Below are 144,179 nucleotides of genomic sequence, written 5' to 3' on the forward strand. Positions count from 1 at the left end.
CTAGACTCCCGTCCTTTGCTTGGTTGAGTCCTGTCTGGGATGCTCTCTGACGGCCCAATGAACTTGAGCTGAACTTTTGTTTCCTTCTGGTGCCCCAGCTGGTGGAAATTCTCACAGATTCCTTCATTCTCATTAGTATTTTTCTATATCCTCCAATTTCCATTCTTTCCTTTTATTTTGCTTTCTAAGTTCACTTTTTCCTCGGTGAAAATACTTTCTTCCCAACACTCATGAGGGACTTCTGAGTGTGATTCCAAAATAAAATGAAAAAAGGTATAAATCGATCAAATTGAACAGTAGAAATATTGATTGTCTGGAATCAAGAGGGTTCCTCTTCACATCCACAGCCACTGTACCCAACTTATTCCACACACTTATTCCACAAACACTAGTGTGCAAAGCACTTAACTTTGCATTTAATACACAGATAATCCCCATTGTAGGAGCGTATGGTCTAATTAGGGGAACAGAATGCAATATTCTATATATTTGTAGCAGGTCTATATCTCCATATATTTTTTCTTGCACACCCAGATGTGTAAGCGGTGTAGCTTTATTTTTCTTTAATTCATTTTATTTTATCTTTCAGGTCACCATTGCACCATTACACCATTACCATTACATCAGAGTGGCAGAAACTAAATCTCATTCAACCCTTTACCAGAGGTTGTCTCTAGGTTTTGGGTGGGGACAGCGGGGGTCCTACGTCATGCCTAGGTGTCCAGAAGGGGAGGAGAGTCCACCAGGCCCTCATTGTCACCTGTCCACATATGCATCTGCTTAGACTTGCATTGCCTGCCTGGCTCATGGCCTTTGGTCTACACAGGTCATCACAGAGATGATTCCCTTTCAATCCACTTGCTCCTTCAAGTCTTGGGGTTCTCTCCTCAAATCCTGGGCTCCTTGTGGGTACCGAAGAATCATTCTGCTGTTTCTGTGACAAGCTAAGGTGCAGGAAACTCTTTGCCGCTGTCTAACCCATCCCATAGCCATCTCTTCCCCAGGATCTGGTGACCTCCCTGTGGCACCAGGAGGGCAGGGAACACAAATTCCCTCTTTCCTCTGACACATCAACCTGTCTGGGGTTTTGCTGCTGCCCCAAACCATGATTAGAGAATCAGACACAAGGCTCTTCTGGAACCCGCCAACATCTACCCTCTCAGAGCTTTCAATCACTTTCATTCTTCTCTTATCAAGGAAAAACTTGTTCTTGTAGTTTTAAAAAATGCCTAAAGGTGGAGATCAAATTGGCAATGCTGTTTAGATTACATTGAATACATTTAAAAGAGAAATACAATCGCTGTATTTTAAGCTATCAGTTTTATAATACTCTGGAAATTAAATCTTATGAAACTATTTAAACTTATAATTAAAAAATTGAGACTATTAAGTTGATCATCTGCAAGGGGCTAGACAGTTTTCCAAAACCTTTGTGGAGGTTGATTGGTGAAAAAGTTTGAAGACCAACTACTCCAGAAACTAAAAGAAATGATTAATTCTGGATAGAAGTTAGAGAAGCTTGCATTTGAGATGGATCTTGAGAAGTGAGTCAAACATTGCAGGGTGGACGTGGTTGGAGAAAGGAGCTCCAGGAAGAGGGTTGTCCTTCAGAGGCTTGGAGAAATGCAAATACAGGCATTTTTAGGAATCTGTGAGTAGCCGGTGTGACTGGTGTGGGCGTGGAGGGCCTAATTTTGTCACACTGATGAGCCTAGACTGGTTCCTTGGGCAAAAAGGGAGAAATAAATCTATCTGATAAAGATCATCTATTGGCCAATACTAAGAAGACACTGTTTAAAACTTCCGGAAACTTAATATCCAGAATATAACGAATGCCTACAATTAAACAACAAAAAAACAATACACCTGACTTAAAATGGGTAGACTTAAATAGACATTTCTTCAAAGAAGATATACAAGTGGCCAATAAGCCCTTGAAAAGATGTTCAATATCACTAATCATTAAGGAAATGCAAATCAAAACCACAGTGAGTTATCACTTAACACATGCTAGGATGGCCATTCTAAAAAATAAACAAATAAATAATAAGTGTTGGTAAGGACGTAGAAAAATTGGAAACTTGTGCACTGTTAGTGGGAATGTAAAATAGTCTAGCCACTGAGGAAAAAGAGTATCATTTTCCTCAAAAACCTAAAAAGTGAGGCTGGTCCCGTGGCCCAGTGGTTAAAGTTCTGTGTGCTCCACTTTGGTGGCCCAGGTTCGCAGGTTTGGATCCTGGGTGCAGACCTACTCCACTCATCAGCCATGCTGTGGAGGCATCCCACATATAAAGTAGAGGAAGATTGGCACAGATGTTAGCTCATGGCTAATCTTCCTCAAGCAAAAAAAAAAAAACGAGGAGGAGGATTGGAAATGGATGTTAGCTCAGGGCGAATCTTCCTCAAAAAAAAAAAAAACTAAAACTTCAATTATTAATTGAATTACTATATGATCTAGCAATGTCACTTCTAGGTTATATCCAAAAAAACCTGAAAGCAGATTCTCAGATATTTGTACACCCATGTTCATCAAAGCATTATTCACAATAGCCAAAAAGCAACCCGAATATCCATCCACAGATGAATAGGTAAACAAAATGTAGTATATAAATGCAATGGAGTATTATTCAGCCTTAGAAAGGAAGTAAATTCGGACACATGCTACAATGTAAATGAACCTTGAAGACGTTATCGGTTAAGTGAAATAAACCAATCACAAACGGACAAAGACTATATAATTCCACTCTTATGACGTACCTAGAGTAGTCAAAGTCATAGAGACAGGAAGTGGAATAGTGATTACCAGGGGCTAGGGAGCCAGGAGAAGGGGGAATCATTGTTCAATGGGTGTGGAGTTTGAAAAAGTTCTGGAGACGGATGGCAGTGATGGTTGCACAACAACGTGAAGGTACTTAATGCCAGTGAACCGTACCCTTTTAAATTGGTGAAAATGGTAAATTTCATGTTGTGTATATTTTAAATTAAAATATACATTTAAAAAAATTTCTGGAAACTTAAACCCCTTCTTTTGGAGACTGGAAAAGACCTGCTCAGGCTGTACATGCAGTTTTAGCTTATTTTGACCTAATCCCATTTGCCCTTAAACCCAGCAATGCAATGGCTCCCCGGGCAGTGCCCTGGCCATGCCCATGTTCCTCTCTTGCCTGTTATGCTTCCCTCCACCTGCTCTCTCGCACTCTCCATCTGTGCTGACCACAGCATAGAGCTCAATAAACTCTTTGAAAGCATTCCTATTTTCTGTCCCCAAGACTGGGTCATTAGCTCAGCAAATAGTCCCTTGGGCTACCGTCCAACCTGCTTAAGCCTCCGTCTGAACTGCATTGGAATCTGTTTCCTCTCTTCCTCAGATGCTTGCCAAACTCTCTCACTTGCCCCTCACTCTTGAAAAACAAACCACAAAATAAAAGAAAAACAAACCCTGCTACACTTTATTCTACCTGCATTTAAACCTTACGATACCAAGTTAAAAGTTCAAATCTTTCTAAGTTGATGGTTTCTGGCGGTTCATTCGACAAATATTATTGTATGTCTACTAGTTTAGGACTGAGACTGTGAAAGCAACTGAGACACAGTTTCAGTCACCGTGAAGTCTGTGGTTCAGTGGGAGAAACAAATAAATAAACAGGAAATTACAACCCAGAGTGAAAATGCAACAAAAGAGTAAGCGCTGGGCGGGGTGGGGAGCAGAGGCTGGGGGTGGGGGAAAGGGGCACGCAACCCAGTTGAAAAGATGAGAAAAAGGGCATCCAGAAAGAGGAAGCAGCATATGAGAAGCCTAGAGCAGAGAGAGGTGGCTGAAACACAGAGCGTAAGCAGGTTAGCACTGTCTGGTCCGAGGGTTCTGCATGCGCGGATTCAACAAACCGCGAATGGAAAGGTCTAGGCTGGTTGGGTCTGTATTGAACATGCAGACTTTCTTTTCCTGTCACTATTCCCTAAACAATACAGTATAACAACTATTTACATAGCAGTTACATTGTAATAAGTGTTATAAGTGAGCTAGAGATGATTTAAAGCATATGGGAGGATGTGCATGGGTTATATGCAAATTATATGCCATTTTATGTAAGGGACTTCAGTAGCCACGGATTTTTGTATGGGGGGCCCTGGAACCAATCCCTGGCGGATACTGAGGGATGACTGTATTTCTCAAGATTCTAGCATGAGTGGGAGAGAACAGGGAACGTGGGTGTTGGAGAGCCAGGCCTCATTTGTTTCCCCATGAAGTGCTGTGGCTCTTCCTTACGAGCTGACAACTGTAGATTAATGTTTCCAGCTTTTCCTGGTCACAACTTCAAAAGAACCTTGAAGTTCAGCATGAAAAGAACAGCGCCTCGTCTTTTGAGCTTTAACTTCTTGGAAATACTCTGCTTTCAGGACATCCCAAGCCCTATGTCATCCCCCTTTCCCTGTTAATTTCTTCATTCCTTAACACTAAGGTAGAATGACTGAAAATAATATGCATTATGTGAAAGCAACTGCGATGCTCAAAAGTGTAATCGAAGGGTCGAGTATGAGTCATCATAGTTAATAATGGGAAATGCTGTACAGTGGAAAGAGCAGAGTCTGGGATCCCAGAAATCTTGGGTCTGGTACCCTTCTCTGACTCTGTGACCTGGAGTAAATTCTAAACCTCTCTGAAGTGTCTCTTGTCATTTTTCCCTGCAGTCCACATTCTTAGAGAAACGCTCATAACCAACTACACACACACACACACACACACACACACACAGAGATATACAGATAAATAGATGATGCAAATATGAGGATATGTTAAAAATTTTTAATATCACTGGTAGATATCCAGTTGATCAGTATACTATTCTTTTAATTTTTCTGAATGTTTGAAACTTTCATAATAAAAAATTAGAAGACAGGGGCCGGCCTGGTAGCAGCGGTTAAGTGCGCACGTTCCGCTTCGGCGGCCCAGGATTTACTGGTTCAGATCCCAGGTGCGGACATGGCACCGCTTGATGAGCCATGCTGTGGCAGTTGTCCCACATATAAAGTAGAGGAAGATGGGCACAGATATTAGCTCAGGGCCAGTCTTCCTCAGCAAAAAGAGGAGGATTGGCAGCAGTTAGCTCAGGGCTAATCTTCCTCAAAAAAAAAAAAAAATTAGAAAACAAAAGTCCTCTTCTCTAGCCAGTCCTCAGTCTGTGATCTATGACTCCTGCCATTCAGGGCACCCTTCGGGTCCTGTGCAATTTCATGCCATCTCTTCCTCCAGGATCATAATCTGCTCAGAAATAGCTTTTGGAATATTTATGCTAACTTCTTAGTTTTCTGAAAACCCCAACTGTGGCATAAAGGTTTTGTGTCTCCCTGAATGGATTCAGGGTGAGCAAGTAAGGGAGGAACAGAGGGATAAGGAGGATGTCTTCCCAGAGCCCCATAAAGCACATCATAGAGGCAATTTCTACCTGTCTACGCCCATGTTTGCATAGCCACATGTCTCGAATGGGTTGTGCTTTAAATTGGCTGCTGTTCTGAATCCCATCACCTCTCTACACCACCAATTGCCCATTTGTGAAATAAAGCTATCCTACCAGCTGGGCGTTGGACTAGCTCACCTGGGCCGCACGTGGACTCCTAGGCTCCGCCCCCTGGTGCACGTGGTCAATAGCCCGAAAAACGCTGGATGGATGACCTCTAGGACTCCCGTAAGCTGTAATACACCATAAGTTTACGCCAAAACAGCACGGGCTGTGTCATTATAGGAAAGCATCTCTCCCGTGCCTTCTCTGCCTTCTTCCCCAGTCACACCCCCGCCTCCCCGTCCATCATTCACCACGTGAACTGGATCCTGTCCTTCCAAAGTGAATGACTCTCTGGACTCTGCTGACCTGTGAGCCTAAAGCAAGAGCATTCAGAAGAAAGTGGAGTCAGGGCAGATATTCTAAAATCCAGAAGCATTTTTTTTGGTCATCCTTTAAAATAAAATAAATTGCTTATCTCTCTCTCATTACATTAAAATATATTTTATAAGTTAAACTGCCTTAACTATGGTTTAAGAGGTATTTTTCTGTCGTGTTCAGAACTCCTTTTTATGTATTTTTTGAGAAAAGCGTTGTAAAAGCATATTTCAGTCTAAAAATATAAATACTTTCCTTTAGGAAGTCACCGCTCCCTTCCCCTCACATATTTGAGGAAATACTGCAGATCGAACTGTGATGATGTCAAAAAAAAGGAAACCCAACCACAAAACAAATTCCCTTCCAGTGTTTTTTTGGGAGCCCATAACAGCTAATGCCAAGATGACGGGAGCTGGGTGGGGCCCCTTTCACCTCAATGTCATACACCACCTTCCGTTTTCCATGGGCTGAATGTTAAATGAGCCTAAATGAAAGTCAACAAAGGTCCTTTTCATTCTGGGGGGCATACAGAAATGCAGGATTCAGACCCGAAGTTTTAAATCTCTGTACCTTCCATCGCTTGAACGAACTACAGGAATTCCTTTAACGACCCTTCAGGATGATGCTTCTTCATAGCACGTCTAAACGGCGAGCACCACTGACCAGCTTCAGCGGTGACCCCTGCGTCTTCCCCGACTGTTCCCTTGCCCTGACTGGTCTGGATTACATGATTATCGCGAGACCAGCACAAGGGGGAGTCCTTGAAAGAGCCCTGATTGCTTTCTCTCTTCTTCAGCACATTTCCAAGAATTGACAAAAGCAATTTAGAAAAGACTTCTTTCACATTTAGTGCTGCTTGGACAACAGGTTGGGTTTGAGTTGAGTGTTTGGGAAAAGCTTTATGTAGAATAAACAAAACAGAGTCGTAGTTAATGCCGTGGGCTCTGAGTGCAGACTGCCTTGGTCCATCCAAGGCCTGGGTCTGCTGCTTATTAGCTGCGGGACCTGGGGCGAATAACCCGTTTCTGCCTTAGTTTCCTCATCTGTAAAATGCGGAGAATACAAGTACCTATCTCAGAAGGTTGTAATATGTCACAATATTATACATATTACATATTATGATACCATATATATAAGAAAAATATATATGTATTTCATATCTGTATATATACACACACGTGTATGTATGTGTGCACATGTCTGTATATGTATGTATTTATCATCTATTTCCTCACTGGAATGTAAACTCCTGACAACAGGAAATACTGATTATTTGCTGCTCTGGTGACTGTATTTAGCTACGGGGGAACTGCATTTCCAACAAGCTCTTTCTGCATATTTCTGGGTTAGCACTGACCACAAGAGAAATTTGACCACATTTGGAAGCCAAAAGGGAAGCCTCTGCCATATTGTTATGCTCTGAGGTCAGTGCAGGCCTCTGTGCAGTGTGTCAGCTCACACACGTGGTCACTGATCTGCTGGCACACCTTGTCATGTGGGGTGGTAGCCAGGCTCGTGCTTCTCCATTTCCCACCAGATCTCTTCCTTCAGCTTCTCTGAGTCCTGGGCCAGGCACGTGCCACATCTCCATGGTGAAGACCACCAGCTTCCCCTCGGGTTACCTGTGTTATCAGGATCAGAGGCGGGTTGAGACGTAGACAGACAGGTTCTGGTTTGTTCTCATGGGTCCCAGTTATCCTTGTGGGTTCCAGTTTGTTCTCATGGGTCCCAACCTGCCCTTGCTGGTCCCATTTCATATCTAGCCTTCCTTCCCCACTCTTGGTCTGGGTAACCCATAAAGACTTCAGGCTCATCACCAGACGTAGAGGCAACAGCCTTGCATAGACTCCCCCAGCGGCTCCTACAATTGTGTAAGGTCTAATTCCTGAAATAAATCCATTATTCTATGGCTCGTATAGCGATACTGCTTCTTCGACTGAACCCAGACTTAGGTGGAAATTGGTCCCAGAAATGGTTCCAGAGGATGTGTTCTCTGCACCAGTTCCAGGATCTCTGAAATTGGTTCTCTGATGTGATTCAATTTAAAGGTATTAGTGATGGAGGATCATTAATAATAATTAGCGATGGCAGTCCGTGAGATGCAGCGGCAAAAGTTACTTTAATTATTACATGTAATCAAAGGCGTATAGAAAGCAAGGCTTTGGGTGACTAAGTAGTTTCTTCCATAAAAAACTTCATATATAATGGGGTTGTTTGGTTGTGTTCTGGAGAACTTGGGGAAAGAAAATGATGAGCTCAGGGCTTTAAATTCCCAACTCAAGTTCTGGCTGAAGGATGAGAAATCTTCTATGACTGCCCTAAAAACAATTGCCTTTTTCCTCTAGCTACAGGACCAAGATTTCTGAAAAACAACCCCAAAAGTCCAAGCCAATTGAATTCCCAACCTTACCTGATCTCTGTTGTTAAAGTTAAGGCAACGATTAGAAAGGACTAAGACCCTGAAAATGGGGAAGGGACATATAGGCATAGTCATCGCAGCTGGGGACATTAAGTCCCCAAATTCTGCCAAGTCTTCTTCCACTAGAAGAAATTCTTTCTTCCATGTCAAAGGAGGTTATCGTCCTTATGCCTGAAGATCCTTCTAAGACCGCCATGAGAGACTGGTGATCCTGCTCAGGGTGGACCCATTGATTCTGGACCAGGCTCAAGTTCAGTAGGTCCCAACAGGTACAAAATATGGCCTATGAGGTTGCAATACATGCCAGAAGAACTGCAAGATTTTACTAATTTATATCAACAGAAACCTGGGGGGACATGTGTGGGAATCTACTAAGGGTGTTGGTCATAGTGGAGGGAACAAAATGTTGGATTAGGCTGAATTTATTTATATAAATATATAATAGTGTGTGTTATGTAATATAAATTGAGACAGAGATTCCACGTGGTCCTGGTTCAATGTGTTAGCTCAAGTGTTTGGGAGTGGCTCTAGCAGTTTCCTTAACTGATTAACTGAAACCTGGACCCAAAGGTAGCAACAGTAAAACTTTAAAGAAATAGCAAAGAGAAACCTTCTGGTACAGAATGAACAGAAGATGGGAAACGGTATTACTGGTTTCAAACTTACCCAGTCTTTAAGCATGAATGAAAAGGAATGGGTTATTTTCTTGCCAGTGTCCCAAAGATTCAACCCTTGTGAAGTAATCTCTGCTTTTTACACTAATTCCAAGTATGAACATCATGGATCATTTTTTCCCCCCAGCCTTGGGTTGCATTTGCCATTTGCAAATATTCTTACCCACTAAATTCTGGGAGATGCGGTTAATTTTAACGAGAGATTCTAATTAAACCATTTAGCCATTCAAACACAAAAACTTTCCTCTCTTTCCAGTTGTTCACTCTCCCTTGGAACCAGTACCTTTGGGTGAGTCCTATGGGCACTCTGCCCAGTTCTAAGGGCTATGGAGTCCACCAGTTTTGTGTCTTTTCAGTCATGACCCCAAATTTCCTATCTTCGTGTGTTAGGGAAGCTTGAACTTCTTCCCTTGTACTGTGGTTTTAATTAACACGGCTGGGGCCAGAATCCAACAGACCACGTGAGCCAACACTAGACAGGGAGGAAACAGGAGGGGCCTGAAGCCAGTGCCACTCTCCCTGCCCCTGTCCCCAGAAACTCCAGTCCCGAGAGCTTGAGCAGAACAAGCCCGCATGAACATAAGGAATCAAGTTAGCTGCCCGAATTTCTCCTCTTTTAAGCAGATTCAATCCCCAATGCTCCTCATATGCTTAAATTCTGCTTCATATTTTGAAAAACATTATATACTTTCCCTTTTTGATGCCTCTTTCTCATATAAAGATCTTGGCCCTTAAAAGGAAACTTTCCAAAAGAGAACAATTATGCAATGGCCTCTCAGGAATCTAAATCTCAGTGCATGACCTAAATGAATGCTTTTTTTAAAACTCTAAGTAGGAAGACGATAGTGTTCTGAAAATCATTGCCCATGTTGAAATCACGTTTAACATCCGTCACTTATGTTGACATCACTTAATGTCCCTTGAAATTATTCAAGGGGAAGATTTGGTCTCTTTCTCTGAACTTATATGGAAACTGCTAATTTAAAATTTTTATTTCTTTTAATCTATAATTTTTATTTTTATTTAGAAAATTTTATCCTTTATCCCACCAATGTTATAGTGGGAAAGGTGGGCTATCACAGCCTGAGGGATTAAGACAAGACCTATTATTTATTCAAAATATTTGATCAAAAATCTAAGATTTGGTTAAATACTGCACCGGGTAGCCTCTACATATTCTAATTCCAATTTGTTAAATTATTAAATTCAGAGTAATTTATTGCAGTTTTACATTTTCCCAGTTGTAAAATAAGAAAATAACATTGACTGCAGTTACCACAGTACTAAGAGCACGAATAGAGCTTTGCAGGCACAAGCTGCTAACAATTGCTGAATAATCCTGCCCTGATTCATGCCACTGTAGCAATTTCATGCCGGATATTCCAGTATCAAAGCAGGGGTGTGGTCATTCTGTAAAGATGCCCATTATGCAAATGCAAAGTTAAGGAATTCTGCTTGCCAACATTTACAAACTGAGACATCCCCTTAAAAGAAATACAAAACATCCAAAGAACGTGTATACATGTATATATCATCTTTATTCGAAGGCACCTTCATTTTCTTCCATGAAGCATGGCAATCTTTATTTTACGGTAAATCTCATTGTGTAACAACCATTACGTAGTAAATATTTTATAGTAATTTCTCATCTACTTAAGTCAAAAATTTTTAAGATCCACACTTGTGAACTTCCCCCAAAGTGTTTCTAATTCAATGGCAAGATTCATAAAACATAAAGATCAGAAAACTCACAAAATCCCCAGTTCTTCTCACTTCTGAACTTTTTCCATAATTTTTGGAAACTTTTAATAATAGAATTTAAAGACTATTTCTTTTCTTCTTGGATGTTTCTGCCGTAGTAGCCACAATACTTTTTTTTTTTTTCAGTAATTTTCATTAAATCAAGATGTTCTTGGTCTTGGTTAATTCTTAAGCATTTTGATGCCCAGAGTATGTGGAGATCCTCTTAAGTCTGATTTAAATGACATCTCATGAACTATTTCTTCTTACTTTTGCTGAGGATTGGTGCTTTCTGAGACGTTTAATTGAGTCATAAGTGGGATTGCCAATTAAAATACAGGACAGGCAGTTAAATTTGAGTTTCAAATAAACAAGGAAAATATTTTCAGTATGAATATGTCCCAAATATTGCATAGGATATACTTATACTAAATTTTTTTATAGTTTATCTGAAATTCAAATTTAACTTGGCATCCTATATTTTTAAAAACAGCTTTATTAAGATATTCATGTATCGTAAAATTTCACCACCTTAGGTACACAATTCAATGGTTTTTAGTATATTCAGAATTGTGCAACCATCACCACAATCTAATTTTAAAACATTTTGTCACCCCAAAAAGAAGCCTTCTAGCAGTTATCAGTGACTTCCCATCCCTGCTCCCTTATCCTGTAACTGTAGGCAACCACTAATTTGCTTTCTGTCTTCTTAGATTTACCCATTCTGGACATTTCATATATATGAACTCATACAATGTGTGGTCTTTTGTGACTGGCTTCTTCCACTTGGCATGATTTCATGGTTCACCCGTGTTGCTGCACACAGCACTGCATCCTGTATTTTTATTTGCTAAATCTGGAAACCCTAATCACAGGCAACGTAGAATAGAGCCATTTGGCCCAGTGTAAGGCCAAGAACTGTTCTTTACCACCAGACGCAGACCCGGACTGATCGCTGGGGCCACTCTTTCAAATTCTTATAGCTCTTTTGTGCTCTCGGAATTTGTCACTCTGGATTTGGAGACCTGAGATCAGAACTGCCCTCAGTATGACTGGATTGGGGCAGTGAGTGGAGACGTTGCCAGGAGTCAGAGGCAAAGGATGGAGAAAGAGCTGGTGGTAAAAAGGACATGAAATAGCTGAATACGCAAAATACACAAATAGAATGGGAGTCAGAGCTGGATGTCGGCCTTGCACGCCTGTGGGCCTTTCAGGATGCCTTCGGCCCTTCTCTTTCCTTTCAGATCTCCCTTTGCTGTTGGTTGTCACCTGATTTTCCCTTTCTGAAATGCTAGGGAGGATAAATCACACAGTGGGATTAACCCATGACCTGAAGTTCGGGCTAGCCTTGCCCATGATAATGGTTTTGGGGAAGGAGGACGTGATTTGAAGAAACAAAACAATTGTGCTCTACAAGACTGAAGAGCTTGATTTCGCATCTGCCGGCATTACTCTTTCTCCACCCCGGACCCCAATCCCAACCTTCCCCACACCCCAGCCTTGACTCCCACCACGGCTCCTTCCTACTCAGGTAGCTACCCCCAAGGACATGGCGATTTAAGACCAAGGTCCTGTCTTTGACCTTCATAGTCCATTCTACTCATGGCCTCAAGAACGCTGGTCTATATCTGATCAACCACTGCTGCGACTGCTCCAAGATTTCCCTATCAGATTGTAAAGGAGGAAGCTTTACAACCTCCACACACAACTTAGCCAAATGATTTCTTTCTTTCACTCTTTCTTTGTGCAAGTTTACTCTCTGCCTTCTTCACAATTAGAGAATTTAATTTTCTTAGTTTGGACAGGTCTTAGGAGAAGTTGTGTGACTTTGCTCCTGAGAGTGAGCGAGAGATCTTGCCTCAAAAGGGATTTGAGCGGTAAATTCAACCCCCCGTCGGCCTTGCGTGACAGGATGCTCTGTGCATGCCTGACAGAATCCAGGACACTGTCCCACACCCTCCACTTGTAAAATATGTATTTCAGACTTGATGTATCTTTCAGCTTAATCCTTCGTCAAAGCTGTAGCCAGCCTCCAGAACTCCCCCAGAGGGCCTCACTCTAACACTTCTCTCCCACAGAGAAAGCAACCTGCTCTCACCCCATGGTACATGCTCAGCTGGCAGAGTGAATTTTGATCACTTTAAAAGAAAAAAAAGAAAAAGAAAACACTAACCATCGTTCTCTGGAAACTTGCTAAGAGGTCAGCTTTAAGGCAATGCTTATCAAATGCATTTCAAGGAAGCCAGGCTTGGCCAACTTGTTCCAAACTTGAGTTTCTTAAAGTGTGTGTGTGTGTGTGTTTTGTTCTAAATCCACTTCAAATTCCAAATATTTCTGGTTCCCCGAGAGTGGGCTGTCATACTCTGCAACAAGGCAGCCCTGAGGCAGCATACTTGCCTGTCAGGATTGTAGAGGGAGATGAAAGAATGATAAATAGAAGTCACTGTGGGTAAGTTGGGCCTAAAGGAAGTGTGTTGCTTTTGTGCAGTGGTAACAACAGCCGTGACCCATGCTGCCCCCGTGAGGCACATGGGCAGAGGAGCCTCTCAGCTTTCTGGAAGGTACTGTTCTCATCCCCACCCAGCCACCGAGCTCCTGTGTTTACTCTCCTTCCTGACCCATTCAATGAAGAAAATACCAGCATGTGATAAGTTAGATTTCATCACATTCACTAATTAACAATAGCAAAACATAATGAGACTAAGCCCCTATTGTATGCATAAAAAACAAATTAAAATACCTTAAAAAACGAGAAACGCATAAGAAACAAAACAATTACAAAGCCACCGAATGGTCCAGGAAATTTACTTTCTATCCCTGGGCCCAATAATTAGCAAACACCTTTCCCTCAAGAGGCCTCTCATAAGGCACGAATTACAGTTATTTGATCAATCTAGCCATCAATCATTATATATTGAACATGGCTACAGAACGTCAGATCCTATGAAATTACTACCTGAAATAAAAGTATTGAATGCATTTCTTACAACTGCATGAGATTGTCTCATTATCTCAAAATAAAAATTTTAATTGAAAAAAATTCTGAATCATTTCATAATGTATAAAAATGACAAATTGCTATGTTGTACACCTGAAACTAATATAATACTGTATGTCACTTCAATTTAAAAAAAATTCTAAATTCCAAGATTTGAGAGAACCTCGTGACCTCATAATTAAAGAGTGAACTCTCAGAGCAAAAATTCCTGAGAAAGATAATGACTCACTAATCCCTCCTATTTGGTATGATGTTATGTCTTGGGTTCAGCTCATTGAACCCAAGAGATACAATAATTTCAGCTGCGTGTCATTTACCGGGTGGGTCTTTTTGAGATAGTAAACTTCGGATATGGAGTAATTGGGAGGACTCCCCCCGGAACGCCGCTGTATTATATTATACTTATATTGTATCTGTGTGTGTATATATATGTATATCCCTTATCTCACTCTTAACTAGAATTAATCCATCTAATTTACCCCTAGAGTTCTCAGCTTGAAAATTCCAGGTTTCCCTGCTGCTCGTCAGTGTCCAGCTCAACCGCGAGGAAAGAGAGCATAGGACAGGCCCCACGCTTTTAGAAATGGGAAATTCTGGAGTGTGAGCCACTGCCTAAGGGAGTGAGTCCCAGTTGGGGGGCGGGGGGGCCTGGGCAGAGAAGGGACTGTCAAGGAGGAGGAGGAGTCAAATGGGAGCTCGGAAGGCAGCAAAGTCAAACTTGCCCTTGACTATAGTTTCACCCAGAGCTGGGCCTCTACCTGCAAAACTGGATTTAACGGCAAAGTGTCTACAACTAAGCTCCATGAAAACAGTCTACGGGCCCTCTTCTCAGAAGAAACGGTTGCAGGACACAGTGGGGTCATTATTTGAGCCTGCGTTTTAATGCCTAGAGGAATCTGCATTTATACAGTCGATTTCCTCCTCCCCTCGAGTTGAACTTTTGACTCCTTTGTTGAATCCCAGCAGAAAAGGGGCCAGAGGTTAATGGACTTGGGAATCTGAGGCTCGGCAATAGAACTGTGCGTTCCATTATCACTTGAGCTCCTACACGTTAGCAGACTAAGTAAATACATAGCGCCTCACTCATCTACAGTCCAAGGATGTAGCAAATGCTAAGTGGAATCAGGAGAGCAGAAAAGGGGCCTCGTGATGGAGATCACAGGTGTAGGAAAAAAAAGACCTTGGGTGAGAGAGAGAGGGACAGAGAAGCAGACAGATGGACAGACAGAACCTTATGTAGCCTATGAACCCGCAAGGCAGGCAGCCCACATTTTGTAGCGTATGTTGGAGGGAAGTAAAATCTTCTAAACAAATCGACTCATGAAGTTTGTATACTTCAAGACTTTGCTTTGAACAAGTGCATGCAGCCGTCCTTAAGTGATATGAACCTTCAAGAGAAAGGAAGGATTCAATGCAGAAAAGTAGAGCCAGGAGCACAAGGACAATGCAAAGAGGACAGACCCTCTGGAAGGCCGGGACAGGGACTAGGCCCTGAGCTGCAAGGCTGAAATGTTACCAGCCAATCCCTAACTACGAGGAACAAGAAATCAATATCAATACCTAGAATTGTTTATATTCCTGTCTAAAGGAGTTATCATATTGTCTCATTGAGTTCAAGCTTTGTCAACAGGTTCCAAGTCAGCAAACCTTTAGAATTCGGGCTTCTTTCTGTGTGTGCTGCAAGCAACATTTGCATTCAGTATTAGTCACTCTATTCAAGGGAAGCTCCTTGGTCTGTTATTAAGGCTGTTTAAGGTGAAATTCTACAGTTATAGCAAACTTGAAGTTCTGGCTTTCCACCTCACAGACTTTAGAAGTGAGAGAGGGTTTACACAAACACAACGCTAACCTCAGCAAGCAGTGACAGCTAATAACAGTAAGGGGAAAGAAAGCAGATAAAGTCTGAAGTGCCATCCTGAGTACCAGAGAGCACGGCAGACTTCAAACCTCCTCACAGGCCTCTGGGACAGACAACTGACGGCCTAGGACTACACGAAAAGCACAGCTGCAATCAGTCTATTTGACTTTAAAAGGGTGAAAAGGAAGCAAGGAGGTTTGGAAATGTTCTGTGCAAAGGGCTTAGAGACAAATAGAAGCGTGGCTGTCCAGAGCAAATTGTGAAGAGGTGGGGACAGCTGTGGTCTCTACCAGATTGAATAGTGTCTCCTCCAAACTCGTGTCCTCCCAGAATGTGTAAAAAGACCTTATTTTGAAATAGGGTATTAGCAGATGTAATCTAGTTGAGATGAGGCCATGCTGAATTATATTATTGGGCCCTAGTGACTGCTATCCTTATACGAAGAGGGACATTGGGAAACAGAGACATGGAGGGAAGAGGGCCGTGAGAGGGCAAAGGCTGAGATTGCAGTCATGCTTATACAAGCCAAGGAACACTAAGAATTGCCAGCAACCACCAGAAGCTAGAAGAGGCGAGGAAGACCCTCCCCTAAAGCCTTCGGAGAGACTGGGCTCTGCCAACATCTTGATTTCAAACGTCTAGCGTCCAGAACGGTGAGAGAATAAATTTCTGTGGTTTAAAGCCATTCAGTTTGTGGTACTTAGTTCTGGCAGCCCCAGGAAACTAACACAGGGTCCTAGTCTGCCTGGTTCATTTAATTATGTCACACAGTTGCTTTTGAAATCCACAGAGGGCTGTTGAGTGATTACCACTTCAGACACCATTCTAAGCATTTTGCATGGTCAACTCAATCTTTACAATAACCATCTGAGGTGGGTATTATTGTTATTCGATAAGGAAATTTTCATGTATTTCAAAGCTCTGTTGTTACAGATGAGAAAATGAGGCAGAAAGAAATTAAGGAACTTGCTCAAGTTCACTCAGCTAAAAGTTGGAGTAAGAAATCGGACTCAGGCAGACGGTTCCAGAATCAGGGTCTACTGCCCATATGATACACTCTGGAGTCTGAATTATCCAAATCAGTTGTTTTCATAGAGTAAATGATTCAGATAATTCACCTAGCTTCATTGTGGATAATTTGGGTCAAAAACTGGCAAAACAAAATATAGAGAATTTTATGGCTCATTGCTGATTCCCTGCTGATCGTCTTCTACTCTAGCAGCATGGTGCCTGTCATTCATTCAGTGACCATGTCACACCACTCATTGGTGCCTTTGCAATAGTTACTCCTATTTCCTGGAATTCTCTTTCTGGCTTTGGCATATTTTAAATTTCATCTCATCTTTCAAATCACAGCTCACATGCAATGGTGTGGTTGAACAAATATGCACCTACCAAGAGAACTTCAAAATACATGAAGCAAAAACTGACAGAACGTAAAGGAGACTTGAACAAACGCACAATTTTAGTTGGGGACTTTAACATGCCTCTCTCAGTAACAGAGACAACTAGTAGTCAGCAAACCAGCAGGGATTTAGAAGAATTGAACAACACCATCAATCAGTGGACCCAATTTGACGTTTATAGACCACTTTACCCGACAACAACAAAATACACATTTTTTTTCAACTGCATGTGAAATATCACCAAGATAGTCTCCATCCTGGGTCATTAAACAAACCTTTATAATTTAAAAGAATTGAAGTCATACAAAATATGTTCTTGGATCATAATGGAATTAAATTAGAAACCAATAACAGAAAGACAGATATCTGGAAAACCCCAATAGTTGGTAATTAAATAATTCACTTAATCCTTACAATAATGATGTGAAGTGGACATTATTACTATTACTCTCATTTACAAATGATCAAATGAGGCAGAGAGAAGTTAAGGAGCCTGCCCAAGTTCGCTCAGCTAGTGAATACTAGAGTCAGGAACTGGACTCAGGCAGGCCGGCTCCAGAATCCCTCATCTCTGTCCATACGACACTTTTTGGAGCAGCCTAAACCATCCAAACCAGTGTGTCATAGATCAGATGACCCAGATAACTCATTTAGCTTCATTGTGGGGGATTCAGGATATTTTTACTGGACATGTAATTCTAAGTTGACAGGTATTTTCCCCCCACAAGCATTTTAAAGATGTTTTCCCATTGTCTTCTGCCCCCTTGTTCTCCTATATATAATGTGTCTTTTTTCTTTAACTGCTTATCTGTTTTTTAGCAGTTTGCTGAAGATTTGCCTAATAGTAGTTTTCTTTGAATTTATCCTGCTTGGGATCTGCTGAGCTTCTCGGGTCTACAGATTGAAACACTTTTTACCAAATTTGGAAATTTGGGGGCCGTTGTGTTCTTTAAATAACTGTTCTGCCATATTCTCTCTCTCCTCTTCTTCTGGGACTCCATGTTCGATACTGATGCACAAGTTCATTTTTTAAAAGTCTTTGTATTGTATTTGCTTCAGCTTGAATGATTTCTATCCATCTGTCTTCAAATTCACTGATCCTTTCTTCTGCTGTTAAGAGTATCCAAGAAATGTTTTATTTCAGATTATTTGTGCATTTATTAATGAATAAATAATGCATAAATAATGCACCTATGCATTATTTAATTCCAGGAGATCTATTTGGTTCTTTTTTTAACTCTCCTGGCAGTCACTAGAATATAGCCTGCATAGGGGCTGGACATTTTATCCGTTCTCTCCACTGCCCTGTCTCTATTCCCCGGAACTGCCGTAGCCAAACATCTGACTCCCTCTCCCTGGCTGTAGCTCATGAGATAAGGAATAGACAGCTGACTTAATAACAAGTGTTTGGGAACAAAGGAGAGCTGGCATGCTTCTTCTGTTCCCTCTAATATCTGATGATCTCAAAGTCTGCTGATTCTTCTCCTTATGAAAATTTATCTTTAGGACTGTTGCTGACTGCCTCAGTCTGGGGTTCCAAAGAAGCAGTCCCTGAGAACCCTGAGACAAGGATTCAAGTGCAAGCAGTTTATTTTGGAAAGGATCCCTGGAAACATCCATCTGGAAGCTGGGAACTGAGACGGGGAAAGGGTGGAAGCCAATAAAGGGTATATTATCAAGCGTATCACTCTGTGGACCACTGGAGCTTAATCCCAGTGTAGGGTCATCCCACCCAAGGGGCAAGGGAGCTGCAGCTTTTGTACACCATTCCTATCAGGCATTGGTTGAAGATTGCTGGGGTTGAGCTGAGGGAGTTAATTCTCCTGTATTTTTAGTCTACCATAAAAGCATTTTCGGGGAGACAAGCTCTGGGGCCAAAGAAAGACCTCAGGCGTCAGAAGTCCTATAGATGCACTACAACGCTAATGTGTAGGAGGTAAGGGTGGGGTACCTTCGTCAGGTTCTACACTGACAGACTTATTTACTCTGAGAATATATATCTAATAAGACAAATATTTAATACAGTGCTAGGCTCACATAAATATTAGCCTAGAGTAGTAGATAAATCACAGATTTCAGAGTCAACCCAACTTGGGTTCAGTTATGATCTCTTCTATTTACCCGCTTTGTGACCCTGAAAAAATTTCTTAGCTTTTCTGAGCTTCAGTTCCCTCATTTATCAAAGTGCAATGCCTAAGACTGATGTGGAGAATAAATAAGATTGTACCTGGCACATAGTCAGCATTAGAAAAGAAGAAATTTACGTCCTTTCCCTCCTCCTGGCTTTAAGCCAAAGCAATAAATTATGGAATTTCAGGCCTCAGTGAACCAGGAGGAATATTGTAGAGAAGCATGAGGAAAAGGAAAGATGGCTTTCTGGCATTCCTGAATTACATGTGGAGGGACCACTGCTTTGCCCGTCCTCCCAGTTTTAAGCCTGAGCGCCTGGAGAGTGCAGTACAATTTTCAGAAATGGAGAAACTAAAAAGAGAGGTTGTTTCAGTGCAAGGATGACCAATGAAGCAATTCAGTCAAATATTTGGATGTTTACTCCCTGAGTGGTCAAAGATCTGATACTGCCCTAGATTTTGACAACATATTAGCTCAATTTTTAGCAAATATATATTTACTTTGTGTATGTATGTGAGGAAGATGGGCCCTGAGCTAAGTAAGGTCCATGCCCATCTTCCCCTGTTTTATGTGGGACGCCACCACAGCATGGCTTGATGAGCAGTGCCAGGTCTGTGCCCAGGATCCAAACCCGTGAACCCTGGGCCGCCAAAGTGAAGCATGTGAATTTAACCACTACACCACTGGGCTGGCCCCTACATTTTAATATAGATCGATAGATTTGAATTAGAAAACCCAAGTTCAAACTCAAGCTCTGCCACTTGTTGGTTGTAAATGAACAAAACATTTGACTTGTGTAAGCCTCAATTTCGTCACCTACAAATTGAAATTATCCGTATTCTCCCTATCTCATAAGGGGATTACACGTAAACTTTATGTGAACTGTAAAGTGCTACTAAAAAGAGATGAAAATGTATGAGCGTTGTTATTACCAACAACGTTAGAAAGTATTTCTGAGAGCTCTCAGTTAGGGCAAGGCCATTATAAATCTTCCCAAATTCCCATAGCAATAGGCTAGCAACATTGAAATAATATTTTCTGACATTTTCAATAAAATTAGGTGACAAGGTTTACTTAGGAACCCCAGAATAACTGTTTGTAGGACCAAACCACCCCTATCAGCCAAGCGTGCTTGCCAGCCTGGGAGGGTTAGCAACTGTGTAAGGAATTGAAGAGAAGGGGGAGGAGAGTTCTCGTGGTGCAGGAGCCAGGGATGTGCTGGTGAATTAGCTGTCCAAAAACAAAACCAAAAACTAAAGCAAATAAACAAAAAGCCACACTCCGAAACCAACCTGACTTGTAGTGTTTGCTGATTTTCAGGGTATGAATACTTCCACCGTAGTTCACGTCACTGCCTGCAGGTTTCGGAAGAGCTGCACTCAATCTCGTCTTGCAAGCTGGCGTAACTAGGGAGCTTTAGAGTCACTGCTGAGGGCCTTAGAACACAGACCAATAAAAGCTCCCCTCCCAGAGAGGACTCCACTCTGAGAGGACACGGGAGTGACGTAGGTCTTCAAGGACATCAGAAATACTCGAGAAAAACTCCCAGCAGGAAAAATACCTACCCTGAGTAAAGTCTTCTGGTAGTAGGATCTAAATTGATCAGGACAGCACACTGGGTGTAGACAGAGGGAAGGGACACAAGAAGAAGATCTCATAACGTGGAGGTGAATCCACAGAATGCAATACAGTGGAATGTAACACATTGAAATGACAATAGAGAAGGGAGCCTTCGAGCCAGAAAGCTTCCTTGGTATTTCCCCTGCTCCCTATGTGAGGATGTTGTTTTAAAACGAAAAGAAAAGTGATTTTACATAAGTATAAACATTGAAAAGAAATGTAACCCAAACCCCACATAAAAATACTTTAAGGAAAAAGAGAACAATAAACTGAATACTGTATCAACAGATAAGAAGGCATAAGCTTTGGCCACAAAGTAGATAAAAAAATGTTTCCTAATATAAAATGAACTCAAAATAATTTTTTAAACTGTAAGAAGTTGCAGAAACACAGCACAAATAGGATATATGAAAGTTCAGAAATGAGACAGCTAAACAACAGGGAGGTGTCAAACGAGAGCTGAGAAAGCTCAGAAAAAATTAGAAAATAATGTTATGAATTAAGACTGAGCTACAAGTTACACGAGAGCAGACACCACAGAAAGCATAGCAAGGGAAACTGAGATTAGAAAGGAGGAAATTTAAAAAATCAAACAGAAATAAAGAAAAAAAAAGGATTTTTAAAAAGAGAAATGTAGAAAATAGGCAAAGAAAACCCAACAACATATAATTGGAGTTCCTGAAGAAGGAAACCAAACCAGAACAAATGCTAATTCAAGTAATCTTTCATGAAGTAAAAAGACACTTGAATCCATATAGTGAAAAGGCATACTATATTCAAAAAAAGTCAATTATAATGGAGAAAACATCACATTTGAAATGAAAACTCTATTCGTACAAAAATCTATATGAGAATGTTCCAGAGGCTTTATTCATGGTAGTCAAAAACTGGAAACAACTCAAAGGTCCTTCACCAGGTGAAGGGTTACACACACTGTGGTACAGCCATATCGTGCAGTATTACTCAGGGATAACAAGGTACGAACTATTGATCCCTGCAACAGCTTGGATGAATTTCCGGAGAATTACGCTGAGTGAAAAATGCCAATCTCCAACGATTACATACTCTATGGCCTCATTTATATACCATTCTTGAAATGACAAAATTCTAGAAATGGAGAACAGATTAGTTGCCAGAGGTTGGACCATGTGGGGGATGGGAGGGGGATATGGTTATAAAAGAGCAAAAGGAGGAATCCTTGCGGAGATGGATCTGTGCTGTGTCTTGACTGTGGTGGTGGAGACATGATAAAATTGCGTAGAACTACATACACACACACATCCACAAAACAGGAAAACTGGAGAAATCTGAAAACGATTGGTAGATTGTATCCATGTCAATATCCTGTTGTGATACTGTACTCTAGCTTTGTAAGATGTTACCTTTGCAGAACTGGGTAGAGTACACAAGATCTTTCTGTATTATTGCTTACAAGTCCATGTGAATCTATAAGGACCTCAAAAAGCTTAATTAAAAAAATGCACTGCTCTGAGCTAACCGATGTTCTTAGATCAGTCAACACAGGGGGGAATGTCACTATGATGATGTTGATGATGTTGATGGTGGTGGTGATGATAGAGGTGATTATTTTTCTCATTACCCCTTACGGAGCTATCACTGCAGGTTCCAAGAGAACCGAGACTTTCTCTTAGTCATTACTGCACCCCAAAGACTAGAACAGTATTGAATAAATATTTGTTGAATTGTTGGTATTGAGCGAATGCTTGTTGAATAAATGAACAATTCTGCAGGATACCTATTATTATTCTCATGTTTCAGATGAGCAAACTGAGACTTAAAGAGGTTAAGTAATATCAAAAGGTCACTCAGATTACAAGTAGAAAAGCCAGGATTGGCTGATCACAAAGTCTGTGCTGTTAATAACTACATCACAGTTTCCCGAAATGATAGAATAGCTTCCAACAAACCAACATGAATATTCCTTGTTTTTGTATAATCGCTGTAACTGCCTGGCATCTCTCCGCTGAATCCCACGACTGTTCTTATTTATAGAAGCATCGGCAGCCCTCCTCCACGCCTTACTGTTCTCGGAGCATCATTGTGAGACATGATTATTGGTGCCGCTGCATACGAGGGGAAAAGGAGAACAGTTTACATGTGTTCAGAAAATCTACCAACGGCTAGAGCATTTTTAAAGCATGTTAGACATTTTGGGAATATCCATGGATTTCTGAGAATACACTTAGGAATCACCTTATGGATTTTTCTTATTCTAATTTAAGTTGACTACATAAAAATCTGCAAATGCATCCACTGTCAGGCTTGAGACAGAGTTTGAAAATAATAGGTCTGGCTGCTTGGGGGAAAGACTCCTTAGAAAATAAACTCCCTTGATGTAAAGAATAAAAATGAAATAAATTCTCCAAAATGTTCAAGGTCTTTATCACTAAGTAATGAGACTATGAATTACTTTCATTTTCTTCTTTTAATTTTTCTGTATTTTCCAAATTTTCTGCTATGCCTATATATTATTTTTACACATAATATAGTAAAAAGAAAATGAATAGTCTAGGTAAAAAATTTTACAAATTTTTAAATTAAAAAAAATTAAAGATATTCTGGAATAAGCCTATTTTAGCTCAGGTTGTTGGAACTTCCAGGTCATTGCACGGACTGAGCTTTTCCTCTGATGGAAATAGGGAACCACTGGGGGTGGTAGCACTGATAGTATTACCACCACCCATCGATTCCAGGGCATAAGTTCCTGAAGACAGCCAGCTGGACTTCCAGGGTCTCTGTTTGGAAAGCCGCCTCTCTATTGACCAAATTGACAAGCAGTTGACCTTGGCTTTGGATTCTCTCCCTTCTGTGTATCCAGTCCAACTGCTTGTTAACTTTGGGATTCCATGCATGTAACTGTTCTTAGTAATCTGCAAGGACAGCACAGGTCACATACTTCTGAGCATCTAAGTGCCCTCCTGGCCATGTACGGCTGTGTGCAACTCCCTCTGAGCCCTGTGCTAGGCACTGGAGAGAAAAGAGGTGAAGACAAAGAGCTTCTGTCCTGTTGGGAGACAGAGTGCATCCTCTAAAAAGTCACGAGATGGACAGTACACAGAGGAAATGCTAGAGGAAGGTTGAGGACCATGGAGGGACTGCTGAGGGCTGCAGGCGGAGGGGGAGGTGCAGCGGAGCCTTGAAGGAGCCAGTGGCAGAGACGATGCTCTGTGTCTCTATCTCCCCTTCCTGGGCACCCAGTGAGAGGGCATTTCCTTGCCTCCCCTGGCCACTGGAATGAGGATGGTCATTCCAGGTTTGGCCTTTGAGAGGAAAAACAATGAGCTCTCAAAAATATATCTATGTGTCTTTTCCTTGGTCTCCCTGCCTCCATGCTGTGCCCCCAGTGGGCCGCCTCAGCCGGGTTTGGGCCTCTGGGCAAGATGCTTCCTAAGTGAGTCTCTGCGGTCATAGCTCAAAGCAGACGTGTCTGTGCCTTCGAGCTGAGTGTCTCTTGTCTCAGACACCAACAACGCTTTCACCAAAAGGGAATTTCCAGAGTACAGCGTGAGGCATGTAGGATCTTTTACCTTTTATCAAGTCATATTGTTAGGGACCCACCTACAGCTCTGCTGAATAGAACTTGTCCAGATAGGGAGAGTGAGTTCCCCGCGGGGATATAAACTGCTTAATTACAGCCGCATCCTGGAACATTACGCAGACGTCACACACTTTACTTCCTGGGTGACTGTTGTGGTCACAAAGGGAGCAAAGTCCTGCACAGGATCCATCCACTGACTCTCTTCCCACTGGTGCTATGATACGTTCCTTTTATTTTTATTTACTTTTTTTGGGGGGGAAGATTAGCCCTGAACTAACATCTGCTGCCAACCCTCCTCTTTTTGCTGAGGAAGACTGGCCCTGAGCTAACATCCCTGTCCATCTTCCTCTACTTTATATGTGGAACGCCTGTCACAGCATGGCTTGACAAGCAGTGCCATGGCCGCACCTGGGATCCGAACCAGCGAACCCTGGGTGGCTGAAGCTGAACTGTGCGCATTTAACAGCGGAGCCACTAGGCGGGCCCCATTCCTTTTAAAAATAGCATTTATCATTTTTCTTGTTGGAGAAAAACACATTTACTGTAGAAAATACTTTGGAACAGATACGATGATTAAAATTAAAACCACCTCTAATCCAGTAACCCAATAATATAGTTTGGTGTGTATCCTTGTGGTCTTTTCCCTTTGGGCTTGTGTGTGGAATGTTTGGTTTGCTTTGTCTTTCAAAACAAGATCATATCACAATACTGTTTTGGAACTTACTTTTTTCCTCAACAATGCATAGCGACCATTTTCCCAGGTTATTAGCTATTTCCGTCTGAGCAGACCTATATATCCAGAATAAAGGTGGTTTCATCAGGAGGAGGAGGGCCCTTCTGACAAAGAAAGATTTGTCCATCAAGGTCAGCCCCCACGGGGGTGGGCTCTGGGGCCCCACGGACAGCCCTGCAGCTTTGCCAAACCAAACAGAGGGGAGAAAGAAGGAGGGACTTGGGGGGCGGGGCGGCGGCTCTCCCTTCTGGGATCGGAAATGCCCTAGGCCCCTGAGTTTCCCAGGAGGTCCTGCAATCAGCTTGCCGCTCCCGTCCCCTCGCCTCTCTTTTAGATATTAGTCATCTCTCCTGGCACGCCGAGTTTCTCCACTTTTTTTCAATTCTGCATCTGCTGCGGTGGGGAGAGCCCCGCAGACCCCAGACACGTTAGGATGGCCAGGAGAGATGCTAAGCTAGGCACATCCTTTCTCTTTCTGGACCATGTTTCCTTCTGGAAAGAAAAGATGAACTTAATCTTGCTGCACCTCCTAGGTGGGCTTTGCAAAACCCTTAGAAGGCATTTTGCATTATGTTTCGGAAATGCCATGGGGGCCTCTCTGAAAATCGCAGGTGTGCCAGCTTTCTGGAAGTTGCTGCACCATGTTTAAGACAGAGGAGGCCACCTGCGGCGTGAACACCCGCCTCGGAGGCACGGGGGGGGGGGGAGGGGCGGGGGGGGGGGACTATGATCTCGCCGCAACTCAGTCCTGGTGCCCCCGGAGGCGGGTCACCGCGGCGCAGCGCGGGCGGAGAGGGCGGGGCCCGGGACGAGCGGCTAGAGAGAGTGCACCCCGGTGGCGGTGGCGCGGAGTGGGGCTTGCCCACCCAGCACGGGTTTCTGCAGGCTGTGTCAGCTAAGCACAAGAAAGCCTGTTCCGTTCGTCACAGCTGGGTTCTGATTTTAAAGCATAAAGGCTCTCGTTGTCCCGAAGTCACCCAGCCTGTCTGACCGCTTTCGAAATTTCCTTCTGCTCCGCAGAACTTGCAGTCAGTCATCCCGTGTCGTCCGGGGTAGCGAGCCACGGTGTTATTAATGCACGGGAGCCTATCCAGGCCCTCGCAGAAGGGGCAGCCCTGTCTTAACTTTCCGTGAGGGAAGGGGAAGCAACGCTTGGAAGGCTGTTACATCAGCTCAGGCAAACGACTTTCAGAGCAGTAAGCCCTCCACCACGTGATACAGGAGGAGGAATTATTAGCCTGAAAAATAAAATATTGTGGTTAATAGTTATAAGTGTGTATTGACACTTTCTCCTTTGACTAAACTTTTCAGGCTCCTCTGAACCCGCTACTCCACTAGGCCTGATCTTGTCCTTGGAGGATGCTGTTTGAGCAAGAAGCCTGCTAAATCAGTGCCGCAGAAATCCCTGCCCTTCTATCTGGCCACCCTGGCTGCCTTCAGTGAGAATCCCCTTTCCCACTGACATCTCTTAGTAATTTTCCAGCGGATGACACCGCCCCCACCTCCCCATCTCCCATCCACTGACACCACCCCTACCTACCCATCCCCCATCCACTGACACCACCTCCCCATCCCCCCATCCACAGACACTACCCCCCACCTTCCCATCCCCCTCCACTGACACCCTCCACCTCCCCATCCCCCATCCACTGACACCACCCCTACCTACCCATCCCCCATCCACTGACACCCCCCCACCTCCCCATGCCCCCCACACACCCCCCACAACCCCACTATAAATCCCCACTTGTCCTTGTTAAAGTGGAGTTGAGTCCAGTTTCTCTCCCAAACAAAACCCCGCTGCAGAAGCCCCTCTTGAATAGTCTGTCTTATTGTCTTTAACAAGTGTCCTAAATAACTTTTTAACACTATGTACGTGTGTGTGAGATGTGAAAGATGTCATTCAATGATTACCTGTTTTCAGAGAATTAGTATAAGATTACCTGTTTTCAAAGAGTTAGCATAAAATATGTTTATTAAACATAATCTTTTCTCCCTGTTGTCAGACTCTGGCACTAATTTCCCAAGGGCATCCTTTGGAACATCTGTAACTTTGATTTTAAGTGTGTGGTTGGTGAAGGAGTGCAGGAGTGAACGTCCGATCAGTTTGTAGAAGTCGTCTTGTTGATTTCATTCTTCCAGCTGAAGGTTCCTCATCAACTGTTTTTCAAAGCAGCTGCTTTCAACAGGTGGGGGTGGGCATGAGTCCCCCTCTGTTCAGATGAAGGCAGATGGAGGGCCTGGTCACCTTAAGAGAAGATGACAGCTGCCACCAAAAATGTCACAGAGTCATCACACCAACCTGACATTCCTGTCGCCTGGACTTCTCATTTACATGATTTCATAAGAAAAGGGAGAAAAAAATCAAAGAGAAACAAACCAAAACAAAAGCCAAAGCTCTTGAATAACATTAGAGAGAGTGAAGGCACCAAGAAGGCACCAACTTGTTCCTCTGAAAATTACAAAGAGAGTGAATTCAGTTATTAAAAATTCTCTTTCCTATAGGAACTATATTTCAGGGTAAATAAACAGACTGAGCAGATGAGGAAAAAAAGTTTCTATACAGAATAATTCCAGCCAATAAGTGCAGAACAGCATTTTAAAATTACATTTTGCAGCTTCTAAGTGCAGACTTAGTAACTGAGTCAGACAGTTGCCACTGATGGATGTTTAGCTGGGCCTGGTAATAAAGGGTTAGGCTGCCATCCTCTAAACCCACTGATCCATCTTATCACGACTAAAAGGGAGGCAAGCGGACACTGTATGTGGCAACAGGCTGTGCAGCCCATCATCTATGAGATATGCTCACAAACAAGGAAGGGGGGAAGGGACTCAAGCGAGCTTTGAACTCTAACTCCCCGGCCACAGGAAGCACGGGGGATGGAGAAGCAAATTCAACGGCAATCAGCCAACAGCAGAGTGTGTCTTTTACATGACAACTGCCTCCATTTCTTCAACACTTCATGATAAGGGATAAAGGGAGAAACGACTATTCTGCATTAAATGAAACTTAAAAAAGACTTGAGACGTAATGGACCTTGTCTGGATGCTGATTCAAACCAACTGTAAAAGGACTGCTTGGGGCTGGCCGGGTGGCGCAGCAGTTAAGTGCGCACATTCTGCTTTGGTGGCCCCGGGTCACCGGTTCGGATCCCAGGTACAGACAAGGCACAGCTTGTCAAGCCATGCTGTGGTAGGTGTCCCACATATAAAGTAGGGGAAGATGGGCACGGATGTTAGCTCAGGGCCAGTCTTCCTCAACAAAAAGAGGAGGATTGGCAGCAGATGTTACCTCAGGGCTAATCTCCCTCAAAAAAAAAAAAAAAAGGACTGCTTAGTCAATTAGGGAAAATTGAATATATATTGTGTATTAGGCAATCTTAAGGAATTATTAGTAATTTTTTAGATGCAATAATGCATCGTGGTTATTTTTTTTAAAGTGCTTTTATTTATGGGTGAAATTATATAAGACAAGAATAGATGGTAGGCAGCCAAGTATTAACAGCTGTTAAAGCTGAATACAGGCAGAGAAGTGTGTTATAGTCTCTGCTTTTGTCTATGTTTGGAAATTTTCATGATAAAAGAATAAAATGAAATAAACCTGGCAAGCAGAAGTGGAGAAAATACTGTAGTCTGAGCAACTGGTGGTCACTAACACCTCTGATAAAAACTATGAGCTGTCGAGGCTGGCCTGGTGGCATAGTGGTTATGTTTGTGTGTCCACTTTGGCAGCCTGGGTTTGTTGGTTCAGCCTGGGTGTGGACTGACACACCGCTCATCAATCCATGCCATGGCGACATACAAAATAGAGGAAGATTGACACAGATGTTGCCTCAGCAACAATCTTTCTCAAGCAAAAAGAGGAAGACTGGCAACAGATGTTAGCTCAGGGCCAATCTTCCTCACTAAAAAAAAAAATCACGATAGAGCTCCTCAGTCATCTGTTTAAATAATTCAATATTTCCTCTTGAATATAAGGCTTCTTACTTTTTCCTGTTAAATTTGGCATTTGGGATTCAGTGCTTTGCTGAGACAATGGCTGTTGATTATCAACTAAGATCCAACATTTTTCAGACTACCGTTTTTCAGTCCGTTGAGCCTTATAAAGCTAAAGCAGAGACAAGCTTCATCCAAAAATCCTCAAATTCCAACAGAAAAATCCTTGCCCTCCAGAAGCAGCCGTGGTGACAGCAGCAAGCATTCTTTAAGCTTTAAGCGCATTTCATTCCCTCCCCTAATTCTCTTAGCACTGAAAAGGAACCTCTCGGGTAGGAAAACGATGCCAGCTTTACGCCACAGTAGATGCGTCTGTCTGTGCTACAAGCGCTGGGCGTGCCATGGTGCCGGCAGGAGTGGAGGCCACCTGGAAAGCTCTTCTTAGATTTGTTTATTTTACAAACTTTTACACGTCCTCCAAAACTTAGCCCACATACTATTATCTATTCAAGGATGATGGAAATGCATTCCCACACAAGAAAAACACGGAATAACTTGATTATGAATATGAAAACAACTCTAACGTCACTCCTGCAGGAAGCCCTTCCTCGCTGCTGCTTCCACTCTATAATCACTTCAACTGTGGTTCCTTTCTTTTATTAATTATGTTTATTATGGAAATTTTCAGGCATATCCAGAAGTAGAGTGAATTGAGCCCCCAGGCACCCTTTCCCCACCTTTAACAATTACCAACATTTTTCAAAGCTTGTTTCATCTGTCTCTCCTGGACCTGGTTTTTTTTTTTTCCCCTTTTTGCTGAGGAAGATTCGCCCTGAGTTAACTTCTGTTGCCAACCTTCCTCTATATTGTTTTGTTTTCTGGAGCATTTTAAAGCAAATCCCAGACATCCCACCAGTTCGCCAGTTTTGTATCCACTTCCACTGCATTTATCACTTTGTAGTGGAATCTGTGTCCGTGTCAGTCTCCTGCTGGACCCCTGGTCTTCAGGAATAGGAGCCTTGATGGCGTTAACGACCAGCACAGAAACTGGCCCACGGGAGGTGTTCAAACACTTGGAATTCAACGTGTAATCAAGGGCAACAGATTTACTGCTGTCGACTTACAGTCTTAATTCACGGAAAGCATAACGCCTCAGTCATCAAGTCCGTATTTGCCAAAGACTCGTTTACTTAGGACCGAGCGCTGAGGATTAGAATGGGGGCCGTGCAGCAGAGCGCCTGGGTTTCAGTCCCAGCTCTTCCCCGACTTGCTGTCCTTGGGTACGGCAGGTTGCATTTTCCAAAGACGGCTGCCGTCATATCTCCTGTCCTGCATGTTCTAGGATGTGGCCAATTCCCCATCGAGAGGCGGAGTTTATGTTCCCTCCCCTTAACTCGGGGTGGGCTTGGGACCATGGTGGAAGCGATGTTATGTGACATTCAAGGCGAGGTCCTAGAGGCAACACAGCTTCCACCTTGCAGGCTGGAACACTCACCTGGAGCTCCGTGCTGCCAGGTAAGCAGCCTGACTGCCCTGAGACTGCCATGCTGTGAGGAAGCCCAGGATCACAGGGAAGGATCCCAAGACTAAATGGAGAGGCCATGCCAGCCCCACGCTGCTTCAGTTCCCTGGTTCTCACAATCCCCATTGTTCTAACTCCAGCTACCTGCGGCCAACAATCACATGAGCGAGCCCAAGCCAGGACTGCACAGCCACGCCCCTCCTGAATTCCTGACCCCTAAAACCATGAGAGATGATGACTGTCGTTTTAAGCATTAAGTGCTGGGATGGCTCATTTTGCAGTGACAACCAGAACATCGGTTCTCTGTGCCTCGGTTTCCACGTCTTTAACATGGAGATAGTAACAGCACCTACACCACATGGGGCTCTGGGAGTGTTGAATGAGGTAGAACCCAACCGTGTGGCACATTGTAGCACTCAATAAATGTTGGCGATTATCAATGAGAAATAATTTAGAAATGCTGACCAACCTAATAGAGAGAATATCTGCAAGTTCCCATTTGCCATGAATGGTGGCACCTCCTGGATAACAATATATTTCATATATGAAAAATCAACTTCAAGGTTGCTATGAGTTTTACATTCTTTCAATAATTGGGGAGAAAATAGAATTAAAAAATTGCTCGATACATCTAGGATATACAGCTATGTGCTGGGGCTTTGGGGAGAAAAAAAAAGAGGAAGATTGGCAACAGGTGTTAGCTCAGGGCCAATCTTCCTCATCAAAAAAAAAAAAAAACCACCACACCTCATATATATATATATATATATATATATATATATATAAAAATCACTCAGGCTATAATTCGCATGGTGTAGATCCCCTGAAATGCAGGAGGGCTTGGCCATTCTGACTTTGGCCCTCCCTCCCTCTCCAGTAAAGCATGTTTCAGAAGCAGAAACAATGCAGCCTGTGATCACTTTCTCTTCTGTTCTCAGGCTTAAGTAAATTGAGTGGAAGGGAAAATTTCTCACAAATCTGATCTTTGAAGAGAAGCTGAATATAACTAAACCATGAATTTCTTTTCTCTTTCATGAAAACGTGGTGTTTTATACTCATTTAGGGAATTTTATCCAGCTCTTTAGTAGATTGAAAATGGCATTGTTTGCTAAAATAAAAGGAAGATGGTTATGGAGTTCACCAAAAGATGGCATGAGTATCACTTGCTAGAAATGTTTAGAAACAAAACGGTAAGCGTAAAAGAAGATACTTAAGAATATTGGGAGAATAAAATCAAACATGAATTTGTTTTCTTATATATCTTAATGCATAGGATCAATGATTCTTAGCATCATTCATAATGCTTTATTGGGGAGGATTTATGGCATAAAAAAAGGGAGAGGACAAGACAAAGTGCACATTTCTCCTAGGTATCATGTATTCATTTAACAGTCTCTGATGTTGCATATAACTGCTTGTTGAAAATTACAGTCGCAACTATTTATATTCACTCTACTGTGAAACAGTACAACCCATCTCTAAGTATTTTTTACATTCCTTTAGGTTCCTTTTCTGGGGTTTTACGTCAAGAGCGGGGGCTTCAGAAGTATTTGCTGGGACCGCATGGACCCTCCCCATTAAAAGCGTGAGCTTAACTTTTCCACTTGCTGTGTTTTTTCCTTAGAAGCACTCCCTCTCTCTCACTGCAATGCCAACACGGAAATTACAACTCAGAATCCTTAACAGCCATTATCAGGGACAGTACCAACTGGAAATCTTTTTATAGTCTGGGCGGAGATAAACACGGGCCGTGAAAGAAATGACTGAATTAAAACAAAAGTAAAGAATGTTTCCTTCAAGTAATGCAAAAGACTTTAAGAAAAATTCAGTGTAAGAGTCATGCTCCCTACAACCTCTTAAAGAAGATTTCAAGGATAAGGAACCTAAGACTTTATCGGGAAAGCTGAATTGAAATTGTAAGTTGAACTTTTAGGATCATAAAAACACAAAATTAAGCAAATTAAGGATTTTTTTTCTCCCAAACACTTTGTCATCCTCATCCTCTTGGTGACACTCGACACTGATTGCCCACCGGTGCTTACCTTCACGGGACAGGAATCACACTTTGACACACATCTCCCCCAAACTGACAATGCTTTATTTGAAGGTTTACAGCCCTGAGTGGCGTCTAACACTGAACTGGTAGAGAGCAATACTGAGAACCAAGTGGTAACACGGTACGGTTTTCACGAGGGACAAAGACTGTGGCTGATGGCACAGAGGCAGGACACTTGTAACACCAGTCAATCAACAGATCCTGCAACACTGTGACAGCTGATTTTTGGACCCATGGAAAATCATGATTTCACGTATTTTCGAATTCAAAAATAAGTAAATAGAATACATTCACAGGAGAATTAATGATATGGGGGCATTCCTGGCTGGGAAAGGATGACTCTGTCGCCAGCTCTAAGAAACATCAAGGAAAAGCACAGACCTATTTACTTGGTGTATTTACAGTCGCAGACGCACTTACACAAGTCACACTAACATCATGGTAAGAATTGTGACGTGGGTGTCAGTGACCCATTAGTTCTACACAGACTTTGTGTCTGACAGTGGCAGTGTTACCGCGAGAGAGCTTCATTACATAAGCATCAGACCACCTTAGAATTCAAAGGGACCTTGAATTTTTCAAACTGCAGGTTACGTCCATTAGTGGGTCATGCAATCAACAGAGAAGGTTACACCAGGGATATTATTTAACAAAACAGAGTAGGATATAAAATATAAGCATATACAGATGGTGAGTAGTATTTCATGAAACTTTTGTTTACAGTATTATATATTTACATGTATACACACACATGCATATATATATATGCTCAAGTACTGCATATGTAAAATGTGTCAACACATTCTGACAACACACACTCTCCAGTAGACGCAAGCATATCCCCTTCAGCCTTCCCATCAAAGGGGATGAGGATACAGACGTTGCTGGCAGAGCATCCTGTGGGTCAGGCATGGTTTCAAGCTCTGCTCATGTGTTAATTTTTATCATCCTCATGACAATACCTCTGAGATAGATACTATCATCGTCTACATCTTGTGGATTAAGAACACCAGATACACAGATGGTGACCAACCCGACCGAAGTCACCTAGCCGGCTGCAGCAGCGCCAGGATTTGATCCGAGACAAGCTGGCTGCAAAGACAAGCTCCCACGGCCCCCACCTGAGAAGTCGTGGTAACAGGGAACTCATGTCCCCACAAGATGGTCCACTGCATTGCCCAAGTCTCCCCACAGGCTAGCAGAGCCAGTTCTCGAACACAGATCTCCCAGCGTTCAATCTTATGCTCTCCACGACACCTCATGCAACAGTGTCCTTAGTAAGAGCTGTTTCATGAGGCAGAAATCAAACGAGCTCAAGAGAAATAAAAGATAGATACAAGCATATTTGAAAGAGAACATTTATTTACATGACTATTTCCTTTTTACAACTCCTACAGCTTTAAATAATAAAATTTTCCAGGAAATCAAGTAGTTTTAAATTAAGATATTTGAACAAAGAAAATTTTCATAGTATGATTTTTATTTACAAGAATTTTCAAGAGTTTTAAATAGTTCTTTTGAAACTGCACAGCACAACTAAAAGCCCTTTTTTAGACCTTGCATCTCTTTCAAAAACTTTTAGTGTAGGAAATTATGCTTATAGTCAAGTCCTTGCAACCAGAACCTTGCAGGTGAAGATCTCGTTAACACACTTACAAAGAGAAATCTGCTTCACAAATGATCCCCATTTTGGCTCTGAGCTGAACCTATGTGACATGTTTTGACGGTAAGCACACATACTTTTTAGACAACTTAAATTGCTTTAATTAGAACCTTCTGGAAGTTTTCTGTATCAGTCATACGGTTGCTTACAAGTCGTTGTGATGTATTCTGAGCACACATTGCCTTTACGAGGAAGTTTGGCCGAGTCTGAAGGAGACACGGGGGGTGAGAACTTCCCTGGGCAGCTTTTCCTCTCCGTGTCCAGTCCCAGTTGAGATGCTTAATCATCCTCTGATATTGCACATGCAAATCACCGACTTTTTAAAAGAACTGACTATTCGTAAAATGATCAACGATAACAGTGATCTGACATCCTTTCATGTCACACTGACAGATTTCAAATATTTATTAGTGAAACTATAAGAGAGGATAGATTTTCCTAATATTTTAAGCATGAGTTCCTCTGAACAGTTGGTATAACATCCATTAAAAAATAGAAAAGATTAACCTTTACCACGATCAAAGCTGCAGCTCACAATAAGAAGCGCGCACAGCTCTCTCGGCGTCTCTGGAAGAACCGCCAGGGGCTGGTCGTGCGCATCACGCGGCGGCAATGGAGGTGTCGTCCATCAGTCGACCCTGCGGCTTTAAAATGGGAAAATAAAACGGGTTTACAAAATAATAATGACAACAAAAGCTCTACTAATTGAAAAGATTTTGAAATTCTTGGAACTGTTTCACAAAAGCAGAGTAAATGTGTGCCAGCATCAAAATCAAATGTGTTCCTCTCCTTCCTGCACCCCGCCTCTTTCTGCACTTGAACCTGGGGGTGGCAACCCCACAGCCTAGGTGCTGTCCTGTTCCCTGCGACACCAGCTGATCCCGCACCCCCACCTGCTGAACCCAGGTCACTCAGGACTTCCCTCTTAACCTTGTGTTCCAGCAGCTACTGTCAATCTATCCCCGGCGCACGTGAAAGGGAACCTATCACCACTCCTGCTGAATGATCAAGTGTTTTCTCTCTTGCTCAGGTGTCTCCAGCCTTGAGCAGGCCACAAACCTGAGCTGAGAACACAAGTTCCTGGGACTCAAGGCCTCCAGTCTCCTGTTTGAGAAGAGGCGATTCAGAATGACGAAAGGCCTCAGGGACAGAGGCAGCAGACAAAGGCAAAACTTTCCCTTTCTCTAAGGTCACTGAGGGAAAACACTCAAAACATCACAGCAGAAGAGTAAAGGCTAAGAATGACTAAAAGCTCTCATAATTGTCCTTAGGGTAAAATTTCTGACAGGTCAGCAACACGCCAGAGAGCCATCGAGCAGCTAAAAAAGTTAAATTCTTGCAAATAATTTTATTTTATTATAGAGATATACATTAGCAGACCTCTGTGGAAAAAGCAAGAGAGAGAGTGTTCAGGACATGAAACAGAACAGTGTTACACTTTACCACCAAAAGCCATTTGCCATGCGTTAGGCGTAAGGATTCCGGCAGGATTCCCTGGCAGTGAAGGGAGCTCCAGCTTTAGTGCTGTTGCTGTGTGGCTTTATGCATGCACGCGTGCGTGCATGTATGTAGCCATGCGTGCATGCCGGCATGCATATGTAAGTTAGGTCTCTGACATTCAAGGAAGGAATGGAATAAATGAAAGTTTTTTAAACTTGATGTAATTTTTTAGTACTGATGGAGAATGTTCTGTTTTAGAAACAGAATAACGGCTCAACCTGGTTGACTCCTTACCCCACAGAACCATACAAACAGGGCAGAAGACAAGTACATCAGGCAATTAGAAAACTGAGATCTGTTGTTCAAAGGAAGAAAATATTGATCCAACCTTGGTCTAGGGCAGCATGTCCAACAAAATCTATGTCAGTGCTGTCCAATACGGTAGCCACTAGTCACATGTAGCTGTTGAGCACCTGAAGGGCGGCTAGTGTGACTGCGTAACTAATCGTTAAATTAAGTTAGATTTTAATTTCAATCTCAATATGCACACGTGGCTAGTGGCGATCATACAGGAACAGCACAGCATCAGGGTGTAATAAAGGTGTGCTGGGATATAAAGTTTTAGTGAGTGATTGTTCACTAAGTAGGAAAAGGGTGAGCCTCATTCACTGTCCTTAGTGTGACAGGTAAACGATTTAAGTGTAAGTTTCCCCAACTGACAAAGGAGCTGGCTCTGAGGAATCCAGTCAACTTTTTGGGCAGTGTCAAGTTACTACAAAGTGGTAGCTGTATTCAGAGAAAAGATCAGGGCAGGTAGAAAAGGGCCTGTTAATTACGGTAAAACTTATGAATGTTTCTTTTTCTGGAACCTTTCTTCATGGATTTAAACACTACCCAGAAGAGGTTTGCTGTGAAGGAAAATCGGATACTGAACTAGCATGAGCTGAGATCAGGTTTGGGGGTACTGAGCCCCACAGGGAAAGGAATGAGAGAGAGTAATCGATGGCACGGAAATCCTGATTTCTCGACGATCGACTCTACATCTCAAACAAGCCACGTCTGCACAGCTAGACTGACCACGTCCGAACGCTGACCCACACTCTCACCCTGATCAAAGCCGCACCTCTGAGTTTAGGGCCAACTAACTTCAGGTCACACAGCTGGAAGGACATCAGCCCCGCTCCCCACGCCGGTCAGGAGACTAAAATTCTGAGATTTTTCCTTTACAGTTTACAAGTATGGTGTACAGGAGCTTAGAAGAGTTAATAAAACGACTTTTTTGCAGATGCAAAAAAAGTTGTATAAGTCTGGAAAGATAAAAGCTAGGAAGATTGTGAAGAATATAGGGCCAGCCCCGTGGCCGAGTGGTTAAGTTCACGTGCTCCACTCCGGAGGCCCGGGTTTTGCTGGTTAGGATCCTAGGTGTGGACATGGCACCGCTCATCAGGCCATGCTGAGGTGGTGTCCCACACAGCACAAGCAGAAGGACCTACAGCTAGAGTGTACAAGTGTGTACTCGGGGGCTATGGGGAGAAGGAAAAAAAGAAGATTGGCAACGGATGTTGGCTCAGGTGCCAATCTTTTAAAAAGAAAGAAAGGAATACATTAACACAAACTAATGACAATTTACCAAATCCTACATTACATAAAAAAGGGTCAGTTCCCCAAAACTTGAATAAGACAGGCACAAAAAAGGAAACAGTAAGCAACGTAACTTGTCATTCCAAAAGGGGGTATAAATTTAAAATAAAAAGAGGGCACGTGGGGTTCACTTATATTCACGTATATCTGAGTTAGTGAGGGAAACCAGAACTCTCTGGAGGGACAGCCTTCATTTTAGGCATTGAGAGTGGCTTCCTCGGAGTGAGGCGCTGGACTAATGAACCACACGTGCGGCCTGGTTCACTCTCACACCACGACCGCCCTACACGCTCTGTTACTGCAAGAACCTGGAAACTGTATCACTGTGAAAAATCAAAACATCAAACCAGAGGATAGTTTCTGACAGATGATCATTTTCAGAAAAGACCCAGATCCAGCGTTACACAGTTAAGAGAATTAGGAGAGTTCAGGGATCATATTTAAAAAGTTAATCCATTTTGATTAAACACTAGTTACAAACTAACTACAATTTTAAAACATATTTTACTAAGTCAAAGATAAAACATGTTTAAGGCTACTATAAGGATAAAATCATTATTTACCTAAGGGAATAAAAATTTTTGTAATTAGATTCTATAAAATAATAGTAATTTTATAGAAATGAATAGCAGTGTTGCCAAATTCATATGATATAAGTAAAAACTATGACTGTTAGTCTCAAAATATTGTACACTGAAGTTTGCATGAACAAATGTCTTCTTTTGTTCATTTTCCAAACAGTGCATTTAAAGAGCAGAACACTGCTAAGCCTCACCTTTACAAAAATACTGGTGGGTATAAAGCGCCTGAGCAGCTGATTGGTGAAGTTAGGAAATCTCAGCAAGTTGATGTTGAGCGACGGCAGCTGCTGGTATCCAGCCATTAGCGGATAGAAATTATACAACATTTCCTGTTCTGTGCCAGGCAGAATACGTAATCGAATCTAAGTCATAAAGAGAAAGAAAGATCATCAAATTTACAGACTTGCCAAATCTATGTGTTGTTACCCCTAGATTATTTACAAATGCGCAAACACCCAAATCTTTCTCATGAAATATTCTCTCTCTCCTGTTCTGTCTTCCAGATAGATGCCAAAATGTAGGGCTGAATCAGTATGAGGCTAGGACCATCAGATAACAAACGTATAAAAAATATGTGCGTGATTTCTCAGTTTCTCAAAATGAGAACACCAGACAGAGGTGTCTTAGACTAGGCAGACTTGAGTCACAATACGTTACGGGATAATTTGTAGAAAAGTATCTTTGTAAACATTGTGTCAACATAAGAGAAACTAGTTGATGCTGGTGTTTTCTTTTGGGGATTTCACCTTTGTGGTAAGGCAAGTAACTTCAGGGGGAAAAAAAGGTGTTTGGAAAATTTTAACAAAACTTTAGAAAAGAACACAAACTGGTGAGATTTGGGTATCTTACATTATCTAATTATTTATAAGTCAATATGTGAAAAAGATCAAGACACACAAGAAAAGCATACTCATTTGCAAATGAGTACATACAGGTATGATGCGTCAAAGATAATCTACGCGTGTGCGTACCAACACAGCATAGCTAATATTGAACTTAATATAAATTCTAAATTTAAATTAGTGTCTGCACTTACAGTATACTTCATATATAATTCTGTTTTGCATTTGACAACACAGCACTCAGAATATGCACAGCACAGATGACTAGCCAGGGCAGATACTTCTAAGTGTTACGACATGCCTGTTCCTCTAAGTGTCCTTGCTAATAAGTTATTTACTGACTACTGAGGCCGTCTCTGTTATCACTTCAACGGTGGAGGACAGTGTTCTCACTGAAACGTGGTTGTGCCTGAGAGCATATGTTCCCCTCAAAAATCTGATGAACTTTTCCACCTCTGATTTGAATGGATGAATCAAAATACCTGAATAATTTATTTTCATGTGTAGATACAAAATTGCATCTAAACGTACCAAAGATAAGTAAATTGTATACACGATCAAGATCTCTAAAAGATTTCTCTGAGAGTTCAGAAGAGAGTTAGGCTCTTAATATGGGTCGTCACGCCTCCAGGCCTCAAAAGACACACACAAATAAACTCATTAGTAACAAAAGAGAAACCTAAAATTTTCAGGAATTCTCTTATAGGCCAAGGACTTGTGAACTCTTGTTTTATAAGGAGAAAGAACCTATACGTGTGCCTCGATGTGAAAACGGTTGCCCATTTAATCCACCTCTATAGCAAATGGTACTTAATCTTTAAAAGTGACTAAAAATTCACTACTATCAAAATAATAGGGTTCACCAAAATAATAGGGATCAGTTCATTTGTAAAAACTAAAAGGACAGCTCTCCATTTCCTGGCCACACTTCTGCGTCTCCACGAGCAACCGAACGAGCTATGCCCTTACCTGTTTAAGGCCTGAGAACATGAAGGCATCGCTGGGCTCCACAGAAACCTCCACATCTTGCACTAAGTTAGTCTTATTCTGCAGGTGATACCTCACAGGTAATGATTCTCTGACACGCCCAAACGACGGCAGATCTGCAGAGAAAGATGACATTTCTCTTGGTTAAAAAAATACCTCACCATTCATGGGTTCGTTTCGTAAATGAATCTCATTCAATAGACATGGGGTTATTTAAATTAATACTACTACTGCACTCTTGCCAAATAAGAAAATCCTTTGACTGGACAACAGCCATGGGACTACGATGAAACAGGCTAAGAAGAATCAAAATCTCCTTCTGGAATGGATTGACTTAGAAAAGGTCTTAGCTATCAGGAGCTGAATTATATTTTAAGAACAATTTTAAAAATCTACAAAAGATTTCCCTACATATCACTGATGGTTAAAGAAGGAATGACGGACATTATGTGCCTCTTGATGGGAGGACACAGCATTAACTATGAAGCATTCTTGCCAAAAACTTGAACCTGAATCTGATCAAGCCTCACTACCAATTTATAGGGACAGAGAAACACTTAACACTGATACAATGCAAGGAGCAAAATCCAGATGCAGGAGGCTCTACGGCACTAATGACTCACTCTCTTCAACAAATAAACAGCAAGGAAGATAGGGGGAGCGGGCGGTGGTGGAGGAGGTGATGGGAGGGTGGCAGTGGAGCGGGGACATAGGGAGTCTGGCTGCCTATAGATTTCACAAGTATGAGACATCCATCGACTGCAGTGTAGACCTTAAAACAAACTAAAGAACATTCAGAGTCAACTAGGGAAATTTCAACACTGGAATTTGACAATACTAAGAAATTATTACTAATTTTTTAAGTCTTGATAACAGTATTGTGATTATGTTTAGAAAAATAACCACTAATATTAAAGATGCATATTCCAATATTTACAGACGAAATACTATCTGGTATTTGGTTCCAAATAATAGGGGTAGGAGGAAGTGTGTGGAGGTAGAGATGACACAAAACTGATCATAATCTACTTTTGTAAATGTTGGGCATTTTTCATAATAAAAATTTTTTTGTAAATCTTAGAAGCTAAAATAAATATCCTTACTGGATTCTTTTAATTAAGTAAAATCTGAATGGTGGTACCTGCGTTCACATGCAGAGGGATATTTTCTACAATCACATGTGGCAGAGTGATGACAGTACTGATGACAGGGATGTTTTCCGTGGCTGAAGTCCTATGGCAGAAAAGGGCATCTTTTAAATTCACATTTTATGTGAGAAGTTAATAAATTAAAAACAGGGAACATGCAAATGCACCAACTAGTTTCAAAGGAAATACAAATTATTTATCCATCTTCTAAAACTTGATTAATAGAAGTAGTTTTGTGAAGAGCTTTTAGAATCCCACTTTTGTTTTGAATATTTCTAAGTAACAAGCGGTTATAATCCCAGGCTGCTGGCTGGTCCCAGTGAAGTGAGGAACTGTGCCAGAACGCAGATCAACTCAATGTAAGTGGTAGTGTGGTGATTCCTATTATGACACAAACACCTTGTCACACTGAGGACAGTCCCCAGATGAGCACCAGACCACTTCCAAGTGCACTGTTATAACTACACTCAAGTACACAGTAGACGCTGAAGAACTAAAAATATCTTACTGTCCACAAACGTAGTGGCATTGCTGCATCCCTGAGCTGAAGTGAGCAAGCTTATGGAACTGGCACATGTGTTTCCCTCTATTACAGTCAGGGTAGGGACTACAGGGTCCACAGAGTCAGCTGACCGCCAAGGAAAGCCCTGAGGAAGAGTCTGCCTCTAGAGGTGGAACAGCTGACACCACGTTCAAACTACTACAGAGCAAAAGTACAGGCAAAAGCATCTGACTCCTCTCGTTAAGAAATGTCTTTACAGTATTACAGTCACGTGACGGAAAAATTAAGCAGGGCCTTCAAAACGCTGTTTTCATGCCTATAAACTAAACATGATTATGGTAAATCCAGAAATGGGGAAAATAAAGACAAGTTAGTTTTTTAAAAATACAATTACATACTTCTCCTTTCTCATTTTAATCTTATTCACTGTTTTAAAATTTATGAAACTGAGCCATATCAAGAAAATAACATATGAAGTATCATGTACCTACCTCCCAGCCTTAAAAATCATAAAATAGCTGAATCTTCTCATGTACCCTACCCCTTCCTGCTTGCATCTCCCTCCACTCCCCTCTAGAAGTAACTACTCTCCTGACTTTGGTATCCATCATTCCTATGTATTTCTTTACACCTTTCCAAATTATCTATGTAGCCCTAAGAAACACATGGTATGTTTTACATATTTTCCAATATTACACACATGCAATTTGTTCATATTGTGAACATCTGTAGTTGTTTTGTTCACTTAATATTAAGAGGTTGATAAGTGCAGCTCTGGTTCATTCATTTTCACTGATATATAGTATTCCATTGTAGGAATGCATCACGATTGATCATTTTCCTGTTGGTGGACAGCTAGTTTGCTTCTAACTCTTTACTATTAGAATCAGTGCTGCTATGAAGATTCCTATACGTGGATCCTTGGTGACACGTTTGAGACCTTTTCTAGGACTGAAAGGGATAGACATCTTCAACTGTACCTGGTACTGCTGAACGGATTTCCAAATCAATTGTTCTAATTTATACTCCACCTCTTGAAAAACTTTGCATTGTGAAACCTTTGTATTTTTCCAAACTAGTGGGAGTACGTCTGAATCTCAGATTACTAGTAAGGTTGACCTTCTCTCCCTATGTTTACTGGCCAGCTGGCTGCTTCTGTTCCACTCACACTGCCTACTCAGGCATTTTGTTCAACTTTCTGTTAGCAGACTTGTGTTTTTCTTATGAACTGTAAAAGTTCTCGATATGAATTTTAATCTTTCGTCAGTTTTACATGTTGCAAACAGCTTTTCCCAGTTTGCATCATCTTTTCACTTTCTTTATGGTGTTTTTTATGAACTAGAAACTTGATTTTAAGAAATCAAATTCATCGATTTTAGTAGCTAATACGTTTTGTGTCTTATTTAAAGAAATTCTTCCCTACTCCAAAGTTATAAAGTGATTCTCTTATTTTTCTACTAAAGGTAATAAATATTTGCTTTTTAAAATTAGAACTTTAATATACCTGGGATCAATTTTTATATAGAGTGTAAGGTAGAGATCCAATTTTTTCCCAAAAGGATACCCAATTGTTCACCATCACTTATAAAACAATGGTTTTATACGATTATAAACATCTACAATGCTACCTCTGTAAAATATAATTTCCCTGTGTTGGGACCTACGGATCTATTTCCAGACGCTCCTCTGTTCCACTGGCTCATTTACACAAGCCGAGCCAATACCATAGTGACGGCTACTGTAGCTTCACAGTAGGGCTTGGAATGTAGAAGAGCAAGAACGCTCGCCCAGTTCTTCTTCTGGAGTATCTTGACGATTTCTGACTGTTTGCTTTTCCATATAAATTTTAGAATCAAGAGTGTCAAGTTCCACAAAAACAAAACAAAACAAGCTGTCGAGACTTTGAAGGAAATGGCCCTGAATTGATAGAACAATTTATAATATTACATCTTATCCAAATCCTACCCAAGACCATTTTGTCTCTCTCCCATTTATTTAGGTCTTCCTTTAATATTTAAAGTCTCAGAACTTTCTACAGAAAGGTAAGGTGGTACTTCTGTTAGATATATTCCTATGCTTCTTATAATTTTTGTTATTATGCAAATGATACCTATTTTATCATTTATATCTATTTTAAAAGTACACTGCCTACAGGTTTATTACTGATATGTAGAAATCCAATTACTTTTGTATAATGATGTTATATCCAGCAACCTTGTTGAAATTCTTGAAATCCTAATAATTTGTTGATTCCCTTGGGTTTTCTATGCAGACAATATTATTGACTACAAATAAGGGTAGTTTCTCCTAATGTTTTTATTTTTATTTTTTTTTAAAGATTTTATTTTTTCCTTTTTCTCCCCAAAGCCCCCTGGTACATAGTTGTATATTCTTCGTTGTGTGTCCTTCTAGTTGTGGCATGTGGGACGCTGCCGCAGCGTGGTTTGATGAGCAGTGCCATGTCCGCGCCCAGGACTCGAACCAACGAAACATGGGCTGCCTGCAGCGGAGCGCGCGAACTTAACCACTCGGCCACGGGGCCAGCCCTTCTCCTAATGTTTTTAATGGTTCTATCATCAGAATTAGTTTGTCTAAAATTTCATCAGTATAAAGGTCACAAATTGTGACAAACACAAAGGAAAGTTTAATTATCCTTTCTAGTCTTTGTCTTTTGACAAATGGTCAGTGATAGCCTGTGACTTCTAGTCTGCTCTCTAGGTCTGACAGAAGCTCTCAACTATTAAATGACAATGAAATAATAAAGGCATCAGAATAGCACAATTAATGAAAAAAAGATAGGCTGATATAATTTTACCTCTTCCAGGAGATAATATAATGCCCAGTTGCTACTCCACCTTCAACATTTCCAACAGATGGGCACCGAAGACAAAAGCATTCACTAGCGCTCTCTCCAGTCTGTAAGACAACTACAAGACAAGAAAGAGTCTTTATATCCTTATGCGAGGATTTCATCTATGAAACAGAGTTTTACCTCCAAGTAATATAACAGAAAAAGAACACCTTATCCATTATACATTATTTATAGAGACTTGGAAAGTAAGACTCAGAGACGTTAAATGACATTTTCAAGGTCACAAAGTCCCTAGCCAGTGTTTTTCTAATCTATCAATATTCCATTATAATAAAATAATAAAAACAGTGAGGCATCAGTATGTCTGTGACAGGTCCCTATAGGAACTAAGGAAAGGGAGCAGTCTGGAGTCAGAATAATACCCTGTGGTGATTATTTTTCTTTCTCCAAATTATTTCATATCTCTAAAGGAAACATTTCATGGTAGGGAAAAAGAAAAGAGAAAATTTTAGCTACCTGTTAAGGTACTCAAAATGTCATTCCAGAAAACTAGGCTTTCTCTGAATAAACGCAAATTACTGATCCCACTGAAACAGAATACACCACCTACGGCCTCATTATTGCCTAATGTGGCTACTTACCTCCTGTGCAAGGGTGCTTTGCTCTTGCCAACTTCACAGTAAACTCCTGATGACATGACAGATGCTCATTTAACCAAGCCTCCCCTACCTTCAGCACTGAGGACCTGCAGTGTCACTCCTTTAAATGCAAGCTGGCAACAGCACCTATCTAAAGCCAATTTTAACAAACCTAAGAGTGAAACTTTCAAATAACAACAAAGTCCTGAACCATTAAGTAATTGTTTTCACGGTTTTCCATGAAGAAGGTTGTGATAAATTAATGGTTATGATTGTGAGTAGATATCAGAAGCAAAAGGGAAAAAAGCTGGGTTAATCTTTAATTAATACTTTTAAGTAATTTTTAAGGACTAGGAAATGATATTGTAGCCCAGGAAGTACAACACACATCAACTCAAACCTCTTAAGATAGCTTTGTTAATACCTGGGACATTCACATTAAATTCCCCGTGAAGTCTGCCCTATTTCTAAGAAGTTAACCAAAATGATCACAGTGTTTATTAACAACTAATTAATGTCATTAACAATTAACAGTAGGGTCAAATTTATGACCTAGGAAAGTTGTTATTTTTACTGTGTCAAACACAAATTTTATAATGCCTCAGTGCTGGTGTTCTTGGAGGTGGCAGACAGAATAATGTTGCCTCCCCCACCAAGATATCCACATCCTAATTTCCAGAAAAGCTGTGTATGTTACCTTACAGGGCAAAAAGGACTTTACAGATGTGACTAAGACAAGGGTCTTCAAATAAGATTGTACTGGATTATCCAGTTGGGCCCAATCTAATGACAAAGGTTATAAGGGAAAGAGAGAGGCAGGAGGGAGTCTGAGAAGATGTGACAACGGAAGCAGAGGTCAGAGAAAGAGACATTTGAAGATGCTATACTGCTGGTTTTGAAGATGGAGGAAGGAGCCATGAGCCAAGGAATCCAAGAGGCCTCTAGAAGTTGGAAAAGGCAAAGTAATGGATTTTCTCTAGAGCTTAGAAAGAATGCAGCCCTGCAAACACCTTGATTTTAGGACTTTTGACCTCCAGGACTTTCAGATAATAAATCTGTATTGTTTTAAGCCACTAACTTTGTGGTAATTTGTTACAGCAGCAATAGGAAACTAGTAATGGGAGATTCAACAGACACTATACACTAAACACTTACTACCCAGCTACTATGTGGCTGGCAATACAAAGATAAGGAAGTCACAGCGCCAGCTCTAAAGGAGCACAAGTTTGGCAGGGGAGCCACATCTATAAATGAGTAATTACAACACAATGGGGTAAGTGTTACAATAGAAGGATGCAGGATGTACAAGGGACCATGGCAGTCAAGAAGCAAGAGTAACCCTTCGTCTTGCTAGGAGGATCAGAAAGCCAAAGCTTACCTGAGCCCTAAGGAGTAAACAAGAGGTCAACAGGTTGAAGAGAAGAAGGAGAGGGTTTTGGACACAAGTAATAATATGTTCAAAACAGATGTGGGCAATGTTTGCTCAATGTGGAAAATCTGGTTTGGTTGAAGTCTGGGACACAGCAAAGGGAAGTAGAGAGGCTGGTAGAGAGGCTGGTGTGGAAGAAGCTGGAAAGGTAAGCTGAGCCTGACTGGGAAGGGTCTGTAATGTCCTGGAAGTTTTTTAAGTAGGAACAACAAGTTTGGAATAGTTTTTTGAGGAATCAAACTCTGGCAGCAGTGTGAAAGGCAGACTAGGGGAGAGAATGGTAAGCAGGAGACCAGTAAAGAGGCTGCTTCTAAAGGCCGGGTGAGAAATGGTGAGGACGGCAGTGAGCACAGAGATGAGAAGCTGGATTCAAGAGATGTGGAGGAGGGAGAAGTTGGTGCTGGGCGGATGTGGGTGTACAGAAGGAGTCTAGTTGCTGTCTGTGTGTGTAAAGAAGATTTGCCCTGAACTAACATCCGTTGCCAATCCTTTTTTTTTCTTGAAGATTAGCCCTGAGCTAACATCTGTGCCCATCTTCCTCTACCTTGTATGTGGGGTGCCTCCACAGCATGGCTGATGAGTGGAGTAGGTCTGCGCCCGGGATCCAAACCCACAGACCCAGGGCTGCTGAAGTGGAGCATGCAGAACTTGAACCACTCGGCCATGGGGCCTGCCCGAAGGAGTCTAGTTTTCCCCGTGGTTTCTAGCTTGGATTAAGCGTACAGTGACTCCTCTAACTCGACGAGCGAATGCAGGCAGCCTAAGGTTGCATGGCAGTGGAAATCTTGTAGAAAAAGGAGACCAAAGTCAGGATCTTCGAAAGGACCAACATTTAAGGGGTAAGAAAAGGAATCAGTGAAGAATGGACAAATACCCAGCTTGTACTGAGCTGTTAGGGGAAAAGCACTGGGCTAAGGTATTTCATGTACATTATCTTCTTTAACCCTGAGAAGTGATAAAATGAACCGTCCAACATAACGAAAGAGCAAGAGGCAGGAATGAGCATTGAATCTAGTTCAGTCTGACTCTAAAGCTCACGATTATTCCACGTGAGCACAGTGAGGAGAAAAGGAAGGAGAGGACAGAGGAACAAAGCAGAACCAGAGACGGTGATTTCCAAACCACAAGAGAAAAGCACGTTTCCAGAGAGAGAAAAACAAAGCTTATGAGGGCATTCTGAAAGCAAACTACGTTTTTTATTATTATTACTTTACAGAATGTGGTACATATTTTTAGCACTTAAATAGAGATGTTTAAGGACATACGTGATTTTTATCTATTAATCTTATGTGAAGATTTGATGCCAAGATCTTGGGCAAAAACTCTATTATTCCAAAGGAAAATGGTACCTCCTTTATGAGTTTTCTAAAATGCACAGAAGTGAACATGGAGACTGCCTGTTCTTTTTGGTGTCTTCTTGAGAGCCTTGCATGGTGCTTACAGGGAAGCACTCAATAAACATCTATTGATTATTTATCGATAGATATTGAAACTTACCTACAGGCCAGATGCAAAAATATGTTGGACTTCTGGTAGCTACTCATCTAATTTTAATCTGTATTGCAAATCAACTATGACTTGTGACACTGCAGTCAAGTAGTAGATAAAGAGAGCAAATAAAACAACTCATTTATATTTGGTTTTAAGACTATATCATGATTTTTTTTCTCACAATATTCACCCTTATAATATAGTTGAGGACAATTTTGCTTGCGTTAACATTCAAAGTAATTTTTATTCCCTCTAACAGCTCCAGAAGCACACAAGCCCAAAAGACATGGAACCAGAAAGGTAACATCCTGGGTTTGAATCTCTTCTAGAAACAGTTTCAGCTGGATGATTTACAAAACTTATCATCTACTTTTCTATTTTTTCCGAAGTTTCTTTAATAAACATCATTTCCCAGTTCAAATTATAGACAATAGTAAACCTTAATTAAAAATTAATAAGAAAAAACAATCTATAAAAAATCCAAATATAAAAAATACTATTTTATTTTCAAGTACATTTTTCACAGAGCAACTTCCTGATAATAGCAAAAATCTGATCTTTTGAAATAAGATCTAACCTACTCGGGTAAATCGTAAATGATGTTCAGTCTATCTTAATTCTAAACGTGTTTTCTTTTGTGAGCATAAGTCGCAAGTTCCCTCCCTTAGCAAAAAGCTCTTACACTGCTAGCCTCACACACACACACACACACACACACACACACACACACACGCACGCCCAGAAGGGACTTCTGCTAATTAAGCAGGATGATGCGCATTCTCACCTTTGTCCAGCTGGGACTCCAGCTGGTCCACCGCGGTCATAGAAGGAGCAAGCTGCAGCTCACTGGACACAATAGTGAGCGCCCAGGGAGAGGCACTTAAAAGGTCCGTCATCAGCAGAAAGGGGATGTCAGCATAGACCCTTTCCAGGTGCTCAAACTGTCACAAATGAAGACAGAAGGTCGTCAAGAGCTGCATCAACCCATTTTATTTTTTCTGTTAATTTCTACACCTAAGTGATTTCCAACATGCTTCACAGGGACATACCTTTGTCGAAACAAATTTAACTGCAACGTCAAATGGAAAGACGGTTTCTATTGTTACAGTTTCATCCTGCAAGAGAATTTAAAGGATACTTTCAATGGCATTTATAAATCTTAACCATAGGTGAAGTTTTAGAAACAGAAGGCATATAAAGCACAACCTTTTACTGACCAATAAATAATTGCAGTTTATATATCAGGAAGCTAGGGTCTTTCCCCTGCATAATATCTGTAAAAGTCCACGTAGAGAGACTAGACTACTATTTCTAGTAAATTATCTTAGGGTTTTATAACAGTTCCCACTGCAAAGTGCTTTCTTATACATTATTTATCTCAGGATCTAGCGAAAGTGGGCAGGGCAGGCACTGTCAGCATTTTACAGAAGAGGAACTAGAAGTTAAGGAAGGGGAAGCGATTGGCCTTCAGCCACAAAGCTAGTGGTGTCAAACCTAGCATCTGGGCCTTCTTTTTGTCCAAGTTCTTTACCTCAGTTTGACTCGATGACTAAAATAACAGTAATAGTAATGATGATAATAATGGAATGCGACACAGTGTTACAATCACTATACATGTATCCTGTGATGCTCATAAGAACTCAAGGAAACAGATGCTACTATTACTGCCATTTTAAGATGAGTGGTGACATAGCTAGTAAGTGACAAGGGTAGAAACTGGACCGAGTCTCACCCTGGAGCCTGTACTCTTAATTCACATGCTACATCTCCTCTCCAAAACAATGGGACTCAAAAACAACGGGGCTATTATATCTTTGGAAACAACAAGCCACCTTATTGGTAAGAAACTTTTAAAAAATGTCACATTGGTTAAAAACTCAGGCTGTAATACCAGATAGATCTGGATTTTAGTCCTGGCAGGATACATACTTACTAGCTGTGTAGACCCTGGACATAGTGAAGTGACCTCGGGAAAGTTATATTTTCTGTGCTATGGTAATTAAATGAGATAATGTACACAAAGCACTTAGTGAAATGCCTAAATAATGTTTATTATATGTTTCAAATTATTTCCTTCCTCAAGATCATTAAACTCACTTTTAAACAAAGTTTAATAGGTAGGATACACAACATTCTTACTCATTTTAGCAGTTGGAAAAAAGCGTGCCATAGCTCCAGGGGTCTAAAGCCTAGGGCCTCAACATTTCCCAGAGAAAAGATCAACGAAAGGAAGAAGCAACTGAGTGATTCATTCAGATGTGGCCTATTTTTTTTTTTTTTATTGAGTTATTGATAGGTTACAATCTTGTGAAATTTCAATTGTACAATAATGTTTGTCAGTCATGCTGTAGTTGCACCACTTCACCCTTTGTGCCCACCCCCCACCCCACCTTTCCCCTGGTATCCACTAAACTGTTCTTGGTCCATAGTTTTAAATTCCTCATATGAGTGGAGTCATACACAGATTATCTTTCTCTCGCTGGCTTATTTCACTTAACATAATTCTCTCAAGGTCTATCCATGTTATTGCAAATGGAATGATTTTTTTCTGTTTTGCAGCTGAGTAGTATTCCATTGTATATATGTACCACATCTTCTTTATCCATTCGTCTGTTGATGGGCACTTAGGTTGCTTCCACGTCTTGGCTATTGTGAACAGTGCTGCAATAAACATTGGGGTGCACAGGACTTTTGGGATTGCTGACTTCAGGCTCTTTGGATAAATACCCAGTAGTGGGATGGCTGGATCGTATGGTAGTTCTATTTTTAGTTTTTTGAGGAATCTCCATACTGTTTTCCATAGTGGCTGCACCAGTTTGCACTCCCACCAGCAGTGTATGAGGGTTCCTTTTTCTCCGCAACCTCTCCAACATTTGCTGCTATTAGTTTTAGATATTTTTGTCATTCTAACGGGTGTAAGGTGATATCTTAGTGTAGTTTTGATTTGCATTTCCCTGATGATCAGCGATGATGAGCATCTTTTCATGTGCCTATTGGCCATCAGTATATCTTCTTTGGAGAAATGTCTGTTCATGTCTCCAGCCCATTTTTTGACTGGGTTGTTTGATGTTTTGTGGTTGAGTTGCGAGAGTTCTTTATATATTAAGGATATTAAGCCTTTGTCAGATATATGATTTGCAAATTTTTTTCCCAGTTAGTGGGTTGTTTTTTTGTTTCAATCCTGTTTTCATTTGCCTTGAACAAGCTCTTTAATCTGATGAAGTCCCATTTGTTTATTCTTTCTATTGTTTCCCTTCTCTGAGAAGGCATGGTGTCCGAAAAGATCCTTTTAATACTGATGTCAAAGAGTGTACTGCCTACGTTTTCTTCCAGAAGCCTTATGGTTTCAGGTCTCAGATGTGGCCTACTTTTAATCTCTACATGGCCTACACAGCAGACTCACATATAAGTAAAAATGAGACTTAATCAGTGAAGGAAAAAGAATTTACGTTTAAATTTCAAAAAGCGTCTTCCAAATAAGACTAGGACCTATAAGACTTCTATGAGAAAGGTGCTTCTTGGTAAAATAACTTCGAAAGACAATCACTATAGCCTTTTGCAAAGATTCTCAATACACATTAGAAAATTAAGTGCTGTGCTAAGTCCTGAAGTAACAAGAGCTGTTTAACACCTTTTTCCCCAGTATTTTCCAGACATATGTGCCCGATCAATTCTTTTTTGTGTAACATCTATTTCAATCCTTCAGAATGAGTGTCCCGTAAAAGCACGTCTTGGGGATGGACTGGCTGATAGAAAAATAAATAGATCCTTCTCTAAAAAAGTGGCACGTACCTCAATGATGTCATGTCTTGAAGAGAAGAGAACCCTGCTTCAAGACACAGCAGCACACTGTTTTCGCTTGATTCCAGGTCAGCTACCAGGTAGTAAACTATTATTTCAAAGAGGGACATTCTAAGTCTACCGTAAACTTCCATCACCAGGAGAAATGACATCCAAGGCTTAGGACTCTAAAGCTGCCCAGAACTTTAAAGTTCTTATTTGTACGTGAGGAAATTGAGGCCACAATAAGTTACATGGCCAGTCACAAGTTAGGAGGTAGCGCTGGGGCTGGCACCCTTTCCTCCCAACTCACCATCTAGGGTTCTTGTCATCACATCAGGCTAGGTGAGATCAGATTACGTGCCTTCCTCCCTCCCACTCGGGAAAGACTTGTAACTCTTAGGATGCTTTTGCCTCTAGTGACTTATAGATAGCCCACGGCCCAGACTCTGTGCAGTAACCAAACCACAAATCCCCAGACCGCTGGACCTTCTCTGCTGGGCTGAGGACCCAGTTCCTAAGAAAAGGCTGAGACAGCCCTGCTGCCAGGACCAAGAAGATACTAAATATCATAACATTCCATCAATAAAAGCGGATAAAGCACAGTATGGTTAAATCTATATAAAAACATGCACCCCATCTCTATAAATAGAAGAGACCAAGAAGAAATACATCAGTGACCGCAGGTGCCTCTGAGCTGTCAGGTGATACGGCAGCTCTCCTGTTTTCGCTCTCTGCCATGTGCCCTTACCAAAAATGATTTTCGTTTTTGAATAGAAAAAAATATTTCATAAAGGGAGATCTCCCTTCCTCTAATACCTTCTGCAAATAAGCCAACTTACAGATTTTATCTAATGTGTCATTTTACAAACATTTAGAGGCACAAGACTTTTTTGTATGAGATCTCAAATCTGTTGATTCTCTATATGAAAAGCTATGTAGGCCAACTTTCTAATGTTTGAGCAATGAATGCCATATTATCTCGTTTATAGTAAATAAAAATGACTAAAAAATCAACCAATATGTAATTAAAATTTGTAATAGACTATAAGCACCTAAGCTGCTTATTTTATAGGGAAACTAAAATAATACAAAATAGGGAATACTCCACATAGGATGCTTCCTGAAGTAGCTATGAAAAAGATACCTTGTGACACTTGCAAACAATTTCCTTTTCTTCAATAGTTGTATTGATCAGGTAAGAGACATACACGAGAAACATTCTCGAACCCACTGTTCCACAGCGAACATATAGCATTTTTTCCAGCTGTAACAAAATAAAAGTATTTTAATTTAATTAATACTATGGAGATTTCCTCCTGATATACATTCTAGGATAATGTCTCCACCTTTTAAAGTTTACTGTACCAGTTGGCTAAATTCTTGGGACGCTTTTTACAGGCTGTTCCTGCCACAGCTAAGAGTGGGATTACTACTACTCCATCTTTTCTTATCATTCTCGACTTCCCGAGGATTCCTGGTGTTTGGTTCAGAAATAAAAGTAGACTGAAAGGTTATTTCAGAAAGTTACAAACTTAGTGCTATTTAGTTATTTTCCCAGGCAACTAATTCTCCACATTAAAGTCATTTGTTCTAAAACCCCTTGTGTAACAACTGCTTAAGACATTTTACATATTAAAATACGTAACGTGTATAAAATGTGCAATAAATAGTTAAATGACTTTTTTAGTCTCAGGATATGCTATTAAAATGCTCTAAAACTGTGTAAAACTCGCTACATATTTAAAACTACATGTGAAATTGATTTCCTCTCAGTCAGAGTTGGCCAAGTTCACCTGCTCCCCTGGGCGTAGGTCTCCGACAGGAATGTCAGTGAGTAAAGCTGGGTAGGACTCATCGCACAGTTCTGTTCCACGGAGGGTCACCTGAGTCTTCTGAGTTAAATTGGCATCCTGGCCTAAAAGTGTTCACATTGGCGTTTTAAGATATAGAGAATTCAAACATTATCCTAACAATTAATACTGCATAAAGAGCACTATATCATAACCGTCTATTAAGCAAACTTCCCATAGTTGACACCGCTGAAGCTTGTTTCATGTTGCTTAACACTGATCAAACCTTAAAGAGGAATGTTTACCGGGTTTTAAACCAGCGGTGAGCTTCACATCTCTGATTTCGGTCTTTTCGTGGGACTGAACAGTCACAACCAAACAATACATTTCATTAGTCAGGGCGGGAGGGTCGTGCCGCAGATGGACAGAAATGTTTGGAACTCTGGAAATGATCCTTTGGAAAAAAAAAACCTCAGCTAAGTCACTGACCTTTTTTAAAAAACAAATTATTCGAACAAAGTCTTTAAAAGAAGTAAGAAGACCCTTCACAAGCTGCCCGGCAGGGCCACTTACATCGTGCTGGCCTGAATGACTATGCTGTCCCAGTGCAGCTCGCTGGCCGGCAGCTTCGGCCGTCTTTTGAAAGACCGCGAGGCCTGCAAGGCTTCTTGGGGGGAGGCAGCGTCTCCCCCTCCTCCCTGCCAGTTTAAAACCACGCATCTTCCCGTCTCACTGCCCAGAACCAGATCCACGGAAGTAATCTGAAAGAGGGACGTCTGTCAGAAAGGCCACCTCATACTTGTTCGTCACCATCCCCTCGACAAATTCCACCACAGACTGCTGGTCTACGGAGTTCATCGAGGGGCCGTGGTGTGACAGAAGTCCGAACACCCGCTGTTAGTCTTAGCCTGACCATCGATGAGCTGTGACATTGGCCAATAATAAGCTGGGTTTCTACTTTGCCTTTAAACAGAGATAACAACCTGACTTTCTAGCTAAGATGCTGACTGCGCAGCACTGCTATGATTTTAGCACCTGGCACAGTGCCCGACGTAACACATGTCCAATTAGTGGTTGCTGAGTGAAATAAATGAATGTTTTGATAACTGTTAACATACTCATAACCTAATTCCTAATTCCACCATATTTTTCCTGAAGACATCTATAGCATTAGGAATGAAAATCTCTGCTAATTGAATAAATGTTCCTTTCATGTAAATCCATTAACAAATGTACCCAAAATAACATTATTAATTATGATTTACATCTGGTAGGCTTCCTTAGGTACCTTGTAAAAAGTAAAACAGGTAGTTAAGGATTTAGTCAAAATCATGAAAAATTTTTAAAAAATGAATACACAAAAACTCTAGCTATTGCTTAATAATAAAATCAACAGATTCACAGAAATTGCTACTGGAATATTGGTAGTATAGTCTTCTGTTTCTATCTTAGAAATAGTCCAAAGTTTAGATCAGCCAATGTTCCCATTCAAGCCATGGAAAACAAGCACTTAAGGAGTTCTTACTACGTACCAATCACTATTCCAGGCAATCTACACTAACTAAATGATTTAATCCTCATGAAACATTAAGACATAGGTACTATGATTATTCCCATTTTCCAGATGAATAAACTGAGACACAAAGAGGTCAACTAACTGCCCAGGACCACAAGCTAATAAGCTTAAGAGTTGGAATTTAAACCCACGTAATCTGGCTCCAGAGTTTATCATCAATAAAAATATTACTTTCATCATATATTTTTGAAAGGCATTTTAATCATCTATATCAAATGAATCCTTTAAAATATATATCTTCATTTTTTTTCTTTAAAAATATGCAATCAGCAATGTTTAACCATCAAAATGACACACATCTTTAGTCTGACTTACGTCATATTACACAAAACATAATTGCTACATCATATAATATATATATTTTGTTTAAAATCCCTTAACTGATCATGTGGCTATTAAAAAATGAGGTTGGTCTTATATACTAGCAGGAAATGATGTCTGATATACTCTATTAAGTGAAAAAAGCCAACTACTAAATACTATGTATGGTATATTCTCAAGGAAAGGAAACCTACCAAACTACTATGAATGATTTCTCTTGGGAAGTCCAAGGGAAAGATTTTAATTTTTTACTTAATACACTTCTGTATTATCTGAAATTTTTTCTGACATATGTATATATTATGTTATCATTTAAAACATTTTTTAAACAAATTTCATAACTAACCTCAATTTTCTTTCCCACATCTTCAGTTTTTGCAACAAATTTAAATAAAAACTTCCTTGTTTTACCAGGAACTAAGCACATCTTTCCCTGAGTCAAATTTTCTAAAACTTCACTCGCTTTGGAAGCTTCTTCGATGACACAAAACTGGTTATATTCCTGAAAAAGAGGTCAGCAAAGGCCACAGTTTATAAGCTACGACATTTGATGTCGAAGGGTTATTAACAAAAAGAAGTATTTTATGCCAAATGGAGGCACTTATACTGCCACAAGATAAAGATAATTCACTACACACAAGCTGATTTCTGAAGACATGCAGACATCCCTTTCCTGGAGAGAGAAACAAAGATTCATTCTTTGTTGCACTGGACACTACTGTGTCTCATCTCCTTTTCTTAAAAAGCCTTCTTTACTTGGCTCCTGTGACACTGTAAGATCTCCTGTTTCTCCTCCTCCTCCGTTGCTTCCTAGTTTTCCCTCAACGGTCTTTTTTCCTTCTTCTTGTCCCCTTAATTCAGAGGGTCTACAAGTTTCACTCCTTGGCTTTCAGTCCTTTTCTCTTCATGTTCACTTATTTGCAAAGTTTATCCATTTCTATATATTCTGCACCTCTGGGCTAATATTTTCCACGTAAGAACTTTTCATTCTGTCCTATTTCCCTAACTAAAAGCTCATATCCACAAGTGTCTAGAGGATAATGCCACTACCACTTCAAGTTCAGCAAGTCCCAAAGCGGAGGTATATCTACCCTCCCAGAGAGCACACTCCTTCCAGATGACTAAACGGAGACAGCTTTCACGTAAATATCTATGAAATCACCATTCTCATCCATTCAACAAATATGAAGAACTTTCCAAGAGCCATATTCTATGCCAGCAGATGAATTATCTTCACAGAAAATTCTGATATAGTTAAGTTTTATACTTTCCCTCTAATTTTCATTTCTATTCCATGCTTATGAAACCTAAGTACTCACTATTTTTCTTGTGCTCTGTGTCGAATTTCAAATAACACATATTCAGAATATAATCTAACTTTAAAAACTAATTGCTCCACATTTTAGCATTTTTATTAGTATTTAATCATAGAAGTAGTCTATGCTGGTCAAAAAAAAAAAAAGAAAGAGAAAGAAATGGAATAGTAGGATATAATGGGAAAAGTAAATTAAGAGTCTCTACATTGACCTTCTAATTCCAAATTTAGAATATTTCGGGAGGGAGCAAAAAAATTAGCTGTCCTCATGGAGCTTACGTTCTAGTAAGGAAAACAAGTAATTTACCAAATAATCACAGGGACAAAGGTGAAACCCCAGCTGTGACAAGCAGTATGAAGGGTTATGCAAGCCTGGTGAGGTCAATGGGTTGTGCAGGTCAGGGAGATGCCCCTGAGGAAGCAAGGCTTCTAAGAGTTTTAAGGCACGAGGAGGAATTAAATGGATAAAAGAGAGGGAAGACCAATCCAAGCACAAGAAATAGCACGTACAAAAGCTCCTGTCCTAATACTGTGTCATCTCACTTATGTGTGGAATCTATAACTCACAGAAACAGAGAGGAGAATGGTGGTTGCCAAGAGGTGGGAGAAATGAGATGTTGGTCAAAAGGCACAAACTTCCAGCGATAAGACAAGCAAGTTCTGGAGATCCGGTACAGCACGCTGACTATAATTAACAATACTGTATTATATACTTGAAAGTTGCCCAGAGAGTAGATCCTAAATGTTCTCACCACACAAGAAAACAAAAGGTAATTATGTGAGGTGCAGCATGTGTTAACTAACCGTACAGTGGTAATCATTTTGCAATTCATGTGCATCAAATCATCATGTTTTACACTTTAAACTTACACAGTGCTGTATGTCATATCTCTATAAAGCTGAAGAAACAAACTAAATAGTTTTTGACCTGAAAAACAAAAACCCCTGTCCTTTATTGACCCTATCCCCATTCTTTGTCCTCCATATACACTCAGCAATCCAGGCTCACCTATTTTTAGACGCCTCTTGTATACCTTTATCTCCCTACCACGCACCATTATCCAAACCCTCACACTTCTGCGTCTGGATTCATACAGAGAGCCTCCAGTTGTTTCCGTTCTATCATTTCTTTCCCTCTATTTTGCAACTAAAGTTCCTTAAACATAAATTTCATGCTCATGATTTAAAATTCACAAACAAATGAGAAGGAATCCTTGGGTCATGGTTTGAAGTTGAATAAAACTTACTAATCTTCACGTGACTCAGGTTCATCTAACCAATTCTACCACAGGGACATTTCTCAGTTCCCATGAGCCAAAAAAACTATTAAAACAGATAACACTCTTTACCATCATCCAATAAATAAACAGATAGACAGAACATAAATAAATAAATAAATCTTAAAGACTTTTACTTACTAGCCTAACTTGAAGTTCCTTGAAGCTAGCCCGCTGACTTCCCCCTCCCCCCAGAACCCTCTGCCCTATGGGCTGTGTCTTCACTTGCCCATAAACACAGAAGGTGCACTCCTGCTTCCAGTCAGCGTTTTCTCACTGCCAGACAGGTCCTCCCCGCTCTCCCCTTTTTATACCCATCTTAATTTCATCTTCATTCTTGAAACTTCCTCCCTCTTCTTGGCATGCCAACTATAACTGTATTTCTAGCCTACACCACATAACTTAGTCCTCATTACCTACTAGGGCAATCTGTAAGTTAGTTCTGGCCCTCGTCCCAAAAATGCTCATATTTTCATGGGGTTAACATATGCTAAACTGTTTGAGGTTTGCCGTGATGCTAAGAATATTGTAACTCTCAATAAATGCTTACTGGTTAAAGGCTCAATATACTTTCTGGGGGATTGGAAGATAAGCATCTATTAAGTGAGCTTCTAAGGCAAACAGCTGGAATGTAATCAATTACTTGACTATACTATATCACACTACAAAAATGTTCAAATGGAGGACATATAGTATGATCCCAATTCTGCAGGAAAAAAGTTGCTTACACATGCATGCACAGAAAACATCAAGACTACTCAAGAAGTTAATAGTGATAACCTCTGGGGAGTGACAGTGGAGGGGCGCACATTTACAGGCTGACTTTTCACTTTCTATCCACCTCTTCCACTTCAATTTAACATCAAATATATAATAGTTTTAGAATAAAGAACTAATACCAATGTTAGAATATAAAACAAATGATTTTGAAAACTAGATTATATTCATTCTGAATATGTCTTATTTGGAATTCAAGTTATACATTGTAAAAAATATATAGACAGTTCTTAGATTTCATAAGCATGGAGTGAAAACAAAAATTAGACTAGGAAAAGCATAAAATTTGAATTGCTAATACAGAAGTTGAGAAATACAAGGACATTTATTTTTAAATAGACTTTAAGAAAGCCCATTTGTTACTATGAAACCATTCAGAACTATAATTCACTAAGTTCATTTTATCGAATTTAATGAAAGCTACAAACATGGTAAAAACACATGAAAAGGTACCAGTACCTGATTATTAAAGCTGACACAGAGCTTAGAAAACCTAATGGGATGTGGACAATCAGCCTTCAGATAAATATCGAAGTGCACAGGAACATCAACGTGAAAACTCGGGGCGTGGAACTTGGCTTTGCATTGAACTAGAAGAAAAACAAGAAGGGCTGAGTCACATGACCAGGCTCTCTAGACCCACACACGACTCTGATCCACGTTCACTCTCCAGAAACGACACATCGACACTGGCCATTCTGACTGACTTCCACACATGAAGCATTTCAACAGACACAAATGCAGCTCACTTTCAAAAAACAAACAAAATTTGAATAAACTAAAGTTCTAAAACCATCTTTAATTTTAAAAACATAGTTGCTCCTGAAATGTAACTGGTCTAGGATTTTAAAGGAAAAAGAATCACTTCGCTTCAATTTATTTCAAACTACCTGCCTAGACATTAAAGCATAAAGCTTTTAAATAACTGTTCAAATGGATTTCATATAACATGTGAACTACAAAGGAACAAAGTAAATTTTAAGATGCAAACTAAGTATTTAAAATTTTGACCATCTTTATACGTCAGGGGGGAGGAAAAAAAAATATCTATAAAATGACTGTACTTTGAAAGTGTTCTCTGACTTCCATATTTATTATTCTGCATCTCTTCATTTTGTAGAAATAAGGATGCTTTCTGTGAAATAATATTGTAGATGGCTACCCACCAAATGGCACAAAGTCCTGTACTCCTATTGTGAAAACATTGCTGCCGGCCAGAGACACTCGGTCTGCCCACAGCTTCTGGGCCGTTTTCACAGCCAAGATATCACAGTCCGGTTCAGGATCAGGACTTTCATTCTGCACCAACACAGAGTTAAAGACTCGTTCAGCTAGTTATAAAAAACAATATCTAGACACAGATCTGGGTATACACATCCCCAGAACATATTTTATATAAAGAATTCCTACCGACCATTAAAACATTTATGAGGTTCTTTTCTATCCGAGATTTCTGGTCATCTTTCAGAGTTGAAGCTAACACGAAAGAAGAAGGAAAAAAACCAAAACTGTTAAGACAGGCAAGTAAAGTAAGTCCACTACCCCATTTAAGGTACTAAAATATCGTAGAATAAGTATCTCTTCTAAGATGGCTAAGCATGATTCCAGAACATTTACAGCTAGCACAGCTTTCTAAAAGCCCCAACACTTTATATACTTGCACTTGAACTCTATGTGAAAAGTCATTTATGCTATATTTTAAAAAGTAAGGCAGGAGAATTTCGTTCTCCTCAACTATAACAAGCTCAGCGAAAGTACAAATCTTATCACTCGGCAAAGTGCCTCCCACATAGTAAAAGTACTACCCCAACATTGAGACGGAAGGATTCTTTCCGTTTTAAGAAGCTTAAAGATGCTAAATAATTTTAAAGATTCAGAAGTGCACTGAAGAACACGAGGTTACCTCTTCCAAGGAGTTCGAGGGAATAGGTAACGTAATCTTTTAACTGGGCCATGAGGTAGGAGCACTTCAGAGCCGTCGTCAGTATGGATGTGAGTAGGCTCCACCAGCCCTCGCTCCGATAATCACACAGCACGTAATCCAGCAACCTCAGAGAGGACAAACGAGACACACACTGACACAGCTTCACAAGAAAGGGTCTGAAGAGTTCTCGCAGAAAATGAAGTGCTTTACTCATTTTGCTTAAACTTCAGAAAATCTTACTGAAATAGTTTAACAGGTATTTTCACAGTTAGCCAAATTTGAGGTTTCCTAAGACTTTGAAAATGAGTGGACCAGCAGATAGTACTAGGAAAAAAGAATCGCAGAAATGGAGTTTAATAGAAGTAGAAATAAATATGAAAATAATAAATCTTCAATACAAATTTCTATTCTAATTTTGCTGTAAGGTAATCAGAATACTTATAAAACTAAATAGTGAATAGGACTTACTTCAAAGCTTTGGTATAATCCTTTGCATAATAATATTCCTCTCCCATTTGAACCACTATAAAGAAAAAAAGATAAGTACATAATTTAAAATTATTCAAAGCTGCATGAAACTGTGGCATGGACGGATACATACTTAGATGACTTTTCATTCTGGGACATTTATACTTCTTAAATTGTGCAACAGCATTGCTCAGAAGAGTTATTATTATTTCCTGTTAGAAAAGGTAAAATGCGAAACATTACGATAAAAATAATCTCACGTTTTCCTTGAATATGGTAAAAAAAATAGCTTATATCGGGGGAAAAAAACTTACAGAGTGAACAACACTTCTCTCCTTCAGCTGAATGGCAAGAATTCCCACTTTCTCTTTTTCAGGATCAGAAAGATCAAAACCTGCGTAAGACAAGACGCACCCCATTTTAAAGAGCTCATTTAATACAAATCCTTCACATGAACATGGGACATGTACACTCCTTGAATCCTTTACTTAATATAATGTACTTAAGATCCTTAAACATTCTAGAATTTTCAAGACAGCCTTATTAGCATGGAAACTTCTCTGTGGTCTCTGTTCTGAAAAGAACATTACTGAGTTCAACATTCTTTGCCGACCGGAATCAACCACCTGAAGAGCAGTATCATTCTCTAAACAGAGCATACTTCCTGGGTATTAAAGTCAATCATTTCTTAATGCTTCAGGTTCAAGTGCCACAGAAACTGCTCAAATTAAGTATGTATAAAAAACAGAAAAGATACAGAGACATTGTTTTCACAGTGATACCAGTTAATGCTGTTTTACAATGTCAAATATGGCAAATCGTTAAAGTTAACTGGAATTAAAATATTTAAATAGACCAGAGTGGCCTATTAATTGTGTCATTTAAGACAACAGATGTCCAAATGTTTTAATCACATCTGCATGTTTAATTATAAATTATTCGAAGATGTAGTGATACAAACAAAACATTCCAAAAACTAAACAACTGAAAATCATTAAAAAATGTTTAAAAGCACACATTTTTACCTCAGTTTGTTATGCCTACTGCAGCTAATGGAAAAACTATGATCGCAACCTTTGCTGTTTGAGGTTCAGAGAAAAGCGAGGAAGGAAAAACTATTTACTTAGTATTCCTTGTCGCCATGATCTTTGTCCGTAAAAGTCGAGAAGGCCTGTCTGCGTTTCTAAGGGATCAGGATTGGGATACGTTACAGAGGCCTGTAAATCAAAACACAACCCTAAATAAGAGCTGCCATCACAAACCAACTCTCCCTCAATCTGTAATAGAACAAAAAAGTTTTCATAAATACAAATACCAAACACACGTTCAGATATCAAAGCTGTGAATATTTTAACATCAATTAAATTTTCACAAAAGTTAAACTAAAAATGTTTCGTTTAATATTTAAGTAATCTCATAAAAATCAAATTGAATAAATCAAACTGATTCTGACAAATGATTTCATAGTAACCAACTTGTTTACATTTCCTTTTTATCTTTGCTATAACAAACCAGAAAAAACATATCACACATTACACTTGATGTTTATTCCATATGTATAAGTGCTTTTTGTGCAAATGAAAATAATGTTATAAGGAGTTTTAAAAAGAAAACACTATTTTCCTTCTTTATCACTTGGTATTGGGGGTAGGGACTTTTTTGGCACCAGAATTTACAAATTCACACCGCTTTATTTTTCTTTTTTGTAACTTTTTCCCTCTAAAACCAAAATGTAACACAAGTACATTGGTGAAAAATGCAGAAAACATCCAAATTGAAAAAGATAAAGATTTAAATTAGCTATAAACCTACTACCACTGTTAACAATGTACACATTATTCTTCCAGAGTTTGCATGCTAACATTTATTCATTATCAATTGGAATAATTTTTCAATCTGCCTTTTTCATGTAAATATAGTCTACACATTTCACCATATCACTAAATACTATTTTTCATGGCTGCCAGCTGTTCTACATTTTAATAAATTCCCTACAGTTGTTCATCTTGTTATTTGTATTTTATATTACAATTAATAAATCTGTCAGAACTTTATAAATAAATCTTAGTATTCATCTCTTAGGATCTCTTATTTGCCTTAGGCTTCCTGAAAATAAAATTAAGGGTCAAAGATATGCGTGATTTTAAGGCTTCTCAAACTATTATTTGAAGGAAATATTATTTTACATTCCAGTCAAAGACATTTGTTAATGCCTGTTTCCTCATATCCTTATAAAACCCAGTTTTAATTACTTTTAAAACACCATGTTCAAACTACAATATGCCAAACTTTTAAAATATAAAACATGCAATGAAGTTATAAATCATAAATAAATAATGGCAGAAAATAGTCTAGTTATATCACAATCTAAGGGAAAAAAAATCAATACATTTAAAGTACTAATATGCAGACTCTGTTTTTGGAATAGTTTTTAAAGTAGTACTGTTGATAATATTTACCTCTCTTAGGAGAAGAAAACTGCAGATTTTAAGTGAAAATAAACTGATATAACTATATGAATATAAATGTTTATATAGAGACACATACACACACACACACACACACACACCATGTTCTTATTTTAAAGGTGCTTATGAGGAAGCTGATATCTGACAATAATTATCCAAGAGAAAGGCAAAATGAAATGTCAAGTTTAAGAAACTATGCAATTAACACTATGTCTCACACAGAGTTTTCCACAGAAGAAAACCCCAGGAAGAGGACGAAGTCCAAAGGCGTGCTCTCCGGTGGGTCACAACAAAGCCCGTTCCTCCAGGGTCCAAACTCCCACAGCAGTCAGCACACAAACAAAAGAGCGGATTCACAGTGCGCAGGGACTAAACTGCGGCTTTTACTCTACAGCAAGTTTCTCCTGTCTAAAGCACTAACTTATTGCCAATTGTAAAAGTTCTTCAAAAAAAAACTTCTGCTTAATTCACTGGTGAAAATGGAGGACTCAGGCTAAAACTGAAAATAATCATAATTCCTGAAAATATAAAAGAAAAAACTGATTATATTCAAAGGCTTGGAAAAATTATCGAGACCAATCAGTCTTATCTTCTTTCAAGGGAAGATTAATAAATCTCCTAAATGCCAGATAATACAGGAGTCAGTAACTTACTTCGTGGCTGCAGAGGGTTTTTGCAAGCTGCTTCCGCTCCTGGGCATAGTACGCTGCCTGCTGGTAATAGAAACCAGGATTCTGAGTTTGAATAGCCGTCAACCCTAACTTAATAGCTTCATCAAATAAATCTCCAAAGGCCTGGAATCTTAAAGAAAAAAGAGCAACAAATAAAAAAAAAGAATGAAAAAGAAAAAGGAAGGCAAAAGAAGCTCACTTCTAATAATTATTCGCCCTGGAACCATAACCTCAGGAGACTGTATTAAAATAATGGTACTGATGAACTTTAAATTGCTGGGATTTCTTTTAACTACCAATACAGACTAAGTGTAGATTACAGATAAATTCTGTATTTAAGTCAACTCTTCTGTGCTAACAAGTCTTCATAAACATACCATCAAAGTAGATGTCAACACAGTTCCCACCACTCAAATACACCCACGTTTCTGGGAACAATTTCATTTTATCAATTTTTAAACATCAGTCTCAAACAGCATGTTCCATGTCAACGGAATTTTGTTTTGTTTACTGCCATATTCTCTGTACCTAGACACATGGTGGAAATTCAATAAATATACGTTGAATGAAAGAGATGGTACCATGATTAACTGATTTCCAGTAAGGAACTATATGAATCAACTTCTATTACTGGAAACATGCTTATGCTACATCATTAAAAATCTACTTACTGACAAAAATCTTACTTCAATTTACAATCAAAATCCAGACTAATTCCATTCCTTCATATCCCAAGTATTTCTTTAAAAACATTGTAAAAGTACAACTTAAAACATACTGTTTAGCCATCCATGCAGCATGCTCAAAAGACAACTCTGCACTTCCGATTTTTTTCTTACACAAGTCGATGTGTTTCCGGAACTGAGCAATTGCATCTAATGGGGTGTTGTGCTGAAAACACAGCCTACAGATCTGCAAAATGTAACATCAGCCCCACAGTAAAGAGGAAAATCAAAGTCAAAAGGCATAGCCATTTAAAAATATGTAAAATCTGAGACTAACTTTAAAAAGACTACAGAATTTCCTTCTTGAAGTTCTTTGCAATAGAACTGATTTTCTCTATCAGAATGGTTATGCTACAACCAGAGGTTATGTCCCTTTGATAAATGAAAGTATTCAGAATTTATACTGAATCTCTTCTATACCTTCGGAAAGCTTTTCAAAAGTCTAGAACAAAAAACTGTCATACCCAGTAAAGAACATAAAGATGGGCAAAAATAAAATCTCTCTGACAGGGCACTGAGACAGGACAGATTAACCTTCAGTTTTAGAATTTCCAGAAAGCTCAAGATTTTCTGTAGCACACTTAGACCAGAGCAGCCTCCAGATCAAACAAGGATTACAAACATTCTTGAGAACTTTTTGTCTGAAACGCTATTTCAAAACAGTAACAATCCATGTGAATACAAGGTAAAAGGAAAAATAGAAGAAATAAAGCCTAAATTTATTTCCACATGCTTATTGCTAGTTTTAATTTTATTTTTTAGTTACAAAGGAATATATGAAGTCAAGTCTCTCATCCACCTGTCCCTCAGCTGTCCAATTTCCCTTTCCAGAGGCAACAGCTCCCGGTACGTCTCATGAAATACTCTACGCGCAGACAAGCGTGTGTGTGCATTTATACATACACTATTATTTTATAGAAATAGCGTCTCACTAAATATGCTGCCTTGTTTGTTCACCTAACATTATATCTTAGATATCATTCCATGTTAATATATGAAGCTGCCTCATTTTAACAGTTATATAAAATTCCACTGTTTGGAGTTGTAATTTATATTAACCAGTCACTCACTGCTGGGTTGTTTCCAGTCTTTTCCTATTATAAGATGCAATAAACATCCTTACATATGTGATCTGCAAGTCTGAGCATATGTCAGGTATATTTTCTGAAACGGAACAGCTGGTCAAAGGGGACATCCACTGTAAGTCTGTATGGTCATTACAAACATGTTCTCTGTAGAAGCTGGACCAGTTACACTTACACAGCGAATTAAACTGTCCACCTTCACGTCACCAACCCAGTGCCAGCCATCTTTAAAAGATGAGTGTGCAACATTAAATGCAAAACAAACAGCCCCCACTTGTGCTCTGGGGGCATCTATTTCTACCATATACAATCTTAAAATGCTCAAATAACAGCTAAAAGTTTCCCCTAAGGCAAACAGATACACCTTTTCCATGGCTGTGTCATTAAACCAAGGACGGCTTACATAGTTCTAATACGCTGCATCTTTTAAAATTCAATAATAAAGGCAGCTTTCTTCTCACTCCCTCCCGCTCCCACTTACAAATAAACAAAAGACCTTCCTCAAAGAGTTTTACAAAAGTAAAACTGCTCTAAATGAGAACTCAGGACCCATACTCAAAACTAAGCATTACAATTAGGCTCCTAAGAACCAGGGCGCTCCTGGAGACACAGGACATAAAAGAGGAGAGCATAATTAATCAAATATTCACTTTTCAGAACAAGTAACTAACTTTGATTTTCAAATTTTTAAGACAATCTAACATTTAAGGACAGATTTCTTTATTTGGAATGGAACTATTACCTTGTAGTTTATAAATCCTGCCATAGTCTTAATTTCCAGAATATTTGTTTCATGGGCTCTCAATTCATGTACCAGATTATAGGCGGTCCTATAATTCCTAATATAAACATGGGGAAGGTGGTTAATTATGACATAAATTAATTTTAAGAAAAGATTCCTGAGAAAAAATTATTAGAAGTAACAGACAATATTTACTCAAGATTTCTTTGCACTCGACAGCTCAATAATAACATATACATATTAATCTCTGATTTCTTGGAAAATGATATATTGATTAATAATGTGTGGAAGTAATCAATGACTTTTCACTAATAGAGCCATCACATGTATGTTGTTCTGTCATTAACATCTGTTAATAACTGATAGAAAGCAAGTTCAAAAATGAAAGTAAAGTGGACAATCGTCCAGAATTACATTAAAAATTAGCATTCTGTTGAAAAAAATAAGTATTTTTTAAAAGCACCATTACAAGCTTCTCAAATAGAAATTCTATTAGCAAAAAAGACAAGACAGTACAGGTCAACAGCTTTTCTATCAAGGATCTCTACAAGTTAAGTGGGTATCACTGGTCTCGGGTATAGGCTGGCGAGGGGAAATGTCCTCAGGGTGGCTAGCGCTGATGGAGACAATGGTGTGAGAAAGGGCAGCCCAGAAGGAGGCCTACCCTAGAGATGGGAGGTAATGAGAAAATCTGTCTTCTCCAAAGAAAATTCCTAACTTCTAACTTCTCTGGGTAAAATTTTTCTTTCCAGTTTTACTTTTGAACTGAAGTGGAATTGAAGGTTTTAACTAATACCATGGATAAAAAATGAACAACATTAAAGCCAGCTATAATTATATGAAGTTGTTAAGATTTAGAGAACATAATTTGGTGCTTCACATCTCAATAACAAAACAGAAGAGGTTTCTGCAATATTGCTCTGAATAATAGATTTATTTTTATTTATTTCTCTATTTTTCTCCCCTGTACACTTAGCCTCTTCTCAATTTTAGGATATACAGTTACGCGTTGCTTAACACTGGGGAAACGTTCTGAGAAATGCATTAGGCAATTTTGTCATTGTGTGAACATCACAGAGTGTACTTGGACAAAGCTAGATGGCACAGCCTACTACACACCTAGGCTATATGGGACTAATCTTAGGGGACTGCTGTAATATATGCGGTCTGTCATTGATCACAACGTTGTTATATGGGCTCATGACTGGATAGAAGTTTTTTACCCACTTGTTACACTGCCACTGTCAATCTTCAAAAGCTGAGTGAAAGCCAGAAAGAGATCATGTTATATGCTTAGTAAAAGCAAAAGAATTAAATGCTTGACCACTGCCCACACATATGCAACTACTCTTCAAAGCTCTAAGTAGAGCCTTTGAATGAAAAATGATGCTATGACAGGCATTATCAACCAAAAAAACTAAATTAAAAATAAAACTATAGTTGAACTGAATAAGTGCACTACACACCTTACGACATTCATAGTCTGATTTAGATAATGTTTAATGTATATTTAACTTTGGAAATCAGTCTTAACACGAGGATTTTACTGAATATACAAGTAAGTAGTAGTCAATAGGATGGGAAAAATTTTAATATTATGTTTCTTTAGATCATGAAATTTAATTGGACCAGAAATCTTTATGACACTATGAAGTTTATTTCTGATAGTAAAATGGAAGTTTTTTTAAAAATCCCAAAATATTATATTCCATTCACCTCTAGACAAATTAAAGCGATTATTACATACCTGAATCTAAGCAACATAAACATTTTAAAATTAAAGTTTGGTTGAGATTTAGAAATTGCCATTAATATATTATTGTTAACATAAAGATAAAAAAATTTAGTTCGGCAACTGTTAGAAACTTACTTCAGAGCATTTTGTGTATCTTGTTTCAACTCACTGAAGAAAGCTATCTTGAACTGATGTCTAACAAATAAAAGCTAAAAAAAGAATTTAAAAAACACCATTATTACATATATTCTCTTAAAAATTATAATAATGTTTATTAAAAGGAGACATAAAAGTATGAAGGAAAATATTCAAAATTAAAGTTCAAGAATTATTCCAACAAACAAATATAGTTAAGAAGGCTGTATCTATCTTTAAGAACTTTAAGGGCAAAGAGCACAAAGACAGATTAGTTCTTAAAAGCTTTAAAAATAACTTTAAAAGTACAAAAGCCTTTTAAAAACATCAAAGTATGAAAGATATTTAATAATCTCCTCAAAAATAATCCATGATGAATAATCTCTCTAGAATGCTTCTATTGTCTCCTTCATTAGGAAAAAACACGTACCTGGTGTGTTGTTTTATTCAAAAATTCCTTATGAGATTTCACTCTTCTGATCTCAGTGTAGTAATAAGTCTGTGCATGTTCATAAAAGGCATTTTCTAACCTGTTAAAAAAGAAACACCAACATTCAAACACTGAAGTTATTTTAAACCAAACTGTTTTCAAGAATCTTATTTGTAAGACCTGAAAGTAAAATGCCAACAGAGATAAGGTCTAGTTCACTTCATGATTAAGCTAAAAACGGAAGCAAAATATAACCTGAATTTCCAGATTAAAAATCTAAACGTAAGACCTCCCAAGAGCCATTTCCAATTATTTACAATCCAAGAAATAACTGATAAAAATCTTTTTTGTAATTTGTAAAAACTAGGTAGTCTCTATATTACTTCCTCCTCTATTATTGTTTTGTTTTAAAGATTTTTTCCCCTTTTTCTCCCCAAAATCCCCCAGTACATAGTTGTGTATTTTAGCTGTGGGTCCTTCTAGTTGTGGCATGTGGGTCACCGCCTCAGCGTGGCCTAACGAGCGGTGCCAGTCTGTGCCCAGGATACGAACCAGCGAAACCCTGGGCCGCCGAAGTGGAGCACGCAAACTTAACCACTCAGCCATGGGGCCAGCCCCCACCTCTATTATTTTATAATTTTATAAGAAGTCTGAAAGAAACAGATATCCAATCAATTAGATTTGACTACTTTTTGTGGTTTTAATTTAGAGTTTAAAGGATAAGAAAATTAATGGGAAAAGGACCAAAAATGAGAACTGGTTTAAGTCTGCTTCCTGCCATAACTTTGAGACTACATAAGAACAAAGAAAATCTGACCAGAGATGGGTAAGCAACTGAAAGCTCCTTTTGTGAAATGAAGTACATATCCGAAATATCTGCCTAGGGCAGGAAAAAAAGCTGAATTCATAGTCAGGTAAGGGTTGAACTTCAAGGTTTTTCCTCCTCAGAACAAAACAGAATTTTGAAATTGTATTCAAAGGGTTTAAACACATCTAAGGAAAACACGTGAAAAAAAAAGGAAAAAAACAATGGATAAGTCAAAAACTTTTAAATTAGGTATTGTATTTTTTTCTTTTTCTTTTTTTTTTTGAGGAAGATTAGTCCTGAGCTAACATCTGCTGCCAATCCTTCTCTTTTTGCTGAGGAAGACTGGCCCTGAGCTAACATCCGTGCTCATCTTCCTCTACTTTATATGTGGGATGCCTACCACAGCATGGCTTGCCAAGTGGTGGCATGTCTGCACCTGGGATCTGAACCGGCAAACCCTGGGCAGCCGAACCAGAACGTGCGAACTTAACCACTGCACACCAGGCCAGCCCCTAGGTATTATACTTTTAATTTGATTTTTCAGGTTAAGATTTTCTACTTTCAAAGCTAAAGCTTTTAAATTTTTAAAATATGAAAATAATTAGACTGGGATGTCTAATCTTATGGCAGCCAGAAATGTCTATAGGTTATCCTAAATGATTAAAAAAAAAAAAATCTTCTCAACAGAGAAATCTGTATTACTAACCTAGATTATGTCAGTAAAGATGAAAGATAAGCTTGCTTTTAGTTTTCAAGTTGGATGTGCACTCAGAGATAAAATACCTCTTAGTTAATACAGAGAAATAAGAGCAAGCATTATTTCCTGTAAACTTGTTATGTCAAACCAAATCCTTCCCTCTCTTCTAATATAACAGATCACACAGTTATAGAGATATCCCTGGATATAGGATAAGAGTTGTAAGACTAACTTTTTAATTCATATACTTCTATACTATTTGAGGGTGGGTTTTTTGGAGAAAAAAACATACAGCCAGTTCAAAAGGACATAAATGAATAAATGACAGATTTAGTCAAGATAGGAAGAGGTTAGTGAAAAGATCAATTCTTTTAGTAGATATTCCAAAATTATACTTTTAAGGTGACATCAAACAATTAAGAATGCTTTCTCAGGGAAGCAGACCTTGAGTTTGACTTTGAATCCTACAAGAGAAAATCCAACCAACTCAGTCTTCCCGTTTAGAGATTTAAACTAGCTGAATTTTAAATATCCACACTCTTTTCATGATGTTCCTCTGCCCCAAATAACTACTACTTCCTTCCCACTGACCTAAACCTCACAGCACAAGTGCTGTCCCTCCTGTTCTTTAAAGCCTGCCCGGGCCACATCCAGCACACGTTCTCTGAAATCCTACAGGACTTACACACTCCACCACAGATCCTACACTCGCATGCTCGGGTATTTAACATGGATGTTTCCATCTCACCAACTAAGTTAGTTCCTCCATGAAGGCAGGAACCAATTCGACTTCAAGACACACACATGCATACATATATATACACACATAAAAATATACACAGAGACATCTGCATTTTAAATTTATTATTTGACCTGCCTTAAAATAGAATTTATCCTACCAGGTCTTTTAGATCAAAATTTTGATTACGAGCAGCTCCTTACTCCAGCGGTTTATCAGAAAATACATGGTATTCATCTTAGCAAAATTCACACAAAGATCACGTGGACTCCATTTTCTGCTACCGCTGCAGCAGCACGTCACTCAGACACCCTTTTTAGAGTCTGAAGACGCATATCTTAGCCACGACAGCTGAACTGAGCCTCGCTAAGAGCTAAGGCAGGGTGTGTCAAGCTCCGCACTATCGATGTTTTGGACCAGGTGACTGTTGAGTGGGCTTTCCTGTGCACTGCAGATGTGCAGCGGCATCCCCGGCCTCTACCCACTAGATGCCAGCACAGGACGCCTCAGTCGCGGCAATCATAAACATCTCCAGGCATTACCAAACGTTTCCTGGAGGGAGACCTCACCCCAGTAACGAATCACTGGATTAAGGTATAGGACAGGGGACAAGTAAAGAAGGCTGCGTGTGAACTAAGCCTTAAAAGTTAAGAGAGCCCAGAAAAGGGGAGCTGGAAGGCAGGAGCGAGCATGAAAGCACAGTGACAAGAACAGAGTGAGAACTGGGAAACACTGAAGTGCCAAGTACAAGGCCGAATTGTCCAATGCACAGAGAGGTACTGAAAGGCCAGTGGGGAGCCTGGGACAAGCCTCGGGGGAAGAACCAGCAGTCGGCATGTGCTGCCAGCCCTCTGGAAACGCCCCTCTCCTCTCTGTGCCTCTCAGGGTCACACACTCGCATTTAAAAGTCAAACTCAGGACCCCTTTCCTCTGCCTTCCACTTCCACTTTATCCTTAGCACTACTGACCTGACTTTCTTGTTTCCAGTGTGCAGATTTATTTTGCTAACTTTTCTTGCAGCTCATCTTCTCATCTGACTCTGTTGCCTTTTCATGCTTTCTCCTTCTGAATTTATTCTCTTTCTTAGAAGCCCTGTCACTTAGATAGCAATGAGAACGCCCTAAAACTTCCTGTAGTACTTCATTTTCACAAGTTTGCTTCTGAGAGACAGGAACAGATGCCAGAGAAGCAATAATCAAAGATAAACTGAACTGTTCTTGAGTTTAAGAAGGACACACGCAGAATGAAAAGGAAAACCATTTTATAGTTAAGATCAATGAAAATATTCACATCTAAATACATCCTAGCCATTAATTTAATACTATGAAACTCCTCTGCAATACTAAATGCTAGAAAACAATGGATAATGGTCACATATTTTGTGAGATAATGTTGTGTCCTCACGTAATATTCCTTATATACAAAGGCTTTGCAAAGATATCTAAGGTATGGTGGGCCTCAGATGCTTCTTAAAAATTATTTAAATATATACATCAACATATCAAAAGGGGAGCAAAATAGAGGCCAGAAATGGAGCCGCTGTCATATAAAAGGACCAGTATGTCACAAAAGGACACGGGGGAGTTACTGAAAAGCACAATGGAAAAACACGGAAGAATTTTTTAAAAAATGAAGTTGACCTAGATGTCCATATTGTGTCAATGAGGTAATGCCAAGTGGCAGTTCAGTACATGTTGTATGATTACATTTATTTTTAGATAAAAAGACATTTTTAGGAAGCAAACGAATTGTTGATAGTGGCTACCTCAAGGACTTGGAGAAGGTTAAGGAGTTGACAAAGAGGACTTTTATTCTTACCTTACATCCTCTGTACCATTTAATTTTTTTCCCATGAACATGTACTTTCTTTTTTTAACAAATAGGTCTAGGTTACCAGTTTCTCAATTCTTAATGAACAATTTAAAAAAATTTTTTTGAAGACCTTTATTTACCTTATAATATAACCCACAAGGTGGTCAGTGTGGGGCAGCACAAACAAAGACTTTCCTGAGAGTTCGCACGCATTGCATAAAGCTGCAGCCCTTTCTGAAGCAATGACATCTTCTCCTGTCGCCAAACCCCACAAAGATGAAGAGAAATAAAATAATTAATGTATTTCTCTAAGTGAATGCTTCCCCAAATGCGAACAATGTAATTAAGAATAAAACCCCAAACCACTTTTCCCCATACAAGTAGGACCCCAGGTGTCCTTGGGAGTTCTACGGGGTTCTTAGAAGCTACACAGTACATATCCATTAGGAAAACACTGTGGAATTTCCTACTGAGCCAAGATAGACAGGCCAAGTAATGCCAACAGATACACCACATAACTATTTCAAAAACCATAACTAAAAATGGAAGCAATAATACACAAAAGTGGTTTCCAAACTAGGATGTTTCAACATAGAAAAAAAAAATATTTTGGCCTCTCAAAGTCTGAGAAGGTAGAAGAAATAAGCATTTGAAACTAAGATCTTCTCTTAAAGAAAATTAGAAATCCTATAGTATTTTCCTTTGCCCTACTGCAAATTAAGAAATAAATACTATGTAAGGAATATAATTTCAAATAAATCTCCAATAAGCAAATAACATTCCTTTTTAAAAAATGAAGTGAGTAACTGTTTTGTCAATTGCTATGTGCCTACATGGTGAAGTAAGTAGAACCTGGGGAGGAAAATTTAACAAGATTTGCACTCCTTACAATTTTTAATTTTTTACAGTAAGCATTTATGCATGCATTATCGGTACTTTTTAAAGTTAAAAAACCATCTTTCCCATAACTGAAAACGCATAAAAGATTTTACCATTAAAAACTATGCCTCCTGATAACAGAATTGGAAGTATAAAGTAATTAATTCATCATTAATCAACCTTTTGATACCTGGCGGCAAAGGCGTTTTCTTCTGAATCAGAACCACTGCAACTTTTGTGTTTCTCCCTTGTAAACTTTGCCTGCAATGGAAAAAGAATAATGAAATTAATTAAATAATTAAATTGTTTTAACTTAAAAAAATGTATTCGGGACTTTACTTAAATTCAAGCTCAATAATTCAATCAAAGAAAGACAAATTTCAACTAAAAAACCCCAAGATTAAAGGAAATCTTTTCCTGCATACAAAGAAACATACATGCCACAATGATTTAAATTTTAGAAGTATAATCTCACATCAAGCTTCTAATCCTTACAACATCTGCGTTAAAAGCAAAGTTTAATCTATAGCTTTACGTAAGAGTTACAACACAACTTACTTCTTTACAGTGGTACGTTACAGAGCAGTGATCCAAAAGAATGAAGTATTTCAAAACTGAAGTGGTGATAAAGCAAGAGGTTCATGAGAGTAAGGAGAAAATTACTACACCTCCAAAAACATACCATAAATGCAAGAAAAGGCACTTGGAAATTTGGACTAATCTGTCTTCTAAATTTCTTCACATACCTTAGCACTACATAAGCTAATACTAATGCTACCTGTTAGGAAGTGAACAAGTTTCCCTGGAGGTCAGCAATCCCCAAATGACCAATGCAGTCTAAACAGGACATAGACGCCTTCAAAAATGTTAGTAAGCAGCAGACATGTGCAACCTCCCCGGTCAGTCTGATGAGTGGAGAGCCCATACCTGACTATTTCCACTCTGGTAGCGCACTCGGACTGCTTTTCTTTCCACTGAGGCTCATCCCAGTCCAGCTCATAGAACACGACCACCAGGGCTGGCACCAGATTCAGATGTTTATTCATCCAACCCGTCTTTAAGATGCCTTTAGGAATGTACCACTCATATGACGTTCTCTGCAAACATTGGCAAACGGGGAAAAGAGTTATTTGATAAGAACAGCAGCAGAAACCATCTGTTATTGAGGGACAGGCACTTTAAATGCATTTATCTCACGCAATACACATATGACACATTTTTAAGATGAGGACATTCAGGCTTACAGAGATCAAACGAGACAGCAAGTATGTGAGGTAGAATCTCAACCCTAGAGCCACTACAACTTCCATTTAAAGAACGACCAAAGCCAAAGCATTTCTAATGATGGCAAGGCTCTCAAATACCCTGGAAGTAAACAGCCCTTTTCCAGGTAAATTCTACTGATAGTCCTCACCATTCCAGTTTCTGTTATTGTAAAAGCCACTCAAATAAAATCTAAAACCCAATATGGCTTCATTTGTTTGAAATGTATACTGCCAGGATGGCATTTCACCTTACTTGTGGATGAAAGAAAAAATGGTGGGGTTTTTTTTGCTGAGGAAGATTAGCCCTGAGCTAACATCTCTGCCAATCTTCCTCTATTTGGTACGTGGGATACCACCACAGCATGGCTGACGAGTAGTCTAAGTCCATGCCTGGGATCCCAACCTGCAGACCCAGGCTGTCGAAGCGGAGCATGCCAAACTTAACCGCTAGGCCACAGGGCCGGCCTGACAATTCTTAAATATAGAAGCATAACAGCAGTCACCAGGGGTCAGCACTAAGTGTCACATCACGGGAAGGGGATGTGGTACATGCATCTCCCCTGAAGAACCCAGTGGAAATCTCAAATTACTTCCAAAGCACCTGTACTGACTCATACTACTTCAGCTCATGTTGGGCCAACGTCTACCTCAAGTGAGGAAGGACAAGGATAGTAAGGAATCCTGACACAAAAATCTTGAGGACTCTGGAAGGAACCAGGAACAGGAAAATGAAAAGCTCCTGAATTGGAGAATTCATCAAGGAGAAAGGGGATGAGCTCTGCCGGGCCACAAGCCTTCCAGGACACAAACACCACATTAAAAATATGCGTAAGGGCCAGGAATGCTATATCTTGCACAATTTCAGAGAGAGCTCACAGCTTCTACAGCGGGGTATATGCAACCATCTCCAGTGTGTGGTTCTCAACACACAAGCATCAGCTGGTGACCAAGTTCACAGGGCCCACCTCGTAGAGCCTAACTGAGGAGGCCTGGCATTTACATTTGCAATAAACACTCCAGGTGAGGATGACATACATGGTCCAGAGATGAGTCTCAAAAACACTGCTCTAGGGCAGGGAAAGAAAAAAAAAGGTGGGTGGGCAGTTTATTTCAATCAACATGTCTTCTTAACTGACTTTCAGACCAACCTCGCAAGATTATGATAAATAACAAATTAACCACCATACATAACTTTCTTAAAAAAGTAAACCGACATAGAACTACATACATATTAGCAGCTATTATTAATATCATCATCATTATAATTATCATTTTTCTAGGTAAATCAGAGTCTCTACAATGATGTTCACCCTAAAAGTCAGTTTTGAACTTAATACCTTTTCTTATTCCACTCTGATATGTAGAACTCCCCAAGGACAGAGAGCATGTCTTATTTAAATTTCTATCACCAGCCTATTGCTTAGTTTCAGGGACCTAACACAAAGCAAAATACGTGTGTGAAATTGAACCAAACTGTAAAGACCACGGATTCTATAAGGATACTGGTAATGATGAATGGGGAAGTGAGACCTTCTTTCTAAAGAGGTCTTTACAGAGAGTTGGGGTATTTTAAAGAAATGCAAAAAGAAAAACCTAGGCTCATAGGATAGAAAGTTAAATAACAACTATTATTAAAGATACCTGTAGGGTATTCCATACAGGAAAAAGCCTAGGGTTTTCTTTATACATCACTGTAACCATTGCCTTGATAAACTCAGGGGTTTTCTAGCACAGACAATAAGAATAAAAAAGATATACAGGGGCTGCTCTGGTGGCGCAGCAGTTAAATTCACATGTTCTTCGGTGGCCCGGGGTTCGCCAGCTTGGATCCCGGGTGTGGACCCACGTACTGCTTATCAAGCCATGCTGTGGCAGGCATCCCACATATAAAGTAGAGGAAGACGGGCACAGATGTTAGCTCAGGGCCAGGCTTCCTCAGCAAAAAGAGGAGGATTGGCAGTAGTTAGCTCAAGGCTAATCTTCCTCAAAAAAAACCAAGATATACACACACAGAGGGAGAGAGAGAGAGGAGAGCCCCTATGCGATCATAACGTGATTACCTTGGGTCTACATTTGGGATACTCATGGTCTCCTGGGAGCACCTTGAAAGAAATTGGTACCCGATCAGCCCTCCGATTGGCACAGAAAGCATCCCAGACGGCTCGATGGACAGCATTATAAACTACGTCCAGGCCCGTAAGAGTAACAAAAGCCATAGGCCGACAACATAATTCCACAGGGAAGTCCCACTGTGTGGGGCTCATGTCCGAGGCGTCTCAAAAAATCTGCAATACAAATGTTAATAGTCATAATTAATTTTTTAAAAGCCCATATCCATATCTAATATATGAAGCTCCACCATTTAAAAAACATTACAAAAAGGCAAAAGACTTTGCAAACTTTTGAGCAAATACAAAAGAAGACAGCAAAAGGGAAAACTTTAATTCCTAAATTGACCTATTAAAATTTAATAGCTATCGGTACTATATTTTTTAAAAATGTTTCATATTACAAAGGTTGCAGTCTACTTTAAAACAAATCAGTATTTTCAGTAACATCTCAAAACGCACACAGAACTCTGGGATGAGCAGAACAAAAAAGCAGGAAGGTGATCAAATTAAAATAGGCCTCATGACCTATTTTCAGCTATAAAGAAAAATAATTATTGACTCACACATAAAACAAAGTACAAGTATCTCTAATTTCTTTATAATTGCTAACATCTAATTTCTAAATTCCTAGGATATTACTAAAATAACATTCTAATTATCTGAATAGCTATGTTTTCTCATTTCCCCACAATTAATATAAAATGTACTATTTAAAGGAAAATCTATCTAATAATGAATGGAAACCTCTAGGAAGACAGGTTTCTATTGTGTCCTTTAGCTGAGAATCAGTCTATAATAAACCCAAGTATGCACGAACTTCAGAAAAGCAATTATATAAAAATGTGTTTATTCCAAAAAAAATTATCATTATATTTTCAAAATAATTTCTCATTTCCCAAAACATGTATCATGAGGTTCTTTTAAAAGCTGATCTTCACTAGCATATTTCACAGGCCTCAAATACAATTTGTGTGAAAAGTTAGGCACACATACGCCACGACTTGATAACCAAATATTTTTAACTGAAAGGTTAATTTGACAAAGACGATTAGGTTTCTCACATTTTAGTACTGAAGGAATAACTGGTACTGAATACGTGATTGGAAAGCTGACCAGAAATGATAAATGTCTACAATAGAGAGAAGTTTTAGAATTATTGAAACCAACATTTTTAGGAGAGGATGAAGCTACGAGGGCAGAGGACTGTATGTTTAGAGGAAGAAATAATTTAGCTCTAGAGAATTTTCGAGTGAAAATAAAAAAGAGATGGTCAAAACACAATATGGCTACCTTTGCTTGAAACCAAAAAGTCTAGATCATAGCCCTAGAGGTCCATTTCTCTTAATAACCCCAGTGGCTCAAGAGAATTAGCTGGGTCTTTGAATATGCAGTGGAACTAAGGGGAACTAGAAATGACTTACAAAGCTCTAAATCACAGTTTTGTCCAAGAGAAATATAATATGAACCACATAAATAATTCAAAATTTTCTAGCAGTCACATTAAAAAAATACAAAGCAGGTGGAATTAATTTTAATAATATTCTATTTAACCAATATGCCCCAAATATTTCAACATTAATATAAAAGTGACCAAGATATTACACATTTTTTTTGTACTAAGTCTTCAAAATCTGGTGTGTATGGTACACTCACAACACATTTCAATTTGGGCAGCCTATTTTAAATGCTCAACAGCCACATACGGCTAGCGGCTACCATACTGGACAGCACAGCTCTAAACGACCTTAATTCTGACCCAAAAAATTACTATGTGAAAGTTGTACCAGAAATTCTTACCACATTCTACCTTAAAAGCTTTGGCACTTGAAACGGTCGTGCTTATTCTATACCAAAAGGATGGGAATGAGAAGAACATGGGCCAAGGATAGATGGAGAGGCTGTGCGGATCTCCAGGACAGCCTGGAGGAGAAATTTCCAGATCTCTTGGAAGAAGCCAAGGAAGCAACTAACCATCCCACGACGTGGGAGGAGGTGCAGAAGCTGTGAGTGAACACTCCGGATGGGAGATCATGTAGTGCAAGGGATGCAATCTGGAGGCTGGCGTGGAAGCTAACAAGGAAGACTCGGGAAGGATGACACACCGCAAAGAAAGCTGACCTCATCAAAGTGACAGGTAAAAAATGCGGTCACTAACTTTTAATTAACGGAAGTTCACGGTGCAGGACACAAGGCCACCAAGGATGAGATTCAGAGAAGTTCGACTACAAGACGATCAAAAGAGGAATGACAGTTCGGTGAAAAAAAAAAAAAAAAAGCAGATGTTGAGGATGCGAAGCGATAACCTGATTTAGGAAAAGTGGTCGCAGTATTCCGAGATGGTAGCTCCAACGAGGAAGGGCTGAGAAACAACGCTGCAGCCCTAAAGGCAGACGCTATCCTCCTCCCCCTCCCCTTTTAAACCTAGAGGCCCTAGAAATACGTGCATCTTTTCCTTTAGGGGCTAAAAGAGAAAAGCCAGGATTGCACCCGCTGACACTGAAGAAAAAGGCAGGCCCCCCCACGCCGGCATTGTTAGGAGCTAGCTCTCTCCCCCGGCGGTCTCGCCTGGCCCCGCAGCTTTCCGGGCCTGCACTCACCCAGGCCGCACGCCCCGGGCCGGCTGCAGCTGTGGCCGGTCGCCGCAAGCCGGGAGAGGACGAGGGGAAGCAGGCAGGGCTGTCACAGAACGCTGAGGCCGTCCCCACCGCCACCGCCCCAGAGCAGGTTCCAACCAGCGAGACTTCCCCGAGCCCACCTGCGGCACGCACAGGAAGCACTTTCTGCGCCTGAGTGACAGCGCGCTACACCAATCGCTGTCTCGGAACTTTACGCGGCTCCGCAAAACGTCAGGAAGACGCTGCATTTCCTAGAGGAGGAGGAGCCAGGGGCGGAGAGGGAAGGAGCCAATAGGAGAAGCGAGGAGCGGGAGGAGGCGGAGCCTCTGCCGCGGCCGCCCCGCCTCTCCCCAGACGCGCCGGCGCCCCACCTGCCGCGGCCTCCGGCTACCCGCCCACAGTCCCTGCCAGCAGATTCGCGCGGCCTGAAGGCCGGGGTGCGCGTGACTCTCGTCGGCTGTGCGAAGGGTGTGCTTCCCGAGCCGAGGGCGCGGAAGGGGGACGCCCCAGCCTCGGGGCCCTTCGTGGTCGCGAACGCCGTCCGCCCGGGAGGCTCCCCACGTCCGGCACGATGAGTGCCAACGAGGACCAGGAGGTGAGTCCCCCGACTGGGCGCCCCGGTCCCCGCGCAGGCGCAGTGCGCAGCGCCGAGGGAGGGAGATGACCCCCCGAGGCTCGGGAGTGACCCGGCGCCGGGACGGGCGGGCCCGCATGTGCCCTCGTCCCTGTAGCCGACAGAGCCCGGCTGGGGGGCCCCGAGTTCCCCACGGTCCTGCGCGGAGAGGCCAGGCCCGCGTGAACGGGTGGTGGGGCCCTGGCCTCCTCTGCCCCGGCAGTTTTCCGTTTTGCAAACCCCGGGGTCGCCCCAGGTCTCCTTAATAACAAGGATGAGTGTCCTTGGTCCGCGACCCGGTGCACTTGGCTCGCCTTAAATCCGTGTGTTGTGAGCGCTTGTGCACTGAGTTATGCTGTTTGGAATCTGATCACCTTTAAATTTTAAAGTCTGTTGGCTGGTAGAGAAAGAATGAATTGAGTGGGTTAAATTTCTGGTGGGGGAAAATAATGACACTGGTGTCGCCGGTTTCTAGCCACATTGTTTGGTGGAATCATTTATCCATCTGGTAGTTGTCTGGTGGCTGTGAAGTCTGTGTTGAGCATATATATATATATATCACCTGAATTGTATGGTTTATGCTCAGATTATTTTCTCGTGAAATGCGACTTTGACGTTAAATCATGTAGTACAGTTGGAGGGGATGCCTCGGGTCATCTCTGGGGGACCCTTCTAATTTTGTAATGTGGGCAGGTGAGGAGAAGGGTCTGCAAAGGTGCAGCCATTGTCCCAGGGCTGCACGGTGAGTTTGTGGGAGAAATCAGGACTAGAATCCAGTCTCCTAGATAAGTAGTAGTTATCTTCATTTAGAATATATTGTTTGGAAGCTAGCACTTTTGCAAGATAAATGTAGTGGAATGTCCGAACTGGAAGTTACCTTTAAAAGAGCCAAAGGCCAACAAGCTAGTTGATATTTGAATCCCTTCTAAAATATTCTTGCCAGACGAGTTTCTAAGCCAAGGCATGAACAGTTCTTACTGTGAAGCCTGGAGCATGTCATGTAATGGTTCTCAAAGCTTGGCGCCGTGGACCACAGCCTTAGAACCAATTGGGTGCTTCTAAGAAAAACGGATGCCCGAGCTCTACCTCAGATTTACAGAATCAGAATTCCTGCCGTGGGGCCCAGGGCTCTCTGTTTTAACGGTAAAATTCCATTCTTCTTCCACAGGGCTGATTTTCAGATCTTTGAAGACAGTTTTCCTGACTTCCTGTTCTCCATTTACCTTTCTTCATATGTCCAGTCTTTTTAGTTCTTTCCGTCTCCTGGAATCATGTGTCTGTGGACAGGTTATAAGTTTATTTGTATCTTATTTTAGAATTGTGGCATCACAGAGTTTACTGTCAACTAAAACCCTTTAAGCGCTTTACGCAAAGCATTTTGTATTTCCTGCTTTACTTGTGTATTTAGGTATCTAAGGACAGGTTCTGCCTGCCCTGAAAAGTTTCATCTGGTTAGATTGTTTTTCAGGGACTTTCTGAATTCTTAGTCTGCCACCAGCATAACTCACTGTCCCGTCAAGCTGTCATCCAGAAATTTGGTCAGCCTGCCTTCAATTTTTGTCCCTGTCCAAGCCATTACTTAAAATATGGGCAAGGATTAAGGGCAGAAAGAGTACCGCTATATTTTGAGTAAGGTTGTTCTTATCTAGTCTTCTCAGTTATTCTTGAATGTGGTTTGAATTCCTGTATTTTTTTCTGTGAAGGTGGGAAGACAGACGTGTGGTCCCCGCTGAAATCAAGGCAGCCGCTTTGTGTCTTTCCCTAACATATCACTCAGGTTACCCTCTCTAAGAAGTGGTGTATAGATGTCGTGTGCTTCATATGCTTGCCACATCTTAGGGACTCCTCCTTACTCTCCTAGGTCCTCACAAACTCTTCCTTTAATGATCTCTTCTAAAACTTTGTCCATGTAGATCAACTCACTCATCCTTAGTGTGCAGAATTCATGGCAGGCATCTTTTTGAAAGTTAAGATATATACCCAAGTGCGGTCTGTCTTTGCTTCTCTCCTCACGAATTGATCAGAAATCACGGCAGTGATTGGGTCTTCTCATGGGCAAGCCCACAGAGTTCTAAGAAGTATTTCCAGGCAGGGATTACTGGTGACATTTTCTCTCACAGTCGTTTTTCCCATCTTGGGTAGATCCTTGTCAGCCTTTGTCTAGCTATCATTTTTTTAAAGTTCTTTTTGTTGTCCTTAAGAATTTTTTCAAGTTTTGTATCCTTCTGTGGGAAGGATTACAAATGTAAATAGCACATGTAAACAATGGGGAATGATTGTGCTTCGTATTTCTTATCTCCCAGTTCCACGCTCTTTCTCCTGCACTGTTCCTCAGCAGAATGATGAAGGGCACGTGCTCCGGAGTTGCTGTAAACTAAATCTTATTTTCCTTCCTGGTAAGAACGAGAAAGTAATAGCTTCTTCACAGGATTGATGTAGGAATTAAGTGAGATAATACACTTAACGTGCTTAGCAGTGCCTGGCACATGGTTTTAAAGTAAGTATTAATATTGCGGCATGTTAATATATGCAAGTATGTTGTGAACATCAAAGGCCATGTGTGTTAGCCAAGTTTTATGTAGTAGAGTGGGCTTGAATCAGAAACTAAAGACCCTCTGTTTCTACGCCTTTTATACCACTAAACAAAACGCATTTGATTCATTTATTTCAGATGGAACTGGAAGCATTACGTTCTATTTATGAAGGAGATGAGAGTTTCCGGGAATTAAGTCCAGTTTCATTTCAATATAGGGTAAGACGTGGCGTGAATGGGAGTACTTGCTACTTTTCTAGGAAACATTAAAGGTTGCTAATAATGCTGATTTTGTTTTCTAAATTTAGTGGTTTAAATTTATTATGTCTTTGGATATTCTGAAGAATAGAAATGAAAACTCACCACTGTGACATCAATTATTTGTAACTTTTGAAAACTTAGCTCAACTTTTAAAAACTAGGATAAAACTTGTTTTTATTGTAGCAATTATAAAATGTTAGAAATGGAAGAAACCTTAGAAATTATCTGGTTTTACCTTCTAATCTTAAGAGAACTTCTCTGAATCGTAATTTCCTAAGCTCACACAGCTGATGCTGATTTATATTAGGATTAAAATCCAGGTCTCTGTTCCAAGTCTGCTGTTCTTTTTACTGCCCTATGATATAGTCAAGAAAAGTTGTCAATGTGTGTGAATGTTTTTTATATAAGTGAAATGTCGATTTTTCTTTAAAATGAAAGTTGCTCATAACTTGGTTTTCAACATGAAACAGTATTTTATTTTGTAAGTAAATAATATGAACCATTTATACAAATGATTAGAAGTAATAGTGGTATGGGAAAGTTCTTTTGTAAAAGATTTACAGTTATTGGGGCCAGCCCAATGGCATCATAGTTAAGTTTGCACGTTCTGCTTCAGTGGCCAGGGTTTGCAGATTCAGATCCCAGGCGCGGACCTAGCACTGCTTGTCAAGCCACGCTGTGGCTTGACATAAAATAGAGGAAGATTGTCACAGATGTTAGCTCAGCGACAATCTTCCTCAAGCAAAAAGAGGAAGATTGGCAACAGATATTAGCTCACAGCCAATCTTCCTCACCAAAAAAAAAAAAAAAACCAAAACCACAAAGATTTATAGTTACTAACATTATCACCATTTAAAATAAATTATGTGAGAAGTTATCCTTATAGGTGATTATTATAGGCTGTCGCAGGAAATAAATTCTTTGTAGTTACTTCTTTTAGGTACTCTCCTCTCTGCTTCTCTCTTCTCAATTCCCGTTCAAACTCAACACTCTTACACCGTTCCATGTATGTAACAACAAAGAGACTTGTAATGGCCAAAGTTAACAGTGGAGTTAAGTCCTAGGCCCTTCTCTTTGAATCCTGCTGCCTCGCCAGACTTTCCCCAGTTTCTCCCACACTCCCCTTAGCAAATGGGCATTGAGGATTCCCCTGTACTCTCCTAAATGTGTGTATTAACAACAGCAGGTATTTGTTGAGCACAGTATACAGAATGTTGTAGGACCTGTGTGTCCTATAGGATGGAGATGGATTTAAGGAGAGTAAAAGGTGAGGTTTGGAAACAGTGTGTTGAAAGTCAAAGGACCTGGGGTACATTCTGGCTGTGTCCTCTTTGGACCCCCTCGGTTCCTGTGCAGACTAGTTTTGTAGCCTCCAGAATGATTTTCCCCTCTTAGTTCTTTCTTCAGCTTCCTGCTTACACTTCACCATTAGTCCTCCCACAGACTACTAGTTAGTCCTCTGAAACATGTGATTAGTTATTTCTCTTGGTTGTAGAATGGGGATTAAATTCATTAGCTTGACACTCAAGGCCCTTCTGTTCGATTCAAACTGCCTCTCTGAACTTTCCCAGCCACTGCCATCCATAACAAGGTAGAATAGCTTGTTAAATATTTTCTTGCATTTTTTGTTTTTGTTTTTGTTTTCTTTTTGGTGAGGTCAGCTGGCCCTGAGCTAATATCTGTTGCCAGTCTTCCTCTTTTTCATTGAGGAAGATTTGCCCTGAACTAACATCCGTGCCAGTTTTCCTCTGTTTTTTTTTTTTTTTGTATGTGGCACGCCGCCGCAGCATGGCTTGATGAGCAATGTGTAGGTCCATGCCCAGGATCTGAACCCACGAACCCCAGGCCACCAAGGCATAGTGTGCAAACTTAACCACTAGGCCACTGGGCCGGCCCTTCCCTGCATTTTTTTTAATACCATGCCTTTGGACACATCATTTGCTGTTCCCCTCCGCTCTCATCCATCATCCATGCTACGTCTCCTTTATTGTCTGACTCAGGCCTCTCTGTCACATTTTAGGCTGTGTCTCCTGTCTCTCCCCTGACGTCAAAGCACAACTGACCATTCCGCGTTTCTTCATGCTTTGTTCTGTCACTTTTGAACTTTTAATCATAGTGTAGGTAGTGAGTTTTCTAAATGTCTGTCTCCCTTGAAGACAGGAATGGTCTGTCTGTGTCTTTGATACCAAGCACATGTGAGGCGTGTGGAGTTTGTTTCCACACACAGCTTAAGTACCAACTTAGTGATTGCATAAAGCTAGCAACTTTTATTACTTTTTAATTATCTCTGTATTTAAAACACAGCATAAACCAGTGACGTCCATTATGCCAGTAATCAGCTTATATAGGTGGTGTATAACAGATCTGTAAGTTTATTTGACATAATTTCTCAGTCTCACCTTAGGTTTGTACGCAGTGTGATGGAGGGTGAGGGATGGGAATAAAAACTTCGTGTTCAGAAAATAAAGGTGAATCAAGTAATAATTTGGGGTGAAAATTTTTTAAATTTTATTACTGTTGTTTAAAAATAAATATTTCAAAAGAAAGCAGCAGATATACTAAAAATATTAGAGAGGAGGTTAGCGTAGCCCTGTGCAAGGATGACATGCAGATTTGTGAATCATTCCATAATTTTATTAGAAAATCACCATTTTACAACCATCCATGAAATGATTGTTTCAGGCAAGGATCATTAGTGAATACTAAAACCTTTGGCTGAAAAGTTGTTGAGAAAGAAGATATTTACACAGTTCTGTAGTGTCACCCCCACAGATTACTTCTTAATTACAAAATGAAAGAGATGCTTTTAACGTTGAAGGGATTTGGGGACCATCACCTTAACCAAGTGATCAAACTTAGTATCGCCAGTGATGATTGCAGAAGATTCTGTGTGCCTCCTTATATGGTGATGTGGGAATCATACACCACATCACCCAAGTAGTCTGCTTACCCAAACCACTGAATCTGCCAGACGAAACAGTCAGTCCTGACCTGGGGACATCGTGCAAGGCAACTGGCCTAGACTCTTTTTGTCAGAAAAGACATTTAAAAGGTAGGGGAGAGGTCTGGGGACTGTTCTAAATTAAAGCAGAGTGAGAGGTTTGACAACCAAATGTAATCCGTGGTCCTCTGGATTATGGATCTGTGCGCTGAGGAGGTGGTTTATTAAAGGATACTTTAGAAACGACGGGGAACTTTTACTGTGGATTCTGAATTATATACTATTTTTGTATCACTGTTGAATTTCTTGGATGTGATAATGATACTGTGGTTATAAAGGAGAATGTCCTCATTCTTAGGATACTTTACCCATAAGTATTTGAGGACTTTTCATGATATCTCCAGTGTCCTTTCAAACAGTTCAACAAAAACCAAAGGAGGTTTTGGGGGAGGGGACTTGATTCTGTACTGTAAGAAAGAGAGAGTAGATGGAGTAAAGGGTATTTGGTGAATAAGATAGATGTCAATGAGTATTCATTGTTCTATTCCAGTTTTTCTGTAAGATTAAAATTTTTCAAAATAAAAAATTAGGGAGAGCAGGAAAATAGAAAAGACGTCTTTAAATTATTCAGGTGAAGGTCAAAAGGTACGCGTTCCAGTTACAATATAAGTCCTGAGGACGTAATGTACAACATGGTGACTGTAGTTAATAATACTGTATTGCACAGGTGGAGATTGCTAAGAGAGTAGATCTTAAGAGATCTGATCACAAGAAAAAAATTAGTAACTGTGTATGGTCAGAGATGTTAAGTAGACTTACTGTGATGATCATTTCATAATATATACAGTTATTGAATCATGTTGTACATCTGAAACTAATATGTTATGTATCAGTTATACCTCAATAAATACATAAATAAATAGGAAAAAAATTATTCAGCGGTTGCTATCCAGCCTAAGGCGTTCCTTTTCCTTATCTTTTTGCCTTTTCTTTTTTTCTCTAAATTTTACATTTCATTTTCTAGTCTCTCAAGATTGATTGTGCTAATGCGTATCAGTTTACTTGTTTTTAATGCTTCATCATTTAGCAATTAGAAAACTTAAGACACAGATGAAGAATTTCAAGTTTGTAGATTATTATTTTTGTTCATTCTATTCCTTTTCCCCACAGTTGGTCTTATCTTGTCCTCACAAAGCTTTCAGCAAAGAAAAAACTCTATAAGACATCGCCTTGGTGCTAGAAAAAGCTGGAGGGTGGGTTGGAGAGACGCCATGGACATCAAGTAAAGCTGTCACAGCAGTCTAGGAATGAGTTAAAAGTCACACTGTTCATGCTGCCCTCGCCCGCTGCTGAGTCTTAGCCTGAACCCTGAACTTTTCAAAATATTACATTTCTGATCTGATCATGAGCGTTGGAAAGAATTCATCATTTTAATGAAATGAAAGAATTCATAGTTTAATATTCTGTCTTTGTATCACTTTTTACAAGCCTAAGATTTCCCTTTTCTTCAGATAGGTGAAAATGGTGATCCCAAAGCCTTCTTAATAGAGATTTCCTGGACGGAAACATATCCCCAGACGCCTCCAATTATATCTATGAACGCGTTCTTCAACAACACCATGTAAGTAGTGTTTCATTTTCACTGCTTGTTTTTTTTTTAACACTCTCTCGCTTTTCTCTTAGCAGTGTATTTCTTGTGCGTTGTAGATCATCAGCTGTAAAGCAGAGTATATTAGCCAAGCTGCAGGAGGCGGTGGAAGTTAACCTCGGGACCGCTATGACCTACACGTTGTTTGAATATGCCAAGGACAATAAGGAGCAGTTCATGGAGAATCACAATCCTGTTAATTCCACGGTGAGCGTGTGATTAGTTTCTGCCAGATTTTTTTGTTGTTTTGGTTTTACTCTGCTAATAAGTAATTTTTATTAGTTTTACTATTTTTTAAAAATTGGAAGGAGACTTTGTGTTAGATTTAAAGTGAGTTACATCTGAGTTAAATAAAAACAATGAATTTTAGATTTCTTTGGTGTCTATTTAACTTTAAAAAATAAGATTTTGTTCTCTAGATCTTACCCTTCATATAAGATTTGAATACTTCATGTGCCCACCAAAACTGAGCTGTTGTAGAACCAAATATTTTTTCAAATTGATTTAGTGTCTTCATAAAGCTCAGAGAATTTCTCATGTAATGCTAAAATACGTGCGAAATTACTTTCTCCCTGAGGCTTATTTAATTGTAAATACTCTTGCTGCAGTTCAATTGGAAGGTGTTGCAACTTAAGGGAACTTTATTAAATAAGAAAAAATGTTTTATTTCTAGAATTATTTTCAGAAATGATCATCTTTTAATACCTTAAGCATCTGTGTATTAGACCCCTTTGCACCAGTTATCCATGAAAAGACTTCTCAGTGGTCAGTGTCAGTTTTTGTCTTGTGAACCAAGCTGCAAGCTTTTCGACAGCAAAGGCCATGTCTTCTGCTTGAGCGCTTCTGGCTTCCACGTTCCCAAGGGAACACACAAGACCACCGAGAGGCAGCTGGAGAAGCAGTAGAGGGTGGTAGCCAAGCTCATAGACTGTGGGCCAGACCACGTGGCCCTGAAAACCCTCCCATCACCACTTACTGTGTGACTTTGGGCAAGTTTCTTGGTCTCACTACGCTCAGTTTCTTCATCTTGGAATGAGGACTGTGACAGCATCTGCCTCGTGAGATTGTAGTAAGGACCACATGAGTGATATGTATACAACTTTTACAGCAGTGCTTGGTGCCTGCCGAGCACATTAGATTTTGCCTATCATAAACTCCGACTGCATGAACCCAAATTCAAATATTTTACTTCATTCATGAAGATTTTCTTCATTTCTTTAGGGAACCAGGATGTTCTAGTTAAGTACTGGTGGTTTTTCTAAAGACATATTTAAATTTCCAAATAATAACTATTAACTGAATTTTAAAATGAGCTTGGAACTTTAGAGCTTCAATATAATGCTGGTATCAGATCTTCTTTCTCAGGGACCTGGTTATAATGATTGAACTGAATGTCCTTTGATGTGAACCTTTAGAAGAGTGAAACCAGTGTGCTAAGGCCACCTGATCTGATAAATGAATATAATAATACAGAATTTTCTACTTCATAGATCTAAAAATTATCAGCTCATTTCAGGATATAGCCATATTTAGTGTAATTCAATAAGTTTTAAGGCATGAGTCTAAGAATTACTTCTTTTTTTCCAGACATCCATAAGCAATATCATCTCCATTGAAACTCCTAATACAGCCCCATCAAGTAAGAAAAAAGACAAAAAAGAACAACTTTCAAAAGCCCAGAAACGTAAACTGGCGGACAAAACAGGTTTGTGTTATTTTTTTTCTTTTGTAACCCAGATAAATGGGTTGCTTTTTAGTGTGATATAGGTGCTTAATAAGTATAGTTAGATTTAAGATTAGTTCTCTACTCTTTCTTCTTGGAACATTTGGATCAGACACTGTCTTAGGTCTCAGATGTATATTGAAAATATTGACTGCTGCTTCACCACCAGAGATAACCAGCCATTTGAGAAGAAGGTAACTGAGTGGCAAAGTAACTATAAATGAGTCTTGAGATTGGGGAACATTAGAATAATACACAAGCGCGGTCTACCTGTACCCTATCTGACCTGCTTGGGATTGTCCTATTTGTTTCCCTCTGTGGCAGATGTGTATGTTATTGAAAATTTTTTGAAATGTAGCTTTCATTTGAGCTGAAGTCTGGTATACCAGTGATCTTAGCACAATAAATAATTTAATGTTTTTGTCTGTAGTTGATTGCTTTATATGACAACAGTGAAAGTTAAGAGTAGAATTCCTGTGTGTCCTAACCCAGAGTCATCTGATATGGACCTTGAGAAGAGTATTGTAAACTGCAGCTCATGTCACCAATAATGTTTGATCCCTTTTCTTTATTTAACCTGAAAATTTGCAAATCGATACCAGCCTGTGAGCTTTATTCCCAGTTAAGGAAAATGGGGACATTACTATGTGTGCTTACATACATTTCTATACAAATACACAAGTGCGTGTGTATGTATACTTACATCTGTATATTTCTGTAATTGCCCTTTATTAAGAAGAACTGACCCTTTTGCTTTGGTGAGGAGGTTTAAAATAGTGCCCTTTCTTTTATAAAGTAATGATAGTTTTTTGGTCTTTTATGTTTTATTTAATGTCATCTGTGGCAGAATAAAAAGATAGCAACCCTGTGTTGGCCCTCAAAATACATTTTTGAAATTATAATGGTTTGTGAAATGAAAAGTCTGAGAATGCGTTATACCTAATGTCAAGGCAGCATTAAAGTATAAACAGCTGAAGCAGTAAATTGTCAGCCATTATAGTCTGTTTTTTAGAATTCTGGTTAATCTCTTTTTGGAATGTTTTAGCGTCTACGTCAGTTAGTTTGTTACCTGTTGCTTTCACGCATAATGACCTATGGTCATTCCCTTTCGTTAATATCTCCCCACCCCCGTCTTCTTGGTGATGCCCGTGTAAAAGTCATTGTCTTCCTGTAGTTATGCTGGAGGAGTTTGTGACTTGTAGCTTACATTCTAAATAAAACTTTAACAGGACAGTGATGGCGCTGTGGGTAAGTTTTAAGTTACCAAAATTGGTGATCTGCCCTCATACCTCTCATAACCAGTAACCAGTGGGATAAGATTCTTATTGGCATGAAGGAGAAAAGAACTATTCGCATCTAAAATTGAGCTCCAGTAACATTGCTTCTCTGCTATAAGAATCACGGCGTTAGGGGCCGGCCCAGTGGTGCAGCAGTTAAGTGTGAATGTTCCACTTCAGAGGCCTGGGGTGCACCGGTTTGGATCCCGGGTGCGGACATGGCACCGCTTCTCAAGCCATGCTGTGCTATGCATCCCACATATAAAGTAGAGGAAGGAAGATGGGCACAGATGTTAGCTCAGTGCCAGTCTTCCTCAGCAAAAAGAGGAGGATTGGTGGCAGATGTTACCTCAGGGCTAATATTCCTCAAAAAAAAAAAAGAATCACAGGGTTAGTTTCTGTTTCCCATGCTGTAAAATTAATGGTCTTATTTTGAATGAATATTTTGAAGGTTTTATAAAATGAGAGATATATAGATACATCGAGCATAAAGGAAATCAAGCCACTTTAAATTGAAAAATTTTTAGTTGTATTTATTTACACTCTTGTTGCTTAACGACAGGGATGCATTCTGAGAAATGCTTCATTAGGCTGATTTAATCATTGTGTGAACATCACAGAGTGCACTTACACAAACCTAGTTGGTACAGCCAACTACACACCTAGGCTCTATGGGACTAATCTCATGGGACCACTGTTCGTGTATGTGGTTCCTCATTGACCGAAACATCATTCATTGTGCGGCTCATGACTGTATTAAACTATTCTTTAAATTTGAGTATTCTATTAAAAGAATGATATCACTTGTAAACTAAAATTCTTAAATAAAAGTTGAGCTTGTTTTCAAGTACGTCTAAGAGATTAAAGCCCTGTTTAAACAGTGTCAGATTAAATAATGACTATTTTGTCAGAGCACAGCAGTTAATAAATAAGTTGACCAGGCCTCCTCCTAGTCTTGAAGCCAGACATTTGTTCATGAGGCCTCTTGTCTTGACCCTCGCTTCCTAGTGTGAAGCACTAGCTCAGGAAACAGTAAACCAGCAGTGACCTTGCGTAAAGCGGTAGAGTCTTTGCGCAGGTGTGTGAAGCTGGTGGGTTGATTGGCTCCTCTTCCTGGCATCACCCACTCACCTCCATAGTTTTTCTTTGATATCACGTTTTGTCTTGAATGGAAATAGGGGAATGTGAAACGGGGGTACAGCTGAAATGCTTGGCAAGTGTCCCCAGGAGAACAGTGCTTTTAATTCACAATGATGATAGACTATTTTTCCAACTTAGTCATATGCGATTTAAGTTTTTAATCCATTTTTTGTGTGGAATAGTATATAAAATCTTTTATATTAGAATATTAATTAATTAAACGATTACTGATTGGTCTTAGAAATAAAGTTACTATTTTCATCCTCTAGATCACAAAGGAGAGCTTCCTCGAGGATGGAACTGGGTTGATGTGGTGAAGGTAGATACTAGTTATATTCTCGTCTTCAAAAGTTGTTCTTAGTGTCGCCACCAAATAACGAAATATATGTCTTCCATTTTCTCCCCCTCAACATTTGGATTTTACTGGGATGTCTGTTTCCTTTTTTACATTCAGCACGTAAGTATTTTTTGAAATATCCTTCACATTCTGCTCTCCCCTACACCCTCAGTTTTAGCTTTTCTTTTTTTAAATAATAGAAAATCTGTAGAAGTAAGTTATAACTACACTGAAGTGTAATTGTTTATGTAAGTACATCTTAAGAATGGACATGTTTGAATATGACTCTAAGTTAGTGATCATATGGAAACTGAAAAAACAAGTCACAGAAAGGAATGCTTTGATTTCTTAGTAGAAATTAAGTATTTTTTTAGGGCAGACCCTAGATGTAGTTTCCCATCATTATCAAGAAAAGATTTTCTGTCTTTGTTGTTTAAAATTGTTTACTTCCCACTTTGAATATTTTTGCCAACTTCTCTCAATATTTTTCATGCGATATTTGTAGTTTCAAATATATTAAGCTGATATTTAACACAGTAAGGTAATTCTTTTTGTAGGACTTTATGAAATGAGTTTTGCGTGCCAATTAGTGCCACTACTGCTATGCGAAGTAATTAATATGATCCAAGGATAGTTAAAGATTAGGCTTTTAGTGAGGACCTACAAATTTGGGTAATTTACAGGCTGTATATTCTTAAAGTTTATTTTAAAGTCAGCTGTTTTAGACCATGAGAATGCCTTTTCTATAGAAACTGTTTAAAATAATCTTCATGCTTCTAAAATCTAGTACAAAAGTATTATCTGGGAGTAGGGAACCATGAGCTACAATCAGAATCAAGAAACAGTATTTCTTCTCACCTTCCTGGGCAAGAGGCTGGCTATATACAAGATGTCTGTATGGGTGAAGCTTCTCTGGTGTTCTCTCATGCAGGCGGGCCCCCTCCACTGATGCCCGATGGCTGCTTCATGTTGTCCGCCTGAGTCTGTTCTCTCCTTGAAATGCTCCATGCTCCAGAATGAGCTGTTTCCTAACTCAGGATGAGAACGCATCTTTTTAGTGCCGCAGATCTCAGCTGAAAGGAGGAGGGAGAAGAATCTGATTAATCCAAAAATGATAGAGTTCCTCCTTCCCCAGCTCCAGAAGTTTAGGTTTCTGTTTGTTTTTAAGAGAGTCCTTGTTAATATAAATTAGAATTTCAAGCTATAAAAGAAAGAAAAATTTAAATGATTCAGTAATCTTGGGAGATAGGAGAAGATATTTTTAAGAAGGAGGTTACCACCCAGACACAGCTTGGACTCAGAATCTGTTACCCTAGGCTAGTGGTGTCCAAATGTGGTCTTTGGACCCTGGGACGTCCTGGAGGCCCTCTCAGGGGGTCTGTAAGTTTGAACTATTTGCATCGTGATATTAAGGTGCTGTTTGCCTTTTTGCTTCTCTCATGAGTGTCCAGTGTTGTTTACCAGAGGCCGCATGAAGTGTGGTGATGCCATCACTAATATTCTTCTATTAGAGCACCAATAGGATGTGTGCTTATATATTCTTGTGTTTTCCTGAATTTTCTAAGGTAGTAAGTTTAGGATCTAAGTATGTGCATTTTTATATTAACTCAGTTGTTCTTAGTACTTGTACTGTGTTCTTGTTAGCTATCTTCCATTATACCTGCCTTACTATAGAAGCAGATTTGTGAAAATCCAGCTATCTTCTGCTGAGCTAGATAATAAAGAGATTTGCAAAAATGTAAAACAACACTACTCTTGCATTAAGTTTTTTGTTGTTTCAAAAAATGCAATTTTTCGGGGCCAAGCCCAGGGCCTAGTGGTTAAGGTCAGTGCAATCTGCTGCAGCGGCCTGGGTTTGGTTCCCGGATGCAGACCTACACCACTTGCTGGTGGCCATGCTGTGGTGGTGACCCACATATAAAATAGAGGAAGATTGGCATGGATGTTAGCTCAGGGCACATCTTCCTCAGGAAAAAAAATAAAAAGCAAAAGCAGTTTTTTATTTAAAAAGTGTTATTAGGTTATCATATAATGGGTTTATTGTTATTTTTACATGAATTAAATTTCTCAGTTTTAATTTCAAATGTAATAAGTATAACCTACATTTTTTTAAAAAGTTCTTTAGGATTCTCAATTTTTAAGAGCAGGAAGAAATTCTGGGGTCAAAATGTTTGAGAACTACTACCCTTAACATTTTCTGCTTTTTACAGCTTTCCACATTCTCTGGGGTTCTTGGGGTTTGCGTTCAATGGGGATCTCTTAGTGGCTGGGGCTTTATTTTGGTCAGAATTACCTTTGTGTTCTTTGGGGATTTTGTCTGCACTTCCTGCCCCCGCACTCCCCCCACAATTCATTTGCCAACTCCTGTTGTAGACCAGACTTTAAGAATTGTCTGATTAAGATGATAAGTCTTAGCTTTTTATCACAACTAAAAATTTTAAAAATTCAAAAAAGAATTTGTAGTATAAAACAGAAATAGAAGGTATCATTCATCTTATAAATGACATCTTTTGTATAATCTTGGTTCCAATTTGTGTAACTTGGAAAGCTTCAAGGGACTTCCCCACCTCGTTCTGTTGAGATTCTATTTGTAAAGAATCTCGTTTAAAGTTGCTGAGCTGAGGTCGAAAAGTAGTTACGTATGGTGAAAGCTGTAGATGGTTTAAGTTACTTGAAGCTTGTTGTCTGTTCTATTAACTATAAATGTTTACTTTTGATATTAAGTGGAAATAATGAACTCATAATATAATAGCTTAAACTTGTTAAATGTTTCTTTTATCTTGTTTTATAGTTAAGCAAAACTGGCTCTAAAGATGATGACTAGCGCTTGGAATTGAGACAAAGGAAGAGCATCCTTTAAAAAGTAACCTGGGTTCAAAATCTTTCATGACTCTTCTGGTATTGAGGGGGCTTTTTATAAAACACAATTTTTTGAGTGTGTTTCTTAGTAAACAATGTTTTAAGCCAAAAGTTCATAAAGTGATTGGTTGTATTAAGTTATTTTCACAAACTTGCCTTAATAAAAGGTGAAAAGGTTACCGTTTAGTAAACTTCGTAAAGCCTGTTGGGCTTTGGAAATGGACAAATACGGGGAATAAAAAATAATCAATGTTAATTTACATGGTTTTATTCTAGTGGACGTGATATTTTTAAAAGCAGTCTGAAGCCCTTGTCAAACCCTCATCCCAGTGGAGCAGAACACAGTGAACAGTTACTGCCCCTCATGGGCCGTGTGGATAGGCTTCTCGTCTTGAAGTCTTCAGCTGTTCTTTCTCTTAATTACTGAAGCATAACTTGCTTCAGAGAAATTTAAATACTGGTATTTGAACTTTCTACATAATATTCTTTGTAGTTCCTTTTTATTTTTCAAAGGTGAACTGCTTCTCTTTAATAAATAAATACCTGTTTATACTTTTCTCTTGGTTTGGGTCACGGTGTTGGATCATGAAAGCTTTCAATGGTTTGTATGCTATGAAAAGATAGAAACAAATCTGCCAAATACATTAGAAAGTGTTTGAATAGAAGGGCTGGCTCCTATTTAAACCATTTCTCTTTGTTGCATATACCAACATGGGAGTAAAAGATGCCTTAATATTTAATATTTGTATTGTTGGAGACAATGGTTTTAATAGATTCCTATTTATCTGCTGTTGTGTATTTTTAGTTGTTTGGTTAAGTGAGGTCTTCTAAATGGTTTAACAGAAAACCACATTTCAAGTCTTGTTTCTTTTCAGTTATCGAAATGTATTTCTCAGCCCGAGCATCTTTGTAATACTAGGTATAGAAGCATTTCAAATGCTGAGCTGTAGCACATTAATAGAGGAGACTTTTAGCATAGTTTTACCAGGAAGTTATTGATGTGTGTGTGCAATTTACAGTAATTTCTGTCTATGCTCCCCAGCTTTAAAAACACTTAGAACTGCTGCTGTGGTGTCTGGAAGGGTAGATTGTTGATTCCTCAAGTTATACTTGTGCAGCTTGGGTCTCAGTTTTTAAAGAATATTTAACTTTTCAAGAACTTTCCTTAGTGTAAGAGTAGTTTGAATTGTTTCCGTGGTTTTTACTGGGTTAGCATTGGCTTCAGTTAAATCGTTGGAATTGTAAGTATAATTACAGTGAAGAAGCTTAATCTCATTTTCAAAAGCTGAATCGCATTTTATTTCTTGAACTCTTATGATAGCAACATTAAAATTCAGGACCACTAGAATATGCCAACTTTTGTTTCGGGGTTGTGTGTGTAGTTTGTGTTGTGTTGATTTATTTGCTTTGTTTTTAAAAAGACAAACTACTATATCTGCCAGTGGGAGAAAATTCTTTGTTTTGCTCTGAAGCTTCTGAAATTGTTTAGGCTTACTGTGGTTCGTAGATTACAAAGAATAATGCTAGTTAAATGCCAATGAACTGTTTTTCCTCTTTTTATATGAAATGTACACATTTCACGGGGTGATGGTAGCAGTGGTGCCTCTTTCTACCTTATGTAAAACTCTTGAACATCCTCATCAGTATTGCCGTCATCTGCTTAATACTCCCGGTATATTTTCTCAAAGTCTGTTTACTTAAAATTATGTAGAATGGCATAATTAATGAGCAATAAAACCTGAATTGCACACCATGATTTTTCTACGTTTTATTTCAAATCACTTGACAGAGTTGGTGGTTATATGACTGCATAGACTTATAGTACAACATGTGCCCTCCTCCTAGAAGATGTTCAAAATGTTGAATTAAAAACTATTTTTTAAGTGAGCTGACACAGAGGTAAGGAATACCCAGAGTCTAAAAAATTAAATGAAAGTTGGAACCTTAAGGTTAAGGACAACTTTAGTTTTCACAGCTTCAAGGGGTCCCGGAGACGAGATGAAGTCCAGGGTCAACCCAGGGTAAGCAGTCACACGTACACACCCACGCGCACACACGCACACACACATACAGCATGCACGAGGCTGAGACCTGTCCCCCAGGGAGGACCCTGAGCAAGAGTTCCTCTCTTGAACTTTGCTTCTGGATGGAGGGGTAAAATGTAAATATGCACACCTGTACTCTCCTGACACCTTAGAACAAGTTACCTCACCCTTGGATTTCAGTCAAATTCCTCCCCATGTAGATGATCTAAAAAACCCTCAAGCCAGGAATTTAGTTTCAAGCGGTACCAAGTGGGTAGCATCTTTGGACAACTGGTTGAAATGACCGAAGTCTGCTCTGGAAGAACCCACCTTCAACCCCGACCTCAAGCCCCCACGTAGAGTGCTGGGAATGCATGCCCTCAGTGAAAAGCACGGCACGCGGAGCAGGGCGTTACCAGAGCCCGCTGAAAAGAAACGGGAGTAAGGGCCCCGAGGTATGTCGATAGGACAGACTCTAAAGGATTAAGAGGAAGTTGAGGAAGGAGCCAGAAGTTATTAAAAATCATCAAGTGGATTTGGAAAAGAATCAAATGGAACTTCTCAAAATGGAAAAGAAAATAATTGACATTAAAGTTACAGATGAAGACAGGCATTGCCTGCCAAGTACACTTTGACAAATGGGAGTTTATAAATATCCTATGGAATGAAAGCGGCACTAAACTTGCATTTTGGATTTCCCCTCTGTTGTAGCAGGAAAGTCTCAGTCGTCCCGCGTCGTTTCTCCACAGGCACCAACATTTTAGGAGTTGGGTGACTCAAGCTTTTGCAAAGCTCTGCTTGATAGTATGCACGTGCCTGCCCTGGACCTTGTTTGAGAAGAGAATAGTAATGACAGGGAATCAGCTAGCATTTCCAGAGGGCTATCTGTGATAGCTTTAAAAATAAGTAATAGGGGCCGGCCCTGTGGCTGAGTGGTTAAGTTCACGTGCTCCTCTTCAGCGGCCCAGGGTTTCGCTGGTTTGGATCCTGGGCATGGACATGGCACTGCTCATCAAGCCATGCTGAGGTGGCATCCCACAGGCCACAACTAGAAGCACTCACAAGTAGAATGTACAGCTGTGTGCTGGGGGGCTTTGGGGTGAAGAAGAAGAAAAAAGATTGGCAACAGATGTTAGCTGAGGGCCGAGCTTTAAGAAAAAAATAATTAATTTAAAAAAATAGGTAAATTAAAAATCATGCTATGTAATAACAGACTTTGTTTTATTTTTTTTGCCATTGGATATTCCACAGAGTAAAAAACAGAACAAGAGGCAGTATCTGTAGGGGTTACCTGGTAATCTAATTCTGTATTTCACTGTTTTCAATTATGTGACAGAATAATAAGGAAGTGATGCATGACTTAAAGTGTTTTTCAAACTGCAGTTTATGATCCATTCGTGAAGAAATTGAGGGTCTTTACCAGCAATTTTTCTAAAGGAATAGAAGAGAATAGAATTGAACAGAAAGTACTAGTGTATACACAACATGTTGTAAGCATATTTTTGTGTGTATGAAACTTGTTTAAGTTTCAGGTGTGTATGTGTGGGTACTACATAAAATTTATTTCTTAAAGTGAGTGATGATGAAGAAAGAGTTTGAAAGCTGCTGATCAGAGAATGCAAAAGATGGGACAAGTTTTATGTGAAGACTGGTAATTTTTAAAAATACAAAATGTGCCTTTCAAAGTGCTAAGAACATTTATTGTTGATTTTGCATTATTCCTAAAGACCAACTAAGGAAAGCTACGTTGCATAGAATAATGGGAGAGGAGCAAAACATTTGATTTAGAGTGGGACTTTGTAAATTTGTAATAATTTAATGACTTTGTAAATTTGTAATAATGAAAATTCTTGTACAACAATTTTTGCTTATATGAAGAATGGAAGAGATCATGTAGGAGCTAATGCCTGAGTAAATAAATAGATAATCTTAATAGTTTTAATTTCTTACTGATAAGAGCCAAAAATAAGAAATTTAGTTCAATTTTTCCACCATTTCTAGAGGAATAATCATTTTCTTCCCAAGTTTCTTGTATAAGTCTAATTTCCAAAATGTCCTAATAGACTGATGGCCTTGGAGGACATTTGGTCCTGTCCAAAATGTCCATGAGCCTATTTGGTCCATGCTGAATGGCTTTGGACAGGACCAAATAGCAAGGACATTTTGCGTGGACCAGATGTCTCCATGGATGTTTTGGACAGGACTGAATATGACCAGATATCAAGGACCTTCTGGTGTGGGCTGAATGTCTGATGGACATTTAAGACAGGACCAAGTGTCTGCTGATCAGCTGATGGCAGTGGTAAAATAGACAGGAAACATCCCACCCCTGCCCCTTTCCCCCAGTAGATACTGCTGGCATCTGGGAAGGTTTAAGTGACCCTTCAGGTTTCTCTGTGGCCCTCTTTAGCTATAATATGTCCTTTACTGTGGCTTGGGACACTATTCTTAATATTTTAACCAACAAGCCATCTCTATGCCTGGTTCTTTCTCCTTTCATTAACAAAAGAGAATGCAACTTATAAAAGGAAACGATTCACAGGGGGGAAAAATGCAGATGAAAACATTTTGCTTCATAATTAAATAGTTAGAATATAACCTTGAGGGGCCAGCCAGGTGGTGTAGTGGTTAAGTTCGTGTGCTCTGCTTCAGAGCCAGGGGTTCGCAGGTTCAGATCCTGGGTGTGGATCTACGCACTGCTTGTCAAGCCATGCTGTGGTGGCGTCCCACATATAAAGTAGAGGATGATTGGCAACAGATGTTAGCTCAGGGCCAATCTTTCTCACAAAAAAAACCCGTTAACCTTGAAGAGTTTAATCTTATGACGGTGTTTAGAGTACAGAAAGATATGGAGAAAGGTTTTCATTTAATGTGTGGAATTACAAGATACCAGCCTTACTGTGTAGACTGAAGGCTCCTCTTATGTGCTCACACTTCATTCTCCTGCTCCCACTGCAAGGTGAAACTGAATATTTGTTTTTGAGGAGGGCAGTAGATATTTTGAATCGCTTACTATCCAAATCATTTGTGAAGGGACATAACAGGGTTTGGACTCTTGTATCCTGGGAAAATGTTAATCCCTCTGTAACCAAGGGCCCTCCTGGACCAGTTCACCTGACCCCATCTATCAACAGATTGAGTGATTTTTCAGGAAAATCACTTGTCCAGTTCAGGCCAGTTGAGACCACCAGCCCATCAACTGGACCTGCGCAAATGCTCTGTAAGTGACTTCTTTGATATCAAGAAGCTAAAAATTCCATCCTCAGACCAAGGTAACACCGCCATTTTGTGAACTGCGTCCTGTGCAGAGGCGAGAAACTGGACTATGCTCATCAATAACCTCGCCTCTCTCACCTCCAGTCATCCGTCTCCACTCTCCAGACCGCCCTGCCCTCATCCCATGAACTGTGCCCCGAGCCCTGGGTCAGGAAGACAGATCTGAGAGCATATGCCCCACTCTCCTTGCAGATCGATCTAGCGATAAAGCTGCTTTCCTTTCCCAAAAGCTGATGCTGTAATAATTGGCTTTTTTTATGTGCATTGGGCAAAAGAACCCCAATTTTGTGCGGTGACACCTCTGAGGTTTCAGTGGAAGCAAACACTATGTTAATTCCTACATTCTTTTTCACTGTCTGTTTTGGGTTCTAAATTCATACCTTTTTCAAATTCTACCCAGTAGTATGATTTTTTTTTAAACGTGAAAGTGAAAGAAATTAAAATCTGTTGAAACCTTTTCCTCCTTTTTTCTGTTCTATTTCTCCGAAGATCACTAAATCTAGAATGTGTCAGTTTGCCATTTCACTTGATAAATGGTGAATACACTACATAAATATTCCTTACCTTCCAGAGGCCGCTCAAAGACATTTTAAATTGATGGATCTTAGTTATTTAAAATCTTCACAATAACTGAGAAATCATGGAGTTTGGTTAGAAGAATGTCCATGCATCTGCTAAAAGCTTAACTCCCACTATATGGTGACAAACGCCATCTGTCAAAGTTTTCGTTTAGTTTCTAATTTTTTCTTCTGTATGCCAGTGTTTTTAAATTCCTTATTAAATTTTTATTTTTATCAAAGTCATACATATGGTTTTAGAAGTCAAATAGTGCTACAAGGCTCTTAATGTAAAAAGATCCTTTTCCCTGCCACACCCCTCCTACCCCAATTCCCACTCCACATAGGTAGCTGCTTTCAACAATTTTTAGCTAAGCTGGCCCAGCAGACCCTGGTCTCTGATCTGCTGCTGTCTGGGACCTCAGCTCCTATGACTCCGCCATGCTCCTGCCTGGTGGCCTTTGCCCAATTATGTTGCAACATAATTGTCATAACCATTATGTAAGTTTAAGGTGTACAACATGATGATTCAATACATTTACTTTGCGAAATGGTGACCACAATGAGATTAGTTAACACCTCCATCACCTCACATAATTATTTTTTGTGTCTGTGGTAAGAACATTTAGGATCCACTCTCTTAGCAACTTTCAAGTGTGTAATACATCACTCTTAACTATAATCACCTTGCTGTACGTTAAATCCCCAGAGCGTATTGATCTTACAGCTGGAAGTTTGTCCCCTTTGACCAACATCTCAATTCCCCCACCCCGAGCCCCTGGCAGCCACCAGTCTACTTTCTGTTTCTAGGAGGTGAGCTTTTTTGGATTCCACACACCAGTGAGATCATACAGTATTTGTCTTTCTCTGTCTGACTTATTTCACTGAGCTTAATGCCCTAGAGTTCCATCTGTTGACGCAAATGGCAGGATTTCCTTCTTTCTCATGATTGAATGACATTCCATTGTTTGGAGGGTTTTGAGCAGAGGAGTGAGGCAATCTGACTTATGTTTGTAACAGTATATTGTGGCTTCTGTGTTGCAAATAGACTGAAGCAAGAGGGAAGGCAGAGGGACAAGCTAGGAAGCTATTGCAGAAACGTGGGTGAAAAATGATGATGGCTGGGACAAGGGTGGGAGGTGGAAGTGGGAGAGAAGTGATCAGTTTCTGGAGATATATTGGAAAAACTCCTGCCATGATTTGCTAATGGATCAGACGAAGGGTGTGGGAGAGAAAGACATGCATCAAAAATGACTCTTAAGTTTTTTACCTCAACAGTTGCAAAAAATCAATTGATAGAGATATTAATTCTCCCTAAATTATTCCATAAATTTAAGATAACATCTCGGTGAAATTGCAACTCGATTTTTAAAAGAAAAACAAACTGACCCTCAAGTTCTTAAGGAAAACTAAGCATGCTAGAGTAGCCAGAAAAAATATTGAAAAAGAAGGGTAATAAAGCAGGATTCGTTCTACCACTTAATAAAACATATTTCGGGGGGGTGACCTGGTGGCATAGTGGTTAAGTTCAAGTGCTCCACTTCGGCAGCCTGGGGTTCACAGGTTTGGATCCCAGGCGTGGACCTACACACTGCTCATCAAGCTGTGCTGTGTTGGCGTCTCACATACAAGATAGAGGAAGATGGGCACAGATTTTAGCTCAGGGATTATGTTCCTCACTAAAAAGATTAAGAAATAAAATGTTTTTTAAAAATAAACATTTCAAGCAACAAGAATTAAAGTGACGAGGTGCTGGCACCTGCTCCCATCAATAAAATAAAATAGAGTCCAGAAATAGACCTAAATATATGCAGGAGTTTATGATAGCTCTGTAAAAAACATAATTTCTTCAATAAAAATGGTATTAGGATAACCAATGGATAGCCACCTAGGGACAGAAGAGACCTTTGTATCTCACACTTTACACCCTAGTAACTTCCACACAGTAAAAAGAAAATGTTGGAAATTCTTAAATGTGCAATTTCAGGATGAGCCAGCCTTCCCTAAGTAGGACACAAAACTCTGAAGCCTTAAAGAAAATGCTAAGTGTGATGACATAAAAGTGAAAAAATTCTGCACGGAAAAAAGTTTCCATAGATAAACAAACTTACTTTATTTTTCTTTTTGAAAGAAAATTTAATTTTTGAAAGAAAAATCACTTTCAATATATGTGTGATCTACATGAAAAGCTCTCAGAGATTATCAAGAAAAAGAACAACTTAATAAAAAAATAATGTGACAGTTTGACAAAAGGAAATATAAGTGACTCTTAAAAAGATCTTCCCTCTCATAATAAGAAAAATTAAAACTGCAATGAGATTCCATTTTTCTCCTGTGAGATTGGTGAAGACTGAAAAGTTTGGTAACACCATCTTTGAAGGTGTGAGGGCGCAGGTTCCCTCTTACAAAGTTTTTTGAGTGTAAATTGATACAAGCTTTACGAAAGACAATTCAGCAATATCTATCAAAATCACCAAGGCCTTTGGTCTGGAAATTCCACTTGTAGAATTGTTCCCACTTCTGTATTTTTGTGTGTGTGAAATGATCTGTGTGCAAGGATAACGTCCTGTATAATTACTTGCCCCTAGTCAATATCAGCATCCTTAGGTATCTCCTGATGAAAGGCACCAGGTTAGAGCTGGGATCAATCAGAGGCTGTGTGGTAGAGTGAAAAGAACGTTTCATCAGAATCAAGCAGATGTATTGGAACGGATGCTCTACCACGTTATTTGTGTGCATTTAAGAAAATGATACCTCTCCGTCATGCTAAGCGAAATAAGCCAGACAGGGCAAGACAAACACCATATGATTTCACTTGTGGAATATAAACAAACTTACGAACAAAGAGAATAAATTAGTGGTTACCAGAGGGAGGGAGGTGGATGGTGGGCACGGGGTGAAGGGGCATGTTTATATGGTGTATGACAAATCATGTACAACTGAAATTTCACTATGTTATAAGCTATTATGACCACAATAAAAAATAAAAAGAAAAGAAAATCATGCCTCTCAGCTTCTAGAACGTCAACTTATAAAATGGGGAATTGTTGGGAGAGGCGTCCACCATGGGCCCAAGGACCCCGCATGTCCTTGCTGAGAATGCCAACCTGCAAGGCCCCCCCATCCTCTGACCCCAAGCCGTCTGTGTAGCTGATGCCACAGGCAACCGCAGCCGCGCACCTGCTCGCCTCACCAGGCGGGGGCTGCCTTTACCTCCTGCTCTAAAGGGGGCTGGCCCTGGGTTCCTCAGCTACAGCACAACCCATTATGTGTGGAGCTGCCATGGGGCCCATCCCATGGGACGTGGGGTCGAGGAAACTGGCCTGTCACACTGAGCTACTGTCATTTTCTGTGCTGAGAGTAACAGATGGTCTCACTCTGGTCCGCTGAGTCTTGTTTACTTCCAGTGACTCTGGAGCGATGGTGAGTCCATCAGCTTGCTTTGTTGTCTCCTGTGGCACCTTCTTACTTCTTGCCGTCCTCTGTGAGGTCAGGGTTCTTCCCTCGACAGGAATAATGGTCCCTTGAATTACAACATTGTTAGGAAGATTAGAGAACATGTTTGTAAAGAGCCTAACACTGTCGTGGATACAGAGTAGGCAATAAGTAGTAATTATTATTTTTGAAATAAATACCTTTGTCACCTTTGTTATTCAAATCAGATGAATATCACTGACTAGCATTATCAGATGTTTTCCGGTTTATAATCTTGGCTATCATTCCACTATATAGATAACTAAAATGGAGAAAAAAACATTTTTGAAACCTGTGTTTTTCTAGCTGGTTCACAACCTAACCCATTAGTAGGAATAAATTCAATTTTGTGGGCTTCCAGTAGCATTTCTTTTTTTAAAGAACATAAAGTGGAAGAGATCAGAATACAATATATATTCTCTGAGTAGATAGTGTTTTTTGAACGTTTTCAGCTTGTTTTAGAACCAGTGTATGTTTACCTACTGGGTTGCGATGTAAAATGTACCGTGAGTTCTATTTTTTAAAAAATTGAAAACCACTTTTCTAAATCCTAAATTGTTGCTTGGCTTGAGAGTTTGTGAGGGTTTCAATGGAATCTGATCAAATAATCTTGTATTTAACCAGAACAGCGCTTAGATGGGACCAAGGAAGGCAGAAAGTCAGTAGGCGTGAATTCTAAGAAATCCATGACCAGGGCGTGTCAGGAGCACCTGATCCCTGACGCCTATCCCACAGAGTCCCAGACTTCAGTCTGAGAGCCTGCAAGAAACAGTTTCTCCCACTTTTATTGTCAGCCAATGCATTCTTGCTTTAAAATTTTGCTATTCTTCTAATGTAGAGCAGAATCACACATTTTATTTAAGCCTCCTGTTTCTTTAGTAAGCCGTAGAATTAGTTTGTTTCCCACCTGAACTGTACCTCTGAGTCATTCTAAGTGCATCATGCTTTACGGCAGGACCCCTACTTTACTACTGGGTTGAGACAGTAACAAAAACAAAAATATGCTCCATTTTGGCACCCACGTGGTGTCTGTAAGCAAAAGGAGAATGTCCTTCTGAAGCAATTGATAATTGGTTGAAAATTTCTTTCTCCATCTTCTAAATTTCACCCTCAAATAATTTCCCTCTTCCATACTCAGTGATTTTACTTTTTATTGAAAGAAATGCCGAGTGACACTGTTTTAGTAGGAAAGGCGTGATGGGCATCTCCACTTCGACCACGGGCCCATATCTGGCCAAGCCTGGGTTGATATCTGGCGACATGGACTCTTGTCCATTGGGCCAAGGCAGCTTCCCCAGCACTTTTCTTAACTTTTTTGATCTTCATTGATTAACTCAACAGAATTTGGTTTCTGCAAGGATTTACAATTTTGATCAGGAAGAGACAATCTATGGGCACTTAAGGAAGAGATCCTGGTGAATATTCATTAGCTGAAAATGTGCAGCACTGCCCTAGACAGCCCAAGTGAACTCCAAGGAGAGAGAACTGTGTTTCCTGCCTCTCTCCTGGTGTTCCCCCTTCCCTCTCTCCCTCCTCCGTTCCATAGACACTCAGAGCCACGTGCTATTGTGAAACGCCAAAGTTCCTGCCTCATGTCCCCGTCCTCTGACCTGCTCATATCCGAAGTTCCATGTGGCCTTTCCCCATGAAAACTCATAGTAAACTCTCTGGTTAAATGCTTCTCTTCAGTTTGGAAGAAAACCACTTGCTTAAAGTAACTTATCTTCTCACCATCACACTCCCACCCTGGCTACAACTATACCCATATTCACTGCTGTTCCCTGACGCACTGAGAAAATACCTCTATTCTTGCCCAGGCCACCTCACCACTGGGGTTCTGAATCCCGTTGCCTCTAACGGTCTGGAGGACTTCTTCAGGTACCCCTTTCTCTCTTGCATCATCGGTTGTGTCTACCAGGCCATTCCCTTCGGCCAAGAAACAGAAGCCTTAATATCGCCTCTCAAAACAAGAAAAATGAAAGCCCTTCTCTGACTCCCACCCATCTCCACCTTACTGCCCCACCTCTCTTCTTACCTGCATGTCAAAGCCACTCCTTAATAACTGACCTTTATTGAGTGCTCAGGAAGCACCAGGCCTGTCCATCTCCAGATGGGGTAGATGGGAACCATGATCATTCCCACTTTACAGTGGATCCGTTCATTCCAGATGGCCTCTTACTTGCCCAGGCCGGTGTGTCCTTCCAGCATTACAAACTGATGGCCTTTTGGTACCTCTGAATACCTGCCATTTCACTTCACTGGGTGCTCACTGCATGGTGCTGACAGACGAGCATCTTCCCTGATGCAGAAGAGACATATTAGCATACACAGTAGGACTTGTACCGACTAGAAGGCTGGCTGTACTGGGAGTGCTGGAATACTGTGGGGGAGCTCTGACCTCGCTGGCTTCTGGACGTCCACTGAAGGCCAGGGGGTGTCAAAGCCCCTACAGGTCAAAATCAGATCTTTCTTCTCTAGAATAAGCTCATGTTTTGTTCTGTATTCCTCGGGAGATCCCTTCAACTTGACATTCAGCCGACAGCACAGATGGCCTTTATTTCCACAAATGTTTCTGGCTGACAGATTATAGAAGATGTGCATCGCAAATAGCATCGGCCTTTATGCAAAGAGGGAGAAAGATGCTGCCAGAAAAGTCCTAAGGGGTGTTGGGGCAGCTCGTTCTTCCTCACCCTGTGAGCAGTTTGTTCTTCCTTGTCCCATCCCCTCAATGTGAAATACTCACCCAGCTCCTGTGTTCCCTCACCTTCCCCAAAATATGGCTCAAGAACAAAGCCCTCCTGGAAGCCTGACTCTCCCTCAAATCTAAACACAGCATAAATCCATCATCCTCCCTTCAAGCCACCATAACCCTTAAGACATGAAAACTGTGAGATTGCAAACAAATGGAAGAGCAGAAATGCAACATTCATGTGCTGTTGAAAGGGTTGGTCTGGCCCTACTAAGAGCCAATGGTACACAGTGGGATTTGGCAGGATTCAGAAAGATGCTCCCGCTTTTTGGCTTAAAGGCAAGAGGCTATCGGGTTTGAAATCGCTGCTGGGTGTCACATCGTGGTCAAAGGAGAGTCAGATTGTAACAGGGACTGAATGCTTAAGAGCCTATATGGGCTGGGCCGTCACAAAAGTGAATAAGGTAGGTTGGGTTTAGGAAAAACAACACAAAGCATTAAGGAAGGACAACTACTCAGCCTCTGAGGCCAGGCCCCTTGGGGTGATGGGGCGGCGGCCTGCAGAGCCCCGACTTAGCAGCACTGCTCGCTTCCAAGCTGTCGTTGCTGTAGAAGAAGGAAGGTGGAGCACTCCCGGGTCTTTAAAGAGAAGCCCCAAATCTGTATTTTTTTGTCGGCTTTCCTGAATTTTAAATGCTAGTAATTAAAATATTTTTAAAACATAAACATCACCATGGGGTGGGTGAGGCCGCTGAGCCATGGGTTTGCGGTCACAGCAAAGCAGGGCCATCATGTGTGTTTGTGTCTCACCCAAGGGCCTCCACTGGAGCTAAAACTCCACGTCACACACTGATCGCCAAGCTGCCTGCCCAGGCTTGAGGAAGAAGGAAAACCCTCTCCTGTCGGTCTGCCAAAGGGGTGGAGGGCTCCCCTTCTCCTGTTTGCACAAAGGTGCCTGTATGTACCAGCAGTGATCCTGCAGCAGAGATAAACAGTATAGTAGGAAAGCTACTGCGGAGTTTCCTGGGACACAGGACTTTCAGTGATAAAACTGGAAAACTCACCAGTGGTCACCTGGATGTGACTGAGCCCATCCTCTCTTCCCGGTGTTCATTTCTTTGGTTCTGGGAAGAGCTTTGTTTTATACGTGTGCAAGCTTTCATGTTGAAAGTGAAATAGATGTGCTTTTGCTTATAATTACAACTTAAGGTAAGTGTTATGAAGGCAAACACGGGGCTTTATGAGATGGGTTGACAGGAAGGACTCAGTCTTGTTTGGTGATAGCCAGGAGACAGGGGACAGTGCACTCCAGAGGAGAGAACCAGGTGCCTCTAGCCAGCCCTTGGAAGGCAGACTCCAGGAAGGCATCCTCCTCTGCAGGCCCCTGGAACTCCGGATGTGCCAGGCCAGCCTGGGGGAGGTGGGTGAGATGTCCCAAGCTGATTGGTTAGTAAGTACATCTGCTTTTCCGATTATCATTGGCAGGTCCTAACGGTTGACTCCAAGACTACATTTCTCTGCCCAGTCTCTCGCCTTACAGATAGATACATTTTGCAGTTTATATCAGTCTTTTTTCCCCAAACAACAATAAGGAGGAAAATATAACCACCCATCCTACCACTTTAACATCTGTTGACATATTTGTGACTCCCTGGCAATTTTTTCTAGCCTGACCCACCACTTCTCCACTATCATCCATAAGAGCATCAGCAGTGAATGTAATTGGTTTGAACTATTTATATGAAAATTTCAGGAAAATTACTCATTTTGCAAAAATTTCCCCTTTCTTATTATATATTTCCGTACACTAATTTAAAATTGTAACCAGATAGGGGCCGGCCCCATGGCCGAGTGGTTAAGTTGGTATGCTCTGGTTTCACCAGTTCGGATCCTGGGCATGGACCTGGCACCACTCATCAAGCCATGCTGAGGCAGCGGCCTCCCACATAACACAACCAGAGGGACTTACAACTAGAATATACAACTATGTACTTGGGGGCTTTGGGGAGAAGAAGAAGAAGGAAAAAGAGATTGGCAACAGATGTTAGCTCAAGGCCAATCTTTAAAAAATATATAACAATATAATGGGGACTTACGTTTAGTTCTAAGACTGTTTAACTCTTGCCTGAGATTAAACTCTGTGGTGAGGGGATCTTTGTGCAAAAACGAGATGACCTCCTTTCCTGTCTCTGATTCTCACCTTTCGAGAAGCAGTACAGTTCCACGGGGTCATCAAATCCAGCTTTGGGGACAGACAGCCTAGGTTCAGCTATGGGTTCTCCCACGTCCTAATCTGATGAGCTGTGTGCTCCTCAACATCTCTGTGTCCGGTCTCCCATCTGTAAAACGGGCAGAGTAGTACCAGTAGCCAACCTGATGGGTCTCGTGTACATCAAATAAGATAGATGGTGAAAAGCGTGGAGAACAGAGCCTGGAATACAGAGGTGCTGAAGGTAGCGATGCTGTTATCTTTGCGCTGCCTTGGTCCACAGAGGATTTGTGACAGATGAAGTATAAACAAACAAACAAACAGGCATCAGGACTACGGGAATACAGGAGGCATATGACCAACGGGGATACATGGAACACAGAGAATTTTCTATAGGGTCTCGTACAGTTGCTATAGTTAGCCAGCAACTTAGCTCGGAGCTTTCTGCAGGTCAAAGTGAGAAAGAAGACAGTTAAGCTTTTAATAGTCAAAGAGAGAAACTAGACAGTCTTTGGGCGCAGTCAAAGCTTTTATAGCTTTCAACTCTATAAGAATTTTCTCATAGTAAGTTTCACAATAAGGACACAGAGGTTTAAACCTCCCACAACAAATGTAGTAATGGGTTTCATAAGATTATTTCTTTTATTAATTTCCATCGTGAAGTAATTTCAGACCAACAGAAAGAAGGCAAAAATAGTACAAAGAAGTCCCTTATACCTTCACCCAGATTCTCCAAATTTTTCATTTGTTCTATTTTACTATATTTATTTTATCATTCTCTCTCTGCCCCCAGTCTCTCTCGTTTTCTCTCTCCCTTTATACAGACTTACATACATATATACTATTCCTGAACTGTTGGACATTACGCCCCTTTACTCCTAAACACTTCAGTGTGTATTTTCAAGGACAAGGACGTTCTATTATTTAACCACAGTACAATGATCAAAATCAGGAAATTAACATTGATACAGTACTATTATCTAATATACAGACCCTTTCAGATTTTATCATTTTTCTCAAATATCTTTTAGAGCAAAAGAAAAAAATTTTTTTCCTTTTCCAGGATCCAATCTAGGCTCAAACCTGCACTTTGTTATCAAGTCTCTTCGCTGTTTAATCTGAACACTTCTGTAGGCTGTCTTGCAAGACCTTGACATTTTTTAACAGTACAGGCCAAATATTTGTAAAATGTCTCTCAATTTTGGTTTGTCCAATGTTTCCTCATGGTTAGATTCAGGTCATGTATTTTTGGCGTGAATATCTCAGAAGTAGTATTGTGCCCTCGCTGTGTACGCCAGGTGTATGGTATCTACTCTTCCCGTTCCTGGTGACGTCAACTTTGGACACTTCGTTAAGGTTGGGTTTACCAGGTTTCTCCACTGTGAAGTTAGTATTTCTTACCTTTAAAATTAAGAAATGTCTTGTAAGGAGATGCTTTGGTATTATGCAAATATTGTTCCATATCCAACTTTCACCCATAGTTTCTATAGCTGATTCTTGCTTGAAACGACTGTGACTACGGAGACTGCCAAGTGATGATGTTCTAATTCAGTCATTCCTTCTGCATTTATGCATTGGCTTTCTATGGTATGACATTCTCCTCCACGCATCAGTATGAACTCATTTCCATGCTGGATTTAGTCTATAGTCCATTTTATCATTATTGATTCTGCTGCTCAATTTCTTCCAGATTTGGCCACTAAATGCCCCATCAAGCTGGCACCCTTTTGACAGGTCCCCCGTCATACTTGAGCAATTCTTCACTTTCTGGCGCAGCAATATTCACTGGGTTATATCTTAATGAGTTCTTGGACAAGGTCCCAAAACATGGCTCAATGAAAGCAGTCCTGCAGGGAGCCAAGGTACGTGATCCAAAAACGCTGTTGATGGTTTTGCCTGATTCGCAGCTAAAACTCAGAGAAACCATAGGAACGGGCACCTTGCCACCAATCTTCTGGAAATATCGCGTCTCCTAAACAGGCTTTTGATAAGACTTGGAAAGCAGACAAGTCAAGATTTTGTTCCCTAACAAAGGTCAGCAATGCTCTCCAGTGTTACTTTCTGCGATGATATAAATGTTCTATATCTGCGTTGTCCAATGACGTAGCCGCTAGCAACATGTGACCGTTGAGCACCTGAAATGTGACTAGCGTGAGTGAGAAAGTAAATTCTTAATTTTAATTAGTTCCTTGTCATGTTAATTGATACAACCGCATGTGGTAGTGGCTACCATACTGGGCACACAGGGCTAGAAGGAAGCTTTCCTATGGCGTTGATAGAGGACGGATTTAAATATATTCGAGATGAAATGCAGCTTTACATGATTAAACAACTGAAGAATTCTGTGGAGTTATTGAACTCAAAACACTTGAGTAGTTGCAACTACTCACTATTTAAATAGTAGCTTGTAAAATCACCATGCTCCACTGAGGTTACTCCTAACCTGTGGCAATATCATCAGGGCATCAGCTTGTGGGACATTTATCCCTGTGTTCTCTCTTGCAGGGACCACGAGTGCAGACCATCTAAAAGTTATTTCAAATTAGTAACCTCTGGAAGTAATGACAGAAGAGAGGGAGGCAAAAAAAAAAAGTCCTGGTTTACGTTCCCTCAACAATCAGAATTTTACTTAGCTCTGCTTTATTTATGAGTTTTCTACATACTTTGTGGAAGGACAGCGTTGTCTGATCTGAAGACTTAGGTTGTCTAGCAACAGTGAGCATGGGACCAGAGACTCCTCTCCCCCAGCAGGTGGGGCTGTGCCCGAATGCAACTGCCCACAAGGTCAACAGGTGCCAGCAACAGGCGCTCCAGACACCCAACTCCCTGAACAGCTGCCATCTAACCTCAGACTGCCTGATGCCCAAGCAGACATTGTGTCCCAGTTGGCAAGGCTGCTCTTGTGCTTGCTCTATAAAAAGGGAAAGCAACTGAGTGGGGGTGGGGGCCTTGACTCCTTCTCTTGGAGTCAAGATCCGTATGATTCCAACCTGGCCCAACCCGAGTGTCCCTCCATAGAGTGCTGAGACCAGAGACCATGTGTCTGCTCAACCTCTGCTCCTGAGTTCCAGCCTGTACCAACAGACTCTCACCATTGTTTGCTCAAGCCCTTTGAAGGACCCATTTTTAACAAAAATAACCTGTATTTTCCCTGAAATAGTTGACATCAAGGAAGAGCATCAATGAAAATTCAATATATGACCATAGAGAGAAGAATGCACTTGAATGAGATCTGTGGATTAGACAGTAGGAAGACTTCGTGTTAATTTTCTGATTTGATGGTGCTAGTTTTGCTCATGTAGGAAAACGTTCTTGTTTGTTGAATCACAAACTAAAGAATTCAGGGATAACGGGGCATCATATCAGCAACTTACAGACGATTTAGCAAAGTTTCTTCTACTATTCTTGAAACTGTTCCATATGTTTGAAATTATTTAAAAATCAACAACAAAAGAAGTATGTCAAATAAAAGGGAAATCTATTTCCTAACCCCAACCTGGGAGATAACACTGCCTGGTCACGCACTTACACCTCCTTTCTGCATTAGGAATGTTTGTGTACCCGCATAGCTGCTTCCCTTTCTTCCTTCCCCGCAGAACCTGGTTGTGTTTAGAGTGGAGACCTGTACGAGACCCAGACGTCTTTGCAGTCCGGGGTGGGCGTGGGACTCGGTTCTGGGCAACGAGATGTAAGCTGAGGATTTGTGGGAAAATTTTGCTTTCTTGGTATAGGTGACACCTTGAATTGTCACCCTTATCTTTCTTCCTGCCTGAAAGGTAGATATGAGGTTGGCAGAGGAGCCCCATCTGTGATGGTGAGGATGAAAGCCAGCTCTCTAAGGCAGCGAGTGAAACGATGGAAAAAGCCTGGGTCCCTGAGGCCACTCTGAACTGCTGCGCCAGCTCTGGGCTGCCTACCTCCTTGACGTGGGAGAAATATAAGCCCCTTTTTGTTGAAATCTCTGTGGCCGGGTTTTCAGTTATTCTCAGCTGAAGTATTCCTAACTAATACACCTTCTCTATGTATTTACATATGTGTGTGTATATTCACATATGTGTGTATGAATGTATGTTTGTATGGCTGGTGGATTATAAAAATATAAGTGGGTCATACAACGATATCGTTCTGCATGTTGCTTCTTAATTTTTTACTTAACAATGTACCTTAAGGATCTTTTCATGTCAGTTCTTTTAAACGTATCATTTCATAGTGTGGATAAACCACAATGTATTTATCCATTTCCCTACTGATTATTTCTGATTTTCAGCCACTGCAAACAATGTTACATGGTCTATTCTTGTATTTCCTGTGTGTGTCAATATTTCTGTAGGAACGTCCTAGAAGAATTGCTGTATCAAAGACTATGTACATGTGACATTCTGTTAGACGCTGACATTGCTAACTCAAGATCGAACCTTTAAACTCCTATCAACAGAGTTCAGGGCCCGGTCACCCATACACTAGCCTAAGCAGAATAGTGTCAACTTTTGGGGCCCACTCAGTGGCACAGCAGTTAAGTTCACACGTTCCGCTCCGGCGGCCTGGGGTTCGCCAGCCCGGATCCCAGGTGCAGACATGGCACCTCTTGGCAAGCCATGCTGTGGTAGGTGTCCCACATACAAAGTAGAGGAAGATGAGCACGGATATTAGCTCAAGGCCAGTGTTCCTCAGCAAAAAGAGGAGGATTGGCCCCAGATGTTGGCTCAGGGCTAATCTTCCTCAAAAAAAAGAATAGCGTCAGCTTTCAAATGAGTAAAATATGGTATACTATTGTCATTCCCATTTGCATTTATCTGACTCCTGGTGAATTTGAGCATCTTTTCATGTACTTAAAGGCCATTTTATTTCTTTTGACTATTAGTATCTATTACACATATTTCTACTTGACTGTTTATCCTTTTCTTATTAATATGCAGGAGGGTTTTTGCTAAGTGGCAGAGAGGCAGGGCAATCTACAGATAGTCTTTCTATTCTGCAGACTTTCAACTAAAGTCTGTTTGCTACATAGATCCTAAGCTTTGAGTTTCTCTGGGGCTCCCTTTGGGAGAACGGCTTCCTCGCTGACAACCCTCTCGCCTGCCTGTGTTGAGTGGTGTATCTGTCCGCCTCGGTTTCTTCATAAATCTGATGCTGCTTGCTTTCAATTTTCCAGAAATTCCTCCCACTGCCAAAAATATGATTTACAAATAACATCCCTTCTTCTTTTCCAGCTCTGTTATGGGTTTATTCTTTTAGGAAACACATTGTGTATCATCTTAATCGGATTTTAAGAGATAGGGAGGGGAGGTAAAGATAAACACTGACCGTGACACCTGCAAAGGAAAAAATTCACTCTGCGATGCCCGCTGGTCTCTCGGGTCGTTGTCAAGGGCAAGTGTTAAGTAACACAGTAAAAGAATGGAGCGTTACCCCCAAAAGGAAAAGAGTTCAAATACCAAGAGGAGCTCGTGAAAATTTCTGGATTTTTCAGAAAAGAGGGAAGATAAAAGTCATTTATTCCTAAAGGCTAGAGCTACTATATGCCTAAGTGGTTAAGAATAGACTAATACATTATGAAAGCAATGTCTTCCTCAGTTATTTTTAATTAAATGTGAACATCCTGGGATGCTGATAGAGGATGTCATGCTTAAATTTCCAAACGATGGTGAATTTGACATCAGGATTAGAATATCAAAAATTGAAGCTATGGCACATGACAGAAAGTCTGTACGAGAGTTCAGGAAATCACTGGATGAGAAGGAGAATTCACACTATGGGGTCTTTATATCTGTCTCTTAGAAAGAGGATTTATTTAAACACATAAATATACTAATTTTTTCAAAAAGGAGGCCTTTATGATACTCTGAAGGTCATTAGAAACAATGCAAAATGGGGAACACGTTTTCCCCTTAGGAATGTGTTAAGGCCCTGGAGGAGGAAAGAGTGAAACTGAGGGAGCTGTGATGCTCAAGGCCCTCCGGCGCTAAGGGCAAGTCAGCTCTGCTCAGTGGTGTTTAGGACCAGCGGCGATGGCCAAGGGGCAGAGCATATCAGAGCAGGGGACAGAGAGACATGTAAGAATGGCCCGTATATCCAGCAGGACCAGCCTGCACTGCAGTGGAGAAGACACAGCAGACCCCATGCATCTGGGGTGGCAGGGAGCAAAAGCAGCCGTGAGAGCAGGACGGGGGAAAAGGCAGGTGTCACACTGCAGCCAGAAGAGAGTGTGCGGGCACGTGCTGTAGGAATAGGCGGGCACCCCACCCTTCGCTGTATCAGTCAGGTTCTCCAGAGAAGCAGAACCAATGGGAGGTCTGCAGATAGATACACGGAGAGAGATTTATTTTGAGGAATTGCCTCACTGAGTTGTGGAGGCTGGCAAATCCAAAATCTGCAGGGCAGGCCAGCAGCCTGGAGGCCCAACGAAGAGCTGGTGTTGCAGCTCGAGTCCAAAGACAGTCTGCTGGCCGAATTCTTTCTTCTTCAGGGGACCTCAGTCTGTTTTCTCGTAAACCTTCAACTGATTGGATGAGGCCCACCCACATTATGAAAGATTATGTGCTTTACTCAAAATCTACTGAGTTAAATTTTAATGTCACCTAGAGAATACCTTCACAGCAACAGCTAGACCAGTTTTGCATCAAATATCTGGACACCGTGGCCTAACCAAGCTGACACATAAAATTAACCATCACACCCACCCTTCCTCCTGGGTTCTTCCTCAACTGGTCAGGAGGTCTGGGATGATGGGGAGGGCTGGGTTTCCTGCAGTTCCAGAGGAAGTGAAGAAATGCCATTTGGTTTCTGGTGTTATTGCCCGGGTCCTAGGAAAATATACGTCAGGGTAAGCACTGGGAACTAATCATGATGTGAAAACGTTAACATCATTACCTCATGCCATGTAACACGAATATGCTCAGGGAGTCGGTCTACACACAGATGTCATCCTGAGTCCTGACAAATCCCTCCTGACACAATTGAAGCCCATCACCCTTGCGCCTCGGTCCTCAACGTTCCAAAGGAGAGAGGGGCTTTCGTTAGAGGAGAAGAAAATATTGAAGCTCCCTAACTATTTTTCCTCTTTCCCAGGAGAGAGCAAAGATTGATTTCTCTGCAAACCTCCAAGCTTTACATTTCCATTCCAGGGAAGAAAAAATGTATTTGTGAGGTCAAAAGTTTGTGAGAGCACCTCCCAGCAGAAAAGTGTTTACATGTCATGGAAAGGCTGGTTGAGCGGAAGGTGCAGTGTTCGCTGGAGTGCTGTCCCAGCTTTCAACGGGTACCAGACTTGGGCCATTGTAATAAGTACAGAGAGCCCTGCATCAGGAGTCAGGGGCATCTGATGCTAATGCTGGTTCTGCCACCAGCTGATCATGTGACTTCAGGCAAACCACTTCAATCTCTGCCCATCAATTTTCCAAATCATTAAGATGGAAATCATAGTACACGCCTACCTCCCAGAGTTATTGTGCTTATCAATTTTGACAATAGATATGAATGTGCCAAGTGCCGTGTCAATATGAATAACTGTTATTTCTTTGAACAGAGTCAGTTGTTTTTAGGAATAAAGACTGGGAGACTAAGGGTTATGTCCTTTCCCTAATCATTTTCTCTTTTATGAGTAGGCAGTAGGAAGCTCGTAACTAAAGCTTGCTAAGCCTCTGGAAGGAGAGAGTATTGGGGGGCCGATTTACTACAAATTTTATGAACCATAAAAATGTTGATGGAAGTTTTTATTTTTCCTTTGAATCTGGAGCCAGAATGAGTTCAGTGATATGGAGGGGCTGGAATTAGATAGCAGACGTATGATCTACCCAGCATTCCTTCCCATTGGGACTTTGCCTCCTCCATCCCAGGTGACTCTAGTGAGGCTGTCAATCCCGTGACACCCTTCCCCAGTGGGGGCGAGTGTGTCTCTTAGGCAGGCCAATCAGAATGCCCACCTCTCTTGACACAGTGATTGGTCCAGGGGTGGTCACATGACCTAAGCTGACTCCTGAGTTCTTTATGAGACTGATAGACATGCTGAGGGAGAAAGGTCCTCTCTCTCTTTGGGACTGTGAGCATACTGTCTTTGACTTCTTACTTACTTAAGTAGATGAGTGTGTAGTGGGTTGAATAGCGTCTGCCCCAAACTGATGTCCACCCAGAGCCTCAGAATGTGATCTGATTTGGAAATAGGGTCTTTGCAGGTGTAATTAGTTAAGAATCTTGAGATGAAATCTTCCTGGATTTAGAGTGGGTCCTAAACCCATTGACTGGTGTCCAATGAGAGGAGGAGAGGACACAGAGGCACAGGGAAGCAGGCAATGTAAAGATGGAGGCAGAAGTTGGGATGATGCGTCTACCAGCCAAGGAAAGCCAAGGATTGCCAGCAGCCACCAGAAGCTAGAGATGCATGGGATGTTTTCTCCCTCAGAGCCTCCAGAAGGAACCAACCCTGCTGACACCTTGGTGTTAAACTTCCGGCCTCCAGAACTGCGAGAGAATAGATTTCTATTGTTTTAAGCCTACCAGTTGGTGGTAGCTTATTTTGGCAGCCCTGGGAAACGAATACAGAATGTTTTGCAGAATTCAAGGAAAAGCAGAACACAACGGGCCTCAGGAAAAGTGGGAACCAGGGTGGGAGCCATATCTCCTCCTCTCTGTCTTATAGCTCCAACATTTTCAGTCTCAGCGTCTCTCAATTTAAATACAGACCATCCCCAGCTTACGATGGTTCAACTTACAGTTTGTTGACTTTACAGTGGTGCAAAAACAATACTCATTCAGTAGAAACCATGCTTCAAACTTTGACTTGTGATCTTTTCCTGGGCTGGTGATATGCAGTACGATTCTCTCTTGTGAGGCTGGGCAGCGGCCACAAGCTGCAGCTCGTGGTCAGCCCCGTGATCACAAGGGTGAACAACCCATCCACTCGCAACCATTCTGTCCCCAGACAACCATTCTGTCTGTCACTTTCAGTGCAGTAGTCACTCAATTACATGAGACAGTCAACACTTGATTATAAAATAGGCTTTGTGTTAGATGACTCTGCCCAACTGTAGGTTAATGGAAGTGTTCTGAGCATGTTTAAGGTGGGCGAGGCTGAGCTATCTTGTTCGATAAGTTAGGTGTATTAAATGCTTTCTCAACTTCAATGATATTTTCACCTTGCGATGGGTTTATCGGGACCTAAACCCATTGTAAGTTGAGGAAGATCTGTAAAGTGAGAGAAAAAAATCTGGCCCACCTATACCAGATGCCTTCCCTTTGTCAAATCACCATGGCCTAGGAGAAAGCCGGGCACTAAAACTATGCTAGTCGGGACCCACCCCTTGTGGACCAGGGAAAAGTTCTCAGAGAAAGAGAGTCTCGAGCAGGCTCAACATTCCCATACCTCATCTACTGCGCTTCTTTCATGTAACAGGTCATTGAGATAGACTAGTGGCCACTAATTCCATTTGATAATCATAATCCCCTAGGAAACTTATAAAATTGTAGGTTACTGGGCCCCACTCTAGACTTACCTAGTGAGAATCCCAACAAATATGGCCTGGGCCTTTTTTTCCTTCAAAAACTCATTAGGTGATTATGATAATAGCCAGTAGCAATAGTGGGCTAGGGCTAAATAAGGTTATTGAAGAAGCTTCTTGATAGATGTGACTTGAGCTGGGCCTTAGAGGATGCATATAACTTTGTTGGCAGGAAGGAGTGAATTCCAAGCAGATCCTTAAAAAGATGCTATGAGTCCTCATAAATTGAACTGTTGTGTGCACCCAAAAATAGCTACAAGGGAAAGACAAGTGGGTGTGCAAGACGGATTAGTTTTTGCAACCTGACTTTCCTGTACAAGTTTGTCTTTGGATTTATGGCGTGCTGTCATCTCATGATCGGTTTAATGAATCAACAGAGTTTATCCCTGTTTCAACGAGAATCGTGTAACACCCTGGAAGGAATCCGGGTACAGGCACCCTTGAACTCAAAGGCTTTAATGCACCACGGTGAACTCTATCCTGTATCATCTGGCTTTGAATCAACATTTTATAATGGAAATACTGACATTCTGCCAACAACTAGAGACATGATTTATTTAAATATCTTGGCAAAAATCACTCATCAATTTCTGATTTGGGGAGATTTCTTTTTCTTCACTCTTGGTTTGGAACTTATCTGTTCATCTTGTATATATTACCATACTGATAGTTATAACTGAAAGCCTATATGAGCTCTTTTGAAATATTTGCATTCCAGAGGGTGGAGTTCTCCAAATGTCATTCATGCACTTGCATAAATACACACACACTCATACACACGGAGCCAACACTCCCCAAGGTTCTCATTTAGAATAAAGGACACCTCTAACCAAATTCACAGCCAGACCTGGAGGTCTAGCCTTTAAGATTCAGCGCTCTCATTGCCCCAGAAGCAGCCTGGGTCCGTTTCCCGGTCAGGGAACCACACATCCCATCTGTTGGTTGTCATACTGTGGCAGCTGCGTGTTGCTGTGATGCTGAAAGCTGTGCCGCTGATACTTCAAATATCAGCAGGGTCACTCATGGTGGACAGGTTTCAGCGGAGCTTCTGGACTAGACAGACTAGGAAGAAGGACCTGACACCCACTTCCAGAAATTGGCTGTGGAAACCCTATGAATAGTAGTACCGCACTGTCGGACATAGAGCCAGAAGGGGAGAGGATGGCGCAAGAAGGCCAGGCAGGGTTGCACTCTGTTGTCCACAGGGTCACTAGGAGTCAGAATCCACTAGATAGCACTAGCAACTAACCAAACTCACCTCTCCCTAACACTGACTAAACTACTTGCTGTGAATAATACAGTATAGATAGCCTTGAATGCCCTTTGGAATTTAACCTGTAGGCAAGAAACAAGTTAGAATTTGGGGTGAACCTGGGAATGAATAAGGATTAAACACTTTTAAATTGCTTACTGTGCACCAGGCACTGTTCTAAGTGCTTTTCTTAAGTCATTTAAATCTCACAACAAATCTGTTCGGTGGGTTCTATTGTTATTATGAACACTTAACAGATGAGAAAACTGGGATACATGGAGATGACAACACACTCAAGTCACACAGCTCGTAAATTGTGGTGCCCGAGTTCAAACCCAGGCAGTCTGGCTCGAGCTGTGGTAGAGTAAGAAATATATTTGGTCTTTGTCCCTTGTTCCTGGCACACAGCTCCTAACACTGTTGGAATTTCTTAACTGATAGGAATGTCTTTTGTTAGCCATAATGAGCCCCTTTCCACTGCAACTAAGTTTATGCTAATTAGGTGATTTAGGGCAGAGCTTTAGTAACCTGACGATGGGCTGGTCACCGGAAAGACCAAGTTATCTGAACGTTGGAACTTTCAGCCCCACCCACCCGCTTGGGAAGTGGGAGTGGTTGGAGGTTAAGCTCTATCAAAACTCTTGAGCAACAAGATTTGGTGAGCCTCTCCATTGGTGAACTTACCCAGGTGCTGGGGCACACCAGAGAGAGCACGCAAGCTCTGGACCCCCTATCCCCTCACCTTACCCTGGGCGTCTCTTCCACCTGGCTGTTTCTGAGTGTATCCTTCATAGGAAGCCAGTAAACCTAAGCAAAGTGTTTCTCTGAGTTCTGTGAACTGTTCTAGCAAATTATTGAACCTGAAGAGGGGTTGTTGGAACCCCTGATTTATAGATGGTAGGTCAGAAGTAGGGGTGGGTAGGACTTGGGACTGGCATCTGATGTGGGAGCAATCCTGTGGGACTCAATCCTCAGATCTGTGGAATCTGATACTAACTCCGGGTAGTTAGTGTCAGAATTGAATTGAATCGTTGGACACCCAGTTGGTGTCTGGAGAATGGGCTGTTGGTGCTCTCAGCTTCTACACCTTGCCCCCTCCCCCAGAGGTAATGGTTGACCCTGTGAAAATGGATGATGTTTCCCAAGGAAACCATAGAGAAGGAAGAAGAAAAGTTAGTTGAGTGCAGAACTTTGAAGAATCTTTGTTCTTAGGATAAAAGCCAGGGCACAGGAGACAGAAGAGGGGTCAAAGAGATTGGAGAACTCTGCACCACAGTGTCAGGGAATCCCCACAAGCAATACATGTCAGAGGTCAAATGCCTCCAAGACTTCAAGAAGGAGACAATCTATGGAAACTTCTTACTGGACTTTGGGGACATTAGTGACTTTTAGAAATACAGATCCTGAAGAGGACCAGAGACAGGATCCACAGTGCAGAGGATTCAGGTGTGACCAACAGTGAGGACGCAGAGATAGCAATTATGTCTTTCAGAAAATTTGCTGTCGAAAAGAATGAAAAAGGGGTATGGAAACAACAAGCTATTAGCAAAGTAGAAAATCTTCATTTGTGTGCTTGTTTATAAGGATAGGAAAGCCATAGTAGTTGCTTAGTTAATTCACAAACAAATAAAAATAATAGCTCACATTTATTTCATGTTTTCTATATGTCAGGCACTATTCTAAGTTCTTTACATGCATTAACTTATTTATCATTTCCAACAGTCTTATATGAGGTCGTGTTATTATTATCGTCATCCCAATGATACATGTAAGGAAACAGAGGCACAGAAAGTTTGCCACTTGCCCAAGTCTGTGCTCTTAAGCAGCACACTACTGCCTGTGATGATGGTTTGAAGATCAGATGGAGCCAACACTTTTAGAGAGTCTTATTTCTAAAAATAAATCCATAGTAAATTGCATTAGTCTGCATTAATGATTTCATCTATTATCCAGGGAATGGATATGACAATGAGAGGCGTTAGGGAGAAAGCCTGGCAGATTTCTAAGATAAAAGAGCATTATAAAAACAACTGTCTTCCTCGTCACTGTATCCTTAGCACCCAGCACCATGTGCATAATGGGCATTCCAGAAATATTTGTGGAAGATTAAATGAGTACTCTTAGCCATAAATTATTGTGATCAGATGGGTAATATTTATTGACACTAACATAATTTTTAGTTATGATGAAAAGGAAGAAGTAATAAAAGAAAAAAGTAGCTATTTGTAAAAGGTATATTCCATAACTTCCTTTGTTTTTCATACGAAGAGTGCTTCTTTTTAAAATCTCAATCTAAGGAATATTCCTTACCATCCCTGTCTTTGTCCATTCGGGCTGCTATAACAAAAATACCGTAGACTGAGTGGCTTCTAAACAACAGAAATTTACTTCTCACAGTTCTGGAGGCTGCAAGTCCAAGATCATGGTGCTGGCAGATCTGGTGTCTGGTGAGGGCCCTCTCACTGTGTCTTCAAATGTGAGGGGCGAGGGGTCTCTCTGAGGCCTCCTTGATAAGCGCACTAACCCCATCATGAGGTCTCTGCCCTCATAACCTAATCACCTCCCAAAGGCCCCATCTCTGAATACCATCATCTTGGGAGTTAGGATTGAAACATACGTATTTGGGGGTCAGGCATGGTCAGACCATAGCAATCCCCAATCAGTTTCTGGGTTTTGCCTGTCTTTAAGAGTTCTTAGGAGGGGTGTGTGTGTGTGTGTGTTGCTTTTTGGTTTTGGTTTTTTAAAATGATCTGTGTTGCTGAAACAGCAGAGGGAGCTAAAATTAATGAATAAAAATTAATGAATGAGATTCCTGCTATTGTCATCAATGCTTCCAAGGCACAAAATATTTGAAAACCAGTCATATCGGTTTTTCATTCCACTAGGAACAGGGTTTGAACAGGGAGTAGGAGAGTCATCGTAGTTAAAATAAGGTGCTAGAGCTGAAGCATTGCTGTTATGCATTGAGAAAGCATAGCTCATGCAGCAACACATTCCAGAGACCTGAGGGAGCAGCACTCTGACTCTTAGACCTGCAAATCCACATACTAAATCTCACTTATGTGGGAGAGAAGTTGGGCCCAGAGGCCTCTGTAACATGCTAAGTCACCTCCAACAGGTACAGGCCTTCTTAGAAGTGTCCAAGTTGGGAAAAGAGTTCTGGACCATAGCCATCACTTTTCACTACAACGTATAGTCCATTTACGTGTAATGTAATTACTGATATATTTGGCTTTAAATCTGCCTTTCTATTTGTCCCATCTGTTTCATATATTTTTACAATGGGTAATTTAATATGTCAACCAACTTGGGCTAGGGCGTGCCCCAATATTTGGTTAAACATTCTGGGTATTTCTGGATAAGATTAACATTATATTTGGTAGAGTAAAGCAGATTGCCCCTCATAATGTGGGTGGGGCTCATCCACACAGTGGAAGACCTAGACAGAACAAAAACACCAACCCCCTCCCAGGTAAGGGAGAACCATCCAGCAGACTGCCTTCAGACTTCATCTGCACATTGGCTCTCCTGGGTCTCAAGACTGCTGGCCCCCATTACATATTTGGGCTCTCCAGTCTCCATAATCTCATGAGCCAGTTCCTTATAATAAATCTGTTTCTATCTATAGCCACATCCTAGTTGTTCTGTTTCTCTGAAAAATCCTGGCTAGTAAAATATTTTTCTCTCCTTTCATTATTTATCATGTCCATCCCTCTTTTTTTCATTCTCTACTTGTTTGGAGGTTATACAGTTTATTCTTTTAGCTATTATCCAAGAAATTACAGGATATATATCTAAATTATCAAAGGCTAAAGTTTATCAAACTCTTACTCTCTCCCAGACAATACAATTTAATGCTTTAAATTTTATTTGTCCGCTGTCTGTTTATATTATTGTTATTGTGTGTTTTAATTCTATGCTGTTGTTTTCTTAACTTCTCAAGTTATGGTTTCAAGTAGTTAATGTTCATTCCGACTTCCCCACAGTGGTAGAATTTCTCATGTCCTCCTTCCCAGCACATGGTAAAATTGCTCTTCCCCACCCTCTGGGGTTAGACATGACCATGTGACTTTCTTTGGCCAATGAAATGTGAGTGTTAGTAACCTGTGTCACTTCTGAGGGGAAGCCATTAAGGGACACTCTGCATTTTACCATTTCCTTTTCTCTCTGCCTTGGCAACCAGCACCATTCCAAAAGGCAGAGCAGACATTCCAGATGGAGGAGGCTCCATCAGTCTTAATCCCTGAAAGGAGGTAGTGTTACCAGAGCCCCAGCCAACACACAATGGACATGTGGGATGTGTGAGAAGTGAACCTTTATTGTTTCAAGCCACTGAGTATTTGGGGTTCTCTGTTATGTATGCTACACTGCTATGTTCCTGATTGTGACTGATAAACCTACATTTTTACCGTATTCTTTGCTCTGCGTTCGTTCTTACATCTCAGCCCTTCCATCTGCCTTTGCTTTGCTTCTGCTTAAAATATATCCTTTCAAAGTTCCCCTTGTGTGGATATGTTGGTGGTGAACTCTCTCAATTTCGTTTGTCTGAAGATTATTTTATTTGCTCTCATTTCTTTAAAAGTATTTTCACTAGGTGTAAGAATTCTATATTGGCGACTATTTTCTTTCAGCAAAATGAAGATGCCGGTGCCCCATCTTCTGGCATCTGTGGTTGCTGTTGAGAAGCCAACTGTAATTAAGCCACTTCTTTTAAGAGAATCTGCCTTTTTTCCTCTAAATTCTTCCCAGAGTCTTTGGTGTTCTTCATTTTCACTATGCCACATCTGGAGGTGGATTTCTTTTTTGTTATCTTACTTGAGATGGATTGGGGTTCCTAAGGCCATGGCTCAGGGTCCTTAATCAGTTCTCAAAATCTCAGCCGTGGCCTGCAGACCCTGGGGGCCTGGCTCGCAGCCCATGCTCTTTGGCCTCTATGCTCGGTCACATAGTAAAATCACCTACTCAGCTTTCTGCTGATGGGCTGAGATATAAAGATGAAATTGAAATGATGTCCCATGTCGTTCACTTGAAAGCAATTACCTGTGTTATAAGCTTTAGAGAGATTTCCTTCAAAATTGACAAAAATGATGTTTCAGAGCTTAAAGAAATAAGCTTCAGATATTTTAAAAATCATGTGCACCACCTAATTCACTGATTATGATGCTGAACGCAGGATCTGTTATTATCAGCGTATTAATCTAACTAATCTACTTATCACTTCATACCCCTATGTCATTCCAGAAGGAACATAATCAAAGTCACACAGGAAGTGGTGGAGTAGAGAGTAGAGCCTCAGTTTTTTGATTTTCCATTTACTGATCCAGACATGAAACCAATTGAAGACACTGCATGAGCCTTTTGTCTGCTGTGTCTGAGAGTTCTCGGCATTCTTGCTCAGCACCGTACCTGCTAGTACAGAAGGGGCTAGTGCACTGCTCTTATTAATATGCTGAAAATATTTGCTTCCTGACATCTGTCATTTTGCATAACGATGAATACAAACCATAGACACCATCTGGAATGTCAGAGCAAAGGCGAATGAGACTGATTGAAATTCGTTTCCAATTTAATTTTACAGTTTTTAAAAGCCTTGTTTTTCTTCCGTGCTAACCACAGGGAAAAATAATTAACAATTATCCTCTGAGTGATAAAATTACTACAAATTAAGAAACAGCTATGAATATAATTTACAAATAATTATGTAGCAAGAGCATGAAAAGTGCAGAACTAATGAAACAAAATTAATTAAAGCTACTGACATGTCATTTCGTTTTTTATTTATTTGTTTTAGTCCCTTAAGGACAGCGGTCCCAAGATGCTTTACAACACTGAGAACTTTGATTCAAAAAGAAACCTGAAGAGCTTGCTCACGAATGTGTGTGGCAAATGTGTTGAGTTTGCCGGTGACACATGGCTACTGATCTCATCAGAACCTTCAGAAAAAACAGAGCTGTCCTAATACAAAATGTTAAAATTATTGACATGAACGTGAAGTAGGGGCAAATATGATGATGTGCAACCCACTGCTTCCTTGTTGGGAGTCGGCATCAGAAAAATAACAAAGTAAGACCTCTGAAAATTATTTCTTCTGTAAGAGCAATGAGAAAACTAGTGAAAATTGTCAGAATATAGTCTTTTCAACAAATGGTGCTGGAACAACTGGACATCCCCATGCCAAAAAATGAATCTAGACGCAGACCTTATGCCATTCACAAAAATTCATTCAAAATGGATCATGGATCTAAATGTAAAATGTGAAACTATAAAACTTCTAGATGATGACATAAGCGAAAGCCTAGATGACCTTGGGTATGGCTGTCACTTTTTAGAGACAACACCAAGGGCACAATCCATAAAGAAAACAGTAAGTTGGCCTTGATTAAATTGAAAACGTTTGCTCTGTGAAAGACAGTATCAAGAGAATGAGAAGACAAGCCAAACTCTGAGAGAAAATATTTGCAAAAGGCCATTTGGTGAATGACTGTTACTCAAAATATGCAAAGTTCTCTTAAAACTCAACAATAAGAATGCAAACACCAATTAAAACTGGCTGAAGACTTTAACAGACGCCTCCCCAAAGAAGACATGCAGACGGCAAGTAAGCATATTCAAAGATGTTCATCAGGGAAATGCAAATGAAAACAAGAATGTATTGTTTCTCTTTACTCTGGCCACCATGGAGATTTTGTCTTAATCTTTGGTTTTTAGCAATTTTATCATGAAATGCCTAAGTGATTTTTGCCCTCAACTTGGAGTTCTCTGAGTTTCTTGAATTTGTGATTTATCTTTGATTGATTTTGGAAAATTGTCAACAATTATCTCTTCAGATATGTTTTTGGTTCAACTTTATATTGAATACAATTCAAATATTTGTTCTCACCAATTACCTCTTCAAATAATTTTCAAATATTATATAAATAAATAAATATTTATCTGTTTATTCTCTCTCTTTCCTTCTGGGACTCCAGTTTCACATATATTATGTTGTTTGATACTCTTGGTTGCTCTAGGCTTCTTGAAAAACACTTATTTTTCTCTTTATGTTTCAGTTTGGATAATCTCTATGAACCTGTCTTCACATTTATTGATCATTTCCTCAGCTCTTCCCAATCTGCTGACAAGCTCATTATAGGAATTCTTCATCTCTAAAATAGTTTTTTATTTCTAGAATTTTCATTTTACTCTCTTTCATAGTTTCTATCTCTCTGCTAAAATTTCACATCTATTAATCCATGCTTTCCACATTTTCCAGTAGTTCCTTTAACGTATTAATCATAGTTATTTTAAAGACTATTTGATAGTTTCAACATCTGGGCCATATCTGGATTTGGTTCTTTTGATAATTTTATCTCTTAACAAATTGCTTTTTCTTGCTTTTTTGTGTGTCTCATAGTTCGTTTTTGTTTTGGTTTTGGTTTTGGTTTTTTTAGCCAGCTTTAAAAAAAATAGATTTTTTTTTAAGAGAAGTTTTAGGTTCACAGCAAAATTGAGCAGAAAGTAAAGAGTTCCCATATACACTCTGCCCCTACAACATGCATATTCTTCCCCAACATCAGCATCCAGCGCCAGAGTGCGCATTTGTTACAATTGATGAACCCACATTGACACATCATTACCACCCAAAGCCCACAGTTACCTTAGGGTTCTCTCTTGGTGCTGTACATTCCATGGGTTTTGTCGAATGCATAATGACATGTATCCACCATTATGGTGTCATACAGAATGGTTTCATTGCCCTAAAAATCCTCTCTGCTCCTCCTACTCCTCCTTCCCGCCCCACAACCCCCGGCCATCACTGATTCTTCTACTTTTTTATGCTAAACATTCATGGTTTGCCTTTTCCAGAACGTCATGCATTTGGAATCATACAGTATGCAGCCATTTCAGATTGCCTTCCTTCACTTAGTTATATGTATTTAAGGTTCCTTCATGCCTTTCCATGGCTCAATAGCTTGTCTCTTTTTCCCACTGAATAATATTCCTTCGTCTGGATGGACCACAGTTTATTTAGCTGCTCACCTGCTGAGGGCCGTCTTAGTTGCCTCCAAGATTAGGCAATTATGAATAAAGCTGCATAAAATCATGTGCAGATTTGTATGTGAATATAAGTTTCCAAGTCCTTTGAGTAAATACCAAGGAATGTATTTGCTGTATCGTATAAGTATATTTAGCTTTGTAAGAAACTGCCAAACTGTCTTCCAAAGTAGCTGGACCGTTTTGCATTCCCACCAGCAATGAATGAGCATTCCTGATGCTCCACGTACTTGCTAACATCTGGTGTTGTCAGTGTTCTTAGATTTTAGCCATTCTGACAGGTGTGTAGTGGTATCTCATTGCCGCTTTAATTTGCAATTTCCTAATGACATATGATGTGGAGCATCTTTTTATATGCTTATTTGCCATCTGTATATCTTCTTGGATGAGGTGTCCAGATCTTTTGCCCATTTTCCTTCTTTTAAATAGACTTTATTTTTAGAGCAGTTTTAGGTTCACAGTATTATGTAGCCTTTTCAGATTGGCTTCTTTCACTTAGTAAATATGCATTTAAATTTCCTCCTATCTTCTCATGGCTTAATAGCTCATTTCTTTGTAGCATTGAATACTATTCCATTGTCTGTCATAATTTTAGATAACACGATAAATAATGATACTTTCAAAATGTGATATTGACAACATAAAAGTTTTCTGGCTTGCTTTTCTGTAAACTCATTTATTAGGTCATCAAAAGTTATACTTTTAGCAATTTCATTTTCAATTGGCATAACTGAAAGCAACATCAGCCACTCTTGGCAAATGCAAGATCACAAATAATTTTTAATAACTTTTAAATTTGAGAAGAAGGAAACTACTTCTGGAGTTGTTAAGAGTGTTTATGGTCTGTGACAATAGTGGAATAAATTTTTGTTTGTTTGTTTAAAGATTGGCACTGAGCTAACAACTGTCGCCAATCTTCTTTTTTCTTTCCACTTTTTCTCCCAAATCCCCCCAGTACGTAGTTGTATATTTTAGTTGTGGGTCCTTCTAGTTGTGGTGTGTAGGACGTCACCTCAGCATGGCCTGATGAGTGGTGCCATGTCTGTGCCCAGGATCCGAACCAGTGAAACCCTGGGCCACCAAAGCAGAGTGCGGGAACTTAACCACTCAGCCACGGGGCCAGCCCCTGGGATAAATTTCTGATAAATTATTTTGAAATATAAAGGTTAGCACGTCTAGAGATGATGATTCGCACAGAATAATTTTTTTTAAATTGATTTAATTCTTCGTGTAAATCAATTTTGTATAAATCTGAATTAAATCTTATATTTACAAATTGGCATTTTAAAGTTTTCTCTGACATGTCCTCTGACTTGTGGAGGTTTTTGAAATTGGCTTCATGATTTTCCTATAACTTAAAACACTTGTTTATTCATTCTATAATCGTATCTCCAATTGCAAGGAAAATTTAATTCTAAATCTTTCTTCCTCATCAATAACCGGTTTATTTGAAGCTTCTTATGAAAGCGGTGTTCTTTTCCATTGAATGCAATGACCTTTAAATTTAATTTCCAAGCCTGTGGGTATTTGCTTTGCTTTGCAATGTTCCAGCATTTTAAAAACTGGAAATCCAAAACACTTTTGGAATTATAATAACTTCCTGATATGCTTTATTGCAACGCCCGTGTGCACGTTTTTCTTTTGCAATAATTTACTGATAAACTTCACTGCCTGAGCACCCGCAGTTCCTATCCTGGAGCTCAGGCCAGAGAGTTAATATTTGTGCAGACACTGCAAGGATAGACTCTGGAGATAGAGGGTCAAGCTGGCCCAGGCCCTGGCACTGCCCCCATAGGGAACCACTCTTTTCTGCGGTGGCTGCTGCTGCTGCAATTGTCATCACCACCAATCCGAGCTCAGGTCCTGGACTGGCAACCTTAGCACTCCAAGAATGTCAGACTGTCCCAAAGGCATACATGTGTGTGTCTGGCCAGCAGGCCAATTGCTCAGTGGCTGGGCCCCTGGCATATCTCCGCTGCTCACGTGCATATTCCATTGTCCCATAGGATTCACTTATAAAACACAAATTCAAAGATAAAATTATTAAGAATTTCACGATGGCAATGCAGAGCATTAAACCCCACATGCTAAGTGAAAGAAGCCAGTCACAAAAGACCACATATCATATGATTCCATTTACATGAAACCAAGTCACAAACTCAGGGAGGCAGGCTTGCCTTTCACCTGCCCATTTCCCAGTGTGGTGCCGTCTCCCATCATTAGCACCTGAGGGCCTCTGGGGGTGGTGGCAGGCATCCTTCACCCTGTGTACCTTCCCCGCACTGTCACCCAGAGCATCACCCCACCTCTTCCACAGGCTCCTGCCTGACACATGCCATGCAGTCCTGCAGAAGCGGTGGTGCCTATCTCCCCCATGGGCTTTCAAGGCTCTTACTCCACGATGCCAATGGGCCTTCCAATCCAATGGATCCTTCTGATCAGTGTCTTCTTGTGCTTCTGATCAATATGCTGCCTGTTTTACCATATAAAGGGCTGACATTCCTTGCAAGAATTGGACCACTCTTCTCTTCCTACCCATGGCTCCTCTATCCTCCCTACTGGTGGCAGTGGTCTGGAAGGTAGGGGTACAGACAACTTCCAGAGAGATCACATTCTGACAATGCAGGAATTACAGTCTAAAGAGTGCATGAGAAGACATGTTTGGATAATGAGTTGTTCTAGTTTAAGCTACAAAATTCCAAACAGAAAAGCCTCCTGACCAGAAAACAAATCATTGTTCACATTTTCCTGCATGTTCTGGGTAAGACTTGCATTTGTGGTCAGCATCAATGAAGCACAGGAACAACCTTTGAGAGAGTCATCGGAAGCCAGTGTTCACAGTCAGCCCAGCAGGTGATGCAGCATTGTGAGTAATGGCGTGACCAGCATTGAATAACGGTGAGGGAAACTGCCTGGACCAGAATGTCTGTGTTGTTTCAATACATACAGATTCTGAAGAGCCATGGGCGGCATTGCGAGTACTAACAGTGCTGCTCCCTTTTTCTCACGTTGGGAGATGTGAAAGTAGTCAGGAACGGGGCATTTGACAACAAAGAACACAAGGAGATGACTCCTAGACATGAACAAAAGAGATGGTGCCTAGACACAAAGAAGAATTTTTATGTACACTGACTGGACAATAAACAAATACATTAATATCTCTTCTTTAACCATTATTCTAAATCTTCATTAGTAAATCACTATACCTCACATAGGTCCATGAATTTTGTAATACCTTTTAAATATCAAATTGTTTATATAGACAAGGGACTTGCAAATAATATTTGCTCAGAAGTCATGCATGGTAGGGTAGGTACCTTGACCTCTCATGAGACTATAAGCTTCCTGAAAACAGGAATTGTGTCTGTTTTGTTTACTATGCATCCTTGGCGCCATATTGAAGTGAACTAACTGTTCTGTACATATCAACTTGTAGTGAAATTCATGGGTCTCTAAATGATTGTGTGGTACAGAAATTGTTCAGGTGAAAACTGTGGCAATAATCGGGACTTAGAAATTGTTTTGTAAAACAGAGATTGCTATATTGGTATTTGGCATAAGCCAAATTGGAATCATCTTGCTCTTCTCAGATTCAGTTAATGGTTTATACAATGCCTGCTGGCCCTCAGGCACTTTTATATACATTATTTCAGTTCACCATTCTGACAATTATTATACCATCTGCATTTCCGGTGGAGTAAACAGACATGACATAGTGGTGTCACCATGTCATTAGCGGAGCAAGCATGAAAACGTAGTGCTTGAGTTTCTAGGGCATTCATTGCCTGTATCTGAGAGCTCCTGCTCAGCCCCCTGCCCTTGCCCCTATATCCTAGGCTACAGTATTTTATTCATAAATCCTTCAGATTTATCCAAGCAGCCTCTAACTGCTTTGAGGGTGCCATTTCCTTCATACAGAAGTTAATGCAATTCACCTGGGGATTATAATCGTGGCCATTCAGCTGCTCCTGTTGCTGATACAGCCAACGTTATAAGTACCAATCTTCAGGCAATGAAATAGCCTCATTTATGAAAATGATTATTGGCAGGTAAGCTACACATCTCTGCAAAAACTGATTGAGGTCATGTTTGCAAATGAGTGACCTTTATAGACATGAGTCATCACATCTGGAACAGCCCCATTCAGACCCTGCATCTCTCTGCAGCCTGAGACTCCATGCAAATCCCCCCTCACCAGAGTCAGAGCAGGGCAGCCATTTGAAAGACCTGAACCTAGAGAATGGATTTCGTTTTGGATAGTCTGGAAGTTCCTGGCTATTTAGGACATCCTTGTTGAAGCATCACCAGGTAAAAATTGCCTAGACCTAGCTGAAGCATCACTGACAGGCTTGTCAAACCCACATCAGTGCTCTTTAGAACATGCTTATCCCAGGTGCAAAGTAGGATCAGAGATGGTTGAAGAGTGGTGTGCAAATGTCAGAGGAAAGGCCCTACTGATCCAGAAATGCCTCAATGAACACTGCACATTCTAGAATTAATTTTCTGTATCATCATTCATAGCCAGACTTCCAGGTAAATTATACTTCAAGTAGGATTTAGAAATTGTTGCAGAGCATGTATAACAAATAACCAAGATGAATTCCGTGATTAAATATGAGCCATTATATTTTCTTATATAAATTCTTTGTGTTGGGTGTCCATCAGCTGAATGGATAAATAAAATGTGTCATTCCACACAATGGAAAGTTATTTGGTAACAAAAATAAATGAAATACTGATACATGTTACGATATGAATGAACCTTGAAAATATTATGCTCAGTGAAATGTCACATATTGTATGATTCCAATTCTATGAAATGTCCAGAATAGGCGACTCCTTACAGCCAGAAAGTAGATTCACAGTTGCTTAGGGCTTGAGTCAGAGAGGGTGGAGGGAATGGGGAGTGACATCTAATGGCTACAAGGTTCCTTTCAGAAGGGAAGAAAATGTTCTAAAGTCAGATTGTGGTGATGGTTGCACAACACGGTGAATGTATGAGAAAAAGGTTCAACTGGAGACTTTACAAGGCTGGATTGCGTGATATACGAATCATATCTTAATAAAGCTATAAAATCTTTTATTTGGGTTTTAAAGTATTAATGGCTTATTACAAATTATAAGTTAACTCTAAAAATTAGAAGAGTTGCACTGTGCAACTGGGTCATTTAGATCAATAACTTGAGGGGCAGGCCATGTTCGTAGGACCGAACGTGACAATCAGAAAGGGCAAAGTTATAAATAGCCTGGTTCTCCAGCTCCTCCTGCTCTGTGGCTTTACTACCGTTCTTCCCTGGCGTCTTGGCCAGCTCTGAACTGAGGATCCACGGAGAGCTGTTACGACACTGTGGGGAGGGGAGACTCGCGCAGTGTGGCGTGTGCCTAGAAACTGAAGCTTGTAAATCAGGCTGAAAGCCGGGGAATCCGCAAGATTTACAGTTCATGTGAAAATATGCTAACTCGACTGTAAATTGATACAACACCAAATTGAGCTCCATCTTCTTACATAACACTCTTTAAACTGTCAGGCACAGTCTTTTGGGAGAATTAATTGCAGCGTGTTAAATTTAAATGGAGTCCCCTGTGACTCGTCAGAGGCCTTTCTGAGGCAGCACAAAATGGTCACCAACCAGCCTGCAGGAGACATGGCAGAGGTCTCCAAATCATGCCTCCAGCCAACTCCTGAGTTCTCATCACAAGAAAAGACCTTTTTCCTTTTTTTCTTTCTTTTCTTTTTATTGCACCTACATGAGAGGATGGAGGTTAGCTGAACATATTGCGATAATCATTTCCCAATGCGTGTAAATCAAATCTTTGAGCTGTACGCCTTAAACTTACACAGGGATGTGTGGCAATTATTTCTCAATAAAACTGAGAAAAAAACACAGTGGAAGAGATTTGAACAAATTAATTCATGGAGTCCACAAAAAAGCGATGCGAATTTTTGACCTTAAATTTAACTTCATTTAAGCCTTAGGGACAAGTGAAAGGCACCGTATGCCTTTACTTATGAAAGCACAACTTGGCTTTAAAATCTTTTGAGCATGATCTCAAAAGGTCACAGATTAAGAACGTTGCCTAGTGAATGTCTTTATCACTCTTTTTTTTTTTTCCTTTGTGTTTCTCCAATGGAAATTGCAACGCTTGAGATTGCTTCTTGAAGTAGCTGGAGTTCCAACCATCTCTGAGGAATCTCCATTTTCTAGGTAAATTTGCCTAATTCTAGGTCAATAGGGCATGGGCCTTCTACGGTGCTGGGGCCCAGGACAAGCCACCCCCCAAATATACCACAATAGCATATTGATTATTTTGAATTAAAGTTACTTGAGAAGCAAAAATGGCATTCTGACCCTTCTGTGTGTTCCCCCTGAAAGTGGGGGGAAAATCCTCGCTGTGACAGGTACTCTCTCTGATCCTTATCACCACAGCTGAGGAACTCAAGGCCCAGCAGCCTGCATAAACACACCTTGCTAATTTACTACCTCAAGCCTAAACTCAGCTGAAATTCCTTACTATTTATGTACCTCAAATCTGTTTCTTTCTTTGTCCTGTCATTCCTCAAAAGTTGATTGTTTCTTTGTGTAAAAGATATATATGCTGCCTGCTTGGTTCACTCTCTGAGCATCATTTCTTTATGGTCTCCGATACGGACGTATGAAACTGGGGTTTTCTCCTGTTGATCTGATCTTGTGTCAATTTTATTCGTCCAGCCATAAGAATGGCTGGAAAAGGGAGGAAGGGAGGAAAGGGGATTTTCCTCTGCCCTGACAATGAGCCATTCAAGATTGGTTAAGAGCCAACATGCTCTGATCTTTTTTTGGTTTCTGGCTCCTTTTAGGGGGCCTTCTGTTCTCTCTATAGAGTGTCTGTACCTCATTCCGCTTCCCAGCTTCCCCTCATGACAGTCAAGAGTCATATGAGTTGATTTCACTCATATGTGGAAGATAAACAAACACAGGGACAAAGAGAACAGTTCAGTGGTTACCAGAGGAAGGGGGCCGGGTGGTGGGCACAGGGGGTGAAGGGGCACATATGTATGGTGATGGATGAGTAATAGTGTACAACTGAAGTTTCACAATGATGTAAACTATTACAAACTCAAAAAAAAAAAAAGGGTCATATGAGCACCAGCTCTGCCTAAATCAGGAAGGGCCTGCCTGGAACCTTCTGTGTGTTTATTTTTCCATCTGAATCGTCTGGTATTTTGAATAACCACTTTAAGTCTATTTTTGTTCACGCACTCCCTCTGCATTTTGAATTCGTGACATAAATCTTGGTGTTTCATATTCTGCATTTCAAATTCTCACTTTCTGTAGTTTAAAACGCTTATGGTCTTATGCTATCCATCACTAGATAGCGTTGTTTAAGTAGCCCAGTCTGCTTTCTCGATATACTATCTCTGATGAGAAATTTAAGAGAGCTGTTTTTCACAGGCTCATGTTCCTTCCACCCTTTTAGGGTCCAATTAACACTGGGATCTCCAAGATTCCAACAACCCTTGTTCTTTCTCTGTCTCCCTGTCTCCTCATGTCCACAGTTCTCATTCTCTTCTATTTTTTTCTAAGACTGGTCATAAACTTTAAAATATAACTCACTATTCTCTCTATGCCCTAGGAGATTTTATGTTCCCTATTCTTAATTCAGGAAATGGGTGTATGTAACACCATTTATTCCAAACCTTTATTCATTAAATGACCTTCTAATCTAATTTGATCTTTTTAGTGGATTTATTCATACCAGTTACATTAGTAAATTTAACTTTCATTGTTAGTTAATAAATGGGCAGTCTTGTTAATTTAAATTAAAATGTTTCCATTTCCATAGAAAATGGAAAAAGAATGTGAGGACAATAAAGAGATAAAAAGACCGGATGACTAGAAAATCATTGCTAACTTTTAAATTCTCTAATCCCTGAGATTCTATACAGTAGATGAGTGGAACATTTCATGTCTTCAAAGCAATACTTATTCAAAAGGCTAGTTTTTATTTTTTTATAATAGCTTTATTAAGATATATTTCACATACCATATAATTCTCCCATTTATGTGTATAACTTAGTGGTTTTCAATATATGCGCAGAGTTGTGCAACTATCACTAAATAATTTTAGAACATTTCATCACCCCCAAAAAACCTCCATGTATATTACCAGTCATTCCCCAACCCCTGCCTCCTAGCAGCCCTCACCCCAGCTCTAGGCAACCACAAATCTACTTGCGTCTTTATGGATTTGACTATTCTGGACGTTTCATATAAATTGAATCATATAGTATCTGCTCCTTTGTGACTGGTTTCTTTCACTGAGCATAATGTTTTCAAAGTTCATCCTTGTTGTAGCATGAATCACTACTTCATTTCTTTTTATTACCAAATAATATTCCATTGTACGGATATACCACATTTTATTTATCCATTCACCAACTGATGGCCATTGGGTTGTTAAAATTTTTTGGCTGTTATTATAATCCTGCTATGAACATTTGTGTACAAATTTTTATGTGAACATATGTTTTCAGTTCTTTTGGGTAGATACCTAGGAATGGAATTACTGGGTCATATGGCAACTCTGTTTACCCTTTGAGGACCTGCCAGACTGTTTGCCAAAGTGGCTGTACCATTTTACATTCCTACCACTGGTGTATGAGGGTTCCAATTTGTCCACATTCCTACCAGCAGTGTATGATAGTTCTAATTTGTCCAACAGTTCTTATCATTTCATGTTCATTTTAGCCATTCTAGTGGGTATGAGGTGGTATCTGATTGTGACCATTTATTTTTAATGGGCTATTGAAAGTAAGTAGACCGTTACAGGTAAAAAGAAAAGACTGCCAATTAGGGTCACCTATGTCATCTAATAAAGTTTATGCTCTCTGCTCTGATTCCTTTGTCTTTTAGATTAGTGTTTCTCACATTTTTTTCCCCTATGCCCCCCTTGGAAAAATAATAGGAGCTCATGACACCCTGAGGTTCTCATATGCCTCCTCGGTTGAGGATCACCTTAACCTGTTATCTGAGACTTTCTGATTTCACAGATCAGGAAAATAAAGTTGCCGACTTTGTATGTGGCCAATTATGAACTACAGTAAAGATCGTTTCATCAAATAAAGGATATTTACCTCAAAACAGTAGAACTATTTCAGGCTAAAAGATAGTCTTTTTCAATCTTACCTGCACACACGCATACACACACACACATAGGCAAACGTATACACACACACCACCCTATTGCCTTTAATTTCCGGTATTAAAATCCTAGTTTCCCGCATAGATTCTATGAAACCTCTGGTGAGGACTTACATTGGAATCATGTTGTTGATCGTCTCACAGGAAAGTGGACTTCTCTGACAAGTATACACCCCCAGAGGCAGGCAAATGGGCAAATGAACCGAGAATATTCCTGTAGGTACCTCTATGCTGCTTCAAGCAGCTCTGTGCTAAAAACACTGGCCCTGCTTGTCCTCATCATCTGAGTAGAAAAAGGTCCTTCTTTGATGGAGTCCCAAACCTTTCGATGAAATGTTGGTAAGAAACTACCTAATCGAGGGATCAGTCTGACGTATCTGGCACATACTGACTAATCTTGGCCTTTCCAAAAGTGGGACAATAACCACATAATGTGATGCCAAAAGAAGCACACAGCACCTCCTATGAAGGATTCTTCACCGAAAATGGAACCTGAGCCCATCACTTAGACTTCTAGGTCTAACTATCAATTTACAGGAAATACAGGAGTTTGCAGAACAAATTAAATGATACCCCAAAGAAACAGCCAGAACAGGTTGTGAGAGAGTCTATAGACACATGGCTCCTTTCCTCTTACACACCACAGCATGTAGAAAAGGGTTTGTTACAGAGTAAGGGAGATTGAAGAGACACAGCAACCAAATGTAATTTGTGATACTTGATTGGATCCTGATTCAAACAAACAACCCATAAAAAGGAATTTTTAAGATAAAAGGGGCATTTCAAATATGCTATGGATATTCGATTATTTAAGGAATAGTAATTAATCTTCTTAAGTGATAAATGTCAGAGCGGTTATGTTTTTCAAAAAGTCTTTATCAACAATCAATCACATAGACACGCACACTGAGGTATTTATAGGAGACATGGCTGAGATTCGCTTCAAAATGCTCAGGAGAAAAGAGATATGTTGGGGAAATAGATGACACAAGATTGGGAATATTTTGGCAATTGTTGAAACTGCGTGATGTATAGATGGGGACTCATTCTACTATTCTCTTCTCTGTTGTGTACGCTTGAAAGATTCCATAATAAAAACTTAAACAATAAAATAAAATAAACTTTTCTCCCAGGGAAGAGATTTAGATTGGAATTTAAAAGTACATGTTTTATTAGAGAAAAAAATGAATCAAGGGGAAAAAGAAACATAAATTTCCCTATACGTTATTCTTTTGTATTGCTTTGGGGAGATAATTCGATGCTAACCCACTTATTTAAATATAATTGGAACTCATGACTCTATAAGCCACCAGAAGATTAAAGTAAAGCAAAATTCCCTCCAACTAAATGGAAGTCAGAGTATAGAGAACTCCCAGTGATCAAGCCGCGAAAGAGGTGGCATGACTGAGAACTCGGGAAATACCGATCATGTAGCCAAATGGGGAATTTTAAACCTAGAATTATTAAATTAAAAGGTTTTTAGTTGGTTTTTTTCACTATTGATCCCCTAATCCTGTTACTTCTGATAATGGCATTTTCTGCTCAAAGCTAGAGTTATGATTTCAGTTGAGTAAAACAAATAGCCTTGGCCTCCTCCATGCACAGGCCCTGGAATTGAATTCCACTCCCCTGGTAGAAAGGTAGATATCTTACAGCATGTCCAGTAACCTCATGTTTCTGGCTTCCCAGGCCAGGGGAGGCTGTAATGAGAAGCCAGTCATTGGCTCTAATCCTTACTAACACCCAGTTGCTCACTTGGCCAATGTTTGGGGGAGGTGGTTAAGCCACATGAAAGAGCTCACTCCCACGTGGCTGAGATCAAGGGATCTAACCGAAGTCTCTGGGCAAGGAATTGGTGCCAAGAGACCCTAAACCATCTTCTAGATCAGTGCTATCTCATAGAAATATGGGAGCCGCAAATGTAATCTTAAATTTTCTAGTAGCCACATTTGAAAAAGTAAAACGAAATAGGTAAAATTCATTCTAATAATATATTTTATTTAATCCAATATACCCAAAATATTACTTCTACGTGTAATCAATATAAAAAACTATTAATGAGATATTTTATACTCTTTTTTTTTAAAGATTTTAATTTTTTTCCCTTTTTCTCACCAAAGCCCCCCAGTACATAGTTGTATACTCTTTGTTGTGGGTCCATCTAGCTGTGGCATGTGGGATGCTGCCCCAGCGTGGTTCGATGAGGAGTGCCATGTCCGCGCCCAGGACTCGAACCAACGAAACACTGGGCTGCCTGCAGCGGAGCGTGCGAACTCAACCACTCGGCCACGGGGCCAGCCCCTTACATCCTTTTTTTTAATACTATGTCTTCAAAATCTGGTGTGTATTTTATACTTTCAGCACATCTCAATTTGGACTAGCCACATGACAACTGCTCAATAGCCACATAGGTCTATGGGCTACCATGTTGGACAGCACAGTTTAAATGATTGATGGTGAAATTGTATAGATATAAAGTAGAGAAACTTCAGCAATGCATGAGCACAAATGAAGGATTTTTATTGGCAGGAACAAATATTAAATATTAAAATCTTCCCTGTTCACTTCTGTCTTACGGGTAGTGCGATGAGGTGGGGACTCTAGTCGGCATTAAACAGAAGCAAAACCTTCTCCTCTTAGATCTGAGGACTGTGCGTTGGATATAAATAACTTCAGAAATGACGAAACTTGTTCATACAGGCATTGTTCATACAAATGTGGGTCATGGTAAATATATAATTTGTAAGTCCTAAGGAGAAAAAGACTTAGTAATAGCTAGAGAATTTTTAAGAGAGAACCAGACCAAAATTATTCTGCAAGTTTTATGGTTTAATAACATTTACAGAGCCCAAACGCTGGCTGAGAATCAAGCTCTGCCTGGAAAGTTACAATACCCAGACATACCCTCACAGGGGTCGGTTCATCCTTGCTCTTTTAGTTATATTAAACTTATAACCACTTCCTCCTTTTACCACCCCCACCCACCATGTCTGCAGCTGTGTGTACACCACTAGTTTCCAACAAGTGTGTTTTACAGGCTGCACTCATATGCCTATAATCGTTTTCACTGAGATTCAGGAAGAGGCATCTACCTCTCTTGCATGAACAGTGGGGTACCATGTCAGACCATTGCCTGCTAGTACAGAAAGACCAGGCAATTCCAAGTTGCGGTCAAGAAAGTGTGCTTGCCAATTAAATTAAACCTAATCAAGTTGCCATCAGTGCCCTTTCAGGGCCACTACCTACCAAGCAACAAAAACTCTAAGTAATAAGACTAGCTTTTTATTTTCCTTTTGGCTGAAGAAAATTAACCCATATCAAAATATAATATTTAAGTAAAATTCATGAGGTCATCCTTGGACCCAATGGACTGTGGCAAATTGGGAGATAATTTAGTGTGAAGATCACTTTTATCAAGATTCAACTGAACTGGAACAATCTTATCCAGTATTATTTTAAAACCTAAATACAAACATCTGCTTCACATTTGTGAATAGTGGCTTGCTTGGCACTATTGTCCTTAATGGATTGAGTGTCATCCATTTACTTGTGTTTATTGTTGTTATGGGCTGTCAAGTTGGCTCCAGCTCCTGGTGATGCTATGAATGAGTGATGTCCACAATGTCCTGTCCCCTACTCAGCTCCTGTAGACTCATGCCTGTGGCTTCCTTTATGGAGTCAATCCATCTCATATTTGGTCTTGCTCTTTTCCTGTTGCCTTTTACTTTTCCAAAGACATTATTTTACTAGTCCCATGATATTGCAAAGACAAAAAGGCACTAGCCTCTTTCTTTCATTTTCCCATGGGGAATGCCAAATACAAGGATCTGCCATACCTTAAGAGTATTGCACCCATCTAGTCCCATTCCATGGGAAAAAGTGAAGGTAGTTCATGCCGGGGGATTCATGGAAAAGCCCTTTTAGGGGCTTCTCGGTTATTTGCCATATGTGACTCTTTTCTTCATCAGGGAAAATATGGGCTTGATAAAGTGTTGCTAAAGTTCCAAGAACATGATGTTGCAAGGCCTGGGCTGTCTCATTCCCCAAAGTTGATTAATGTAACTTCTAACAAAGGAAGGAGTACAAAGTATGAGAGGTTCTGCAAAACTTTTTCACTAGTCACAAGAAAACATGCCTGCTTACTACTTTGTAATCCCAAGTCAGCTTGCCTTACATGCTCCTTCTGTTAGAAAATAGAGAGGACCCTCCTCCCAGTGTCCCAAATGAGAGAGGAAAAGTTCAAATTGGATGTCATCACTGTTGTTAGTCTCAGTTATTTTTTAAAAGGGTCAGGAGCTCACTTAGGAAGACAGAGACCAGTTCATAATCTCTAAGCCTGACCGCGGATGAACTTCTCTTTGTTTATTCTACTCCTGAGACAAAAGGAACCTTCAGCATCCAGACTTTTAAGACAAAAAGAAAGAAATGAGCAGAGGGCTGAGAAGTGTGTGTGGCTGTATATTGCATAGAAGGGAAAAGGAACCTATGAAGAAAAATGAAATTGGATTCTAACCTTAGAGCATATACTAAGATAGACTCCATGTAGATTGAAGCCCTAGGTTTAAAGCATAAACGCTATACAGGTGACAAAAGACAGGTAGGAGAATATCTTTGTGACCTAGAGATGGGGAAGAAGTTCTTAAACAAATCCCTAAGAGCATAAACCATAAAGCTATAGATGGATTTGGTGACATCAAAATTAAAGATTTCTATTCAAAAAAGAACACCATAAATAAAACTAACAGAACGGTCAGAAATTAGAAGAAAATATTTGCAATATTAGTCTAGATTAATACCTTGACTATTTTAGAAACTCTTGCAAATCAACAAGAAGACAAAAAACCCAACAGTAAATGTGTAATGGATTTGAATATACAATGCACAAAAGAGAAAACCTATGTAGCTCACAAGCAGATAAATACTCAAATTCATTAGAATCATAAATAAAATAACGAGATATCAATTCATACCCACAGATGGGAAGGCAGCTAGATAGCTGGACACAGGAGAATGCAGGGATCCTCCCGCACTACTTCCTGGTACAAGCGTAGATGGTACAGACATTCTGGAGGAAACTACAGCATTTAGTCCAATTAAGCTTGCACATGCCCCACGATCAAGCAGTCCTGGTCCTGGTTACAGAATTCTCCCACAGATCTAGAAGAGATATATCTGAGGATACTCATTACAGTGGGACTTGCATTTAAGGGAGCTGGAGACCATGTATGTGACCATCTCTGGGCAAATGGATAAGTAGATATGAGGAAGCAATGGTAGGATGGAGTAGGTGCACACAGCAAAACTGAAAGATCTAAATAGAAAGCAATAAATGAAAAAGGTGAGAAACGGAAGAAAGTCTAGACCATAATGCCACTTTTAGAAATGCACCCATAACAATATTACTCATGTGAAAGGATTCACAGCAAACACTTTAGAATGATCGCCTATGATAACTAAGTGGGAGTGGAGTGGGGATACGAGAAGTTAACTAAACAAGTTAAATCAGAGTGGACATTTCATGGAGCACAATGAAAGTGCCATGAACTGAGGAATATGATGAGCCCAACCCAAACTTCTGCATCTGAAAGTGTAGCGGGGAACCATAGTGAGAAAACCCTTTTCATTGATCCCTGTTTCTTGGTATTCTAAATTTTCCGCTTACTTTTTAAAAAGAAAAAAGCCAATAAGTTGCATTTCTGTCAGGGCAAGAAGTCTCCCTTGATTGTTGGCCATGGATTCCTCTCAAACAACTGGAAATCTGTAAAAACGTTTTACAACAAGAAGCGGCTCTAGCTCTCTGCAGCTATAATCTGAATCAGGTCTTTTGAAATCTTTGCCAGCAAAGAGTATTTTAACAAGCTTTACATTTTAGTTTGTATTCCGAAAACAATTTTGTTTCATTTTCCACATAAAAAAGTGTGTTATAAGAGTGAATGCTTTTTTGAATTGCTTAGACTTGTATTAATTATTGATTTCTGTGTGACAAGTTCCTACAAAACCTAGTGGCTTAAAACAACAAACTTCTATCATCTCATAGTTTCTGCAGTCAGGAATTTGGGAGTAGTTTGGTTGCATGGCTGTGGCTCAAGGTCTCTCCTGAGGTTGCAGTCAAGATGTCAGCCAGGGCTCCTGTCATCTGAAGGCTTGACTGCGGCTGGAGGATTTGCTTCCACGATGGCTCACTCACATAGCTGTTGTGGGCCTCTCCATTGGTCTGGTTGAGTTGTCCTCAAGACATGGCAGCTGGCTTCCCCCATAATAAGTGGTCTAAAAGAGAGAGCAAGGAGAAAACCACATCTAGTCTTGGAAGCCACACATGGTTAGTTTCACCACACTCTATTCGTTAGAAGTGAGTTCTCAAGCCTGGCCCACACTTAAAGAGAGGGAAATTAGTCTCCACCCTTTGAAGGGAGAACTGTCAAAGAATTGAAGGATATATTTTAAAACCACCCCAACACTCCTTGGATACAGTTTTCTGCAGGGGCTGCTGCTGACCTCCCTCACTCCCACCCCCTGTTGGTAAGTTCTGCAGCATCGCCTTAGAAGGTTCCTGGCCCATAAGGTATTTTCCCTCCAGCCATATCAGGGTGCCCTGATACAGGCCCTTAGGAGAGCAGCCTAGGCCAGTGCTTTTGAAACTTCAGGGTTTGACCCATTAGTGGATCTTGGTCAGTTTGCTTTTTTAACAGATGAGATGAGAAAATATATGCATGTATTTCACATAGTAAAGATCAGTTTCATGAAACATTTATTTCAATTCATTCATTCATTCATTTGCTCAACAAATATTTATTGAGGGCTGACAAT

The 144,179-nt window shown here is 40.3% G+C and overlaps 2 protein-coding genes across 5 annotated transcripts; one reads left to right on the plus strand and one right to left on the minus strand.

Moving 5' to 3' along the window:
* Positions 1-33,869: 33,869 nt before the first annotated feature.
* TRAPPC11 (trafficking protein particle complex subunit 11) lies at positions 33,870-80,180 on the minus strand. The gene is made up of 30 exons (XM_001491998.6): positions 79,832-80,180; positions 77,184-77,408; positions 74,786-74,955; positions 74,049-74,119; positions 73,120-73,234; positions 68,924-69,023; positions 68,494-68,567; positions 66,624-66,720; positions 64,850-64,983; positions 64,054-64,201; positions 62,056-62,149; positions 61,247-61,326; positions 61,066-61,144; positions 60,933-60,987; positions 60,444-60,589; positions 59,955-60,016; positions 59,707-59,839; positions 59,000-59,130; positions 55,518-55,673; positions 53,848-54,035; positions 53,580-53,728; positions 53,278-53,399; positions 52,629-52,748; positions 48,751-48,816; positions 48,486-48,642; positions 44,147-44,258; positions 40,823-40,914; positions 39,664-39,797; positions 38,047-38,214; positions 33,870-34,834 (listed from the first exon to the last, which is right to left on the minus strand). Exons 2-30 carry the CDS (start codon positions 77,385-77,387, stop codon positions 34,790-34,792), a joined length of 3,402 nt encoding a protein of 1,133 aa, XP_001492048.3. The 5' UTR covers positions 77,388-77,408; positions 79,832-80,180; the 3' UTR covers positions 33,870-34,789.
* A 129-nt stretch (positions 80,181-80,309) lies between these two features.
* Positions 80,310-96,934, plus strand: RWDD4 (RWD domain containing 4). 4 transcript variants are annotated; one of them, XM_001492050.5, is made up of 8 exons: positions 80,310-80,444; positions 83,134-83,214; positions 87,709-87,818; positions 87,905-88,052; positions 89,433-89,550; positions 92,255-92,304; positions 92,440-92,442; positions 95,114-96,934. In XM_001492050.5, the coding sequence occupies exons 1-8, from the start codon at positions 80,421-80,423 to the stop codon at positions 95,144-95,146; spliced, it is 567 nt and encodes a 188-aa protein (XP_001492100.1). In that variant the 5' UTR covers positions 80,310-80,420; the 3' UTR covers positions 95,147-96,934. The 4 variants fall into 4 exon arrangements, with proteins under 4 accessions (XP_001492100.1, XP_023486353.1, XP_005606461.1 ...); XM_023630585.2 differs by lacking the exon at positions 92,440-92,442 and having other exon boundaries at positions 95,114-95,185; positions 95,458-96,934; XM_005606404.4 differs by lacking the exon at positions 92,440-92,442.
* The last annotated feature ends 47,245 nt before the right edge of the window (positions 96,935-144,179 follow it).

This window comes from Equus caballus, chromosome 27, assembly GCF_041296265.1.
Source record: "Equus caballus isolate H_3958 breed thoroughbred chromosome 27, TB-T2T, whole genome shotgun sequence".
NCBI lineage: Eukaryota > Metazoa > Chordata > Mammalia > Perissodactyla > Equidae > Equus > Equus caballus.

Coding starts and splice junctions, on each gene's coding strand:
- RWDD4 (XM_001492050.5), top strand. CDS start 80,421: ATGAGTGCCAACGAGGACCAGGAG. Junction 80,445..83,133: donor GTGCCAACGAGGACCAGGAG/GTGAGTCCCCCG, acceptor CATTTATTTCAG/ATGGAACTGGAAGCATTACG. Junction 83,215..87,708: donor CAGTTTCATTTCAATATAGG/GTAAGACGTGGC, acceptor CCTTTTCTTCAG/ATAGGTGAAAATGGTGATCC.
- TRAPPC11 (XM_001491998.6), bottom strand. CDS start 77,387: ATGAGCCCCACACAGTGGGACTTCCCTGTGGAATTATGTTGTCGGCCT. Junction 54,036..55,517: donor ATGTGGGAAAGAAAATTGAG/GTTAGTTATGAA, acceptor TCCCTCTTTCAG/ATTACTTCCGTGGATCTGGT. Junction 34,835..38,046: donor CCACCAGTATTTTTGTAAAG/GTGAGGCTTAGC, acceptor CCCATTTTAAAG/CCGCAGGGTCGACTGATGGA.